At 43.4% G+C, this 120,622-nt stretch overlaps 5 protein-coding genes across 8 annotated transcripts; 2 read left to right on the forward strand and 3 right to left on the reverse strand.

Annotated features, from left to right (window-relative positions):
- Nucleotides 1-16,964: 16,964 nt before the first annotated feature.
- LOC118085942 (protein phosphatase 1 regulatory subunit 3E-like) lies at nucleotides 16,965-29,507 on the reverse strand. Its single transcript, XM_060275962.1, has one exon. The coding sequence runs from the start codon at nucleotides 28,987-28,989 to the stop codon at nucleotides 27,910-27,912; it is 1,080 nt and encodes a 359-aa protein (XP_060131945.1). The 5' UTR covers nucleotides 28,990-29,507; the 3' UTR covers nucleotides 16,965-27,909.
- Nucleotides 29,508-36,666: 7,159 nt separating this feature from the next.
- On the forward strand, nucleotides 36,667-52,110 carry C6H16orf46 (chromosome 6 C16orf46 homolog). Of its 2 annotated transcripts, none has more exons than XM_060275964.1 (3): nucleotides 36,667-36,904; nucleotides 40,664-40,909; nucleotides 51,325-52,110. In XM_060275964.1, exons 2-3 carry the CDS (start codon nucleotides 40,700-40,702, stop codon nucleotides 52,018-52,020), a joined length of 906 nt encoding a protein of 301 aa, XP_060131947.1. In that variant the 5' UTR covers nucleotides 36,667-36,904; nucleotides 40,664-40,699; the 3' UTR covers nucleotides 52,021-52,110. The 2 variants fall into 2 exon arrangements, with proteins under 2 accessions (XP_060131947.1, XP_060131946.1); XM_060275963.1 differs by lacking the exon at nucleotides 51,325-52,110 and adding an exon at nucleotides 46,397-49,819.
- A 4,520-nt stretch (nucleotides 52,111-56,630) lies between these two features.
- On the reverse strand, nucleotides 56,631-71,933 carry ATMIN (ATM interactor). The gene is made up of 4 exons (XM_035119926.2): nucleotides 71,185-71,933; nucleotides 64,527-64,652; nucleotides 63,238-63,437; nucleotides 56,631-62,744 (listed from the first exon to the last, which is right to left on the reverse strand). Exons 1-4 carry the CDS (start codon nucleotides 71,482-71,484, stop codon nucleotides 60,920-60,922), a joined length of 2,451 nt encoding a protein of 816 aa, XP_034975817.2. The 5' UTR covers nucleotides 71,485-71,933; the 3' UTR covers nucleotides 56,631-60,919.
- Nucleotides 71,934-73,150: 1,217 nt separating this feature from the next.
- Nucleotides 73,151-86,603, reverse strand: CENPN (centromere protein N). Of its 2 annotated transcripts, XM_035119909.2 has the most exons (11): nucleotides 86,453-86,603; nucleotides 83,874-84,054; nucleotides 82,390-82,435; nucleotides 80,880-80,939; nucleotides 79,993-80,069; nucleotides 79,403-79,579; nucleotides 79,066-79,167; nucleotides 78,092-78,149; nucleotides 77,507-77,619; nucleotides 75,759-75,882; nucleotides 73,153-74,074 (listed from the first exon to the last, which is right to left on the reverse strand). In XM_035119909.2, exons 1-11 carry the CDS (start codon nucleotides 86,479-86,481, stop codon nucleotides 73,962-73,964), a joined length of 1,080 nt encoding a protein of 359 aa, XP_034975800.1. In that variant the 5' UTR covers nucleotides 86,482-86,603; the 3' UTR covers nucleotides 73,153-73,961. The 2 variants fall into 2 exon arrangements, with proteins under 2 accessions (XP_034975801.1, XP_034975800.1); XM_035119910.2 differs by lacking the exon at nucleotides 79,066-79,167 and having other exon boundaries at nucleotides 73,151-74,074.
- CMC2 (C-X9-C motif containing 2) lies at nucleotides 86,596-103,077 on the forward strand. Of its 2 annotated transcripts, XM_035119911.2 has the most exons (5): nucleotides 86,621-86,736; nucleotides 92,581-92,626; nucleotides 96,673-96,797; nucleotides 101,138-101,209; nucleotides 102,895-103,076. In XM_035119911.2, exons 3-5 carry the CDS (start codon nucleotides 96,717-96,719, stop codon nucleotides 102,967-102,969), a joined length of 228 nt encoding a protein of 75 aa, XP_034975802.2. In that variant the 5' UTR covers nucleotides 86,621-86,736; nucleotides 92,581-92,626; nucleotides 96,673-96,716; the 3' UTR covers nucleotides 102,970-103,076. The 2 variants fall into 2 exon arrangements, with proteins under 2 accessions (XP_060131948.1, XP_034975802.2); XM_060275965.1 differs by lacking the exon at nucleotides 92,581-92,626 and having other exon boundaries at nucleotides 86,596-86,736; nucleotides 102,895-103,077.
- The last annotated feature ends 17,545 nt before the right edge of the window (nucleotides 103,078-120,622 follow it).

A 120,622-nucleotide genomic window follows, 5' to 3' on the forward strand; every position in this document is an offset into this window, starting at 1 on the left:
CCGAGGATCCTTTAGAATGTGCCTACCCACCTCTGACAGTGCGAGGGATTTTTGGATAGGTCTCTTGAATTTCTTGGGCAGCAGACTTACATGGCTTAGCACCTGCCCAAGATAAAGAACACAGCAGGAAAAACGGCTTTCTGAAGTCTGGGAACAGATGAAACAGTTTTTCATTTCCCTCAGTGTATTCTTATTTATGATTTTATTTACTTACTGTATTTATATCTCACCTTTTTCTCAAGGTGGTATGTATGGTTCTTCCCCTCCACATTTAATCCCCACAACAACCTTTGGAAGTAGGTTAGGCTGAGAGGCAGTGACTGGCCCAAGGTTGTCCAGTGAGCTTCATGGCCGAGTAGAGATTTGAACCCAGGTCTCCCAGTTCCCAATCTGACACTCTAAATACTATACCACACTTGCTCATCTTTCCTTGGCACATCAACATTACTCTCCTTGACACATCAGCTCTGCAAAGTGGGGTTGATGCATGGATTTTTGTTCTTCCTCAGTAACATTAAGAAAGAGGCAAGAATGGGCGGGCTCCTGTGTTATCAACCCCCTCCCCTTAAAGGCAACCACTTGGTGGCCATCACTACTTCTTGTAGCCAGTTCCAGAGTTTTAACTACGTGCTGTGTGAAGAAGCACTTTTTGGTCTGTCCTGCATCTACATTAGGTGACCCTAGTATTACGAGAAAGAATCACATTCTCCATGCCTAAATCTCTACCCCTCTATCATGTCCGTCCTTCCTTGCCATTTTTTCTAAACTAAAAAGCCTCCAGTCTTGTAACATTTCCTCAAAAGGGGAGTTGCTCCAACCTCTGGAATCATTTTCACTGTCGTTTTCTGAACCTTTTCCAGGTCTACAGCAGCCTTTTTCAGGTATGGGGAGCGGGGCTCTGCCCAGTGTGACTGCACCACAGACAGATTAGTATAATTGCATTTATGACACAGCAGAGGTTTCCATGTTGGTGACACTTTTAGACACGATCATTTCACAACACAGCAATTCAGTTTTACTAGCAAACAGGAGGTTAATTTGTGAACCGCTCTGAGACCCCTGGGTATGGGGTGGTATATAAATTCTAAACCCTCCCCCAAAACCTAACCCCTTTCCAGCCCCGGGAGGAGCGTGGGGAGCAGTCACGTGACACACCTACACACTGTAGCTGACACACTTAACGTGTTGCCACACACAGTTTGGAAAGCTCTGTGATAGGGGGTATGGGATTTTATTCTCAGTCCCTTTCAGTAATGATCCCTAATGTTGCCTTTTTCACTGCTGCCACACACTAGGTTGATGTCTTCATTAAGTTTATGCTCAAAGAACAATAAGAGCAAAAACACCCACAGAGTCTTCGAAGTAATTAAACCCATTGCAGACAAATTCAAAAATGCCCAAGAAGCATCAGTGAGTGGGACAGGAATGGGATAGGCACTCCTAGAGCATTTTTTGGTAAATCCCAACTCCCCCCCATACATTAATAAATGGGATGTCCCAACAATTTGTCCAGGTCTCCCTCAAACCTGGCTCCAGCTCTCACAGACTGTTTGAAGTGATGTCTAAATGTACCTCTTGCGAGAGGCTGAGATGATTGCCCCTGTCAGTGACTTTGAGCAGGTCATTCACTTGCTGCAAATGTCGTAAGGAATAGGAATGTTGGCAGAAAGGCAGGTAGGTTGCCTCATCATTTTCAGGCTGCCCTGAGGCCCACAGGAGAGAGGATTTAGGGAATGTTTCATCTCCACTAGGGCACTAGGAGAGGGCACTAGGAGAAAGGCACTAGGAGAAGGGGACGACAGAGGACAAGATGGTTGGACAGTGTTCTCGAAGCTACGAACATGAGTTTGACCAAGCTGCGGGAGGCAGTGCAAGACAGGAGTGCCTGGCGTGCTCTGGTCCATGGGGTCACGAAGAGTCGGACACGACTGAACGACTAAACAACAAACAACAATCATCTCCACCCAGCAGGATGAAACGTGGAGGGCCACAGGTTAGCTACCTCTGGCCTATTTCTTGTTCAGATGTGTGAGCCCTTTTCTGATGTTCTGTGAAATGGACACAGGAGGGGTGCCCTGGATGTGCATTCATTAGAACGTCTGAATGGGGACCCCCTGCATATAGCTATACACACACTGGGCTCTATCCATGCAGTTGAACATGTGGCAGCACTGGTTTTAGATACTGTATTAATCTGATAATTTGTCAAAATTTGCCCATCTATGATAGAGGACCTTGTGTAAGCACATCGGTTCAGTGCAGGGATAGGGGAACCTGTGGCCTTCCAGATGTTTTTAGCCTCCCAATTCCCATCAGCATAAATAAAAATAGTGCACTGAAAAGGAAATGTGATCAAGTAGCTGAACACCATGGTCTGTAGCCTAAAACCTTGAAAGACACACTCAGGTTTGCTTAACGCATTCCAGTGCTTTGACCCTTTGCTTCCATTGCCCTTTGAAATATTTGTGATGGCAAACACAGGAAGTCAGAGTGTCCCACTAGCATCCGTCAGCACATGGCACCAAGCACCAGAAACTGGGCACAAGATGCCCTGCAACTAGTCACCCATGAGACAATTCTACTCCGTACATTAAAAGTCAAGGTTCCGAGACAGTTGGAATGCATTTTTGGAACTCTTCATTGAGTAAACAGCCACAAGTTAGAAGCAGTGGGAGACACAAGGCAGGGATGGAAACTTCCCCAACTTAATGGATGCTAATCTAGACTACAGCAGAACATTAATACTTACCCTAATCCTTATTTGAATGTGCATAACTGAACACTGTAATAGTATGCTAAACAACTGAATAACAGAGATGAAAATACTGCAGCTTAAAAAAAGAAAAAGTGTGAGGTTGGAGGATGATAATGTGAAAAAAGCATGGGTTTTTAAAAAGTGCATGTTGCACTCCTTCCAGTAGAGGGTGATGGTGCTTTGCCAAGCAACAGGTTTGTGCGCAGAGGGACATGAGCAGACAAATGCTCTTTCCTAAGGAACATAAACCAGAACACAACACGGTTAACATGCATACATAGGCCTGTTGATCTTACTGTGTTTTTAATAGTGGATTGTAGCATAAGGCTATATTTTGATGATACTGTTTGACAGATTTGAGGGCAATATTGTAAAGCTATTTGGGGTTTCTTCCACTCTGCCATGATTTCTGGACAAATTCATTTTGGAGGATTACATAGCACTGAAAAGTCCCCTGGAAAAACCCAAAGCTAGCTCCCCTACGGGTGCCTACTGAGCCTACATACAACAGTGTCCAACCATTCCAAAGTATGTTTAAAGGTTTGAGTAAGTGAAAGGATAGATGCCATTCTATGTACCTAACGAAAAGAGTGCATATGCCCTATCACTTGAGAGCATTTCCTTCTGTTTGAAAGCTTCCCCCAGGGATGGTTTTGACTGCACTAGATATCCATTTGGTATGTGACTTTTTGGGGATGTGGTATAGGACTTGTGGGGGTGGAGAGAAGTTCAAAAATGAACAACCAGGTTTTCCTTTTCCTCCACATTCAACAAGGCTCCTGTTCCTCTACCAGGTACAGCCAGGGTAGCCAATGTCGTGCCCTCCAGATGTGGTTGCACGCCAAATCCCATCAATGCCAGCCAACATGGCAAAGGAATAATGGGAGTTGTAGCCCAGCAACATCTGGAGAGCCACAGCTTTCCCATCCCTGCACTGAAGAGAGGAGGGTGGTTTCAGAGTTGCCTGATAACCAGAGATGTTCCATGGAAAAAGGAAATTGTAACCTGAGAGTAGTGCACACTGTCCCTTTAGAACAGGGGTGGCCACCTCCCAAGAGACTGATCTACTCACAGAGTTAAAACTGGGAGTGATCTACCCCCTTTTGGGGGGTTCAGGTCAAAGCTGTTGAGTTTTTTTAAGGAAGGGAAGCCCTGTTTTTTGGGGGTTAGGTCAAACTTGTTGAGCTTCTTTTAGGAGGGAGGGAGGCCCATTTTTGTTTAGGGCTTCAGGTCATAGTTCAGCTTTTTGTAGTGAGGAGGAAAATTTTGGGTGAGCTTTTTTTTAGGGGTGCCAGGGATCTAGCAGTGATCTACCACAGACATCCAGTGATCTACTGGTAGATCACAATCTACCTGTTGCACGTGCCTGCTTTAGAAGAAGGGTGGAAACCTGTGGCCCTCCAGATATTCCTGGACTATAAGTCCCATTAGCCCCAGCCAGCAAAGTCAATGGCTAGGGATGATGGGAGTTGTAGTCCAGCATCTGGAGAGCCACAGGCTCCCCCCCTTCTGCTTTAGAATAATGTAAGTATCCTTTGCTTTGGCCTTCCATCCAGGATGCAGCATGGGAAGAAGGGCTGTGGCTCAAGGGTAGAGCATTTACTTTGCGTGCAGAAGGTCCTAGGTTCAGTCCCTGGCATCTCCAGGTGGGGCTTGTAGATACTCCTGCCTAAAACTCTGGAAGATCAGCTGCAGCTCAGTGTAGACCAGGCATCCCCAAACTTCGGCCCTCCAGATGTTTTGGACTACAATCCCCATCATCCCTGACCACTGGTCCTGTTAGCTGGGGATCATGGGAGTTGTAGGCCAAAACATCTGGAGGGCCGCAGTTTGGGGATGCCTGGTGTAGACAATACTGAGCTAGCTTGACCAATGCTCTGGCTCTGTATAAGAGAGTTTCCTATGTATCCCCACGCAGCAGTATGCTGTAGCCTAGTACAATACATTGTCTGAATAAACATGAGGCACTTCCTTTGCGGAAGGACGTATCTTTCCTTTGATAACCTTAATTTTCAATCAGTCAGCTGCTAAACACTTGGGGCAGCCTGCTGGGAAAATAACAGGCACAACCGACAAGGCATTATTTCCAAGCTGCTTCCTGGGGAGAGCATTCAGGAACAGCCATTGTGTGTGCTTGGGCCTTTCTTTTTAACACAGGCAACAGCTTAAAGAAAGATATATCCAATCCAGGTATCCAGCACTCCACTGCAGTCAAGAAAGGTGGGTGAAGGAGCAAATGGGTAGGGTGACTGTGGATCAAAGGACAGTCTTCTACAAAAAGGCATTCTCTGTTTAAAGGATTGTCCAGTCCAAGTCTGGGAGCTGGCATGTAGGGCAGTGTGTTCCCCCAAAAGAGGCCTATCTAGTTCAGCTTTCACAGTGGCCAACCACAGCTGCCCAAGGGAAGCCTGCAAACAGGACCAGACTGCAACTCCCAACCACTGGTAGATAGAGGCATACCATGGAGGTTCAACATAGCCATCATGACTAGTAGCCATTGAAAGCCTTACCTTCTGAATTTGTCCTAATCCTCTTTAGGAGCAAATAGTTTAACTATGCAGCATGCAGAAAAAACCATTTTACAGTACTGTCCCGAATCTTCCCCAATGAGCTTCGTTGAATGGCCCCAAGTTCTAGAATTATGAAAAAAAATGCCAATCTACCAGCAGACTCTGTCTTCTGCCCACACTAAGCTTGGATGGTGTATTTAGCAACAGATTCATATGATGGAGTCATATTGAGTTTGTAGGGGGTAGAACATAATCAATTACATATCGTTTGCAAACAACAAGGACAGCAAATGCCGATTGCTTTCACAGGATAGATTTTTGTTATGGACATGGGATGAATAAGCAAACAATGGCAATTTTCACTCCTGTTTCTGTTGGAACTCTCTATTGCCCCTATGCCCTCCTCTGTTGCACCTATGGAAAAATAAAAGTAGATCTGGCAAGCCAGAAGCCTGTCCATGCCCAAGTTGCATCATAGATTAGGGATGGGCATCCTGTCAACACAAAGGACCATATATTTGTCCATTCCATGTGGGTGGAGGATTTGAAAAGCAGCAGGATTCAACCAGCTGGGATCTGCTTCTCCAGGGCATGCTAGGGATGCCTGGCTGCCACTTGCCCAACTCCTCAGCCCAACAGCCCCAGATCACTCTGGGCAGTCTGATCCTTCTTCTTCTTCTTTGGCGATCACTCGTAGCCGAGTAAGATTGTCTTCCATGAACACGGTCTTAGCAGTGAGTCCATAAGTGACTGTAGAGGCCAATTCTGGATCCACACGTCCTTCCACAGTGGGGACATAGGTTTCCGTGTGGGAGTTGATCATGGTGAGGGTTTGCCAAGCGTGCCTTCCTCTTAGCACCTTTCTCCCTTTTTGTCCTGAGTTTGAGCGTCTTCAAAGCCCATGACATCTTTGGTAAAAGCTGTTCTCTAACTGGAGTGCTTGCAGGCTCACAGAGTTGTCTCCACCTAATTCAGTCAAAGCCTGGCTCCCCTCAGGTTGGCCTGATTCGGTTTGAGCTTCGGTCAAATCCAGTGCATGTCCTTAGAAAACAGGTGAAACAAAAATGCTATTTTCTGCACGTGGCACCCAGGCTGTCTTACCTCTGCAAATCTTGCTATGTGTGGAGATGGCCGAAAGCACTAGAGTCCCACTCGAGATGAACAGGGGTGCTGAGCGACTGGTGCTGAGTGGATTGCCCCGGCCCCCCCCACCAGCACTTAACTTGTTAGCAGGGTCATTGAGAGTATCAACGCAGCAGCCTCCCTGTGTCAAATTAAATTAGCAGCAAGCCAATTACAGCGACAGCTTTGTCGGCTAAGCTGACGGTGGCTGGCGCATCTCAATGTCTTCATCGCAGAATGAGTGACAAATCTGGCTGTCTCTTTGCCTGGTGCCTCTGCTGTCAACTGACAGAGGATAAAAGATTCTCTTTCACTTTCCATCCCTTGGGAGACATGGGATTTACAATGGTCTCAGATGGCTATCTCTACCACGAGGTGACAGCAGAGTAATCAAACCTGACATTTAAAGGACACAAAGACTCTATGTATCGCTGGGGCAGGTGGATAAAGGCAGGTCATTGCTTTGGCAGCCCTTGGAAGGTGGAAACATGAGATCTCCCCTTTGCTGAACGGGTGGCAGGAGCCTGGGAGCCAAAGGCAGGCAGGCAAAGTTTTTTTTTTCTTTTTCTTTTTTAATCTTTATTGAATGTTACGATTAAAAGTACATATGAACAGTTTGCCCATACATCACATATAAAAAAAGCTAACAGATCATATATACAGAAATATATATCACAGAACATAAACTAAAACGCAGAAGATAATGAAAGAAAAGACAAAAATTAAGAAAAAAGAAAAGAAAAAAGAAGTAAAGAAGAAAAGAGAGAACAAAAAAAAAGAAAAGTGAAGAAAACAGAGAATTCTACAAGAAAAAAAAAACATGACTCCCACCGCTTCATCGTACAGTAAATAATTTACCATTTTTCCAGCTTGTCTGTCTTTTTCTATTATACTCTTGTTTTGAAACAATTTTTCCCTATATCTTTCTTTATTTTCTTTCGTTTTTCTTTTTCGGCAAGGTTAATCCAAACATAGCCAGGTTTTTGATCCCAACCCTTGTTTCCCCAAATAATCGTTTAGGTATTTCCACTGATTTCTCACTAAATTTTTTGATTTGTGGTGTATTACATCTGTCAATTTAGCTAGCTCCAAATACTCACACAATTTGTTAATCCATTCTCCCTTTGATGGGATGTTTGTACTTTTCCATTTACCCGCAATTAATATTCTGGCTGCTGATGAGGCATACATAAATATATTCACCTTTTCATTGGCAATCTCGTTGTTCTGAATACCTAGTAGGTACATTTCTGCCTTTTTGGGGAAAGATGTTTTTAATAATTTTTTAACCTCTTCATGAATTAATTCCCAAAAATTCTTGATTATAGGGCAGGACCACCATACATGAAAAAAGCTGCCCACTGCATTGCTGCATCTCCAGCATTTATTGCTGCAGGAGTTATTGATTATCGCCAATTTGCTGGGTACCATGTACCAGGCAGGCAAAGTTGAGTCAGGTCTCCTACCCACTTTTCACACTGCACTCCAAGGGTTTGTCTGAGCACGCTGACCCTTCCCAGCTGCCCAGCTTTAGTTCCGGTTCTGTCGAGACTCATCGCCTGAGTTTGCAATAAGAAGGAACGATATAAATAGCATTCCAGTCAATATAATAATCAGCACATCCATATCAACAAAATATTGAAGGCATAACGTAACATGTTAATAGAAAATGCAGAAACAGTTCAAAAACATTTTGGTTTTTGAAATATAATAGCAATAATTTTAAAATGATAGACATAACATTTTTTTTAACCTACCATGTCTAGTAACAACTGCCATTATAGTAAAGCTTTAGTTTTGGGATGTCCTCCAGGGCTTCACACAAGACACATTTCGTGTGATTGGTTGAACACTAACTCTGGTCATGTAAAAAGTGCTGTTAAAATGAGATAAATTACAGGCTGAAATGAGGGATAAACCTGGCTCTTACTAACTATGGGTATAAAACTGAGGGAGAAGGGGAGTAATCTTAATTATAGTTTGACATACAGTACTCTCAATTTTTATATTTTCCAATCTTGACCGTATTTGAGTACCTGCTTATCCATTCCTCTGCCTGCCCCAAAAGGCTGTGTTTCCACTGCGGAGGATGCTTACCTGGGAGAAATTGCTGCAGTAAATGCCCTAGAGTTGGCAGCACAGGTGTAGTAGAGAAAACCTTCTGGGACTGTCAACAGACTGCAAGAAATTAGCCTGGGTCTTCTGTTCCAACAAAAACAGCAAACCTCTGCTTGTAGTCTGTATCTTGCCGAGTACAAAGCTTCCCTTTCTGCTCTCGAGATCCCAGTGGGTTTCCCGTGGCTTCCATGTGGTCCCTGGACTGTAGGAGTTTCAAAATAGCAGTAGAGGCATTGGTTTTGTAATGTTTCTGAGCTCCCGCTTGCCTCTGTGACTCCAAACAGGAAGGCACATGCTCTGTGAACGTGGATGCAGGCAGCACAGCTGCCAGAGAAACGTGGGCTAACAGGAGACAAGGCATCGTCCTTTGCCTCTGGGAGAAGTGCAAAAAGCGAGTGCTGTGTTAAGATTTTAAAAAGGAGGGAGAGGTAGCACAGCCCTGAACTCCTTGTAGCATCTACTAGTAAGATCACATAACATTGGCATAGCTGCCAAGTTATCCCTTTTTTTCAGGGATTTTCCATTATGCTGAATAGGCTTCCTCGCGAGAAAAGGGAAAACTTGGCAGCTATGAACATTGGTCCAGCTGGGTGAGGCCAAAGGTCCATCTATATCATGTGATCCTTGACACAAATTTCACACACATCATGGTCAAAACTTTAAAGGGCTGCAAGCTTGTGTGCAAAAATAAAATAAAAAAACTGTCCTCCCCTCCCTGCACACAGCAAACTTAGCATGCCCAGACAGTTGGGTTTGGCCACTTGCCCTGATGTGCTAGGTATCCATGTAGGTGTTCTCCCCACTACCACCAATGGCAGATAATAGAGGCATCAAATACTACAGTAAAGTCATACCTAAACAAAGGTGTCACAGATGATTCATGATTGTATCTCTGTCACTTAATATTGTATTCTTTAAAAGGAGCCATGGAAGGGAGGAGTGAGTTTGTTTGGAGCAGTAGCCATAGCAGAAGGAGTGTTTAACCTTCCCCAGGACCACATCACGTTGGCCAAACTACTTTACGTTAAACTGAGCCTTATTGAACCTGGTGCTCTTCTCTCATCAGCTCCAGACAGTATGACGGGAATTGTAGTAAAAAAATGTGTCGTCCAAAACCTGACAGCTGTAGTCCATGCATCGGTAACCTTGAGGCTGGATTACTGCAATGCACTCTGCGTGGGGCTGCCCTTGGACCTGTTTTGGAAACTCCAGCTGGTATTGAATGTGGCTGTAAGATTGCTGAGGGTTGCATCTGGCTGACAACAGGTGACACTGTTGTTAAAGCATCTGCACTGGCAGCCCATCTACTACTGACAGGTCCAAGGTCCTTGTATTTAGAAAGCTTAGGTCCAGGGTACCACAGGAACCCTTGATCACTGAGATCATCCGCAGGAGCGTCATTGGTGTGTGTTCATTTGACAACAAGAAGCCAAGCCTTTAGTCATCGGCCCAGTCCTGTGGAATACTCTGCAAACAGAGGTTCAGCAGATACCTTCTGTTTCAACTTTTCAGCTCCTGCTGAAAACTTTTCTATTTTGCCAGGCTTATGCAGGCAATTAAGAGCACATTTTTCCACAATAGCTAGCTTGATTTCTGATTCTATGTTTTGAAATATGTTTTTATTGCATTGTTTTATGTACAATTGTTGTAAACTGTTCTATTGTGGGTTTTTTTTAAAATGAATATGGACATACAGTAAAGGTAAAGGGACCCCTGACAGTTAGGTCCAGTCGCGGACGACTCTGGGGTTGTGGCGCTCATCTCGCTTTACTGGCCGAGGCAGCCGGCGTTTGTCCGCAGACAGCTTCTGGGTCATGTGGCCAGCATGGTGAACCAGAGCAGGGCACGGAAACGCCGTTTACCTTCCCGCCAGAGAGGTACCTATTTATCTACTTGCACTTTGATGTGCTTTTGAACTGCTAGGTTGGCAGGAGCTGGGACCGAGCAATGGGAGCTCACCCCGTCGCAGGGATTCGAACTACCGACCTTCTGATCGGCAAGCCCTAGACTCAGTGGTTTAGACCACAGCGCCACCTGCGTACCTGAACATTGGCATATAAATAAAATAAATAATAAAACAACTTGAGGACACCAAGTTAGGGGAAGGCTGTAAATGTGACCACACTTTCTCTCTCCCCTTTCCCCACTCAAGGGCAACCTGGGGTGAGGTGGGGAGGCTCATTACGATCAGCATCAGCTTTGTGCCATGCAATCCTGCGGGGGGGGGGGGGTGTTCACCAGCAAAGTTTGCTGCAGGAAGGAAGCCAGTGTAGTGTAGTGGTTAGAATATGGTTACCGGATTTTTTTCAAGGAATCCAGAGACACTTAAACATTTTTTTCAAGAAGAGGGTTTTTTGGGGGGGGGGAGATCGAGTAAAGGCGCTCGCTGGTCTTGGGAAAACATACATTAAAACACACACACAAGGCTTTGTCTCCATCTCGCAACACAGCACAGCTCTTTTCTAGGCCTCTCCTCCTCTTCTTCACCGCTTCAGCGCCTCACTCGCTCTCCCCAACTCGGGTGCACAGAGCCCGCAGCAGAAGAGCGCTGAGGGAGGTTCTGCGTGATTTCAAGGCGAGCGTTGATTGAGGAAGTGAGCCAGAAGGAAGTTCTCTGGCTTGCACCTCAGTTTAAATAGCCCCCCCCCAGCCAGCGGATTGGCTGGCTGGAACTCTGATGTAGCCGGCACCTCTGGTGCTGTTCGCTGCCATGGCACCCGCCATGTTGCCTCGCCGGAAGTCCCCAGGCATAAATCAGGGGACATTAATTAAAATCCGGGGACATTCCGGGAACAGATTTTGTCCAGGGACAAATTGGTGAATCCGGGGACGTCTGATAACCCTAGGTTAGAATGCAGGACTAAAACCTTGGAGACCAGGGCTCAAATCCCTACTCAGCTAGGAAGCTTGTTGGGTGACCTTGGTCCAGTCGCTGCCTCTCAGCCTAACCCGCCTCACAGGACAGGGTTCTTGTGGGAATTAAACAAGGGAGAGAACCAGATATTCCACCTTGAGCTCCTTGGAGAAAAAGGTGGAGTATAAATGCAATAAATGTGTCGCAATACTGTTGAAAGCTACTTTAAAAAGACAACGGGTATGTTAAATCGCTCATTTAATTCTTTCTCACACAAACTGAACTGCTGTTAGCCCTGCTGGGGCATGATATATATGTCTTTCTTCCAGCAAGTTTAGTAGTTCTAGGGCACAGATTTTAGCAGGTTGAGGCATCAACCTCTCCTTGCCCCCAGCACTGCTGCTCCAACTGAGAGCATCCACAGAAGAAAGGAGTCAGGAGATCCAGAATGGACCTTCCATCTTTTGGAGGGTTCCCACGGCGTTCCTTTGTGCTTCCCTTTATTACAGGAAAACAGAAGTTAAAAAGAGCAGCTCAGGATTGGCGTATGTGAAGCCCCCCCAAAACCACTCAGATGTGACAAATTCTATGGATGGTTGTTGTCTTTATGGTGACATTTATGGCTTGCATTTATATATATATACCGTATATATAAAACCCAATAACAACCCTGTAACGAAACGTCTTTTCTTTCTACCCCTATGTTTTCCTCCTTTATGGTTTTTGACTTGGGCCTTTTTAAAAACGAGGCTGCATTTAAAATTTTAAATGTAAATTGTATTTTAACCTGTACTTTAACTAATTGTTTTTTCTTTCTTTATGTCTTATTGTAATTTTACTGGTGTCAGCTGCCCTGAGCCCCGTTTCGACTGGGGAGGGCGGGTTATAAATAAAATATTGTTATTATTATTAATTGTTATTATTATCATCCATTTCACATCTGTTTTGGTGCACTGGGGACCATTTTTGAGGCTAGACCAATGTTCAGTCAAAGTGGGAAATTGCCAGTTTCATTTCACAGTGCATACCAACTACAGGACTTGTGCTTCATTAGGCCATATTTTATTTAAGAGCTTCACTGGGCTGCAAGCTAGACGATGCCTTTTAAAGTTCCTGCTCCAGGAGTCCTTGCTGCTGCTTAAAGCACAGGCTTTGAAAGAAGGGGTCTTCCTTGGCCCAAACATTTCATTCACAAATGACATTTGACTGAAGACAACTATTTAAGAGACCTGCCTTCAAGGGAATAGCAGTAACCTCCACTCCTCTTGCTTTACTTAAAAAATATGAGAGATGATTAACTAAAAGAAGGAGGGCACTGAAGTTCTCTGAATAAGATCTGATATTATTAGTAGCTCACGTCTTTCATCCTCCGCCCCCCAAAAGGCTTTGAGAGGGAAGAATTGTGTTAAAGCAATTAAGTAAAAGGACACCATAATTAAAGTCATTGGAGCTCAATCACAGAGCTTTTCCTATTACAAACCAGGACTAAAAAGGCATGGATACTTCTTTTAAAGATGACCGGGGGGGGGGGAGGAGACCATGTGGGGAGGGAAGGTGTGTCACCCTTATCCCCAAAAATGTACCTAGTGCTATTCTGCTTCAGACCATGGGAAGGGGGGAAGGGGGGGCAGGCGGAAGAAGGCTGGCATTGCACTCTCTGGGTGATGAAGTTGAATGCTCAGGGGAAGAAAAACAAGAAAGATTCCCAAGTATTTGACTTCAACATTCAAGGCTGGCAATCTATTTGGAAGTGGGGGGGGGCAGCACTTTGGCGCTTCCACAACAACAGCTGTGCTTACGTTTCTGTTCATTTTACTGCTTTAATACATTCGATTCCCCCCCCCCCGCATTGTTTTTGCTGATTTAGCTGTTTTTATTGTTAGCTGCCCTGAGAGAGAGAGAGGAAAACACTGAAAGGCAAGATGTAAGCTAGCATAAGAAGAGCCCTGCTGGATCCGGCCAAAGGCCTTTCTAGCCCAGCATTCTGTTCTCACAGTGGCCAAGCAGATGTCAGTGGGAAGCCCCCCCCCCAGGACCCTCCTCTCACTTGTGATTCCCAGCACGGGAGGGAAGGCAGAACACAAGCATCATGGCTAGCAGCCACTGGTTGCCTTTCCCTCAGGGAATTTGTTTGATCCTCTTTTGAAGCTATCCAAGATGATGCCCATCACGAGGCCTTGCTTTTTTATATAAATGGACAGTCTCTGTGACAGGGCAACCTGAGAGGTAGTGTGTGACTAACCCAGAATCAGCCAATGAGCTTCACAGCTGTATGCAGGTCTCTTCTCAGTGTGGTAGGATCCAGATGTTTGGGGCTACAATTCCCATCTTCTGCCCCAGTCAGTGCATTGGGGAAGACTGCTCTGGTTCCAGTCTCAAAGTACATATATCAAAAAGGACAGTCCCTCCCTGGTAGGAAAATAATAATAATAATAATAATAATAATAATAATAATAATAATTTATTATTTATACCCCGCCCATCTGGCTGGGTTTCCCCTGCCACTCTGGGCGGCTTCCAACAAACATTAAAATACATCAAATATCACAGATTAAAAACTTCCCTAAACAGGGCTGCCTTTAGGTATTTTCTAAATGTCAGGTAGTTGTTTATCTCTCTGACCTCTGACGGGAGGGTGTTCCACAGGGCGGGCGCCACTACCGAGACGGCCCTCTGCCTGGTTTCCTGTAGCTTTGCTTCTCGCAGTGAGGGAACCGCCAGAAGGCCCTCGGCGCTGGATCTCAGTGTCGAGGCAGAACGATGGGGGCTCCTTCAGGTATACTGGACCGAGGCCATTTAAGGCTTTAAAGGTCAGCACCAACACTTTGAATTGTGCTCGGAAACGTACTGGGAGCCAATGTAGGTCTTTCAAGACCGGTGTTATGTGGTCTCGGCAGCCGCTCCCAGTCACCAGTCTAGCTGCCACATTCTGGATTAGTTGTAGTTTCCGGGTCACCTTCAAAGGTACCCCCACATAGGCCCAGGAGGTAGGGGGTGGAAGAAGGAGGAGGCCTGTCATCATCGTTCCCCTGCCTCCTTCAAGCGAATAATATTGCCATCATTTTTATGAGGCATTAAAAAAACAGGCGAGGATAACAGATGCTGTTATGGGTTTGTGCAATTTGATTACCGCTTTGCCTGAAGTGCCGCCTGACAGGAGTCAATGATTTGACAGAAATACCCTTAATGTTCCTTTAGTGGCAGTCAGTGCTCTCATGAATAAGCAAAGTGTGGCATCCGAGACCAGCATTTTGCAAGGCTGCAAGAGAAAAACAGGCAGGGCTTGTTTTGGTTTTGCACATTGAATTTTGGGGACAGAAAGACCCGAAAGAGGTTTAGTTTGGCTGAAGCCAAAGCTCTGTGAGGTGAAATGGATCTCCCACTCTCTGGGGATCTGCTGCTTCACTGTAGGCATCCCTTGCTCCCAATATAATCTACTTGTCTATTTAGTAAACAAAGTTATGAAAGATGGTGTTGAAGCTCTACAGAAGTCTTCGCCAACCTGGTGCCCTCCCACCAGACGGAATGTGCTGGCTAGGGCTGATGGGAGTGGTAGTCCAAAGGATCTTGAGGGCACCAGGTTGGCGAAGGCTGCTGTAAGACTACAGTGGGGAAACTCCAGGCCTGCAGATGTTGTTGGACCACAGGTCTCAACAGCCCCAGTCGGCATTTACAGTCATACCTCGGGTTGCGTCTGCTGTGGGTTGCGTTTTTCTGGGTTGCGAACGCGGCGGACCCAGAAGTGTTTGCAAACGGCACCCCAGAACAGATTGGGTCCGCAACCCAAGGTACCACTGTATTCAAGACATTTATATACCACTAAATTAATCTAAATGGTGTATCTTAAAACAACCCACAAAAATTGGGACAATTTTTTTTCTCATAAAGGCAATTGTCAGGGAATGATAGGATTACAGTCAAACAACATCTGGAAGGCCATAGGTTCCTCATCCCTGTTCTAAAGATGTCTCAAGCCCTCTCTGCTACCCAGAGAAAAATGCTGCACAGAAAATAAAACCCTCTCTACACAAAAATTGTGAAATGGCACTCCTGAAAGGACAGGAGGGTGCATTTGAACTCCTTCACGTGACACGGAGCTGGCATGAAGAGACATTTTTCAGTTAAAACTGACATACTATCTCCCTTGGAAGACAATAACAGAGTGAAACAGTCCAATCCTATGCATGCTTCCTCTGAAGTAAATCCTGCTGGAATCAATGGGCATTAGCCACAGATAATTGTACATAAGATTGCAGTTGAAGTCATATTATTTACAACAGCCTTCAACTAGCCTGGTGCTGTCCATATGTTTTGGACTACAGTTCCCCTAAATCCTTGGCTAGTGGTGATGCTGGGTGAGGCTGATTATAGCTATTGTCCAAAATGTCTGGAGGGCATGAGGTTGTATCATGCCATCAAGGACTACCAAAATAGAAAGCATGCAACAAGAGACATAATCTCAAGCATTTTCAAGATTCAGATTTTACTTAGGTGTGAAAACACACACAGAGAGAGAGTTAATCTCGACAATTTTTAAACATCAAATGAAAACTGGTTTTAAAAATGTCAAAGGAATAGGATCGTTCAACTTCATCTTAAAGTTTTTGCTTCCGGCAAAATTCAGTGGCAACTACTTCCTAATCTACTGAATGCATCTGGGTCAGGATTGTAAGAGCAGGAGGGTTGAATAAGTACTGGTAACCTCAACATGCATTTGCAGAACAAGCACATTAGGAAAAAGTGGCACCTTAAATGCCATTTATTATTATGGCATATGCCAATGTGGGTTCAAGTCTTCTTCGTCAGACTCAAGTAGACTCCAGCCCATGAAAACTTATGCCATAATAACATTTCAATTTTTTTTTGGTCTGCTGCAAAAAAACTTAACGCGAGTACCCCTTTGGGATGAAAAAAAGAAGTCTTTAAACAGCATTGTATCATGTCAGCATAGCCTATGTTAAGTCAACGAATACGGAAACATATACAATGTTCTGTTTTAAAAGGAATGGGGTGAGGAAGGGTCTTGATAGGAGCATAAAATATGTCTGGTATACACTGCAAAAGCCAGCTCTGAACACGGAATTTGCATAAAGGGTATCAGGATGAAAGCAGGTGGCAATGTGGTTATATAGCACTGAACTAGTGAAGCAGATCTCTCTCTCTCTCTCTCTCTCTCTCTCTCTCTCTCTCTCTCTCTCTCTCTCTCTCTCTCTCTTGTGTGTGTGTGTGAGAGAGAGAGAGAGAGAGAGAGAGATCCTCAAAGCAAAGCACCTTGGGAAGCCTCCATTTTATTACTGCAGAGAATGAGTCAGGAATTTTATAGGCTACTGCAGTTGCTTGTTAAATCTCTGCATCTGCCATTGTTGCCTTAACCGCAGCACACAATGGCAAAAATTGTACTTGGGGAAAGGAGGAGCAATGGAAAGTGCTCTGATCTCACCTTTGGAGAAAGGGAAGCCTAAACAACAGTGATGGTGCTGCCCCCCCCTCACTGCACCCCACACATAGCCTACACCTATGGGAACTCTTACCATTACAGCTCAATTCATACATCACATCAAATCATGCTTAAGGAATCTTAACTATGTTAAGAGTGATGCAATGAACTGACAAAGCGTATTTGCACACAGATGTATTTGCAAATTAGGGAGGGTTTGCAAAGTGGTGGGTATTCATTGTGGTTTGGTGGGGAATACGCATGAGTGGTCACAGCTGTTGGTTCTGCTTCCAGAGCCCACCATACCTACAGACCACAAATGGAATATTTAAAGGAGAAGAAAAAACCTGCCCTCATAGTTGCCCTGGGAGAGCAATTTTCCGGATGATGCTGTGGTTGGGAAAGGATAGCCCTCCTCTCTCCCTGTGTTGAGGATATAATTAAGACCAAATGGAGATAATTAAGCGTAACATATAGTTTCACCCTTAGACAGACATCAGACTAGAACCAATTGCCAGACACAGCACACTACTGGTCTTCAGTGAGTGGGATATACATTCAGCCTCCGGGGCTGAGGTTCCCCACCCCTGCTTTAGAAATTCTGACCAAGAGAATCTCTGCCTTCCACCTAGAAAGTTTTTGCATGGATACTTTAGCGAGAAAGGCTAAATATAGATGTTACCCATGAACGCAGAACGCCTACAGAACAGATATTTTCTCAGGATCACACTCCCATTTTGCACCATTCAAGTTTAATGACAATTAGTAACGACACATTTATAAACTCTACTTTTCACCATAATAGTACAACCAGTGACTGGCTAATGCTTTAGGTAGACAAGATATGTAATGTTGTCATAAGGCAAGATATATTACATTTGTATTCACTGGCTTCAGAAAGAGAAGAAGGCATTAATATCAAATGACATGAAGTATTTCTTTTTTTTACCAAAATAATACCAGTAATCAGAAAAAAACTACAAACCAAACAACATCTCAAGTACAAACATTTCAGAATTCAAATACTAGTTCGCGTCCAGCAGTTAATACATAACTTTGAAGAAAGTCAAGATGTGTGGAAATAAATAACAAAAAAAGTTATACTATCACAACAGGAACATGTTGCTAAATAAGGACTCTTCTCCAAGAGCATAACCCACCCAGAGGTTTTTCTGTGCAAATCCTGCTGAAATAGTAGCTGCAGGACTGAACCTGCTCCTGTACACACTTACCTGGGAGTAAGCCCCAGAGGACCCACTCTTGAGTAGACCTGCACACGATTTCAGTGCTATGATGACTAGTGAGATAACTACTTTAAACTAGGCTAGTTTGGCTTCAAAAAGCAGAATGTTGTCCTCAACCCCAGAACTGAATTACTGTGTTTATGTAAATAAAACAAAGCTTTCCGGTCCAATCCTATGGATGAACATTCAGAATGACATCCCACTTACTTCACCAGAACTTATAGCTGCTGTGGGCATGGGACTGGATCAGAAAAATTCACAGGGCAACCTTATACCTGTGTACCCATAAGGAAGCCCCTTTGAGTCCAATGAGGCTTGCCTGCAGCCAGGTAATTGAGTACAGGATCACAACCTTAGCTTTGTCTGTCAAATACACTTTTGTAACCTTGGGATAGGCTTGCATGACTTAGCCTGTGAGGCTGGAGTAAAAAAGAACAAAACCTATTTGTCCGATATAAAAGTGTTCAATATTAAAATTATTAATTTTAGTCATTGCTACAACAGTGGATGATTGCCAGATTATTTTTGTCTAGCATTAGCACTATCCACGGTACACACAAACACACACACACACACAGGGTATAATAGGACTATAAATCCATATTATCAAAAAGGCAACAATGCATTTTGCATTGTAGAAAGGATCTCATTTAACTTTCCTGGAAAAATAACAATCAGTTTTCTACAGCACCCTACTGGTGCCTGCTTGAGTGTTAAGACTAATTGCGCTGCTATTAATCTTTCTGAACCCTTTGCTGTAGGGAATCACAACACAGAAACACTTAACCCCTTGTCAACTTCAATAAAATAAATTTAAAATGTAAGTTCAACAACAGAACTTGCTGTACAATTGTACGCATGTTTACTTAGGAGGGTGTCTCCCTGAATTCAATAGAACCAAGTATACATGGACAGAGCTGTAGTCTTAAAAGTGCTTAATTGCAATAGGGTCATGTCCTTTTCAAGTTCTCTCTCTCTCTCTCTCTCTCTCTCTCTCTTAATAAAAAAAAACTGAAACATAGAAGGTGAATAGATTATTGCATAGAAAAATATGTTTTCATTTTTAGAAATGGTATGTTTTGTGGGACTGTGTTTAACTAGAACAAAGGCCAAGCATTCTAAAGTTGCACAAATCACGTTTAAATGGAGAAAGGGGTACCTATGCTCTTTGGAACTGCTAGTGTACATACCATATTTCTAAGAACATTTACTCTTTTTGCATGCTAACTTTTAGTCAGTGACAAGACAATGCTAATGTTTTATGGTTTTGTGTAATGAACTCTTTACAGAAAGTTAAGCTAATCACTAAAGAAATATCCCCCCCAAAGGGCTACAAAGGACAAGATCACAGCTACCACACTTGCAATGGGCTTTGTGACAAATGGACTTGCGATTCAGCCTTTCCCACGACACACAGGGTGCACACAAGACACACTTACGACAAAAGTTTATTCAAGTTTTGCATAAGAGCCGTGCATATCAATGAAAAATGTAAAAGCAAATTCCTTCAGAGAAGAACTTCCTCTTTGTGTGAATGCTAAAAAATGTGCAAGAGAAATAATAGCCATCCAGGAGTGCCAATGCAGCGTAAGATTAACACACATTTGTAAAATAAACTCTGCACAGAATCAACCCCATAAAAACCGAGATTTGATTACACATGTGTGTGTGTGTAAAATTACATCTGCATAAGAGTTGTGCAAATATATATTATGCTATGATCTATGGTCATATTATTATTTTTTATGCTCAGTATATGAATGTGGTTTATAGAGATGCACAAAAAGACATTTCTCACTGCTACATCTTTCACTACAATAAAAGCAAAAGTTTAAAAGCCCATTGGGCTTTTGAAAACACTGGCTCAAATGTCCAAAGGACATTGTTCTGACAGCAGGATGGGGGGAAATGCTAGACCAATTTCTGTGTTTATGATATAAACTCCTCCTGAAGCCATAAAACATATTCTTTAAGAATTAAGAAAAGCATTTAAGGACCACATCCGATGTTGTAGTGATTATCCTTGGAAGGCACCTAAACAATCTGAATTCACTGCGGGTTGACTTCTTTTACGAGGATATAGATTTTGCAGATTTTTGCCTGCCAGCCTCATCAACCCATGCTTCAGCTGGCTGATAAAAGAACAATCTTATGCATGAACAAACATTTGTTCATGTGGTAGTTTATGAGCAAAAGCAACTGGGTAGCTCCCTTTTCGATAAACAGCATAGGGGTGCAAGAGCAGGAGCTCTCAAATCACTTTTACATAGCTAAGAGAAGCTCATGTTAAACAGCATAATTTATATAGGGAGGTAGAGAGGGGGCACTCTACATTTTAATCACTCTTTTAAAAGCAATGCTCATGGGTTGACAATACATTTAGTTTAAAAAGGAGCAGCTAAAATCTTTACCTGAGTGCTGTATTTGTTGAGAGCGTTACTAAAGGTTTTCTATACGGATGAAAGAAACCACGTGAAATATTGCACATTTCAATAAAACATGGCACATTTCATAAAGCTACATCATTATGTTGGCAGTAAGCTTATGAACACAAAAGCTAAACTACAAAGCATCTACAACGAGGAAACGCACACACTTCGGCTACCTGATAAACCCATGGATTTCAAACATCCCACCTTCAATATGGCACATCTCGCAACCGTCTATCACAGAGCCCCCACTTGGCTACAAAAGGATTCTGGAACATTCTCTAGGGCACTCACACATTCAGTCGTCGCCAGCAGTGGTGCAGTTAGGTAATTTCAGACTCTGGACTTAATGGAAGTCCACTATAGAAGGAAAGTGCATTACTTCACACTGTGGTGAGCCAATTGCACCTGCAGTTTGAGACCTCAAAATCCTGCCCTGACAGCTCTCTCCTAGCCAGATATTTTGGCCCTCAACTTCTGCCCCTCATGGGCTGAGCAACATACCCAGCATTCCTCAGAGGCTCTACGCTGTGTGAGTGAAGATTAGTCATGGTGAACAAGCTGTCTTTATCTGGGAAGCTTGCCTGCTATTGCTTCCTCTTCACTGAGGAACCCCATATAAGCTTCCAAGGAAGCTAAAGGGTTTCACAGATTCAAACCACTGCTCAACCTTCTGCTTTTGGAGGAAGACATTCTAATGCTATGAGGAAAGGATGATTGGAGTGCGCTGGTTTGTGTAAAGATTAAGACAGATACAGCAGACAGTTTCTCTAAAAATATATTGCATTTAAAAACACTCATGTTTCCTCCCAGGGGAAAAATATATAGATCTATTTAATATATATATATATATATATATATATATTAGACTCTACCTTGGCAATATACAGCTTTATAGCTTTGCTTTATGAGATTACTGTACACATTTGGTTCACATGAATCACTGGCTCGTACCTGGGTCCACAGAAGTTACAGTCAATGAAACCAGGTTTAAGTGTAGCTCCTTGAAAAGCTGTCAATATACAGAAAAGTGCTGCTTGTGTAGGTAACACCACTGAGTTCTAGCTCATTTATCTATCACAGTGCTAGGCAGCAACCTCTTGTAAGCATTTGACTACATACAGACTGTAGCGATATACATACACACAAACACACACAGAATTTGTTTTTAAAAGTGCTCCTTGTCAGTGTTACAGGGTTCTTAGCAGTGCTTAAAAGAAACTATTTTACTAATGCTCTGTATACAAATAATAGATCGTTTCACTGATACAATATATGTTAAGTACAGTATTAATGTTGCCGGCCACCTTTGGTCTCCTTGTCTGGAAAGTAAAGGACAGATCTGCAGCAGTTCCCTGCCTGCTGCCCTGAACTTGAAGGTATACAGACGGTAGCTAGCAGTTACTTTTAGTCGTTTTCCATATATTCTCTTGGAAAACTGCTGGTTGCAATTTACATGCTGGGAACCCGATCCTGAAAATGTTTGCATGTAGGCTTAAAAATATAAGCATGGGCTCAGAGCATGTTCGAGTATGAAACCAGTCCTACCAGCTCACTTACTAAAAAAAAAAATTGCTGGGAGATCAGGAGACCCAATCCAGATTAAGTAACCTAAGTGGTCTGAGGACTCTTTCTGGAAGAAAAAGGGGAGGGGAGGAAAAGCACTGCCACCTCCTCTGAATACAGTTAGCACACAAGTTTAAAGCATGTGCTGGACCAAAAGTCAAGTATCTCAAAAGAATATTTGTTTCTAGGCTTGCTCCACGTATTAGCATGCACACATAAGCCCACTGACATTTGGAAAGCCACTGTAAGCATCGGGGAGATACTGATACTTCAAGTACACAAGCAGCGGGACTCTCAAATAGTGCAACCCTTCCGCCCCCTTCCTAGTGTTGCTCCTGAGCCTTCAGAGTTCAGAGAAATTAAGCAGTCAAGCTGTACCTCTCATTGCATCAGGATAGGATATCACTGGGCATTTACAGTACTAGTGCCCGTGTCCCAGTGGAAGGCCCAGCCTCTGAATCCTCCTTGCTGTTAGTGAGGGAGCTGGCACTGACTAGAGCAAAGGGAATGAACAGGAACTCCTGCATGCCCCTTCCAATATGGTATACACTGGGTCCAGAGGGAGCTGCAACTGAATGGGCAGAGCGATTGCGGTGAAGAAGTGGAGAAGGGGGCTCACTAAGAATATCTAGTTCAACTGCCCCCCCCCCCAACCTCCAAACCCCTCAGAAACAGACTGCTGCCATGCCAGGAACTGTACCACTTGCTTAATTTCTTATTGGTGTTAAAGGCACAGGCACAAAACAAAAATAGGCGACAATGCTGCTGCAAGGATACCCTTTAGAAACACAGAATTTAATACAGCGGCATGAAGCATAATTGTTATTTGCTGGGCATTAACTGACTGGTGCAGTGCTGCGATTTTGCATTCAGTCTTCCTGCCCAAAGCAACAGCTGTGAGAACGGCTGTTTTTCAAAACAGCTCCAAAGATGCAGCCGAGCTCAGACTACTATATTTTGCCTTTACAAGTTGCTTTATATCCCTCTCATAACTGCAAATTATTCGTACCATGTGTAGTATTTACTGCTTAAAAGCTTACATTAAGCCAAAAGCCCTCCCTTCCTAAGAACATTGGTCCTGATATGAAGAGGCATATCAGCAGTCAAAGGTGAGTTTCAAAAATAGCAGCATTAGGAATATTTACAAACTTATTTATTATTATAGCCTAGGAGCATAGGAAGCTGCCTTAGGCTGAGTCAGGTCACTAGTTCATCCAGCCCACGACTGTCCACAATGACCAGCAGTTGCTCTCCAGGGTTTCACACAAGGGTCCCAGCCCTTCCTGAAAATGCTGTGGATTGAACTAGAGACCTTCTGCATGCTAAGCAGATGCTCTGCCACTGAGCTAACACAGCAGCCTGCTGAGTGCTTGACTTTTTCTGCAGTTCAGGGCAAGCAGCAAGATTGGTTAGCATCTCTTGGGCTGCTGCACCAACAGAAGTGGTGCCGACTTGGTCAAAGGCCAAACAACTCTCCCTTCCATGAGGAATAGCTAGTGAGTTGCACTGAATAAGGGCTGAAGAAGTTCCAAGGAGAAAAGAAAGGAGATGGCTTGCAAAAATAAATAAATCCATTAAAATATACCATTAAGTTTGCTCTCTTGTCTTTAGGTGCAAAGAAGTGACCTAAACATAAATAAATAAACACAAAAAGACCCAGGCTACAATCTGCGGGAGAGTTCAGCCCCGCTGAAATGTCTCCTGCATCTCTGAGGAGTGCAACAGGAAAATTCCTCAGTGGATTATTCTCCCTCTTGACAGCTTCAATGGCCCAGGCTCTATGTGTGGATATATTTTGTGCCCATCCATTGTGGGAGGGATTTTGATAAGGGAATAAAGTCAACACAACCAATGTCCATTGCAGCTAAGCCAATGGATTTAAAGTGAGCTTTAGTTCTCACTTAAATTTATCCACCATCTTGCAACACACCTGAATAACAATCAAGATAAGGCCTCTTTTCTCCAGAAAAGCACACATGATTCACCCCAAGCAAGAAATCTCACTTGAGTCAACAGGATTACAATGCATCACATCCCTGATAAGATATAGGGCAGGGGTGGCCAGATGTTACTGACCTCTCTCTTCCATCAACCACAGCCAACATGGCCAATAGTCAAGGCTGAAGGGTGTTGAAGTTCAACACCATCTGGAGGGCCAAAGGTTCCCCATAAAAGAAACATCTGTTCCCCATAAAAGAAACATCTGCACCACCTCTGTACTATACTGGGGGGACACACACTGAAAATTTAGCATTTCTTCTATGTGTCCTTCCACACATAACTAAAAACAAAGAAAGAGTCTGATTCTAATTTCTAGAGGGGAACAGGGTACAGCTAGAGTATCTGGTATCTGATGGGAAAGCCCTTGTCTAAAGAAAATTCTGATTCAATTCCTTTTCACTCTGTTTTCCAAGACTTTTTCATGTATCCACATAACTCGGACCTGTGGTTTGAGTGTTATACTCCCCTATCCAGTTCACAAGTAACACAAAAACATGGCTTTAGCACTATGTGGAAGAAATTCCATGAGCCCAAGTGAAATATTGGGTCTGTGCACTCTCCCCTAGGGATGAGCAAGTATGTCGATAGTGCTTTCTTTCAATCTCCTGCTATACTGCATTCTATGTTATTTTCATTAACAGATGCACTATACCCTAGTATGTGCATGTTTGTTCACCTTACTTGTCTGGGGAACTGTTCTGCAAAATTCATTGAAGTGTGAATTTCAAAGGATGGCTGCATTTCGGTTCGCAGATTGTTGTGGAAAGTACAGATGAGGTATGTTCATCTTGAAATGGATTTTGTCCTCATCCTACTCTTCCACCATGTCTCTTCTTCTCCCACACAGGTGGGGGAATTTTGCTGAGTCTTGTTTTGCCTCCATAGAATCTCAGTTCAGTGTTATGTACAAACCAGGGACCATGCTTTACAACAAATGATAGAAAGTTAAACAAGCAAGTTTCATAACCAATATCCTTGGTTGGTACATAAAGATAAGCCAATGTTTTGTTTGTTTGTTTTTTAAAAGCAAATCTAAACTTGATAGAACTGCTCCTTCCAACTGCAGGGGTGGAAGATAGGGGAAGGGAAAGTGCATGAGCATGCTGCTTCACTCTGGCTCATAGAGACTCATATCCATGTAGCACTAAATCATGGTTTAGTGTTATGTGTGGACACAGCCATTGTTTCCCATTCAACTTAAACATGGCTATACTGCATGCATTTCATGATAATAGTGGTTCACAGCACACAGAAGCTTCAGCAGTGACAGAATAACTCAAATACATATTTACAGGAATACCAGTGGCTCACCAAGAGTGCACATTTTGATGAAGCCAAAGACCGATGCACACGCAAAGAGAACACCTAGGTTTCAGTGGACTTTTAATATGTTGATCCGGAAAGCAAGGCTGGAAAAAAATATTTCAAAATCGTAAGCAGTTACCCAAACTGTTAGGTGCCAGTCCTGAGAGAGCTCAGGAAAACATTCAGTTCCCAGGGTGCCAGCATCAGATTCCTGTGGACAAGTGTTCAAGCTAAGAGGAAGCCATAACACCATCGGCTGGGTACAGGATTTGTACATGAATCTCTAGTCATTTGGAATCAGCAGAACAATTGTTGGAGCACACATGCTTTCATTTTCAAATTCTTGGCCTAAGTCTGCATGCACACTGACTCGAGAGTAAGCCAAAATGCCTTCAGAACACATATACTTAGGTCCAGGTTGCAAGTACAGCCAAAAAGCAGGTTAGGCTCTATGCTTTTTTCACCATTTCCCTTGGGTGTCGTATCCTTTCTGATGCAGAACACTTGTTTGCTTTTTCAGGCACAATTGGGACAATCTCAGGTAGCCCTAAGCACTTAGAAATTTGAAATAATTATTCAGCCATCTGCAGCACCAGTGCCTCAAAATTTGATTCCAGCACCTAAAAATGGTAACACACTTAGGAATTGGAAATAGTTTTCCAGTTCTGCGCCGAACACCTAGTCAAAAATAGTATCAAGCCACTGGTTTACACATCTTGTCACTCTGTTACAGTCTGGTGTAATATCCTAGTTTGTTATACTACAAGCAGCTGTTTCATAACAACTGAGGGAAAAAAGGAGGAAGCTTACAATGATAAGAAATCGTTGCCCTAGCAAGTTATTACAACACTACTTTCCCGTACTTTGCCTGCAAGTTGTTCCTCTGACAGAAGCTTGAAACAGCTCCTCCCCTCCCCTTCCCCCAATACATTTCTCAAAATATAAAATATAAACCATCTGTATTTAACCTGGAAACACACAATTTCAAAAATATCATCTGGTGGAGTATATAAATAAGGGAACATCTTACAATTCAAGACACAGCAAGTGAAGAACAGCAGAGGAGAAGGTACCCGCATGAGAACAGGAGACAAGGTTTCGTGGTCCAGACCAGCTTGAGGAAGAGAAGACTGTGGGGCTTGAGTAAGTCTTCCCTGATCTAGAAAGAAACTTCACTGCATAACCTCTCAAAAGCAGACACTTACAAAACCCTCAGTGGAACTGAGAGAGCAGCGCTGTGCTCTGCTGAATTCTAGACATGAACAGACCACATCCCAAGAGACTGGGCTTTCTGTGCAGATTCTTCTCACATCATGGTGAACTGAAACCACCCAGACCTAAACACATTTAACTAGGCAATAAAAGTGGACGGGCAGATCATGTGTCGTCCCCCCCAACCTCCCAGCAGCTTGAGCCTGGCTCACCCCTTCTCCCCCATTCAAGATGCAGACAAATCAATTGTACTGATTCAGTAATCTGCATTGCCCTTTCCCACTGCTTCAGGCAGGCTACCTGCCATCTTTTGAAAGATACTGCTTGCACATTGATTAGCTTAAATGTATATTCACTCCCTCTTTCCTCTTTTTAAAAAGAGATTTGTTTCTTTTTCTTGCTGAAAACCTATTCCAGGGAAAAGGGGAAATGTGGGCTAGTGATGTCACTTAGCCTTCAGCCAATCAGCACTGTGCACAGCCAGCTCTTGCTGCAAATTGCAGGCTGGTTCTCCCTGATCCGGATATGGGAGAAGATTCTACACTTAAGCAAAATGCAGTGAGGGAGAGTTTCTACAGCGAGTTCTCTGTTTATGGTATAATGTATGTCACCTACTCCTCACTGAGGAAGTTAACCTGTGTCTGGGCTGGACAGCCTCAAACTGCGGGAATGTCTCATATGATGGAGTGTCTTTTTAAAATCCCCACACACAGAAAACTAGCATGTGGGAGTGCGTTGTATTATAACCTTCCCTCTGACATGCCAATTTTCATGCTGGAGGGGTTTCTTATTTCTAAAAGAGGAGCATTCCATCAGGCCTGCCTTCATTGCAGTACTAGGTGTTACTATACCCAGAGATTGCTCTGCCTGAGTACTAAGCTGGAGTTGTCATGGTGCTTACCTACCGTTAAATCTCTAATTAGAACCGCAAGCCTCCTTGTCAAGAGAGATTTGATCAAGGCTGGTTGGAGGGCAACTTAAAGGTGGTTGGAGATGGATAAAGTAAGCCACAAACAAACAAAGCTATTACCTATTGCAATCCAATGGAGGTTAATTTGGGAAGGGGACTTTTGGACTCTGTTTTCCACATCCACTGGCCATAAGGAAAGATGAGCATAACAGAGAAGAGCCACCCCACGGCTCAGCCTTTAACGACGGATCATTTTCCTCCTCGGTCCTCACAGTCCTCACGTCCGACCATGCGCCCTATCCTAAAAGAAACTCTCCTGTATGTCGCCATATCTGTCGAGGGAAAGGAGCCTGCGGCTCTCCGCCGCCGGATCCCGGTAGAGGGCTCTGGCCAAGGTGGAGAGGAGGCCCCTCGAGCCGTCGCGGAACCTAGGCGCGCCTCATTCCTCAGATGAAGTGGATCCAGGCGCCGCCGCCCGGTTCGTGGCCCGAGGCGGCCGGCGGCCTCTGCCTGGCGCGCAGCCGGTAGTTGTGGCCGTCGTTGTTGTCCCAGTACTCAGCGTCGGCCACGCGGTAGCGAACGGCGAACTCCAGCAGCGTGGTGCCCGCGCCCACGGGCAGGTGGAAGGCGAAGCGGTCGCTGAGGCCGTTGGGCGGCGGCGGCAGGTAGGCGGCGGGCATCTCGTTGCAGCTGGCCCAGCGGTTGAGCGTGTAGCGCACAGACACGCTCTTCTCGAAGGCCACGTTGAGGACGCGCACGGCGCCGCGCAGCCCCGACGCCTCGGGGCGCACCCACTCCAGCTTCACCTTGTGCTGCCGGACGCGTTCGCCGAAACCCGCGCTGGCGCCCGGCTGCGGTGGGAAGAGGGGCTCCAGCACGGGCGCCGGAGGCCCGAAGAGCACCGGCTCCAGCTCGCCCAGCGACGGCGGCTTGCGCGTCTTGAGCAGGTCGGCGGCGCGCGGCAGTGGGAAAGGCGAGGCGGCCAGCGGCGCCGCCGGCGGCACACGGGGCACGTCGGCCTGGCAGAAGTGGCGCACGGCAATGAGTTCCAGGCCCAGCGAGTCGGCGAAGCGCACCGTTTTGCGGCGAGACGGGCTCTGCTGCAGGGCCGGCCGTAAGCCCCGCTCGCCCGGCGTGGGCAGAGACTTGGCTCGGCGCCGGAGGGTCGGGCTGGGAGGCACCGACGGCAGCGTGGGCTCCCGGCCGCGGGAAGACGGCGACGCGGGCGGAGGGGAGGTCGGCGGCGACGGGGAGCGAGGAGGGGGCAGCGGGTGCGGCTTCTGGGCAACAGCCGCTGCCACCGCCTCTCGGGTCACCGGCGGGGAGGGCGGCGGCGGCGAGGAGCACGGCGGTGGAGACGACGACGACAGCGGCCCCTCGACGGTCTCGGGCTCCGGGCTGCAGCCCCCCTTGCATTGGTCGGCTAGGCTGCCGTAGAGGCAGGCGCTGCAGCTGAAGTTGCGCGGGAGGTAGAGGCGCGGCGGCGGCGTGGGCACCGACGTGTGCACGGAGCCGGCCTTCTCCATGGCGGCGGCAGTGGCGGGACGCTCTCCTCGGAGGGGGCTGTCGGGCAGGAGCCTCCGTTGACGAAGCCGGCGGCGGCTACAGCCGGATCTCCGGCGGCGCCATGGCGCGCCTGGGCACCTTTCCCGCTACCTCGGGGCTGGGCGGCCGCCGCTGGTCTGCTTGGCTCAGCTCACCTTGGCCGGCTTGCAGACGCGACGGGTCACGATGCAGCTAGGAGCCCAGCGCAGCGCCTTTCCTCTCGCTTGGTGCTGGGAAGACGTTCCTCTCGTTTCCGGCTGCGGGAACAACCGAGCGCGCACGTCGCTGCTGTGACCGTGAGTTGCCCGCTGAGCTCCGTGTCTGGCGGCGGCGGCGGCCCTACTCCCGCAGACCCCGGCACTATGGAGGGGGAGACCACCGTGACGCGCCGCGGCTCCCTGGCTGCTGCTGACGTCGTGGAGTCATGCAGCAGCAACAGCAGCAAAATATACGCATCCCGGGCCTCGTGTCATCTTTCCAATTCATCACCGCTCTGCTCTCCGCCCCTTCATCTCTGCCTCACCCGCCCGCTCCTCTTCCCCCGTCGCCTCCCTCCTTGTCATCTCGGCTCACGATCAACCCCCCCCCCCCGCAAACTGTGACGATTGTGCCACCCGCGACCGCCTTCCTTCCTCTTCTTCTTCCCCCTCACCCCCCCCCCCGTGTCCTTAAGTACTTGATCCCAAAGCAAAGGGAGGGGGCGGCGGGAGGGATTCCCCCGGAGAAGCCTCCCTCCCCGCTCCAGTCTGTTACCGGAATAGCAGAATCAAAGGCTCCCTCCCTGGGAAGCATAAGACCGCGGCGGAGAGGAGATGCAGCAGGCTTGCGCGCCGGATCTGGCAGTGTAGATTTAAAAAGGAGGAAATCCAGTTTAATCCCATGTAATGCATTTTCAATAAATCGGCCACGCTCTGGAGTGCAGAGCTGCTCAGTCACGGTCAAGAACAAAAAGGTACTCATTAGGCGCCGAATGAGCTTGATTGGTTCCATTTTCTTGAAAGAAAGTTAATTATGGTTTTAATAAGGAAGATCAGGGGAGGGAAATAATGTGAGCAGAAGGAATTTTGTCACCTGTTAAATATTTCTCGGTTAAATATAATGCAGCCTCCATGTTTTGATTTGTGAAGGAGATTTATAAATAACAGGGAGAAACTAATCCTGTATTACAGGAGCATGGGAGCAACTAAGGGACTTGTGCTTGACTAAGCATAGGAAAGACCAAGCATCACTGCCATTTTGATGTATCTCTGAGTTAAGATTGTTGTAGTTTCTACCTGGACCCTTAATCTAGCAAAAAAAAATTAAACAGGATTCAGGCAAAGGACTCTGGAGGTGACTAGAGCAGCAATAATTATGGAAGAGAGAGAGGTGACAACAAAGGAATTCCATATTAAAATCTTCTATACTAGTGCAAATAACAGCAAACCAAAATATCACTAAGTAGTTTTCTTATCCGTCATTCCTGATCTCTTTAATGCAGGTACCAGAGGCAGATTTAGGGGTGCATGATCAGTTTGGTCACACTGGGTGTGGAGCCTTGGGAACGCCACAAATATGCTTTAGGATGGAGTACGGGATGTCAAATTTTGGCATCGCACAAAAACCTATAAAGGTTTAGCTGAGTCCTGTGTTCAGAGCCTTCAATTACCTGAAGTTTACGCTGGTCATCTTCCAGGAGGGAAGAAGGAAAGATGGATGATTTTAGGCTGATCCATGTCTGCTATATTCATCAGCAGGGAAAATTTAGAAATGAGAAGTAACTTTTTTGTTTATTTTAATACAATTTCATGTTCTATATATTCTATATATTTTGTTAATAAAACAAACCTTTGTTTAAAGTACAGCTTGTGTGGTTTGATCAACGGGGATTCTGCACAACCTATATTATCTCACCCCACACCTTGGGCCTTTTAACCGTGGTAGAGTTGGACTGCTTGCTCTTTATTCAGCAGGCGATTTAGCTAACTCTCCAATATGGTGGTTTTTAAGCTGCTTGTGGAGAAGCTATCTGTGGAAATGCTATCTGGAAAATCTCTGCACTTTTTGTAAAAAGGGTCATCCTTTCAGTGCTCAGGAGAGCAATTTGTACACCACGTACAAATAAATCATATGCTCTTAGGATTATTAGATGCCTGTGATAGCTCATGTAAAATTATGCATCCTCAGATAAAAAAACAGCCAGCAGATTTTATCTGAAAACTCCTTTATGCCCACATACTTTGACAGAAATAGCAGTGTTCCTTGGGGACTTCTCATTCTAAGCAAGCCATGCTTGCTGAAAGTGTGGAATCCATTACATCGTATCTGGCAAAGGATTTTGCATCCTAAGGTGCCAAACATCAATACAATAGCTAATTAAACTAATTGGGTTTTTGTAAACAATTGGTTATCCTTATTCAAACACTGAGAAACATGGTCAATTTTTAATGAATTTCAGATCACTTACAAAGCTGCTATCTTGTGTAAACCACTAAACTCTAATGTTAGTGTTTGTGTCAGAAGAGGAATTGCAAGATATGTAGAAAAGAAGCAGTTTTTCAGCAAATTTAGAGCATGTTAAAAATATTTCAGAATTAGTTAATAAAGTCTCTCTTACTTTCCCTGTAACTTGGATAAATATAGGAGAGAGGACTAAGGTAAAGGTAAAGGGACCCCTGACCATTAGGGTCAAGTCACGGACGACTCTGGGGTTGCGGCGCTCATCTCGCTTTACTGGCCATAGGAGCCGTTGTACAGCTTCCGGGTCACGTGGCCAGCATGACTAAGCCGCTTCTGGCGACCCTGAGCAGCGCATGGAAATGCCATTTATCTTCCTGCCAGAGCGGTACCTATTTATCTACTTGCACTTTGTGCTTTTGAACTGCTAGGTTGGCAGGAGCTGGGACCGAGCAACGGGAGCTCACCCCGTCGTGGGGATTAGAACCGCTGACCTTCTGATCGGCAAGCCCTAGGCTCTGTGGTTTAATTATGTTTTTCCTTCTGTATTTTTTTTTGGGGGGGAGGGATGTTGCCAAATTTCTGTGACAAAGATTCTCTTTTCAGCTTTTGTATCTATCTGTTTCGGAAAGTAGTTTTTCCATTCATCTGTTCTCTATGCATTTGGACACCTTTTAAACCATCATTACCAAATTTGGCATGATGATGTCTGAGATCAAGGAGCAGATTTTGTTCTTTGTTTGGGTATGATTGGATGCCATTTTGATTCAAGATGATGGACTGAATGTTCCTAACCATTGCTTTAAACTACTGATTTCAAAACTCCACTGATTTTTTTAGTTTCTCAGAATTCTTGAGCAATGTCAGATACACGGTTGCCAAACCTCTATAGCTGGAGAAATAATTTAGCAAAGGTAATCTCTGTGTATAACTATTTGACACACACACAAACACACACATTTAGAACACTTCTATATTTCTTTTACAAAGTTTGAGATGACTTCCAATAAAATAACACAATATTAACAAAACATAATTTAAAATTACATAAACGTCAACAGCTAAAAGCAGTGTGTTCTGTAGCAGTGCTCTTGCAGAATCAGAAATGCCCACTTTGTCAGAGACTTTTGGAAAAGAGCTGGGTTTCATGGCCTTTCTGAAAGACAATCACAAGAACTGTGTGACTTCAGACTTCAGGGTAGTGATTCTATAACTTCAATGGCCGTGAAGTCCCCGCTCTCTGTCCCCGCTTACTTCATGTGGGCACGAGGAGCTAGGGCCCTCATGTAGAAAATGGACTTTTTTTTTTTGCAGGATGGGTGGGTAGAAAGCATAGTTTCTTTGTGAGACAAACGTTAGTGTAGCAGAGAAAGCAGTCTGCAGTAGATTACATTTGTTGTGTTTTGGTCTGACACCCGCTCCCATGGAGCAAGGCAGGTTGCAGGACCACTGATAGACCTGAGTCGGTGACTTGTTCTGAATTTCTGACAGAAGCTGAGAACAGACTGGGGCCTTCTAAGCCTCTGCCTCCAGACTACCTTTTCTAGTCTTTGCCCAATTTTAGTGGCTTCAGATTCTTAAAGGACCAACCCTCTATTCTGAAGAGGCACTGCTCCACCCTTCCATCGCCTTCTGCCTGGTGAGCACCCTGTCCTGCTGGAGCATTGAGGTACTGTGTGAGCCACTTGGTTCCCCAGGCTGAAGGGAAGGTGCCTGCTAGAATCCTGCCTCAACACCTAATGTCTCTGATGGTTTTGGATGTTCTTCTGAAGGTTCCTATCTGGCTTCCTTGGGTGCAGTGGTCTCCTGACCTCCAGTCAGAGCCTTCAACTTGGTTGGTCTCCTCAGCTGATGCCTCAGCAGCCTCTGACACTTGTGTCTGGATTGCTGCTGGATTCAAGGGTTGTGACAAACTTAAATTCCAAGTTTCTGAAAGAACGTATCACCCTGCCTGTGCACAAATATCTCTAGTGGAAGTCCTGGTAGTAATCCCTACACCCAGTGAGATCCATGGGGTGGGGACAAAGTGTGCTTTCTTAGTGCTGGCTCCCTACCTCTGGAATGACCTCTCTTCTGAACTGCATCTCACCATGACATTGCTCTTGCTTTTTCGTTGGGTGAAGATGCATCTCTTTGCTCAGGCTTTTGGAGAAGGGTGAGGTACACTGGAATGGATTTTTAAAAAATGCTGCTGTTTTGTTTACACATAATTTATGTTGGCTTCTTTAAATATTATTGTTTTACTTCTGGTTTCAATTGTATGCACTTCCACCCTGCAACCTTTGGATGAAGGGCATACTATAAAAATGATAAATAAATAATAAACAACTACAATACATTCTTTGTTTTGAGAATATCTTTAGCTCAGGGGAATATGAAGGCACTTCTTTCAGAATTTCCTGAGTCACTGTGTTTTTCACTGCAGTCATGTGCTCATGCCCTTAGTGTGATGATTATCATTTTCTGCAAGGGCTTGTACCTGCTTAAACAGACATGCAGAATTTATAAAAGAAAAATCTACAGATGAGCCAAGGAGGTTTAAATGGTCTCACTTCACTTTTGATTATGTCACACTGCTTTGATTAAAACAAGGAACACCCTTTCTGCTGTGTAAATAACAGTCATGTTATGATTCACTTAAATGAGCTTATTGCAGAACACACCTGTTCATAACCCTTCATAAAAGTTCATAGCAGAAAAGAAAATATATGAAAAACTGAAGGACTGAGCACTGGGAATATATGATTGTCACCCTCTGTCACAGAAACATGTTTAGCAGCTTTATTCAAAGGATGTTCAAAGGGCAATTTACTTTCTGAATTTTCAAACCTGATATAAAAATTAAACATGCTTGTGGAGTCTTATTACAGCAACAAGTTACAGGTATGTTAATTCTTACCTTAAACTTTGTAACAATATGAACCTAACTTTGTATATACCAGAAATATCTAGTTATAAACCACCTATAAGCAGGAACCAGATTTCACACAGACAATATCTCTTCTAAGATTAAATTTATGATCCAGGAACTGTAAATATAAAGGTTGTGTCCTCTTCATTTCAAACTTGTATCTCAGGAAGGTAGTAGTAAACCAGAAGTTACAAACAACAGTTCAAAGGTTTTGGTGTTGTGTTACTCACTCACTAGGTAAGCCCCTTCCCTTCCCATAGAAATTAGGTTTAATCGAAGTATACGTAAACCCTAAGCAAACAACTCCAACCACTCTTCCTTTGCTTACTTACCTTTACTTGACTGCACAGAGCAAAGGAACAGGTGAAAGATTTGTTTCCTTGCTGGTGTAGGATTCTGAGGGAGAGCCCAAGGTGACTTCACAACCATACATTTAAAGCACGACTTAAAACAGCTGTGGCTTTTTCTAAACGGCCTCAGCCGAGTATACCTGAAGGAGCATCTCCAACCCCATCGCTCAGCCGAGAAGCTGAGGTCCTCCTCCAAGGGTTTTCTGCTGGTTCCCTTACTGCAAGAAGCAAAGTTACAGGGAACCAGCCTTCTTGGTAGTGGCGCCCTCCGTGTGGAATGTAAAGGAGATAAAGACTTACACAACTTTTAGAAGACATCTGAAGGCAGCCCTGTATCGGGAGGTTTTTAATGCTTGATGTTTTTATTATTTTTTAGATATAAGCCGCCCAGAGTGGCTGGGGAAACCCAGCCAGACGGGTGGGGTATAAATAATAAAATTATTATTCATTACTTATTTTCCCATATGAAACACTGGGGATTGTAGCTGTGCGTGGGAAATAGGGGTCTCCTAACAATTCTTAGGACCCTTAACAAACTGCAGCTCCCAGAATTATTTGTGGGAAGCCATCACTGTTTAAAGTTGTATCATTGTGCTTTAAATATATGGTGTGAATGTGGCCTGTCAGAAGGCACAGAGCTCAGATTCCTGACTTTCCACTCCACTTGCTCATAAGATCAGTTACACTTCCCTTATTTTAATTTCTTTAATTTCTCTTTAGTGTGAAACTGCATCTCATGCTCCAGGTTTTTGGATAGCTGGGAACTCCTTTTAAGACTTTTAATTGTAAAACTTGCTGTCCAAAGCAACACCCATATACCCACTGTCTTTTGTTTCTGTGTAATAAACTAATATGTTTATACTTCCTGGTGTGACAGGTTCTTAGCTGAGTATATGGGTGAAAGGTATATATGCATTTTAAATAGACAGGTGTCCTGTCTCCACGCAAAAGGCTTCATTTCTCTCAGTAGGGTATTGCTGGCTTCATAGACATGATGTGGGTTCAAACGTACAGCTCATAACACATTTTTCTGATTTCTTCTGAGTGCACGGTGCTCGCTGTATGAGTCAGCCACATAGGAAGCTGAACTGACATGTTTACTCCCAGGTGACAGATTATCTCGACATAGCGGAAAATTGCTAAAGGAGTGACTCTCTTGACCCTCGCTGCTAGTAGCAATACATTTTTGAAGCTGAATTTTGTTGCACGTGTGGCCTGTCCTATCTGTATTTGCGATGGAAACACATGTTCAGATTTCTGATGGGGAGCAGAGAGGGGCAGTTTTATGGGGTGAACAGTTGCCAGGGGAAGGGCTAAGCTCTCCTTTCCCTCTGGCTGCTGCAAAGCTCCCTCTCCCAACAACTCTCGATCCAAGAAGGGCCATTGGCCTAGTAGTGTTACACACTGAGTCTGGCCAAAATCATCATGGTGGAGGGACTCTTTATCTTAATGTTCTGTCTTGGCTCACTTCTTGATGTGCTAGCTTTCAACTTGCAGAGCTTATGGGATGATGCTGATGCTGAGAGCCAGGGCGGTAACTGTCAGACTCGGTTATCATGTGGGACTAGCACCAAGGGAGACTGGTGTCCAAAATCCAACTCGGCCACATGGAAGTCACACGCTGGGTGACTTTGTTCGGGCCAGTAACCAGCCCAATCCACCTCGCAGGGCTGTTGTGAGGATTAAATGAGGGCGAACCGTGTGGCCCACCCTGAATCCCTTGGAGGAAAAGGGGGGATATAAATGCAAGGAATAATGCTGGTAATGAGCCCCTCTCGCCCCCCCCCTTTGTTCGCTACTTCTCCCCCTCAGGCCTGGCTTCCTAAACCGCCGCCGCCTCCCCTTGGCCCCGCCCCTTTTCCTCCCCTCCCTCACAACGACCGCTCCCGTCTCCCGGGGCAACGGCTTTGAGGAGGGAGGGGGCGGGCGGTGACGGCGACAGAGGCGCGGGGCGGCGAGGGGACTGTGAGCGCACCGGAGGCCCCACCTCCCGGAGCAGCGCCAGTGCTGCCGCCGCCGCCGCCGCTCAACAACCGGGTCCGTCCGTCGGTGTGCCCTCGTCGCCGTGTTCCCCTCCTTCCCTCTCTGGGTCCCGCGTGAGGGACTGGCAGGCGAAGGAGGAGGCTGAGGCGGGTGACAAGACTTGCGGGGGGCGGAGGAAGGGGCACGAGGAACGCCAAAAGGAGGCCTTATTATGGGGTGAGTCCGAGGGGGCCAGAGAGAGGAGGGGGACGGGCGGAGGACCCGGGCCGACACTGGAGCCACGCCACGGGGGCAGTTCGGGAAAGCAAGGCGAGGCGGGGGACCTCTGAGCGCGTGCAGAGCGCCCCCACAAAGTAACTGGAACTCTTACTCTGCCCATAGTGTCTAGCCAAGTGTTTCCCAAACTTGGCTCACCAGCTGTATTTGGACAACTCCCATCATCCCTAGCTAGCAGGACCAGTGGTCAGGGATGATGGGGATTGTAGTTCAAAAACAGCTGGAGACCCAAGTTTGGGAAACGTGGTCTAGCCCAACCTTTCTCAACCTTGGGTCCACAGATGTTGTTGGACTGCAACACCAGTGGGCAGGGATGAGGGGAGTTGTAGTACAACATCTGTGGACCTAAGGTTGAGAAAGGTTGGGCTAGCCCAGTGTTTCCCAAACTTTAGTCTCCAGCTGTTTTTGAACTACAATCCCCACCATCCCTGACCACTGGTCCTGCTAGCTAGGGATGATGGGAGTTGTAGTCAAAAACAGCTGGAGACCCAAGTTTGGGAAACACTGGGCTAGCCATACACAACTGAGATTTTTAAAAATAAGGGTGCTCCTGACCAGCCTCAATGTCTTCCCATAGGTAACTGGTGCTTTAAGACAGGCATCCCCAAACTGCGGCTCTTCAGATGTTTTGGCCTACAACTCCCATGATCCCTAGCTAACAGGACCAGTGGTCGGGGAAGATGGGAATTGTAGTCCAAAACATCTGGAGAGGCGAAGTTTGGGGGGCCTGCTTTAAGAGAAGGGTGCCTCTGACTGTGCACTGACTACATTCCACCTTCCTGCAATTAACTGGGACATGTCAGCATGTTCTGAAATGAGGGGCTGAGCTATGGGCATGGTTGCCGTGAGAACACTTGACAGCTTGTTTTCTGAACAACAGTGTAACTGAGGGAGGAATAGTTTTCTAAAAGAAAAAGAAATGGTATTAAAATATGGGAAGGAAGAACATTAGGGGGAAGTAGAGAAAGACAGAGGTGAAACTAAGGGTGAAGACAACAATTCATTATACTGCAGGGTTCTCAACATTTTTGGGCCTGACAGTATATTTGGAAATGGAAGAAACTCTCATGGGCACCACAAGCTACCCATTTTACATAAGAACAACTGCCTGTTCCCTGCTCCCTGTCCAATCCAGGCAAAACATCCCCAAAACTAATAAAATACTTTGCAGACCCCAGCATTATGTAAGGCGGTGAAAATTTTAATGATCTTCTCTTCATTGAAAACAAATGCCTAGCAATGCAGTCTTTTCACTGGACTTTAGGAAACAGGTTTCCATCACACTTAAGAACTGATGTCTGCTTTCACTCTAAGGCAGGGGTGGACAACCTTACTGTTCCTCGGGGCACATGTAGCTGATGGGCGATACTCGGGGAACTTGTGCCAGTTGGTGTGGCTGGTCCTGTCTTGGCAGTGGGCTGGAGCATTAACATCCACACACCCAACTTACACACACCAAACTGCAGGATTTTTTTGGAAGATGGGAGCAAAGTAATACAGTTGTAGCTTGGATCCTGAACGCTTAGTGAGTCGAATGTTTTGGCTTCCAAACTCCGCAAAAACGGAAGTGAGTGTTCCGGTTTCTGAACATTCTTTGGAACCCGAATGTCCAAAGGGGCTTCCGCGGCTTCCGATTGGCTGCAGAAGCTTCCTTGGTTTCTGAATGTTTTGGAAGTTGAACGGACTTTTGGAATGGATTCCGTTTGACTTCCAAGGTACCACTGTATAGGGATGATACCTGTAAATAAATTCCCATTTCTTTGATCTATTTGAAGCATCTTGGGCTTCTGGGTGTAGTCTTTCTGAGGGAAAGGTCCCAGTTAATTAGTATAATGTGCCACCAGTGTGGAGAGCCTGCTGCAGGATTGCTCAAGGTCAGGGGTTGGCAACCTAAGGCCCATAGGCCGGAAGCAGCCCATGGAGGCTGTTTAACAGGCACACGAGCCGCCCGCTTGGCGAGTCCCTGCCTGCTGTGCTAAACCGGCGCGGTGCAGGGACTCTCTTCTGCGGCTCTGGAAAGCGCTTCTGCACATTTGCAGATGCTGGAAATAGCATCTGCGCATGTCTGCAGTGCTGGAAATCGCTTCTGCGCATGCCCAGACGCAGAAAATTGCTTTTGCACAGGCACAATTTTTGGCGTCTGGGCATGCGCAGAAGCGATTTCCAACGCCAAGGACATGCACAGATGCAATTTTCGGCATTCCACTGCGCCGGCCCAGGTCGGAGGATCTCCACAGGAGTGATCCGGTGCAGTGATCTGGCACATGCCTGGTAAGCCTTGCCAACCCCTGCTCATGGTCATAGAAATGGTGCAAAAATGAACTTTGTAGCAGCAGCTGGATAGTTTTCCAGTATGTACATTATCTAATGTTGGGAAAATTAGGCCCTAGAGCAGGGGTCCCCAGACTTACCGAGCGGCGGGCCGGTGCCCGCCGCGCCGCCCGCGCGGTGGGCCGGACGGCAGGGGAGTGCGCGCGCAGCGGGCCGGAGGGCGGGGGAGTGCGCGCCCGTGCGCATGCGCACACGCACACGGGCGGGGAAAAAATCGCCGAAAATCGCTTGTGCGCATGCGTATGGGCCTCCCCCGACCCGGAAGTGCACCAGAAATGACCTCTTCCGGGTCGGGAGAGGCCTGTACGCATGCGCACAAAGGATTTTCGGCGATTTTTTTGCCGATTTTTTAGATTGTCGCTGCGCCGCGCGCCGTGAGAGCGGGCGGCGGCAGCGGGCGGCGGGGGTCGTCGCGGGCCGGATTGGAAGGCCGATTGGGCCGCATCCGGCCCGGGGGCCGTAGTTTGGGGACCCCTGCCCTAGAGGCTGTGATTGGCAAAAATCTGCCTTGTAACCAGGCTTTTTGGTATTAAAAAGTGGTCTTTGACTTAGTTTGGGGCCCCCATTCAGATGAAGTTGCAACGACCTGGATGTAGCTTGCTGGTGGGATCTGTGACTATGAGGCTGGTGGTAGGGTGCGGCAAGCTAATGCTGTTCTTTTTGGTCTGTACCTGAAGTCCCAAAAGTTTTTTTGTTTCTTACATTGTAGTTTTTAGTATAAAAAGGATTCTATTTAGTCTTGTGGTCTCTTAATAAAGTATTTGTCTTTATCTATTGCTGTGGCTTCTTATGGTAGGCTTTGCTCTAAATCTGGTACCTGGCTGCTTGGTTTCACTACCGAGTAATTTGTGGGTTTGGGACTTGGAGAACAAGGAGTGGATCCTGACTTAGATTTGGAAAACTTTTCAGGAGTGGAGGCAGTACTACTGGGCAGGTTTGATTTTCCCTGGGCATCATTCAGCTTGGCTGCAGGGTTGAGAAATTCGCCCTGGGTAGAGAGGAGTAAAACCTGCTCCTTTGTTCCAGGCTAGAAGGGGTGAGATAGGAAATAAGGAATGCTTACCATCATAGCTCTCATCTTAAACCAAAATTTTATTCAATCCCTTCTTTATCATACAAGTCTAGAAATAATGTAGGTGCTGTGATTTGAGATCCACAGCTGCTATGCAGTTCCTGAGTCAGCAGGACTCCTGTCAGATGGGGTATTCTTGTATTCTGTTAAAGGATTTTAGAGGTAAAATTACTTGGTATCACCCAGCAACACCTGGTCAGTAAAAAAATAAACATACCAATTTTCTTTCATTCATGCTATTATAAATTGTCTAACTGCAGTATTATTATTATTTTTAAAAAATCCTTAAAACACAGGCAGAACGTGTGTAACCTACAGAGTCAGCAAGTGTAATGACTTCCTCTGAACAGAAGCAAAATGAAATAGAGTCTGAAAGAGTCGCTGGAAATACAAGAATTGTGGAAACAGAATTGCGCTGCACCTACCCAAATGAGAGGCGGGAGAGGAATCAGATTTACACCCTTCTAAGCATCAGTAACAGCATAAATGAACAAGAGGAAAGGTCTTTGGATTGTATTAATGGAACAGGATGGGAGGAAGCTGTGAGTAAGAATTTTATGTTGTGAACATTTATACTTTCAGTCACCAATTATCCATTAAAAAGAATCTGCTATAATATAATGTGGTTTATAAATGGGCACCACTTGTCTCCTAGGGGCTGATTCAAATGTAGTATCAGTTGAAGCATTTTGTGACCAAATGTACATTCTGATAAATATAAAAATTATATCCTTGGTTTCACGTCCATCAGGTGATACCGTTGCAGAAGTCCATTTAGCTATACAGGTCTCCATTGCTGATTCTTTTCAATATAAATGTTGCAGCTGCGGATGCATGCACCTTCCCTCACCTTAAGTTGCAATACTACCTATGGCCCTGCCTAGACAGAGTTAGCTTTGCCTTGTCCATACATGCTGTGGAAAATCGAAGTCTGACTACTATAGTGGACTTGGAGAGGCCTTTGGAAACTATTTGTTATCTTAAACTACTTCAGAATATGGCAACTAAACTATTGACTGGAACAAGCCACTTGGAATGTAGCTTGCCAGTTTTCTGTGGCTTCTAATTTGATTTCAAGGATTTTCCAAGATACTGGTTGTGACAGGTTTTAACATATAAAGTCTCATATGGCTTTGGACCAGAGTATCTGAAGGCTTGACTACTCCTATATGAACCTGCTTGACTTTTAAGACATTCATCAGAGGCCTTGCTTTGGTTACCGGTACTTCCACTTTCAGATGGAAAGTGGGTGGCAATCAGATAGTGGTATCCTGGTTTTGGAATATTTTCTCCAGGGATAAATTGACTGGCACCTACTCTTAACCTTTAGAATGAGGTTCATACAACTGTATTCTCCTGAATTTTTAATTAATTGTTTTAACACTTCCTTTGCTGCTGGCTACTTTTGTTGACATTCTTATGGTTTGTATTGTTTCTGTATTGTAGTTCTTAAACTTTCTTAGCTGCTTAGAAAGTTTATATACTCAAATGTGGGATAAAATTATTTTAAAGAAAATAAATATTTAAAAACAAAACTTGAGACATGTTAAGTCTATTTAGCATGATAAAAGCATTTGGGAGATAGACAGAGCTTTAATTCATAAAAAACCTATGCCATGATAAACGTGTTAATCTTTTAAGGAACTGCAAGAATCTTGTTGATCTATTTACAAAGGAATTAATAAAAATAAAAATAATAGGTATTAATAATTTCACCCTGTCCAGACTAAAGTCAGTAGTGTTGGGTTCCTAAATTTACATAAAAGATAATCCTTAAATTAGACAATGCTTTTGATGAAATTATTATAATAATAGTATTTATGATTTGGTTCAGGTTATATGTAGCAGTACTTTAATTCTTTGCTCAGGGTACTCTACACTTTCCCATTATATGTCATTTGTGCAGCTGGCGCTATGCATGGAAATAAGTCAGTCTGCATTTATGGGTGGCGCTGTGGTCTAAACCTAGGGCTTGCCAACCAGAAGGTTGGCGGTTCAAATCCCCGCAATGGAGTGAGCTCCCGTTGCTCAGTCCCTGCTCCTGCCAACCTAGCAGTTCAAAACACGTCAAAGTGCAAGTAGATATATAGGTACCGCTCTAGCAGGAAGGTAAACAGCATTTCCATGCGCTGCTCTGGTTCGCCAGAAGCGGCTTAGTTATGCTGGCCACATGACCCGGAAGCTGTACGCCAGCTCCCTCAGCCAATAATGTGAGATGAGCGCCGCAACCCCAGAGTCGTCCACGACTGGACCTAACAGTCAGGGGTCCCTTTACCTTTATGCCCAAGTAAGTCTTCATATGACTGCAGTTAGTTATACTCTTGTGTAATTACTTTTACAGTTTTCTTGTATTTTGGATTGTGAAGCAAATGTCAAAGCTTTTCTTCCTACTGCCATGCCATTTTTACTCTATTTTTAGGCTCATGTTTACTACATTTTTTGAGCTCTGCTTTGTGTCCTGATTTCTGTGTATAATTGAGAAGCCCTGTGGCTATGTCCACATGGACCTTATTTTTAGGGCTGCAATCCTGCCAGTGGCTTCATCCAGAGTCAATCCTTTCCTTGTATACACACTTTGCATTTCCTAGCTTATAACAGCTTGCAAGTGTTTGGGGAAGAGAATGATAAGCAAGGTCTAGTAATGCTTTCTCGTGAGAGGGAGCAATCCATACCACCTTGAAGGAAGTAGATATGTACCTTCTCTTAACCTGCAGACTGTTCCATCTATTGATTGCTAATTTCTCATTTTTGAATTAAAGTTATCTAGTAGGTAATTATCACAACCCTGATTGCAACCGTGGTATCTTTCCTAAATCTCTCAGCAGGTTTTGTTACCATCAGTTATGATATTATTCTGGTGTATATTTCCAGGGACATTGTGCTTCAGTTCCTATGTGGAGAGCCATTTTCAGAATGTGGTGCTGAGAGATCATCACTAATGTATTATGCAGGGATTTATTTTGTCTCTTATGCTGTTTAGAATCTCTTCTGTATGGAAATCCTGAGGTCCTTTGGGATCCTGGAGTAAGGTTCTGGCATTTTCTTGTAAAATTAAAAGTGGTGGTGGGTAAGATGAAGTGATGTCTGAAATGAGTAGTAGTAGTAGTAGTTGTTGTTGTTGTTGTTATTATTATTATTATTATTATTATTATTATTATTATTATTATTATTATTTATACCCTGTCCATCTGGCTGGGTTGCATGAACTGGATGCATGCTAGCTAACTAACTGAAGCTCAATCCAGACAAGATGGGGGTACTGATTATAATTGGTTTATAAGTGGTTTTGCCTGATATGCTGAGTCTATTTTGGGTGGTTTTGCATTTCCATGAAGAATTAGGTGCAAAGCTTGGAGATTTGTTTAGATCTGTTCTTATATCTGGGTGCCCAAGTGAGATGTTGCATGAAGCACTTTATGCCACTTTCAGCTGCTATGCCAGTTTTCACCCCTCCTCTAGATGACTTTCTTATGTTAAGCTAATGCAATGTCATCATAGAATTGTAGTGTTGGCAGTGACCCTGAGGATCATCTAGTCGAACCCCCTACAATGCAGTAATATGCAGCTGTCCCATAAGGGGATCGAACCTGCAACCTTGGCATTATCATGCTCTAATCAACTAACCTATCCAGACTCAGATGGAAGAGGATGCCTTAGAAAACTACTGAGAAGCCACAACTAGCCCATGATATGTTTGGTCGAATGGAACACATTGCACCAGTGTATAAACATATTCAATGGTTAGATGTCTATTTCCAAATACAATTCATAGTCCTGTTGTTAACCTTTAAAGCTGAGTAGCTCAGGTTGCAGATGTCTGCAGGACCGCTGCCTGAATGCTGAGATTCTCTTCGGAGGCCCTTCTCTGGGTGTCCTTTGCCTGTTTTATATCCTACTTAAAGCAGCTTACAATGTAGCAGAGCAAGCGTAACAATTTCAAAACAATAAAAATTCAGTTCTATTAACTAAGATTCTAGTTAGGAGATAATGCATCCTGTTTCAGAGCAAAAAATTGGACTGGATCATATTTGAAGGAGTTTGCCAGTGTGGTCTGGTTTTGTCATAATTAGGAATGTGGCAGTAGGCTACTCTGCAATGGTTGTCTTTCATGGGCATGGAGATGTAGTTTATGTTACTCCAGTGGACCAGGAATTATTGACCAAACAGCAAAGCTGTCCTTTCACATAGCCAGGAGTGCATGATCCAGCTTTCCCTCTTGTATTCAAACTCAGGCTCATAACAGGCATTTATGCTGACAGACTAGTAGGTGGCAGCTTTCAGAACCATAACTGTTCCCAGAAGCAAAGCTAACACAACCTAAGGGTTTGCTTACAAGAGCTCAGCCTGGCTGCTGTGATGGTACCTATTTTGGCTTTTGTATGGTTCATAGGACTCCATGCTAGCAATACCACCATGCTTCAGAGTTTTGCCTGGCACAGATTATTCATACTTTTTTTTGCTTTGGGTGAAGTTATTTCCATTTATGACTATCTTTACAGGTAGACCAATCAGATTTCTGGAAACCAAGTATAGGGCCTTTTCAGTGATAGTCCTGCATCTTTGGAACTCCCTCCCTTAAGAACTTAATTGGCCTCCTGCTTCAGAGTTTTAAATGGGCCTTAAAGAGATTTTTTTGGTTGTTGTGTGCAACTATTTAGAGATGGTGTTGCTGGCTTTTATTTGTTTCACATGTTCTATTCTGTTGCTGTTTATATTAATTGTGGTGTGGTTTTATTGTATTAGTTTAAATGTGATGGTACGCTGCCTTAGGAGGGCTTGTCCTCAAAACTGAATTGAAAATAACTTGTGAGTTTACTGTAAGGTGCCCTGAGAACTTCATGGTAGATATAATATTCACTATTTTTTAAAAAAATAATAATGAAAGGATTGATCAGAACACTTGTTGCGCCTGGCAATGGGGCTGTTCTGGAGAAAAGCAACTTGTGTTTTCTAGAGGTACAGCACCTCCAGTTGTGCACTGAAGTATAGTATAGTATAGTATAGTATAGTATAGTATAGTATAGTATAGTATAGTATAGTATAGTATAGTATAGTATAGTATAGTATGTGTGTATGGAGCATTGAAGTACTGTACAGATACTGTAATTGCTTCAGTCCATTGTCTGCTTTTTTCTTCTATAAAATGGTATTTTATACTTTCTACTACTTAAAAAAATTATTCAGTATTGAGGTTAGATCCTATGGTCCCTGGGAGGGTGTGCCAGGGGGCCATTGGATGTTTCAAATCTCCAAGTTGAGGGTGGAGAACCTTATAAGGCCTCTTCCAGTCACTATGGTCTATGTGGCCGTTACTAATGTCAGAGTTCAAATGTTGGTTGGAGCAAAGAAAAGGGTTGGTTTGGATCTAAATCCTTTCCATATCCCTGCCCAATAAATAAATTGAGCTGAATATATGTCAACCTTGGAACGGACATATGTATTTTTCTTTCTACTGGAAACATTAGGAAGGAAATAATAAAAACTTAGAAGACAAGCACTTAGAAAGGACAAATAAAAAAGAGCACCACACTTTCCACTTTTTTGTTTTGCTACCATGTGCCCAGTAAACTGTCTTTGAGATATTCAAATACTCTGTCTTCTGCTGTCCCATTGGCAGGAATGCTGTGTTACTGAAGAGCTGTAAAGAAAGCATTAAGAACGTGAATCATAACTTTTGGTCCTCCCATTTGAGACTAAAAATTAGCCATAATATGATATGCACAGTTTGTTATTTAAACAGACTGGTATGAAACAAAAGTCAGGAGTTGCCTTGTGCTAGACCTTCTTGTTCTATGACTCATTGTTCTATGGCTCATTTAAGGTCTGCTCAACAGTCTTGTCTGACTTTCTTGCTAATGGGGCATTATTTTAGAATGGTCTAGGAACCTTATTTCAATTACACTTTTTTTTGAACAGAGAATATCTTTTCCTGCATATTGACCCACAGTTAAAATTAGCAAGAGATTACCAGTAAATCTAGTTGCTCTGCTGCTTTAAATACTAACATATTCACATCATTTTGCTCTCAGGTCCAAGGCTGGGGCAAAACAGCCCCATTTGCTTATCTTCAGCTACAAAAGAAAGCTAGAAAAGCAAAGACAAGTGAGTCTGTCAGTGGATGCCAGTCTGTCAGTGGATGCCTTTACTGCTTAGATCTGAATCAAGTTATTGACAAAAGTTTGGAACAAGACCCCAAGGGTACAGAACCATTGAAAACTGATTTCAAATTAAGTACATGCGCAGCCACGGAGCGTATTCCAGAAAAACAACAGACTCTGCTTTTACAGAGTGCAACCATAGACTCTTCTGCAACAGAAGACTCTAAAAAGGAAAACTGTTATGGCAAAATATATTCTAGTCAGACATCTCAAGGAGAAAAGAGAAAAGTGTCCTTAAAGGATGCTCAAGCTAGTTTAAGTGAAAGGAGATTTTTTCTAATGAAAGAGAGTCCTCTCTTCCAAGGAGAAAAGAGAACAGTGCCAATAAAGGAGTATAGTATACTGAGTCCAGGAAAACCCAAAACTCTAGAAACTGTGAAATACAAAGACACAAAAGGCTACGAGCCTCCCATATGTAATCATGTTGGCACTGAAACTGCTTCTGTTAAGCCATCATTAGTACTGCCACCTCTGAAAGATGCAACTCTCAAAACCACCCTGGATCCTTCAGCAAAGAAAAGCAAGACTGTTACTTCCCAGGCAAGTGAAAAACCATTCCATGCTGTTTCTGAGACAAGTTGCTGTGGTCAGGTTTTTAAAACCAAAGAGCAAAAGAGTGAAAAAAGAATAGAAACAATGTGTAATGCAGTGAAGGAGCAAATAAAAATGCATGAAATAGCCTCTTTTGACTCAAGGCTTTCCAAGACTTCATTCATCTCAAGAAACCCAGATCGTTGCTACTGGCATTGTGCATTTGCACCAGATACAAAAATGACAACCATGTCTAATTCAATTGCACTGCGAAGACACAATCATCTCAACAGCATGCATTTTCTGCATACAAAAGGCGCACGAATCAGCAAAGCCAATGAGATGCAAGACCCTTGCACCAGAAGCAGGAGTCACACTGGAACCAAACAAGGAAATGAATCAAAAACACAGGAGATCCCTCTGCTTTCTGGACTATTCCCTTCCTTAACGGTCAGCCGTGTTGCAATAGCTGCATTGCCCTTTAGGCTGACCTGACTTTTTAAATTGTAATTTCTTGTTGGGCTATTCATGGATTTATTTGGAGCACTCTGTATAATGAGAAAAAATACTGAAAAGTCATTGTAAAGCAGACTGGGCAGATTTGTTAGTTTGCATAGGTGCCATTTTGAATAGAGTTGACTGCCACTCATTTCTGTACAAAATTAAAATACCAATTGATTACCTCTTACAATATGATAATGGTTTCAGTAGATCCTTAAATATGTTTAGTTGAACCAATAGAGTCTACAGTATAGACTCAGGCTCTCAGAGATGAGCCTTAATGTGCATTGCCCAGATGACGCCCCCAGTTTGCCTAAAACTTTATGTCTTTAAAAGTACACACAGCTAGTTCTTATTTAGAAAATTGGGCATGGTGTTTCACTACTTCCAATCCCCACTGTATGTAAATGCAAGCTACTTCAGTCTGTTTTGTTCTCATTGGTCCTTTTGATTGAGAAGGACCACTGCAGAAGCAGCATGACCAGTGTAGTTTGTCTTCTCAAGGAATACTTGAACTATTGCACCAAACTCAGAATATGGAAAGTACAGGTATGCCCCTTAGATGGGCAAGGGATCAGATTTTGCCTAAATTAAGCCCGTACAATTTGGAAGTCATCGAGCCATACATAGCCACAATGCCTGTTTTTGCTCTCTATCAAGCGTGGCAATAGAAGGCTGTCAAATATCTGCCAGGCCAGACTAAGCTGCTCATGGGCTATATTTATCTCAATGAGTTACAGGCCTAGACCAAGTGCTTCACCAAATGGAACCTAGAAAAGTACCATAAATTGTCTGCACAGTCTCTACCACAATGATGTACTATTTTCAAGTGCCCTCCAATTTGTGCAAAGCCTTAGCTGTTTTTAGATGTTGTAAAAAGTTTATTTTTAAAGTTTTCTTTTATGTTTAATGTTCAAACAATGTGTAGATAAGACTAAGGAAGCAAAGTTAATATTTAGTTATATTTGTGTGTGTAGAATTGACTGTATATACTTCTTGATTTGTTTATGTTAGCTAGGACTTGTCCCCCTCTGCAAAATTAGGTAACTCACATTGCTTTATAATCTAGATAGCTTCAATAAAATACTTTTCTGTATGCACAGTGACAGCATGTTCCTCAGTATTTCAATCCAAGAGATTTTCCTGTCAACATCTGCCATAATTATCCTACACCTTATCTGATGCATTTGGAGTAGCAGGAAGGTAATGACATTTCTGGATATCCAATTGCAAGAGTCCCAATGTCACTCACCTATGATTCATGGAATCCACTTATATTTGATCAACTGTACAGAAACTTGTTCAAGTAGTTTTATTATAAAATCTTGCCAAATTCTTTTTAGTTTCAAACAAACAAGTTTTCACATAAGCTGATCATAGTCCTTGAACCAAATATTTTCAGTTCTTATGCAAAAAAAATCTGAGAGCTGAGTGGCTTTTCCCTTTTTGTTTTGGTGATGGTAGCAAGGGCTCTCACCAGGAATTCATGTGCATAAACCTCATGCAAGAACACAGTAGGCTAGTTGACAAAAATGAACTTTTTTTGACAAGCAGCTTGCTTTCTTGTTCTTAAAGCAGGCATGAAATTATTTAAAGCAAAAGTGTTCAATAGCATGACCATTTTTTCAGGATTCATCAGTGCCTACAAAGAAGGGATTAAAACAGTGACTGACAGAAATGTTGTAACAAACATGCAAGATATTTAAGAAACCACACCTATTTCTACAAGTGTGGGGCAAAAGATTTTTGGGGTCAACCACCAATTAAATGACATGAATACCTCACCCCCCCCCCCCCGGTTATAGGAGACAAAATTGCTTGAACCATTGTAAACTTTTTATTTGAATTGCCTTTTCTTGGATTTGTTGCTAGACTTAACCCTTCCTCTTCTGTAGAACCCTACTACCACTTCTGTAGAAATGCTGGTTTTAGTGAACGCTGTTGAAGGGCTTCCTGCTACCCTCATTGCACATCACATTTACTGCTAAGAATTGTGAAACTCTGTGCTCCAGTTTAAAACAAAACAAAACAGGGCTTAAGCAAAGTTTTGGATAATGGGTGGATACAAATAGTCATTTACAAAGTGGTTGCTTAACCATGCTATAGCCATAACCACTTGCTGAGTCAGTTACCTGTGTGACCCTGTTAGGCCAAGTGGATGAAAGATTTACCTCTCATGCAAAATGCAGATATGTGGTTAAATGGTTGTCAATCTTCACCTATGTAGACTTGTACCTTGTAAAATAATGGCTTTACAGAAAATAACATGTCATACTTAAGGACCAATTAATATGTGTTTTCATTTTTCAAAATTACAAGCAGAATAAAAATGTAAATAAATTTTAATTCTTTGTGAGCGTAAATAAACTTGAAGTTGCTTTTCTATTGATTCCATTGATAAGTGAACCAAAATAAATAGCAGCTACTTTTCAGCAAATTTAAAATGATTGGTCTTGTTACTTACCAGCTGAAAAGTGAGCTGAAAAGCCATGCTTGATAGTACTTACAAGTCATGCTTTCTGATGCTGCAGTTAGGAAAACTTCAAAAAGCAATTTGGCATTACAATGAACAAAGTATGAGTTTTGTATTACTTAGTCAAGGGTGTGGTGTGGGGGGAAGGCTGTGGCCCTCCAGAGATGGCTGGACCCCAATTCCCCTCCTTGAACACAGTGCGACCCACTTCTGCGTAGGTATGTCCAGGGCCAGGCTGCATATTCCACTGATTTCAGTGGGAAAGATTTAAGCATGTTCATAACGCTAACTGAAAATAAGTAGGGGCTTTTAAAGTATCTTAGCATTCGTTGGGTCATGCCCTTTGTTTTAACTACCCTTTTCTGCCCTGCACAAAGAGAACAAATGCCACAATCCAATACTCAATGGTGCATGCTCCAAAGTAAGTGTATATAGGATTACATACACAAGTAAGTGTGTGTAGCATTACATACTAACACAAGTGTGTGTTGCTAACTAGCTTTTAACATAGCATATATATGTAACAGTTTTTTCTTAGTTGGACTTTTGTTTTAGCTGTGATTTCATTCTTTTTTAAAAAAATATCTTTTTAAAAATCATACTACTTTATTGGTTTTCTTTTAAACAATTGAGTTTGTTTTTTTAATCACCATCATATCAAATGTGGAAAAATAGGGGGATAACAGCATGCATAATGTATATCACAAAGAATGTGAGAATACAGCAGAATTTAATATGGTAATCATTTAGCTTTAAAGATATAGAGCCTTCTTTAGATCCAAATAATCATTGATTCCTCCCCACCTGAATTTATCCATTTAAAAAAACCTGACCAGTTCTGTGGACACCCTACTGTGATTATGTTATACCAGAATATTTTTTGGTGACACTCCTGGGACTCCCACCCCAATGTATCCGTTAAAAAAGGACTACACCTGCTTTTACACTTTGGCAAGTGGCCCCCAGAGGGCTGACATTGGGTCTTTTTATAAGATTTCATTACTAACTTGGTTCAATAAATCATCACCAGCAGCACATATCCAATATAACATTTAGTGGAAAATTCTGATTTTTCAAATGAAAGTCCTAGATTACATGGAAAAGTTCCCTAACATGACATTGAAAAGTTTAAGAAGAATTTGGCCAAAATTCACTACAAGTTTTGTATAGAGGTTTGGTGAAATTTATTATATTAAGTGTTTTTTTGTCAAAGTGAAAGATTCATGTTTTTGGTACGGCCTCAAGACTCTGAATTTAAAGGCACCATCTTTTCCCCTCCCTTCTTTCCTTCCAGGAACAAGGCTGGGGGAGAGCTACTCCTTTCACATGCTGTAAGATCCAACAAGAGACCAAGAGACCAAGAGTAACCAAAACAGTCTCAAGCATCTCTCACCAGAATATGGTGCCTGCTAATAAGAAAAACACGGCCTGGGTAACACAGTTGGCAAGAGAGAGACAAAAAATGGATTGCAAATTTACTGAAGGAGAACCAGATTCAAGCAACAAAAAGATTGAAGTTTCGTGCATCAAACCATACAACTATGTCCCAATGATGACAGCCCATGCCGAGGGAGACAGAATGAGAGGGAAATTAGACTCTATCCAAACATTCCTAGGTGAAAAAAGGAGCTTGCCAATAAAGGAATATGAAATCAAGTACTCACAACAGCAGACAGAACCTGACATCCTGAAATATAATGAGATCGGCCTGCCCAGAGTAATCCACGGCAATCCTCCTAACAACTTGAGCTGTATAACCTTAAATGCATTTTTGGTCTTCAGACCAGAAGAAGGCAATGTAATCAATTTGCATCTGGAGCCTCCTTCAAAGCATGAAGCAACGGCAGTCAAGAGAACTGAGGAAGGGGACAGCACGGACGCAGTCTCCTACAGCCATGCAATTAAAAAAGTAAAGCAGAAGAGTGAAAAAAAAGTTGGTATGAATAATACGGTGAAAAAGCAAATACAAAAATCATGTATCGCCCTTTGACTTGTCCATGGTGCTCAGCTATTTTGTCTCGTCTTCAGAGCTGTTTGACTTTTTCCTTTGCACTGAATTTAGATTACATTCAAGCTATCTTCCATTCCAAATCATTGCTTTTCTAAATGCAATACGAACACCTGCATGGTTTGAACTGTCCTTGTAAAATTGTGATAGTAGCAAGGGCAATTGCATTAATAATAGGGCAGTGGACTTTAAACTCAACAGGACTGATCATCTCAATTAATTGGCAGCGACCAATTTTAAACCAGTGAGGCCAGAGAGCTGGGACTTAAGGGGTACTCTTGGTTTCTTAGGCTGTTTTGGTTCTAGTAGGTTGCTATAATTCAGAATGACTATATATTAAGGTGGTCCTTCTTTCTCCCAATATCTGGAGCCCCAAAGCACCATGGGTGGTTTTTGGTTGGCACACCTGGCCTTCCCAGCTGCCCCTTTCAGTGGTAGCACAAACAGCCAGAGAAGCTCTTCCCATTAGGAAGCCCTCCAGAGCACACTCCTTTGGCCCCAGGATAAGAACGGCTGCCACCAGAAGGAAATCCCTCCAATCCCCATTAATGAAAGCTTTTTGCAAGACTCAAATACTACAGGGGATACTGAAATTACTGTCTCTGCAGCAGGTCAAGGAACCATGAAGCCAATCTTGCAACAATGGATGCCAGTTTTGTAAAGCAAGGATGCATTGATCATAGCTGCCAAGTTTTCCCTTTTCTCGCGAGGAAGCCTATTCAGCATAAGGGAATTTCCCTTTAAAAAAGGGAGAACTTGGCAGCTATGGCCTTGATTAGCTTTGATTGATGCAGCACATGAGTTACAATTGTGCCAATCCTCCCAATTTCCTAAAAATATTAGGAAAACCAGGACCAAATCATGGGACATAGGAATTGCTACAGCACAAGAATAAGGGACAGTATTTTGAGTCCAACACAATTCAGCATTTGGGGTTTGGGGGAGAAAAAAAGCTATTCACAGGTAGTTTTCACAGGTTTATTGGGGGGGAACAGTGAATTTGCTGTGTTTTAAATATTGCAATATATTATTATTATTATTAAATTAAAATGCAATATATTAAGACTGCAGACAGGGCACTGCATACAGGTGAAACTTGGAAAATTAGAATATTGTCAAAAAGTGCATTTATTTCAGTAATGCAACTTATTATTTATTATTTTTCTTTTAATTTTTACAAATGCTTTCTTTTGGAAATTCCACAGTAATAAAACAAATAGTTACAATAATACAAAAATAAACATTGCTATTACATTTCATTAATTACATTCCATTTATAATTGACCCGCCTAACGACAAATAATTACAATTACTGTACAACAAATAAAGGCTTGACATATCTTGCTTTGCATGTCATGCATCTATCTCATATATTGGTTTCACCTTTTAAGTTGCAATACTGAAATAAATGCACTTTTCGATGATATTCTAATTTTCTGAGTTTCACCTGTATTAGTGCTGTAAGGTTGCAGAATTGCAATCAAGCACAATCCAAAATTCCTTTTTTGCAACACTGGGACAATGGTATATTTGTGCTTTTGAATGTTGGCTTATGTCCTAAAACTAATTTGCTGAAAATAGGGAGCCTTAGCATTAGAACTCTGGCTGGTTATGAAAATATAATTCTATTATTCCATCGTGATTCTTCAATCAGAAGAGTTATTCCCCAACTCCTGTGTTGTTGTTGTTGTTATTATTATTATTGTTTTAAAAAAACATAGTGGAATAAATAATTATTTCCCTCCTCACCCCAAAACATAGGTCAATTGTGTGGCAGTATAGTTCTGCCAGGTGTGCCTACCTGAGATACAGATGAGCTTCCTACTGATGAGTAAAAAGCCCTCCCTGCTGAATGCCAACTGCATTTTATAGACTTTAAAAATAATATTCTTATAATGTAGAATTTTCCTTTACAGTAAACATGGGCTAAATATAGTCCACAAACTTAAAAAAGAAGTTAAGATACATCAAGTACAGCCTTCAAACTATAATTATTCTCTTAGCAGGGCAGCAAAATCTTATAATTATTTGGAGGCTTAGATCTAAGAGGTATGATAGCCATACATTAAAATGAGTAGCCTTTTCTTTTTATATGACCTCTAAGAACCTTCATGGGTTTGGTGTTTGTCCATTAACAAATGACGCTCTGAAACACAGGGCTTATCCACACTTCCTCTTGTCCTGCTGCTTTCCCAGTGAAAACTGCAGTTGGAGCAAACAGCAATTTGGGTTTCCCCCAGATTGCCATTTGTTCCAATCTAAAGAGGGGGTTTCCCCTTGAAAGTGAGCATGGCAAAGGGAAAGCTGCTTGGACCTGAGCTTTCTAGGTGTGGCACAAACAAAAGTGTGGACTTGAAGGAGTGTGGGCTGAAGTTAGCCCAGGTCCAGGGTTCCCTCGACGGAGGCAGCTTCGCTGCCTGCCGCTGCTGCCGTTTCGCTGTGCTCTCCCTTTTTTGCTTCTGGGGGGGCAGCTGCCCCCCTGCCCTGTGCTGGGTACGCTCATGCACCCCATATTAAACCATAGCCATGCTTACATAGCCCTGGGGAAAGAATGCCAGCATGGCTACGTCTCCTGCAGTCACCCCCCATCATTTGCAAACCCCTCGCATCAGGACAAAACCATACCTTTTCTCACTACTTTGGTTTTAAGGCAAGGAATAAAAAAGAAATGCTATCTCCATCCACACAGCCAAAGGCTATTGCACTACAGCAATTTGACAGAGGCTAGTGAAAAGTGTGACATTGCTTTTCCATTTCACAGTATAATCCACTTTCTAGACCCAACTATTTCTTTTCAATAGAGAAATGAAATGGCAAAGGGTTTAAGTAACCATTATTGTAAAACAAGAGGCAGGAAAAAAACACTGGTGAGTTAAGGCAGAAAGACATTTATTTGTTCATCTTTGTGACATAAATGTGCTTCATTATATATACAGGTAGGCCCTTACCCTGAACAGTTTTATTCAAGACAAAGAGTTTATTTACTTAAAGCTCACAGTATTTGCAATTCTATGCATGCAGTTGTGTGTGCAAACACCTAATGGACAGAGAAAAGTCAGTTCTACCATTTTACTGTCTGAAAGCAGAGGAAACTCTGCACTTCCATGTTGGTCTAAACTGCCATTGCATGCACGTGTAACATTAATTTGCTCTTTGGCATTTCATCTTCATTAGCTGCCTGAAGAGAATACGTATGCATCAGAGGAGAAAAAGGAGGCTTGTGGCTCCATAAAGAATAACAGATTTAACTGTTTTAGATAAATTTGATCTTTAACAAAGTGAGCACAGATGAGAGGGGGGAAGCCCCTAGAAAAAGAGGACTACTCTGCTCCCAAACATGGCAGAAAGGAGGGTGTAGTGAAAATTGCAGCTGCAAACGAGAATGAGATTTTCTTTCACTTACCCATATCCAGCCAGATATTAAAACTGTAATCATATGACAGCCTCCTCTTAAATGTAACAGGCCACAGTTTCATTTTTATTCAGGATTCCTCCAGCCCATCTGCTCAGTGATGAAATGGAAGTCATTCTCTTGAGGCTAGGAAACAGCAGCCCTCTATTGTTTCCTTCCAAAAACTTCATAAAGTGCAAGAATTGGATACAGAAAATGTTCAATGATATACATGATCGATGCTGGAATTTAATATGGTGTCATTCAGATGTTTCTGATACAACCTTTGACCCTTTAATAGATAAACTGTGTGTATTGACTCATTTTCACATTTCAGGCAACTTGCAGTGGACAAAACCCCTTAGTTCACTGGTATTGTTCAATGACACGGTATTGCTTCTGACATGGTATACCCATGCTTAGGCTGCAGGTGGGGGCTCACATTATTGAATGCTCCTCCATACAAAAGGATTCCCTCTTATTTTCTCTATGGAAAACTAGATATTAAGGGGGGATTGCAGGGGGGTTGAGGTGTAAATCAAGCATACATGTTCCCACCTGCAGCCCATACACAGCCTAGACACAAGTTTATTCACAGTGCAATCCAACATTTATTCAGAAACAAGTCCAAAAACCTCCAAAAACCCAAATCCCCATAAAGCATGCAGCTCACAGAGTTTCATTTCCAGTGTCTGTGAACGCCATCTCAATCTGCAGTCAGAGGTGAAGCATGTGCATATGCATGTATGCACACCTAGAATTTTTCTTGAAAATTAGCAAGCATAATGAAATACCATACTTTGATCCAGCAAGAGTAAGACATCATACTAAGCTCTGCAACTCATGTTTTATGTTTTCAAGTTTAGAAACATCCACTAAGCAGACTAGTGCTATTTCGTGGTGCAAAATTTTATCCAAGAATGTACCTTTAAAAGTTAATATAGCATTGCAAACAATTAAGAGGTGGTTGTCTATTTCCTGCCTGCTCATCCTCTTTCACCCTTTCACCCATCTTGAACCAGCTACAATGACAGGCAAATATCATGGGTGCACCTACTGCCAAAGGTAACCTCTAACGCTGCTTTTGCCAACCTGGCTGTGTTGGCTAGGGCTCATGGGAACATCTGGAAGGCACCAGGTTGGCAAAGGCTACTGTACAGTGACTTTGAATGAGTTACTTTCTAAAATGATACTAAGCAACTCACCCAGTACAGTGAGTGTTAGGCCCTGCTATCAGACGCTTGAAAAAGACATCTAAGATAGCCCTCTGGAAGCAGGTGAGAAAGGAAGCAACCAAACCCTGTTGCTTGCCTGAGATGAGTAGTAACTTGTAGTACTAGCATTATTATCATTGCCGAAAAACAAATATGGTTGGTTTTTAGTTCAAGTTAATTTTAACCCTTAACTGAATAAAAAGTGAAGAATTTCAAGGATGAGAAAGTTTCCCCATAGAAGACAGGACTCAAGTTAGAGCTGATGTAAATGTCAGCTGACTATATGCACCATGCATGCTGTATTATGGATTGTAAAGAAGATCATGCCTGTATATATCAGTGTCAATCAGATTGAGAGAAAGGCATTTCTTGTTTCTTAGTACTATAGCAATCAGGGCTAGTCACACAAACACTAAGATATCTGTATGTATATTAGCATCTTTCACTTTCTATGAAGTAGAATATTAATATGTAGAAGCTGAGCAGGACATTCTTAGTTTGCTTTTGACAACAACATGCTGAGTTTGATAAGTCTTTTGTGGTGGGCTGGGTGGTTTAGCTCTAACAAGGGATAATCTCCAGCTCAGAAGGAGGATATGTGGTATCAACCTCTATCCAGGTCAGGTGGTTCATGCTGACAGAAATTTACCTTCCTGCAGCTATTGTGTCATGCAAGTAGGCCCTCTGTGTCTAGGTCGTGACAATCCTGCTAAACACTTGTATATAAACCAATTCTTTAAAATTCAAATCTGTTTACTGCTTCCTCATTAGCAGGTAGGTTACCCTGATTGCTAGAAAATACTATGGAATTGGAAAACCAAAGGCAGAAGATGTAGCTTATGCACCAGACTCCCTTTAATTACCTCATATTAATCAAATACAAGGATTGTGTGCAGACAGTTGCAAACTGAACATTCTGGTTCAATTACTCTGATGAAATGGTGGTGGTGGGGAACACTTAATAGAACCAAAGAACGAAATGTTACAAGATTCATTTTGAAGACAGTCTCAAAATCTCCTTTAAAAGGATACCAGGAACGTGAAAGTTGCTCAGAAATTAGGTCTTTTCTGCAAATATGACCAGGCTGAGTCAATATTTTCTCTCTATAGCAAATATATTCTTGGAATCTCCTACTAAAGAAAGAAGATAGCCAAAAGTGGGGCATGCAGGAGATCTGCCATTCCTGGAGGAGAAAATAAGCTACTGTAGTTTTGTACACTGAGCTGTGGATGGCTTTTAAGTCTTCTTCTACCGGTATGAGTCCAAGGAGTGTGGAACATTTCTTCCCCCACAAGCAGAAATGCATGGATTTAGTCACAGCAGCACTTCAAGGCGAGCTATTGCATAAGCACCCTATGTAGGATAAGACAGCAGTAACAGAACAGAGCCCAAAGGTCAATCTGCATTATTGGCACTGGCAGTACCTATCTATAAGTAGTTGCTTAAAGACAATCACATCAACTTAAAAAGGCGATTATATACCAACATGATCTCCACTGCATTAATGGTACTTTAATGGGGACCCAGGACAGCTGCCTGTTTTGTTTGTGGAAAAGCTTAATATACATACTCATATTAGCGCCTGAATACCCTGACCACAGATACGCATCAACAATTCAAACACACTTCAAGGTGCCCATGGACACTTTAATCAAAAGTGCACCTAGGCTACTACATTCTGAACTGCAACTACCAAGCTGTATACCACAGCAAGCCGGGTGACACTAGCTTCGCACTGGAAGCACTAAGCTTCAGTGGGATGAGGGACTTTTTAGTTGCATCCCAACAAGGGTATAGTTAAATCTCTGGAGTGCCATCTTTTTAATGTATTTTAAATTGTTGTGAACCAACCTGGGATCTTATGGTGGAAGGGCAAGTAATAAATCAAATAATTCATGTGGCCATGGAGGAATAACAGTACCACTCCTGGCAATTGACCTTAGATCAAAACAACTTGCATGATACATAAAGAGTGCACCCGAGTGATGTCATTACTTCACTGCTGCCTGGGACTCTGACCAAACTGCATCTTTTCAGCTTCATTGCTCATTAAACAGCATCAATCAAGGATGTGCCATGCACTTTTGAAGAACAGTGTGTAACTTGCATCAACCTGGAAGCTGTTTGCCACTCTTTGGCTGAAGCAATCAGCTGGTGCATACCAAAGTGTTATGTACGTACAGGACCCAGTTGAGAGTTCTTCTTCCAAATGCTTATCCAAGGCTCAGTGGGAAATTGATGCTCAATTCTGTGGAATAAATGCTTGGAGAGAGAAAAAATAAACCCTGCATACAATTATTGAAGATTGCAAATATCCAGTGTAGGATATTCAGTGTAGAATATTCTCTTCAATAAACAAAAAACAGAAATGGAAGTTTCTGAAGAACATCAACAGATACGCTGAGTAGTTGCTAACACTTTAGACTTTGCCCAGAGTATGTTGGGTGAGAATTAGAACGTAAGACACAAAATCAGTGTGGAAGTGATGTGTCTTTGCTGACAGACCATTAGCAGCACTATACAATGACAACAACAGACCCTACCACTGAACATGGTGCTCTCTAGATACTGCTGAACTCCCAACTCCCATCAGCCTCAGCCAATAGGGACAATTGTCAGTTGTAGCCCAGGAACATCTGGAGGACCACAGATCCTCTATCCTAGCCCTAAGTTTTTTTGCCCTTTGAAAGATAAGTTGTTCTTGGAGGAGCTGAGGGCTCAACATGAATTTAAAGAATTCAATCACAAACAGAACTGTATGTCCAACAGCAGGTAAAAGCTGTAGCTGAACACACGCCATCTGCTACTTTGATGAACACTTTCCTTTATTGCTTGGTAGAAGAGCTTCCTAGTGATCTTGTCCTGAGCAGATAGTAACTCACTGCTTTCTCGTAGCTTGCCTAGCAGCTATGTTTCCAAAGTGATTGTCTGACATAAGATCTTAGGACAGATTAAAAAGAAAAAAGGTGCATTGGGAATTGAAAGGTGCATTGGGCAATGAAAACCAGTAGAGCTGCTGACACAAAATGCACTGAATTAAATAACATATATCCAAGTGTACATTTGAAGTATCGTCTCTCATTTCTGCATTGGTGCCTTCCTTTCTTTTCCTTACTTTTTCCTTAGATTTTTGCAAGCCATTGAGCTTAACTCCAAACTGTCTGCTAGAACCTGGCAAGACTGTTCAGAAACTAAACACCTTACAGGCGACTAACATTGTTTCAAGAAAATTGAATCCATGATCAACAAGGATTTACCCATGTTAAACATGTTGGGTTGTATTCAACATTAGTCATACACTGTGCAGACCAAATGAAATTAATGGACATGACTAAATTAGATTAATTTCAGTAATCCTAGTCTGAGTATAGTTTAGTTGTACACAATCCAAAGTGTACTACTGCACACTTAGCATGGTGATGTCAATATTCAGTTGTCCACCTACCCTAAGTCACAAATATGAAGTCTTACTAAATCTATATGAATTAGAAGCCAGATGAGACAGACAGAGAGAGAGAGAGAGAGAGAGAGAGAGAGAGAGAGAGAGAGAGAGAGAGAGAGAGAGAGAGAGAGCAAAAACTTGTTCTGTACTTGGTTGGTTTTCTAGCAAGCAACAAGCTGCTGCAAGTATGTAGGGCACATTCCTGCCAAATTGTTAGCCTATGTCACAGCAACATGCGGAAGCGTGAATCTGTAGAAATTCTTGGGCACAACCATGATGTAACCCTAGTAGAGCTGAATTGCAACAAAGAACTCCAAAAACAAGAACAAAAAAGAGAAGGGCTGCATTTTCAGGATTTGGGGAATGAGCCTGAATTTGAAGAAAACTAGGTTTTGGTCCATTAAAAAACAAAAACAAAAAACCCACAGCACAATTCCATGTTTGATTACTCAAGAACTCCACTCTGTTTAGTGGACTTCTTCCCAAATACAGGACTGCTGCATTAATAGTCAAGGTCAAAGGAAAGCTATTACTAACAGCTATGAGTTTGGAACTTAAGAGTTTTTTTAAATGTAACTCAGCATAGCAGAGGCCAGACACAAGATCACTACCAGTTATGAAGTGTTCAAACATACACAAACACACAGCAGTGAACATATGCACACGGGATTCATATTAGTAAACACAAAACAGTTAAAGTACCTTATAGTAGGACATAGTTTGTAAACCAACCATATGTGGTCAATTACATTCAGTGGAGGTGACTTGAATGTCAGTTTCTCCTACCCACACATAACTTAATCCTCAAAGAAAAGAGAGTTTGAGAACAGCACTCAATGGTTTGATTTATCAGGACCCTGAAACAGAGAACACAATTCTGCACAAGTCTGTGTTTCGACTGAACTGAACTGTGACTCCATTGTATTCCAGGCCAAGTCAGCCAACAAAAAGTCATCCATAGCAGTCTGAGTCTCATTGCTAGTAAGAAATAAACTGCCAAGGGTTTCAAAGCAGCTATCCATGGTCTGTGTTTCAGCACTATTCAGCTGGACTTTGCTTTCTGCCATTTGGTTAGAGGAATTTTTTGCAGGAAAATGCACTTCTGTCTGTGTTTCTGTATCAGATGAGTCTGTGCTCATAGAGAAGGTAGACTGTTTCAAGATGCTCCCCAAAGGCAAATAGGGGCTGTCTAAAAAGAAATTTAAGTCAGTCTGGGTCTGTGTGTCAAACATCTCCAAACCTAAGAAATTGGGATTACCCCTGCAGCTATAGGACTGGGTGGCATTATCTGAAAATAAATCTGTCTGGGTTTCAATATCTAGCAACTCCAAGACTGGCTCAGAGTTCAGGTTGCCAAGTTGGGTCTCTTCTGTTTGAGTCTGGATATTGGAGGCTGTGAAGAAATCCTCAATGTCAAAATCAATTCCTGCGTTCTGCGTAGGGCCAGAAGGCAAGGGTGTGCCAGCATGCGAGCTAGTGTCAGTCAAAAGACTACGGTTATCCAATGACTGACCCGCTGTGTTATTAGAAAAAATAGTTTCAAGATCGTTCAGTAACTCCATTGTCTGGGTCTGATTGTCTGTCATAACCTGCTGTGGGAGAATATTACTTTGTGCACTGAAGCTGATAACTGGCTCACACTTGGTGTCTGGACTCAAAGATTTGCAACTTCCTCTTTGCAGCAGACTTTGACCCAGGCCTGCAGCCATCAAGTTGCTGCCTGGAAGTCCCACTGTGGTTGAATCACTGAATGAACTAACACTGTCAAAAATGTCATTGCACATTACAGCCTGGTCCATTTGTACTCTCCCATCAATATCTTTCTGTGACCTATTGGTCTGAGTCTCCCGAGAAATTCCACATGACTGAAAGCAAGCCTGTGCAAGTGCATCTGTCTGAGCAGCTATGGAAGAAGTCAACTTTGAACTGGGTAACAGTGTCTGCGTCTGCACATTAATTGGCAACAAAACCTGAGAGCTGAATGTCAGGTCTGTTTGAGAACAAGAGGACACCGATGAATCAGGAGTCCAGGCTGCAGATGTCACAAAGTTCTGCGAAATATAAGATAAGTCCGTCTGCACATTTGTTGAACAAATCCCGTTCTTGTAGCATATGGCTTCCAGATCTTGGATTGTATTATCTGATGCCCCTTTACCCAAATTGACCTGGATACCTGTGCTGACTGGCTCAACACTGCCAGTATTTTTGGTTTTTGAAAGGGGCAAGGTGCTTTTAAATGCAAGTGTTTCAGCCTCCAGTCCCGGTATCATAAATCCTACCGGCAGAGGCATTAAGTGAACAGTACTCATAACAGAGCCTTTGTCATCAACGGCAACTACAACGGGTTTGACAGAAGAGTCTGGTGCTGATACAAAGATAGGCAATTGAGTAAGCTGCATTACAGGGAGTTTAACCAAAGCCACTTTTGGCTTTGGCAGAAGCAACTTTGGTGAATTTTTTGGCTGTGTTTGTGTTTGCTTAGTAGTATAGGAACAGCTAGAATCTTCAAAGGAAGCTGCTGGCTTCATCTCAGAGGTCTCCAAGTCTTTAGTGCTAGTACATCTGGTCTGGACACTGGCAGAAGCTCCTTTAACTTTTTCTCTCACCAACTGATTGGATACAGAGGTTTCAATTTTCCTTTTCTTACTTGGTGGATCCCTGTAAATATTACAAAACCTTTGACTAGGTACAGCTGTAGCATATACGGTACTCCTTCATTCCCTCCAAATCTTTCCCACCCCACCACTTTTACCATTTCTATAATAGAATTTAGAATAATTCAACCTTGCACTGTAATTCCACACAGTCTTTAATACTGTGCATTAAGCATTTTGATAAAGGACTTCAAAAGTAGTAGTCACCCCGCCTCCCCACATTGAATGGAAATGCATTCTGAATTGTTAGATAGTTCAAACAGAATCAGTTTTACTGGTGGGAGCGTGTTGGATAATAATTGATTGTATAAAAGCCTGGAAAAATCCATGCCTCTTTAAGAGTTATCCTTAAAAAAAATGTTGGTAAGATAAGGGAAGCTGTCAGTGGCAGTGATCTTCACAGAATGGTGTTAGAACTCCTCCCCCTTCCAATGTTTTAAGGCAAATATATGTGCACACATATGAAACAGTTAACAAAGGGAAAATGTTGCCCTTACCTATGTTCAACAGGGATCTCATGCTGTGTCCTATAAATATGAGACAATAATGCTGTCCTGCTAGCATAGGGGCATCCACAAGTACACTGGAAAGACTTGCCACAGTCCTCACTATGTCGCTTCAGATCCCATATGGTGCCATAGGAATTGCTGCATTTATCACATTTATGCTTCTTTTCAGCATGCATTTTCATAAAATGCTGAAATATAAAAAAAAGTTAGGTAAGTTATAGGAAACTGCCTTGGATCACTGGTTCATCTAGTTCAGTGTTGTCTACACTGACTGGCAGCAGCTTCAGGGTTTCAGACTGGGCTTTTTCTGAGCCCTACCTGGAGATGCCAGTGCTCTGTCACTGAGCGATGGTGCTTCCCAAACAGAAGAAAGTACCAGTAGTACTATGTTTGAGACACAAAGCTGTTCAAGTTCCAGCCTTGTCTATCTAAGATAGGCATCCCCAAACTTTGGCCCTCCAGATGTTTTGGGCTACAATTCCCATCATCCCTGACCACTAGTCCTCTTAGCTGGGGATCATGGGAGTTGTAGGCCAAAACATCTGGAGGGCTGCAGTTTGGGGATGCGCCTGATCTAAGACAAGGCACTTTTAAGCATGCTGTCAACAACTGAATTTTCCACAATTTTTGATGCATTTTTAAATGATTGACTGGAGTTGATAGAGGGGATTCAAGATTTTCATGGAATTCCTGAAAATGGTTAAAACATGGGAATGAAAGTCCACATGCACTATCTGGATGCACCTCAACTCAATAAATACTGCGACTGACTTTTAACAATTCCACTCTTTCAAAAGATATTAAGAATCAGATAATGCATTTCTTAGAATATTCAGACCTCTGACATTCAGCCTCCATGAAGTTTGCAGTTAAGGTTCTCAATAATCTACATAGGCCCATTATAAGTTTTACACAGAAAAGAGGGCATATTACAGAGACTTAAGTCAAAGGAGTAATTGAATTAACTACTCAGAAATCTACCGCAAAATTACCCTCCGATTTGCTCCTTTCATTTTCAGCTACTGAAGGCATATCTCAGCACATTTAATAAGTTTAATTTTTTAACAAAAAAGTAGCTCTTTCCCAACACATTGATCCTATAAGCAATAGACAACTGACAATATGAAATGACATTCATATGCAGCTTCTCTTATGATTATGATGGTATACATTTACACAGAAATCTTGCAATTCAGAAAGATGCATGGCTCTTGAATAAGATGTTCCATATGAATTATATTGTTCTATTTATTGAATAGTGTAGTTAGAATACATACCTGTCTTACAAGAGAAAATTGTGAAAAAGGCCTTTCTGGTCCTCTAGGGCAACCTTCAATAGGACAACAGTAGTATTTCTGTGGCGTTTTCAAGTCTTTCCTTATTGCAGGATTTATTTTTCCATCCTGTAGCAGAAGAATATTATTAAATTGTATCTAATGTTTGGGGTTCAGAAGTATCTGGAATACAAATAAAGCTTGTCTTTATTCAGCATTTTGCCTGCCTGCATACTGAAGAGACTCTCCACTTGAAACTTCTGTAATGTTTCAGTTATTCCCTATGGAAGAAAGTGATCCCAGGTTACTCTAATTGCCTAGATTATGTGACAGGTAGTTGATTATTCACTAGCCCAGTAAGGGTCAATCCTGGCTAAATAAGCAGAGGTATGTACAAGCACTGGCGGAGGAAGAGGAGTGGTGGGGGAGCACATCGCCCCTGGCAGCGCAATTCCGGTGGGGTGCCATCGTGGCTGCCTCCCCCCGCCCTAGGCGCCATGCACCCGCAGGCGGCGCCCCACACCACCAGGATGTGCGTCACGCCCCTGTGGGTGGCGCACCCCACCCCTGGACACGCACCAGCACTACCCCCGCCTGCTCTCTGCCCACCCCCCCGGTGCTGGAACATGAAGCTCTGCCACTGTGTACAAGGCTTTTGCTCATGTGCTTTGATTTAGAGAAGCCGTCCTGGTTTCTGATTATATCCCAGAATGCCCCGCTTTTCCTTAGGATGTCCCTGTTTTCAATGGAGAAATGTTGGAGGGTATGGAGTTCTCTAACCCCCAAGCCGTCTGAAGGCAATACTATATAGGGAAGGGTTTTTTTATGTTTTATGTTTTCATATATGTTGGAAGCTGCCCAGAGTGGCTGGGGCAACCCAGTAAGATGTGTGGGGTATAAATAGTAAAATTATCATTATGGAATGGGATGTTCCTATTTTCATAGGAGAAATGTTGGAGGGTATGCTATCCTCATGCTACCACTTTTATCCTTGGCACTCTTTGAGAAGCAAGGCAATTTTCAATTAATGTTAGGTCCCAGTAACACAGTTAAAGGTAAAGGTAACGGTACCCCTGACTGTTAGGTCCAGTCGCAGATGACTCTGGGGTTGCAGCGCTCATCTAGCTCTATAGCCCAAGGGAGCCAGCCTTTGTCCGCAGACAGCTTCCGGGTCATGTGGCCAGCATGACTAAGCCATGACTAAGCCACTTCTGGCGAACCAGAGCAGTGCACGGAAACACCGTTTACCTTCCCGCCGGAGCGGTACCTATTTATCTTACACTTTGACGTGCTTTCGAACTGCTAGGTGGGCAGGAGCTGGGACCGAACAACGGGAGCTCACCCCGTCACAGGGATTCGAACAGCTGACCTTCTGATCGGCAAGCTGTGGTTTAGACCACAGCGCCACCCGTGTCCCTTAGTTACCATGTTCCAAACCACCCAGGATTTTAAACCATGGTTTGAAAATGTTCCAAACCTGAGATAACCAGTTTCCTAGTGTTAGTGTAATAAGAGTAGATGAAGAATTCTGGGGTTAATTTTGGTGCACCAAGAAGGAGTGAAGTGTGTGTGTGGACACAAGGCTTATTCACATCTGGGCTTGTTAAACCAAGAAGATGTGACTGAGTGAACACTGACTGTCACTTAGGAAACAGAAACATTTTGCAGAAAACATTATGCTGAACTTTTAGACCAAACGATTTAGAACCAAACATCTCACAGCAAGAGAGTGTAATATTAAATTCAAAACAAACTGAAGCTAGGGAGACTAGTGCTATACCAATGACTTGTGATGTCAGAGCCATGAACCAGGTCAAGGAACCACTGATTGCTCCAGTCTCTCCATAGCTGAACTTGAGCAGGGCTTTGAGCGTACTGTGATTCAGAGCAAGCATGGGCAAAAACACAGAATAATGGGCATATTATTTCCTATAATATTATATTAAGAAACCCAAAGTTTTTGGCACTTCTGGTTGGAAAGATTTGCTTGTAATATGTGTGGATATGGCTCCTAAAATCTCACAAGCCAGAAGGAAATCAGTAGGATTTCCAGTAGTTTTGAGATAGGGATTCAGTCCCCAACATTACAAAATACCCGTAGTTTGATTGCAGAAGTATATGGATGTGGTTCAATTAATGCAAAGAGACAGCTTGCCTTGGTGTAAAATTTGGACTGCAGAACTTTAAAAGGCTTTTTAAAAGTGTGGCATTCTCTTTATACATTAAGGTACCCAAGTACTGGTATTCATAATCCAAGGATTTCCAAACCAGCTGCATTAGATACATGCTCTGACTGGCTGGAATATAAGTTTCATCATCAGTGTCCAACCTCTTCTCTAACTTCTTTTTATCTTCCCTTTCAAAAAGGAGTGGGGAAAGCGTGAGAGAACAGCCTAGAAATGCTGAAACCTGAAATGCAACGATTCAGTCCTGAAGAATGCAGGAAGACTCTCTCTACTCTTCAGGCCCTCCCTACCCTTCTGTTAATAAACAGCAGTGGTAGCATATATAAATCCCTTGGAATGAAAAATATTTCCAATCCTTAAGCAAAAGAATCTTTAAAAACAACAAAAAGCTGCCAACATTTATTTATTACATTTTTCATCTCAGGCTTCCACCCATACATTTTATCTTCACAACTACTGCAAGAAGTACTGGTAAGTTAGGCTGAAGAATAATGACTGCCTCAAGGTCACCTAGTGAGATCCATGGATGAGTGGTGACTTAAAACTGTCTCACAGACCCAGTGACTGGAGTCTTCCTGTTTATTTTACAGAGCTCACTTTCCCCATATACAATGCAAGTTTCACTTCAAATTCACGCACAAGGGTATACAGATTTCCATATACTCATAGTTCTAAAGCACTATCAGGTATCTTACTTTCTACTGTAATATTGGCACTAAAATATGGAATACCATTTTGAGAAAACTCTTTGCTGGTTGGAGCAAAAATAAGTCTGAAAAGATATTTCTGAGGTAAAAGCCCAACAAGCCATTATGCCACCTTGGGATATGTAAAGGGATGAGGAGGGATTACAAGGAGTCAAAGTAGGAGCTGTTGCAATATTATTGTCACATTACTCCAAAATCTTAATTAAGCCAGTAATTTCCAAACAAAGTATCTGGCTGCAAGATGGAGGACATTGTTTTATAAACACTCGTTTTGCTCTAAATAGCTACAGCTTCTCACCAGAGGTTTTATCAAGCACTTCTGGAAGGGATTTTGAGGAAGCCGCCAGCCACTTCCCATTAAAGGTCACATTTCAAATTTGGAAAGAGATCCAATGGGGGAAATTATTAAAACTTAAATAATATTATCAACAAAGTACAATCAGAAGCAGGAACCCAACCATAAAGGCAGTAGCAAAGATGTGAGTACTTCACTTAAATACCAGGATTTTGAAAACAGCACCATGGGCTCAGGCACAAAGCTCATTTTCAAGATAAACACAGGAGAAGAGAAAGTTACATTAGCGTAGGGATTCTGGCTTTGGTGTGAGGAGGTTTCCTTGCTTAGTCTGAAATACACAGAGAAGCTGAAGGAATCTGTAATTAAATACAGTGAGCCTTTCATAGCTACAGTGATTAGGTTTCAGGCTAGGTCAGGGAAGGTTATGAAGTTGTACTTACCTGGGGCATACTCAGAGATTTTAAGAAAAGTACAGTGGTACCTTGGTTCTTAAACATCTTGCTACTCAAACAACTTGGAATCTAAACACTGCAAACCCAGCAGTAAGTGTTCCACTTTGCGAACTTTTTTCGGAAGCTGAACGTGCTTTGTTTTGAGTGTTACGCTTCCGATTTGAGTGCCACACTTCCGTTTTGAGTATTACGCTGAAGTTTGTCTGTTTTTGCTATTTGTTTTGCAGTTCAGCTACTGATTGATTGGTTCTGTGACTGCAGTACATTGATTATTGCTTTCATTTTATGGATCAATGATCTCGTTAGATAGTAAAATTCATGTTAAATTTTAGGGGTTGTTTTTAAAAGTCTGGAATCAATTAATCCATTTTGCATTACTTTCTATGGGAAAGCACGCTTGGGTTTTGGAACGCTTGGGTTTTGGAACTGACTTCCGGAACAGATTAAGTTTGAGAACCAAGGTACCACTGTACAGAGTGAATTTGTGGAATGAAAGAGCACATAGGTTGCGATAAAGCAATGTAGATAGTGAGGGGATACTGTTCATTGAACCTTGAAAGCTTAGATGAAGTACAGTTTCAGAGCTTAGGAAGGGATTTCTAAGTATTTTAAATGGGGCTGCACTTGCCTGATTTTTACAACAGCACAGCTTGGCAGGCAGGCTACAGTGAGGAATCAGGAAGGGCTGCAACAAGGCCACATGAAGCTGTCACATGTATCAGTGGGCCATAGTAGTTGAAGGATTCTGAGAGTCTGAAGAAACCCTGACCTGCGCCTAGTACATTTATATAAGAGCCTACTGAGGACTCTGCTAAGAAAGAGATTTTATTTAGGCTGGGTTCATTATTTGGCCCTTCAAGAGGCACCTCCTCATATTTGCTTACAGAAAAACTCTTGTGTGTGTAAATATATTTGACCAAACTGCAGGAGGCAGTGGAAGACAAGAGTGCCTGGCATGCTCTGGTCCATGGGGTCACGAAGAGTTGGACACGACTAAACGACAACAATGTTTGAGAGAGTTTATAGGAGGACCATAGTGAGGGGATTTGTCAGGTGCTTATGGTGAGGGTCACAGATTAGTGGTGCCACTACTTGTCTTCTTTTTGCAGAAATACATATCATCATATGGGGCTAAAAAGGTGGTAGCTGCAGCAAGTGTCCGGAAGGTCCAGTTCAAATTATGTAGTCACTTGAGACTTCTAGTTCAGGCTTTGGTTCTAAACTTGCTTACTATGAGGGAGCAAGATCAGTGGTTCTCCAATATTTCAGGCAAGTCTTCCCCAGCCCTGTTACTTAAGCAACGCTTTACTTATGTTATACATTGTTCTAGGTCAAGCAGAATGTGTGGTGGATGGTTACCAATTATGTATTGCAACTCTGTGAATGAATGGATACTCTCTTGCCAAAAAATTACTAAAGGAAAGGAAGTAGGATGGCAGCTGAGCTGAACTGCTGAGTATCACAAATAAACAGAGCATTAGAATTCTGCCACTACAGAATCATCATGAAGCTACAGAGTTAACCCACAATAAGAGCCACAGTCCTTGGAAGTCACAGACTAACCTATGATTAACAGAAATTCCAGAAGCATGAGAGGAAAGTAACATTCCAGGGATAGCTGGTACCCAGCCTTCCCCAGGAAGAACAGAAAACATCCTGATAATGCCAAAGTTACTGCTACTTGCAATTATGATGCCAATCAACCAAGTTATGAACTAGAGAATATTGGAAGTAGTAAGTGAATAGACAAAGAGGCTCAGATGATCAAGTTATTGAGGGATAAAAGGTATTAGAACAGGGGGCGGCAACCTAAGGTCCATGGGCCAGAAGCCCACAGTATGGCACTTTCATATACCACATTCATATGACTTAGATCAGGAATGGCCAATGTGGTGGCCACCAGATGTTATGGACTACGATCTCCCCATAATATCTGATCACTGGCCATGCTGGCTTGGGCTGATGGTGGCAGCTGGAGTCCAAAATGTCTAGAGGGCACCATGTTGGCTACTCCCAGACTTACACCAATGGTTTTTAATTCAGTATTTTCTATCCTGACTGGCCGCAGCTCTCTCGGGTCTCTAGGAGAATTATTTCCCAATAAGATCCTTTTAATTGGAGGTGCTGCATACTGAATAAGGAATCTTCTGCATGAGCAACTATGAAGCTACCTCACACCAAATCTGATCAAATGGTTCATCCAGCCCAGTATCATCTGCCGCGACTAGCAGAAATCGAATCTTGACCCAAGACTGAACCTGGAGCTTTGTGCAAGCAAAGGATGTGCATCACTTTAGCTATGAGCCCTCCCTAACATTTGCTTTTTTTTTAAAAAAAAGTATTTTATTACCATGGTTGTATGGCATCCTGGCAGCTTTGCTAGATATGCCGGAAACCTTTAAATAAAGCTAAGAAGCAATTGTGACTGGGAAAGGGAGTCTCTGAGGTTTGATTTAACATTGTACTGGCACACCACTTTTCAAGCAAACAAAATGAGCTCAAAGTGGCTCACAACAACCACAACAGAGCATTAAAAATATATTAAGAATGCCACTGGCAGAGGGAGGGAGGGTATCTGAGGTTAAATCAGCCAAAAGGGGGTGGGGTGCAGAGAATAGAGAAAGGGCTTTTGTTGCTGTGATTATTATTAATAACTGAATGTCTATAGCTACCAATTAATAATTATTGTCTGGGATACGAAGAGGGACTGAATATGATAATTAATAATTGAATTTTGTCAGCTACCCATCAATATCTACTATGTACCTGGGAACGTTGTGAACAAACTGATGCTGGAAGGGAGTGATTATTAACACTAACATTTGAATTCAGATAGCCGCCATCAATGAAAATAATTGAATTCTGATAGCTACCCATCAGTAGTTCATTGTTACCTGGGAAGCTTATAAAGAAACCGAATGCTAAAAAGTGGGGCTGAAATGAAACCCTCCCTCTGGAGGGAGAGGGAAGGCGCTCGGTCCCCGGAGGAGCGGGAGAAGGGAGGGCGCCGCCGCTTACCTGCTGCTGCACGCCGTGGGCCTTGCTGAGGTGCATGCTCAGCGCCGGCGGGTTGGGCAGCACTTTGCCGCAGCCGGGCACCGTGCACAGGATGTTGCTCCTGACGGCCCGCGAGAGCTCCGTCACCGAGGGCCTCACCAGCTCCCACGGGCTCGACGGCCGCTCGCGGGGGCCGCGCGACGCCGAGCGCGGAGGGCGGCCGAGCCCCAGGCCCAGGCCCGGCCGCCGAGCAGGCGGCGTCCGTGACACGGCTGCTGCTGCGGCTCCTCCTGTCGCCGCCGCTGCTGCCGTAGCCGCCATGTTGCTCTCGGCCGTTCCCGATCCGCCGGTCGGCGGGGCACTTCCGGTGGCGGGAGGACAGGGAGAAAGAGCGTGGAAGGGAACCCGGCGGAGAGACTGACAGGCAGCTCATACATATTTATACCTGGCACTTTCAATATTCATGAGGGGTGAGCGTTCTATGAAACAAGTAGTCCCACATGTTTGCCCCTAGTGCCTTATCCGCGGCTGGAAATAAAAGTAGACCAGCATTTTCTATTTTTCCATTTGTAAATATGGGATATGGCTTATTGATAAGAATGTGGACAAAACAGGGTGGTGCCCCACCATTCAGCAGTCGCATATGAAAGATATTGGGTTCTGAGGGTTGACCGCAACCGATAGGTAGAAATTCTTTTGTCATTTGCAAAAGTTTGTTTGCAACTTGTGTACATCCATGGGCGTAGCCAGGATTTATGTTGGGGAGGGGCATGCTTCATGTTAGCGGGCAGATCCTCAGTTTGTTAAGTATTTTTTTATTGTTTTACTTGCCCCCCCCCCGACTACACCCTCAAATGAACTCAATCCCATTTTACACAGGGACAAAGGAAAAAGAAAAAAAGGATGAATTTTACCAAATGTATGAAGCTATGGATCCCATTAACACTGGAATACAGATCACTACATTCCAAATCTACCTGTTCACTGCTCACTCTCCACCTTAGAACAAATCTACACCACCAGGTGCCATAGAAAAGCACTAGACTTATCAAGAGATCCAACGCACCCTGGTCACCATTTCTTTGAGCTCCTGCCATCGGGACGGAGATATAGAACAATGCAGGCAAGAACAAGCTGTCTCAGGAACAGTTTCTTCTCTAGAACGATTTTGGCCTTAAATGGAAAGCCTGGACTTTGAAGTCATCTTATTTTACTTGTTATTTTGTATTATATTTACAGTTTTTAATTAGGTTTTGTAATTTTGGATTATGCGGAATGCTTTATCTGAGTGGATGTAGCAACCGAGTAATTTCCTTGTTCCCGCAAGGGGACAATGACAATAAAGATATCTTATCTTCTCTTAAATGAACTCAAATGTATTATGTACACAGTGCTGTTTTCGGGGGGGGGGGGAACACAGGTGTACGCATAGCCCTAAACATTTTGTGAATCTCTGTACTTTTCTAAACATGTGAATTATCTTCAAAACAGTTTGGACATTAAATAAGAATAGGAAGAAAATCTAAAACAGGTTTATATTAAAGAAGGAGGAATACTGTTAGCAGTTGGATTTAATATTCATTAATGTCACTGTTTAAGCTTATAAAAATTTAAAATAATGATTTCACATCTATAGTAAATAAATCTTTGATTCTCTAAAACAGGGGTCCCCAGACTTACCGGCGTTTGGGCCGGTTCCCACCGCGCCGATTGCGCGGCGGGCCGGAGGATGGGGGAGTGCGCGCCCGTGCGCACGGGTGCTTACTGGCGCAGCGGCGCGCTTCCAGGGTGGAAAAAGCGCCGAAAATCCGTTGTGCGCATGCGTGTGGGCCTCCCCCGACCCGGAAGTGCACCAGAAATGACCTTTTCTGGGTCGGGAGAGGCCCATACGCATGCGCACAATGGATTTTCGGCGCTTTTTTCCTGACCCGGAAGAGCGCTGCCGCGCTGCGCACCGTAAGAGCGGGTGGCGGTCGTCGCGGGCCGGATTGGCAGGCCAATTGGGCCGCATCCGGCCCCCGGGCCGTAGTCTGGGGACCCCTGCTCTAAAATATGCTCTCAGCCTTCTTTGGAAATCTGATTCTAATTCAACAGAGGCACACATACTTGATATAAAAGAGATACTACCAGTAGAATGGGGCCAGTTACAGGCTCAGATTTTGCAGTGCTTTGAATCAGGGAATCATTATACTGTACACAAGTTTTGTATGCATCATATCACTATCACTACTGATGACTACATTTGGGGGTAAAACAGCAAGAATGTGTGAGCTACTGGACAATAGAACAAGGAAATGCATCACTAATTCCAGTTTTTCGATAAGCACACTACTGTATTAAATGGGAAGTGGCAGTAAAATGCAATAGCTTTATTTACTCCTGTGAAAAAACGGACACAAGCAGTTATAAGCTTTCATGTATTTAATCACACAGCTATTTTAAAAACTAATATTATAAGCACCATGTTTAATATAATTTTAATACCATATCAATAAGAATTTTAAAAGGTTGCCTGAAAAGTTAAAAAATAAGTAAAAGTTTCATTTGCTTAAACAATCAAGCACTTCAATATTACATCTAACTTCATTTATTTGCTAAAGAAGTCCACCTACTCATTGTCCTGCAAGTACACACAGACTCTGGTCAACAGGTCACACCAGCTAGCAGGCTAAAGCCTGCTAAGATGTCATATTGTAATCTGACCAACTGAATTGTAAGAAGTTTATGGGAATAGATTCCATGTTGTTTTCTTTTGCTGAAGAGAAATAAGTAATCCACTCCTTTGTCTAAAAATGCCATTAGCTTGCAAGGGTTTGTGATAGTGCACTTTTTCTATCATTAATTCTAAAATAGTTCCTGGCTTTTTGGGTGATGCAAGTAAGTAATGGTGAAGGGGGAACATCTGCCAGCCCTAGAATGAGAAGAAAACACAATTAGAATAAGTTCTGTGTAAGTTTTGCATATGGTTCCATATTGCCTTGAAAGTACAGCTGTCTGAAGAACAAAACAGTTTGGTGGGACCTGCCTTTAAAGGGTCACATAAGCCTTTTAAACCAGTGTTCCTCAACCTTGGGCCTCCAGCTGTTTTGGAACTACAACTCCCATCATCCCCGACCACTGGTCCTGCTAGCTAAGGATGATGGGAGTTGTAGTCCCAAAACAGCTGGAGGCCCAAGGTTGAGGAACACTGTTTTAAACACAGCTCTTCACCTGGTTTATGCACTTGCATTTTATTCTAGATCACTATAATAGTCTATAATCCTCTGCATGTTACACTAGACCAGGACTGGAGAACACATGACCCATAATTACTAATGCTTACTTTCATAAGCATGTGGTGCTGTGGGTTAAACCACAGAGCCTAGGGCTTGCTGATCAGAAGGTCAGCAGTTCGAATCCCCGCGACGGGGTGAGTTCCCGTTGCTCGGTCCCTGCTCCTGCCAACCTAGCAGTTCGAAAGCAAGAAGTGCAAGTAGATAAAGAGGTACCGCTCCGGCAGGAAGGTAAACGGCGTTTCCGTGCACTGCACCGGTTCGCCAGAAGCGGCTTAGTCATGCTGGCCACATGACCCGGAAGCTGTATGCTGGCTCCCTTGGCCAGTAAAGCGAGATGAGCGCCGCATCCCCAGAGTTGTCCGCGACTGGACCTAATGGTTAGGGGTCCCTTTACCTTTACTCTCATAATTTGCCTTACTTATTAGATGTCATGGGGGTTGGTCCAACAGTTCCCTACCCCACACTAGGGGACCATTAGTCAAGTTCAGCCCCTAATGTCTCCTGCTAGCATAGTTAGATACACTTCCGTTTCTTACTCCCCTGTGCAAGTCAAGCAATAGGAACTGAAGTACTAACATTCAGCTGCAGTGCTCTGATGGTATTATGGAGTCATTTGCCTGCATCTTAGCTTATGCTGGAATGTTGGAACAGCCAATATTCCTCAAATCAATTTTTGGCACTTAAATACAGTGGAACCTATACTTACAATTGCCTCTACTTGGACCTGATCCAAGTTGCAACCACGGCAAACCCAGAAGTAAATATCGGGTTTGCTGTGATTTGTGCATGTGCAGAAGCGGCTGCCGCTGTCTGCACATGCGCAGAAGCGCACTGCCGCCAAATGCGTCTGTGCACAACGGCGCTTCTACCAGCGACCTGGATCGACTTACGGATGGACCTCTAGAACTGATTACGTCCGTAAGTAGATGTTCCACTGTACTGACAAGTGAAACAGAGTATATTTTGCCATTTGTCTGAGCTGTCATTTAAAACGTAAACCAGTTTTTCAAATCAAATCAAATCAAAATACTTTATTCGACTGATAGTCAGAAAGAAAAACATTTCTCAATGCAAATATAAAAATATAAAACTGAAGGCATCAGGGGGATACATAAATGAAGTATAACCGTGCTACTGAACCTCCTACAGGTAACCCACATCAAGGCAAACAAGTTTTTAAACACTGAAAAATTAAAAATAAGTTTGGCAGTGGTGGTATTGAAAACCAGGAAATACTGCTTCTATGGAATCCTTATGCACCAGATAAGCATACAAAACATAATACTATGAGTGTGCATTCTCAGATACTGCAACACTTACCGGCAGGTGCTAGGGATTTCAGTGACTCTAAAAGATGAGGACTAGAAAACTTCACCAAACATCTAAATCCCTCTTTATTTTTCAAGATACCATTTTCTTGTTCATTTCTGAACATAGTCTCAAGCTGTAAGTCAAATCAATAAATGGGTTTATAAAAAAGAGTTCTTTGTACCTTATAATAAGCAGATAATTATTTTTACAGTTCAAAGTGCTAAAACTACACTTCATTTTCAGCCAACAGATTATTACACTCAGGATCCTGGTTTAAGATACCAGGATCTTGGTTTAAGATACCATAGTGGTCCATTAATTCCCTGCTCTCAGAATTCAACAGTTATCCTTTCCCGCACCTCATTTTAAAAGAGCTTTATGCATTTTCTTTAAGAAATCTACAAACAGATTTTACAAAACTGTTCCCCTTCTGTTTTCTTAAGTATTTGTGTACACACACACACACAGCCAATCAATTAAGCTTCAGTACTTCTGTTTTCTTAAGTATTTGTGTACACACACACACAGCCAATCAATTAAGCTTGAGCCCAACATATGGAGAACTATATCACTCTGATGGAATTCTGCCTGTATTGCACCACAAAACTGCTTTACTTGGGCCTTCTGTGACAAAGACATGAAAGAAAACAGGTTCAATAGATGTGCATTTAAAATAATCAAAGAGTGCCCCCCTGTGGCAAATAGACAACAATGCCTAAAACAGCCTCATTCATAGTTTTAAAGAACCCGAAACACCTGCAGCAATTTTGATTGCATTTTTACCACTGCACTAAGCTACATATTCTAATTTACTGTCTCAGTATTGCTACAGTATTGGCTCAATTAAAAAGCGTAAGAATTACTTGAGTCTCAGTACACTACCCTCTGGGGTTGTCGTGAATTGAGAAAAGTACTTTAATATTTCAAGACCATGATGTATCAGTTACAACAGGCATCCCCAAACTTCGGCCCTCCAGATGTTTTGGACTACAATTCCCATCATCCCTGACCACTGGTCCTGTTAGCTAGGGATCATGGGAGTTGTAGGCCAAAACATCTGGAGGGCCGCAGTTTGGGGATGCCTGAGTTACAACATCTAAGGAATATCACCATTCTGTATACAGCGTAATGATCTGCATGCATGGCTGGAAATCCCGTGTGTGTGTGTGTTTGTAAAATAGTTCATTTAAGAAAAGTAAGCCAATTAAGCTCAGGGTTTTAGACTGTATTTCAAGCAGTCTATACAGTATTAGAATGGACTCATGCAAGCAACACTGAGGAACAAATAAACACTCTTTCAGTTAGTACAATGAAATATGCACTCGTAACAGTTGGCCTATCTTAAAATTGCAGGGCTGCTACAGAAATAGAAAACTTAGTCAATTATATGAATTTTAGGCCACAAATAATTCTAACTGAACATAGGAACTTACTTCTGAGTAAACAAATGGGATTGAAGTAGTAATAGAATAAACAGAATAAAAACTGAACTTGTTTGTGCATCTTACACAGGGGAGTACCTCCCCTGAGATGCTGCCTACCATATAGTTTCATATATTCCCGTATTTCTTTTTAATCTGATTAATGACACCTTTTTCAGTTGATCAAATAGTCTTATTCAATTAATCTAAGTAGTTAACTGACATTTCAGCCCTAAGTACTGTTTTGTGCAAAAATAAATTCTATAGAATACATATACATAATAAATGTATATTTGTGCATTAAATTTATATAATATGCATTAAATATGATTTTACCTTGTATTGTGCAAACTCTAGTTTTGGCTGAGGACCATCACCAAAGACTTCCTCATTAATTCTTTCAATTCTTTCATTTTTAAGTTTATCTTCCTTAACTATATTTGGATCCACTGAAAGCACAGAACCATATAAAATCTCATGTAAAATATTATCCTTTTCAAAGTGGCATTCAGAACTGAACAGAATTCCAAAGATGTAAAGGTCATTGTGCTGCAGTGCCCCCCCCCCCCAATTCATTTACTCCATAACAAACATACTAAAAGTGGACACATCAACACCAGAGAAAGCTATGAACTTCCAGCTGTGAGTTTAATGCATGCAAGACAAACATTAGCCACTATTTGAAGTTTCTGAATATTTATTGAAATATTTTAGAAGATTGATAAACCTCTCCAACTAGTGCACAACTTGCTGAGCCACCTCCTGTGTGCGTGCACACACACACACACACACACACGATATGGGCACCCCAAAATAGATAGTCATGTGGTAAACATGGGCCTCCTTACAATGGCCAGACTTTTTAATATTTAAATAAACTGTTTTGCTATATAGAGTTTTAAACCAAGATATTATGGATACCTCTTTGCAGAATGCAATTTCGTTCCTGTAGAGGTTGTGGGTGATGAGTTTGAAATTTCTGGAGGAGGGGGTCCATGGAGACAGAGAATAGTGATAGAACATTGTTAGTGTATTTTTGCCTCTAATGAGTATGAAACTGCATTGCATTCAATGCTTGTCCTACTTAGAGAAGACCCACTGAAGTGAATGGGCATGACTAAATTAGGTGCATCAATTTCAATGGGTCTACTCCAAGTAGGTCTTTGTATACAACCAATATTCCAAGTTCATTAACTTAAGACCCAGTTTGCATGCCATGAGAAACTGTTAACTATATATTATGCTTAATGAATCCATCAGGGCTGTTTTGCTCCTCCTCCTAGTTTATGAAGAAACAAACCAAATCACTGGCTTAGCATCACAAAACTGCAAACTGATTTATATTAAAAATGCTGACTTCTTGTTGTGGTTTGTTTTTCTCTAAACAAACCACCACCTCTGCTTTGAACATTAGACTAAACCAAGTATTTTTCCTTCTTGCCAGTGCTCAGTGAAGGACCCTTGGCTAAACTCACTCTTCAATAACCACGAAATGTAGCCAAGAACAAACCATCTTAACCACAAGCCGCAGTTCAGACAACACATCAAGCCAAACCTTGGCTTAGCACAATAGCAAAAAGGACAGGGGAGGAGCAAAGTGACTTAGCAAGGTTTGGCTTAGCATGTAATGCAAAGCAGTCCAATGGCATATTTTGAGATTAAGTGATAACAGACAGAAATGATAAAAACTCCATAATGGCTCTAAAAGCAGGAGGGAAACTAATTCTGGCCCTTATTCTCTCTTCCTGATTGTAAAACTATACAGCTCTGTAGTACTATAAGCAATCTCTTTGAAGGAGAAAATTTCCTTACCTCCTGAGAATTTTAGAACCAGGCCTAAGATTTTTTTTAAAAACCCAAGATTTGACTTAGAATAGTACACTTAAATAACTCACCTGGCTATATCGCTTAAGTAAAATATCTTTAAGGGAGTCTAAACAATGGCTTCGGAGGTCCATTTCATGGATGTCATTGTAACTGGCAGCAATCAGCAGGGCCTTTAATTAAAAGTGGAGGTCCTAGTTTAGTTGAAGTTGAAGGAGTTGTTCCATTATTTCTGTTTTAGAATTGGAATTTGATATTTAATTTCAGAGTATACACCTCTGTAGGATATCATGCAACTGAGGAGTACTGTAATTTCCAATTGCTTGTTCATTCACTCTTACTAAATCTAAGTTTAGAAATTACCTTGAAAATGACAGAAAAACAAATCTTTACCAGACATGAATTTACCTGCAAAAGTAACGGTATGCAGTTCCTATATCTAGAGTTGGATATGAAGACATAAGGAGCCTGTGAAATGTAAGCTACATAGGATGGCTTGTATTGATTGGGCTTTGTATACTGTGTTCCCCATGCAATGCGAATCCAAATTACATTGTCTTCAAACTCTTTAAAGCTGATAGTTACCTGAAGTAAAGATAAAGGAAAAAAATATATTGCAGTCTAGCTGGCAGAAGTGGGCACTCAAAGTAGTGAGAACCCTATATCTAAAGGCCAAGAAGTATAGACATAGTTGTTTCTTACATGTGTGTTACAAGAGACAGCAAACACATCATGAACTACTTTAACACAATGGTTTATACAATGTATACAAAGAAGTTATGAGATATGAAGCACACCTAATTACCTTCCCAATATGATACTAACTACTGCATTTTTTTTTAAAAAAAAACAAACCCCTGAAGGATCACTGCTAAATAGGATAGATGGTAGACATTTCTCCTTTTAGTTTCAAATTACTATAAATTTACATTATTTTTATACAACAGGATAACAAAACATTTAAGAGAACCCAAAATATTAGCATTGTTTATTCTCACATTTTTCAAAGCTGACTGAAGACTTCTTTTAAATTTCTTTTTAAACTCTACCAAGTCAAAAATGTCATATTCATCACCTGCCAATAAAATAAAACATTTTAAAATAAGCTTCATTCCAAACATAACTTGCATTATTTTAGTTCAATCATGCAAAATACTAAATTATTATTTATTTATTATTAATAATTTTAATACCCTGCCCTTTAGTCAAAAAACATTTCTGAGACTGTCTCACATCCCTACCCTCAGGAATGCAATAAAAAAATATGAAATACAAACGAAAAAGGGTTGGGAAAGAAATAAAATTTAGTCACTGTTTCTCAGTTCTTCTATCAATTAGCTGGAATCATGGGAATTCAAGGAGAGAAGGGGCCAAAAGTTTCTGGTCTTCCAGCAGAGTTCATGGAAAGACCCCACAGTACCTTCTCCTTTAGGATGGAATAGCTGCTGTAGACAATATTTCTGGAAAGGGCATAGTAAAGTTGCTCTTTCCTCAAAGCAAGTCTAGAGCTGGTGTAATGAAAACTAATCCGCCACCCTGGCTGGCATGAGTTGGTGAGGCTTAGGATGTGGTGGTGGATCCATACATATACACATCCCAGTTAGAGTGCTCTGTTCATTTCCTGGGGGAAATGTTTTATTATGGAAGGAAGAAGTATATCTTGGTCTTTAAGTAGCATTAAGAAAAACCCAACCCTTTGAGCTCTGCTAAACAGTCAAAAGTCTGCAAGAAAAACAGCGAAATTTTAGAGGTTTCCAGCAAGTTTTATAAGATAGCTGACATAATCTACTTTAAAGTGAGGATAAGCAAAATTAGACTATTACAGATAACTGGGCACTTCACTTATTTATACCATGCTTTTGATAATTATACAGTAAACACTTACCTTCTTCTCTTGTCATTTGATAAACAGTCCAAAGCTTTTTGTCCCGATATGTGTGGTTGTCTGAGGAAAAATATTTGACAATAAACAGCATTGCTTATTAACACAAGAATCCAAAATTGTTATCATAAACTAGCAACTCCTCCCTACACAATCCAGGAATTTCATGTTTCATATTGCTGATTAGTTAACAGATTTGCTCTTTGTTACACAAAGGATGGCTAAGTTCTGTATGCTTGGAAACCGATATCTATTACACATTCTAGAGATTAGAACAATCCAACCCAACCCTTTTCATGGATGATCAGTTTCCATATAATAATACTGGTTCCATCCAACAATTAAGAGCTTCACAGGAATAGGACATGTGTTTTCAAATGGTAAGAGATAAACAGATTTCCAAATAGTGCAGATACATACTATTCTCACTGGCCACATTTGCAGATAAGTCATACATTTTGGCTTACTAAACAATACTGTACACAGGTACTCCCACTTTCCTCATCCCTTCATGCAGCCAAAGTTTACTTTCCTAACAAGTATAATTGTCAGCAAATCTTAATATCATTCTGATTATATTTGCGTAGGGCCATTTGTGCCCAAAATTTCTTCAGGAGCCAAATCCAACCTGCAAGTGACTAGTTGAGTTATTTCTTCTTATTGCTATTTCTACCTCAAAAGCAGCTTACAAGAAATATGAATACAATAAAGTTAAGATCAAATATTTACCCAAACATTTATTCCAAATTAAGAGAGGAGGCGAAATTATGGTTCCTTAACTTGACATTGGATATAGATTCTTTCAATCTCCATTTACTTTTCAAAAATTGAAGCAAACTAGAAATCAATGCATGATCTGGGGTAGTTACATTTTAACTTTTCACAATGTAAACTATAAATAGCTACAATGCAATGTTTACCAAATACTACTGATTTCAGATCACAAAGGAATTCAAATCTTCAGATTCTGACAAATATCCAAGCTTGTATTTAGTGAGTTATGCAAATGCCATTTAATAGTACTGTAATCCTATAAACACTTGTGGCAGTAAGCCAAATTAAATAGTGACACTTGTAAATAGAGGATTAAGTTGAAAAGAGCATCCCATTCCCTTATCTAGCTCTAAATGTAATTCAAGCTACTATACTGCAAAGCAATGAAATCTTAGTCTAGTAGAAACTTCTTTGCTTTGGGAATGTTCATTTGGGGAATAAGATTAATGGCTAAACACAATTACTGGGTTGGTGAGGACTCTTGCCTTCTGAAGATGGTACATGGATAGCTGGGCCTAGTATCACTGTGTAATGAAAATAATACCATCAAATTAAGAGGAAAGGGGAGTGATCACTACCTTGTATTATCTAAAAGTTAAATGATTTATTTTTCCCCGACAAGACAAATATTAATCTAATCAAAAGGAAGTGCTGAGTGTTTATCCAAAATCTAACTGGTTTATACTAATACAGAAACTAATCACAACAACAACAACAAAATATAAAACACTTCACTTACAAATTATGTCTAGATCTGCTGCATGCTGAATAGTTGCATGGTTTTCCTTCAAGACAATAAGAACAACTAATCAAAAAAGTTAGACGATATTATATAGGCCCAAATTGCATACAATGGTAAGCCATAGCTTTTTCCAAATGTACTGGTGCATGCTGCTCCTTCACACCAGCCCCCTCCCCTCCATGTCATGTTAGGAGAAAATAAAGTAGAAGAGTGACCTTGTATTACTTGCGAACCAGCATTAGTGCTTTGTTTTCGCTAAACAGGTAAGTAAATGTGTGAGCATTCGTTCCCACATAAGACCAAGTCTATGCCCTGATTTGTTTTCTCCAAGCATGGAGGAGGGGGTGGGTGTGAAAGAGCTGTGTGCACCAGCATGCTACTCATTCACAGTAAACCATGGTTCATTGCTTACTCTTATGTCCAAATCTGGTTAAAAACTGCATTTGTATTAAAACAATATTGTTTTATTATTAAGATATGAACCTGTAAAATGTATTAGTTATTAATTAGTTAATTAGTTGCTTCATTGACAAAAAACTGGGGGCACTCCATCACAGATCAACAATGGATACAACAGTCATGGATTTTGTTGACATTCTGCAGAATCATTATACAAATCAAAATGTATCTACAGCCAAAGTATCCGTGAACCACATCACAATTGCTCCAAGGTCACATCTCCCATACAACATGTACAATTTGTAACAAGACTGTCAGTGGGAGGGGTTTGTGGCCCTGTCCCCAGTGTTCCAGTTACACAGCGCTCAGATTTCTGGATTAGGTGCTAAAAGGAGCTCCATCACATTGCCCTGCTATACTCCAGCACTGGAGCAAGAAGATATGCTCCAGTTCTCAGAACTGGAACAAGAAGATATGCACCCCAAAGGCCAAAGCCAGTGCTATTTTCTACATCAGGCTTCCTCAAACTCGGTACTTCAGATGTTTTGAGACTACAATTCCCACCATCCCTGACCACTGGTCCTGCTAGCTAGGGATCATGGGAGTTGTAAGCCATAAGCAACTGGAGGGACAAGTTTTAGGAAGCCTGTTCTACATCATTGCCCATGCAAGGAATTATAGTGACAGAAAAGGATGGGGCATAAATGAAAGAAAAAAGTGCCCCACAAAATGTGCATTCAAAATTCTCTCACTGCAAAGACCACTACTTTTCCATCACGCACACTCCCATGTGCTCACATCACTGCCTCATCCTCTTATTTGGGTGAAGACATCATCCCAAAGCTCTGGTGGGTCCTCTATTAAAGGCACTTGAGAAAGATTTCAGTATTAAGAAACCAACTCCTATTAAAAGTAATTGTAAAACACAGACCACCAATAGTACAGTCATAGTACTTAAATAGTACAGTACTATGTTTCCCTTTAAACACCAGGAGAGACTTTTGTAACATCATATATTTTATGCAGAAAAAACACTGACATTTGTACGAATTTCACAATGATCCTTCCAATACTGTTCTCACCTCACATAGTTTAACTACTTCTTGGGATACGTTTTCCTTTAGCTGATGGATGTTTAAAGACTGCAGCTGAGTTTCAGACAGAAACCCCCAGGTGGTCAGCATTTTCCCCATTTCAGAACGTGGGATTCGCAGCACAGTTCTTCTAATGTATTCAGCTACTATCTCATCCATAATGAAGCCCCTTCAAAATAAAATAGGGATTAAATATTCAGATACATTACACCAGGCATCCCCAACCTTCGGCCCTCTAGATGTTTTGGACTACAATTCCCATCATCCTTGACCACTGGTCCATTAGCCAGGGGTCATGGGAGTTGTAGGCCAAAACATCTGGAGGGCTGCATGTTGGGGGTGCCTGCATTACACACTTAAGATAGACAGCATACAGCAGCTGTGAAAAAGCTAAATTCAATATTAAGAATTAGTAGGAAAGGGATTGAAAATAAATGGCAAGAATTGAAATGCTACTATAAGTATTTGTTGCAGCCACATTTGGAATCCTGTTACAAGTCTGGCTTCATCTTAAAATGGCATCACAAAACTTCAAAAACCCCAGCCACAACCCAAAAATAATTACAGGGTTGAAACACCTTCCAAACGAGATGAGCTAAAGTTTTAGAGGCTTAGGAGTTTTGAAAATATAATTAAGAGGGTAGGATAGTAATATTTACAAAATTATGTTGGAAAAAGTATAGGTTGAAAAACCTCTCAGTGGTATAGCTACATATCCCCAAAATTCAGGATAATCACAACAAATTTAGATCTTCATCACTTGAGATTTTAAGGTCTAGTCATACTATACAGTAGATCCTACTTGTGAATCAATCATCCTATCCACAACAGGTAGATATTAAATGTACTTATTTTCTCCTGTGTTTTGGCTGCATCAGCCTGCTTCAGAAGCCAGTACTGTACAGGCCACACTATTACAACAGGAGTAATCAGTGTGGTACCTTCCAGATCCTTTTGGACTCCATCTCCCATCAACCCGTCAGCACCGCCAATAGTCAGGGATGATGCAAGCTGTAGTTCAATTACATCTACATTCTACAGTGGTACCTCAGGTTAAGTACTTAATTGGTTCTGGAAGTCCGTACTTAACCTGATGCGTACTTAACCCGAAGTGAACTTTCCCATTGAAAGTAATGGAAAGTGGATTAATCCATTCCAGAAGGGTCCGCAGAGTACTTAACTTGAAAGTAATCAACCTGAAGCGTACTTAACCAGAGATATGACTGTATTTTTATCTTGCCATTCCTCCAAACACATGTCTCTCCCCCCCCCAATTTTATCCTCACAGAACCTCTGTGAAGTAGGCCAGGCTGAGAAAGGAAGTGACTGGTGCATGGTTACTCTCCGTGAGCTCTGTAGATGAGTGAGGATGTGAATCTGGGACTATCAAGATACCTACTTTTAGTCTGGCACTATTAAGTGCCACTTTATACTGGCTTTATACTGTAAGAGCAGTGCAACATAAGTGTACACCGGACCCTACTTTCTTCTGAGAGTTGTTGGAAGATATATTTTTGTAAGCCACTTAAGAGGGTATTTTGTTTTTACAATCAAGTGGTCTATAAATGTTAGTGAATATAAAAATGCTTGAAGTATGCAAAATAACAGAGCGTCTCCGAGCATCTTGGTGGCAAGAGCCCATCGGGTCCCTTTGGAGAATAGAAGACATGGCGGAGAATGTCATGCTTTAAGAAAGATGGTTTATTTACCTACAGTATTTACATCTTCAGTCTGCACGAAGGAAGTCCAGATTTTACAGCATAGTCATTCCAAAAGGCAGCAACATAAGTAGCCTGCAGTCAGCACCCTCCAAATGATGGACCTCAGCTCTTTTATATTTCTTCTTCACCTAGCCCTCCCCCAGAGCTGTTACCCTGGCAACCTCCCAAATCCCCAGTCTCTGTTCACAGGGGGGGGGGGGCAAGAGAGAAGTTCCGTTGTCTTGTTAACAGCCTCTATTGTACCCTTGACAGCCGTAGCTCCACCAGGTTGCTTTGCACAGGCCAGCCCAGGAATTCCCTGTCTGGCACAGCTGTGCACTTGGTGTCTTAATCCACATCCCATTTAATCAAAATCCTAATAGAGTTTAGGGGGACCCCCACCCCCAGATCTATAACAATATGGAAAATATCCTCATCAATGAGCAGCAGCATTTTCCCACACTCCAACCCACTCACTGACATTACTTTGTGGACTACGGGGCGGGATTCCTATGCCCTTTATCCCTGCTGGCTAGGGCCGATGGGAGTTGTAGTCTGAAACACCAGGAGGGCACGACATCCGGCACTCCAGGCGCAAACTCGGGTTCAAACCCTCTCGGCCACGAAGCTCTCACTGGCTGCGACTTCCTCTCACGGCCCTAACCTACCTCACAGGGTTGTCGCCAGTACGAAATGGGGATCCAACTATATTAACGGCCGTTCTGAGCTCCTCGGAGGAAGAGCCGGATAAAAATAGACGGACTTATTTACAACGTACCGTTTCCCCGGCTCGCTTTCTTCTGAGGGAAAAGGGCAGCCCCTGTTACCTCAGCGGCACTCCCCCCCCCACCCTCAAGTCGAACTTACTCGGCGTTCAGCCGCCGCCTCTTTGACATCTTCTTTTTCGGCTTACGAGCACCTCACGACTACCGCCGCGGCCTCCAAACCGTCCCCTCAGCTTTGAACCAGCCAACCAGCTGCCACATTCTCGTGCGCTATCAGCTGCAGTAGGAGAAGAGGCGGGGTTTCCGTGTGACGAGAGCGGTCAAGAAATAACAACTTCCGGGTCTGAACGAAGCTTACATCCGGGATTTGCCCTTTCTTTGAATTTCCGTCTGTTCCAGGCGTGCTGGTAGTTTTGCAGAACCTAGGTAGGTGTGAAGCGGGGTCTTAAGTAAGAGGGTGTTTGTGTGACTTGGAGGGAAAATGTGAGAGAGGAGGAAGAATAAGAATGGCAAGGGTGTTGAATTCTGTTGACTGTCCGTTTATATTGTATTATATCATGGGAGGGGGATGAATTATGTAATGTATACCGTGTTTCCCCTTTTTTAAGACACCGTCTTATAACTTTTTTCCCTCAAAAAAACACACAGTGGCTTATTTTCAGGGGGTGTCTTTTTTTAAAAAAAAAAGTGCTGGTACAACTGGGACCCACTGGCTCAGGATGCTCGGTGCTCTCTTCTGCACATTGCTGGGCGCGTTGTTGGCGCTGCCAGTTCCGAGCGCCTGCAGGGTGGGGTGGGGGTGGCAGTGCTTTAAACCCCCAACCCTGTAGAAAGCAATGGAAGTTATGGACTGTAACAATCCTTAAGAGGCGCAGGTCTTAAAAAACCCCTGGTATCACCCTTGAAGCACAGCCTTCCAAAGTCAGGGGGGAATAGGTCTGTTTAGACAAAGGAAAGGATCGGGGGTGATTCTGTGCCCTGGGACCCACAGAACTACTTTAAAAATCCCAACCTGGGGGGGGGGTCAAATAGTGAAGCCCCATAGCCCTGTAGCAACAGAAGGCACATTCTGAAGCACCCGAGCTGTTCGGTTCCATAAAAAATCCAGGAATTGTAAAATTAACAACAATAATGGGGGGGCACTCTATCCAAAGAGTTAAGAAGGAATGGGAAAGTGTTGAGTTATATATGGAAAAATATGGAAAGGAAAGTTAGTTAAAGATAAAAAATAAATAATTATCGCAAGGGGAAAAATAACATCATAAAGGGTAATAATATTAAATATAAAATAGACAACACAACAGAAAAAGCAAGTATATGACTAAATGAGATCGCACAGGAGTGAGGGAAGTGGGGAGAGAGGGAGGGGGGTAAGGAATGGAAGGAGGCAATGGTTGGAGGAGGGTATAGGGGGATGAATTAAAGGAAAATTAAGACTGAGAAGCGCATGGTTTTTGTTTTTTAAAGATGCAAAGGCTTGCAATCAGCCAAAGTATAGAGCCCAACTTCTAGGAGACTGCGATCTACTTGCGGATTTATAAACTGGAGGTGATCTACCCCCGTTATATTGGTGTTCAGGTCAGAGTTGTTTTTAGAGAGAGGAAATATCCCATTTTTGAGGTTAAAGTAAAAGTTCCTGACCTTTTTTTTATAATGAGGAAATGCTGCTAAAACTCCGTTCTTCATTCCACGAAGGGGAGAGGGGGCGGGGCCGGGTGCTCAAAGACAAAAGAAATGGAAAAGGAGATAGCGATCAAATCCAGCCTCGCATTCATGCAGCCGTCGGGAGAGGCAGGGGCTGCAGCCGAGTGCTGCTTCACAAACAAACGGGGGAAAGTGCTTAGAACCCAGAGAATCCAGCTGAAAAACACGAAGCAGCAACAGCAATTGCACACACACCATCCCAAGCCAGCACAGTAACCAAGTCCCAAAAGCAAGAAAGGACTCAGCAAACACTGCTGCGGCCGGCGTTGCTGCTGCTGACTCGGGGAGCTCAGTGATCTCTTCCGCACAGCGCCTATCACTATGGCTTATTTTCGGGGTACGGTTTATATTTCTCAAATGCTTAGAAATGCTGCTATGGCTTATTTTATGACTACGCCTTAAAAAGGGGGAAACACGGTATATGCAATATATGTTGAGTTATATCTGACCAAATCATATTCAGCGTAGATCCATTGAAATTAATGGAGTGGATGGACACATTTATGCCATTTATATCTCCTCCAGCACAGCGGAATGGGGAGTTTGGATTGCACTGCCTGTAAGGTAGTAATATTTCTGGAATTTCAGTACTTTAGTTGTACTACCCATGTTGATGGTCGTCACTACTTGTGGGAGTGAATTCCATAGTTTTAACTGTGTGCTGTGCTTTTATAAAACCCAGTCTTAAAAAACAATACCGTATGTTGTGCGAAGATGTACTTTCAGTCCTTTAGTTCTTACATTTATGTTTTTTTTCTGTATACTTTGAAAATGGATTAGATTTATGATGTGTCCGTATGCTAGTATGTTCTCACAAAAACAATATTAAAAACAATATTAGGAACAGCAAAAAATCACAAACTAAGCTTGCTCACTGCATTGTAGTAGTGTCCTAATAAAGCTCTCCCCTCCCTTGTCATATTGCATTGGTAAATGGGTAGCTATGCCGGATTTCTACTTCTACAGTCTATTGTTCTTTTATTAACTATTTTATGATTTTATATTCTATACGCAGGCTTTGGTGGGAGAGGGCATTCTCTGTGCCAGCCCCTAAATTGTGGAATTAGCTCACCACAGAAGTGTGTATGGCACTTATAATATATAGTTTTGATAGTATGTTGAAGATACTATCTTTACCTTCGCCTTTAGCACCTGAGCTATGTATTTTTAGGACCCACCCAGTTCTCTTGACTGTAATTTGTTTGTAATATTGCTATAATCCACCCTGGGACCTTATTGTGAAGGACGGCTAAGAAATCAAATCAACAACAACAATACTTTGTGCACCACATTCTACAGTATGACTGGCTTCTGAAACTGTAATTTTTGTGGAAAATGTTGAGATCTTAAAGTGGCTTATGGTTTGGCTAAACCTTGTATATTGAACAAAAACTAGCCTATGTATAAATTCGGGTCACTCTGAACTTTCCAGCAGCAGAATTTTACAAATGGAATAGAAACACTGTTTGAATGAATGAATTTTATAGTGGTGGTTACTAGAAAAGCATCTTAATAGTTATGCTTGCTTTTCTTGGCCACGGCACCACCTTGTGGTCATTCTTATATAGACTTTGTTGTTGTCATGTGGGTTGTAAATAACTTCTACCGGTATGTGCATTTAAATAGAAACCAACTCACAGCCTGCTTTTAGAGGGCGAAATATAATGGTGCTTATTAATCACACCAGGACTGGAAGTTAAACCAGGTTTGGCAGAAGCTTTCCTACATTTATGCCATTTTCAGTGAGAAATGATCCCATCTTTCTTTAAAAAGATGATGCAAACTCTTGCTAGCAAACAGTTGCCATGTAAACCTGTTTACCCACAGCCATGTCAGGCTTTCTGTAATCCCTCAGAGGTTTTTTTTCACACTTCCCATCTTTAAAGTGTAGATTTTTCACATCTAACTATCCATTTTTAATCTGCCTTTCTTGTTTCTGTGGTGAACGGAGCAAAGCCTGGCTGCAGCTGTAACACTGCTGGCTAAGTAACAATTGTGCTGCACAGTGAAATATCACAATACTATGTAAGTCTGACACCAGTGACATGGTGCAAATTCTTCCAGTGCTTCCTTTTCCTGTGGAAGATTTTCCATTTCATAATTTCGTTAGTAATGGTTAATGCATGGCAATTGTGAATATATACAAGGCAATCTTGGCAGTTTCCAAGTGTTTAGCTTCGTTTACTAAATACAAATAAAAGAAGCATGCTAAAGTAGATCACCCTGTAGGACAACAGAAAATGTTCTGATGCAGACTGAAAAATTATCAGTACAAAATTTTCTGTAATACCCATGTCACCGTCTGAGGCATGCAGTTTTTTAAAATAAATTTTGAGTTGTGTAAGTCTGAGGAGTTTCTGTACTTCTGCAAACCTTGAGGTTTCTCCAAGGTGCCTGATGCCTTGTATGTATGTATGTATGTATGTATGTATGTATGTGTTTGTGGTGTCACTTTTGCCACTTAAAGAACCTGCCTTGGAGAAGGAGTTCACTATTGGTCCATTTTGTCAAACCTATATACTGAGAGTAGACGGTTAGGTCTCCTTAGGGGACATAAAGCTGTTCCATTCATTCTGTAAGAGAGTAAAAAACAACAACCCTGGCAGTCTACTACTCCTGAGGAAGAAGAGAAATGCCATTTCTGTGGGGGCTCCTTAATATCCTGAGGTTAAATGTATTGAGCCGAGATAATGCTGCTTTGTGATCAATATAAATAAATCATCTCTTGAAGTTTGACAGAACAGTCTTGCTCATTTTTCTTCTTTTGCGAACTCAGTGGTGCAAAACGATTTGACTGTGGCAAGAGAGAATGGTTAGAGCAAGGCACTGGCATAATAGCTCTGTAGCAGACTGCAAACAGACATCTGGGGATGAAGCTGTGTGCGTGTGTATACAGTATGTGTATATGCAGTTGTTGCCTCCCCCCTTTTGCTTTGTATGATCAAGGGAGGGCGATGCAGCCTTTGTACATGTGTAGATGCAATGCAAATAATATTTGCTCTGATACACCACTAATTATCCGAATATAGGAAGCTGCCTTATACTGAGTCAGGCCCAATGGTCCATGTGGCTCAGAGGACTGGGCAGAGGCTCTCCAGGGTTTCAGACACGACACATTCCCAGTTTTACATGGAGTTGAACCTGAGACCTTTTTCATTCAAAGCAGGCATGCTACCACTGAGCCATGGCCCTTTCCTGAATTTATTTCATTACTGCTTTATTTTGCCTTTCGAGCAGCTCAGGACAATACGCAAAGCCTCCAGCTTAATTTTATCCTCACAACAATCCTGAGAAGTATGTTTGGCTGGGAGAGAGAGTGACTGGCTCAGGGTCACCCAATTAGTTCTATGGCCAAGAGAGGATTTGAAACTGTGTCTCCCTAGTTTTTAAAAGGTAAAGGTAAAGGACCCCTGACAGTTAAGTCCAGTCGCGGACGACTCTGGGGTTGCGGCGCTCATCTCGCTTTACTGGCTGAGGGAGCCGACGTTTGTCCGCAGACAGTTTTTCTGGGTCATGTGGCCAGCATGACTGAGCCGCTTCTGGTGAAACCAGAGCAGTGCACGGAAACGCCGTTTACCTTCCCGCCAGAGTGGTACCTATTTATCTACTTGCACTTTGACGCCCTTTCGAACTGCTAGGTTGGCAGGAGCAAGGACCAAGCAATGGGAGCTCACCCTGTAATGGGGATTCGAACCACTGACCTTCCGATCAGCAAGCCCTAGGCTCAGTGGTTTAGACCACAGCGCCACCTGACACTGTCTACTAGGACCTTGGCCAGGGACAGCTATCGAAGTTGTGTGGGATCTTTTGCATGCAATGCATGTGCTCTACCAGTGAGCTATGGCCCGTCTTTATATTATAACAAATTAACAATGGTATGGTCAATAATCGCATCTCTGTGTGCCTTTTGCACCTTTATCCTGTCAGTGAGTGCAGTATAACACAGTACAGTAAACATTTCTTGCTTTTCACTGCCTTGTGATCTTCAGTTGAAGGGCAATATACAAATTTAATAAATAATAGCAATAAAAAAAACCACCAATCGCCATTGCATCTGTCCAAGAAATAATAGTTTCAGAAAGATGACACCAAGGGAATGTAGAAACCTATGCTGGAATGTTAACTTGATGTTCTATGTATCCAATATTGTGTTGCAAAAACTATTATATATAAAAAAATTATTCAGTTGTTGGAGTACCAAATAGTTTTCTCACGCATACATACACCCATGCATGCATACACACAAACAAACAAATCTTCCTTCCTTCCTTTACAGGCTTCAAGCCTTGTGTGTTTCTTGAAAATATCCATCTGATTTGAAACTCACATAGTTTTACCAAAGTCAAAGTTCTATAAAGTGGGACCTGTTTTTATCAAGGTCCAAGTTTTCTTTAAACGCTCTGATTTTGTAGGTTTTTAATTGAATTCTGACTTCCTGTCCTTGCAATAGTAAGCATATATACACCATCACATTGTGAACACAAACTGCAGTAACTTTTAAAAACAAAGTTCAGCAGACAGAATTTTGATTTTTTTAAAAATGCCATTCATGTTTCCCCCCCACAGTTGTGAATTGACGGATAAAAGCAGGCGCACAAGTCAGATTTCCCAGGTAAGTACTAATTTTTATATTGTTCCAGGCTTTCAAAGGTTAGAAATAGCTGCCTTATACTGAGGCAGACAGTTGATCCATTTAGTTCAGTATTCCCTTACACCAGACCTTTATGAACTTTTCGTGTTGGTGACATACTTTTTAGACATGCATCATTTTGCAACACAGTAATTCAATTTTACTAGCAAACTGGAGGCTAAACCAACCCCTTTCTAGCCCTGAGAGAAGCATGGGGAGCGTTCGCGCAACACACCTACACACTGCAGCCAACACACTAGCGTGTCGCGACACACAGTTTGGAAAGCTCTACCCTACGCTGACTGGCAGCAGCTCTCCAACGTTTAAATTACTTACATATCCTCACAACAATGCTATGAGGTAGGTTGTCCTGGGAGACAGTGATTTGCCCAAGGTTATGCTAAAAGCTTCACAGGTGAGCAGGGATTTGTATTTATGTATCATGTGCAAACCTTATATTTTGTTTTCTCAACGTAGAAAGTGCTTGAGCCATTCTACCCTGCCAAAGAAGAAAATGAATTGAAGTTTATCTTTCTTAAACAAACTACTTTTTTTTAAAAAAAGTTTGCTAGCTATTTGAACAGAGCCAAAATCCAGTTGTTGTAGCTTTATATGTTTTGACCTGGAAGTCCTTTATGTTATGTTGCACTGTCCACTACAAATGTTTATCTTCTTTATTCCATGCATCCAAACCCAGTGCATTTTATTTTCTGCGTGTAAATTTTACCATTTTGATGGTTGTATTTGATAAATTGCAGGCATTGGAACTACGTTACGAATACCAGTTCTTAAAATGTATTCAGCTTGAAGGTGTTGTTTTAAATCTCCCTTTAAATAATAATATATATAAAAATGGCTATAGTCATAGTCACACTGGTTTTATGCACTTCCAGTATCAGGAGGAAGCATTTGTCTGAATAGCAGTTCTTAGGGTTCACAAGAGAAGAGTGCTATTGCTTCTGATTGGTCACCGTGGGACACAGAAAACTGGGCTAAAATCAGGCCTTTGAGTCTGACCCAGGAGGTTTCTTTTTACGTTCTGACCTAGCCAGGCTCTTATTTTCTTACTTGTTCTTTTAGGTGGTTCTCCCTCCCTCCCTGGAGAGAAATGAGTACAAAGCAGTGCTTTGTGATAGATACTCTGAGTGCATTTCCAGTTTATCTATATTTTTTCCTTTCCCATCCTCAAACATAAGACACTCTTTGGCTATTAACCGCTCCAAAGGCTACTAACCCTGATGGCTGTGCTCTGCCCCTGCTCAGAAATAGCATGCTTCTGAAGACCAGGTGCTGGAAACTGCAGGTGGGGAGAGGACTCTTGTGCTCACGTCCTGCTTGTAGGCTTCCCATAGGCCTCTGGTTAGCCACTGTTAGAAGAAGATGCTGGACTAGATGGGCCACTGGCCTGATCCCGCAGGTTTCTTCTGTTCTTGTATCTTCTGAATTTGGTCTGAAGTTTCGGGAGCTACCGAATTATCTTTGGGCCACTTTATAGAAGCCCTTCTTCACTTCTGTCAAAGCCTAAAAAGGTAAAGGACCCCTGACAGTTAAGTCCAGTCGCGAATGACTCTGAGGTTGTGACGCAGACAGTTTCTCTGGGTCATGTGGCCAGCATGACTGAGCCGCTTCTGGAGAAACCAGAGCAGCGCACGGAAACGCCGTTTACCTTCCCGCCGGAGCGGTACCTATTTATCTACTTGCACGTTGATGTGCTTTCGAACTGCTAGGTGGGCAGGAGTTGGGACCGAGCAACGGGAGCTCACCCCGTCTCGGGGATTCGAACCACCGACTTTCCGATCGGCAAGCCCTAGGCTCTGTGGTTTAGACCACAGTGCCACCTGCGCTAAAGCTCTCCAAAAGGGGCTTTGTCCAAAACGGAGGCACGCATGTATCATTGTGCTTGTGTCTTTCTTTTGGCCTTCCCATCAGCATCTTGCTGGCATGGGTGAGAAGTAGGATGCTAAACCTAAACAGGGCTTTGTTCTTACCTTCTCAGGTTTTTACATTCTTACCACTTTGGTATATGTCTTCTTGGCCAGCTAGCTTCTGATTTCTCGCTCTCCCTAAAAGCTCAAAGGGGTGTGACAACCCTTCCTTATCTCATTTTTTAGGTTGCCTCTAACTTGCCAAAGCTGAATAGATTTCAAGATGGGCTACAGGAAAATTATCCTGAGGTCGTGCTCCCGTCTCTATATACTATACAATCACAAAAACACCCGATAGATCAGGTTTATTAAAGTTGGTTGTTCAGGCTTGGTATTTCTGATACTGTGGGCTTATGGCTAGACCCTTGGGGTCAACTTTGAAAGCCTTGCAGGAAGATTTACTTCTTGATTACTTTTTGAAGCAGTTGCGCACCTTGATGCCTAGGGATACGTGTTGAAAGCATTGTTAGTGGTGCACATACCCAGGCAGCCAGAAGCTGAGACATTTACTGCTGCTCTATTCTTGTATAGTTAGCAGAGATAAGGTGGAAATAGAGCTTCAGCTTTGAAAAATTAATTCATGGAAGCTGAGGTGTGGCAGAGCAGAAACTAGTAGCAACAAGTCACGCCAAAGAAGCTGCATTGGGGGTGGGCAAGGGACACACAGGGATAAATGTATTGATACCCAGCGTATGAATCTCAACATATTTTGGACAAATAGTGCTTTATCAGGCAACTGTGTTTTCTGCCATTTTTTTAAAAAGTCTTTCTTCAAAAGAAGTCTACTGATTCTCTTCACCATTATGTATGTGGGGCTCAGAGAATCCTGTTATAGTTAAGACTAAATTTGCAGTGATTTATGGCAAGAATCCAAAGAGCCAGTCCTGCAGCGCAGACTTTTGCACAACTATTCAGGAATGAGTTACCCTCACTTCAGCGGGACTTAAGCTCAAATGTGCCTATTAGGATTGCAGCTGTGGGTTCATACAAGGGGCTTAAACTAGCCCAATGGGACTGATTTACCTGGGCAGCTGATGCTCTCCCCTCTTCCTAGGTGTCTGGGATGCATCATAAACTATATGAAACTCCCCATGGTTTCAAAACCAATTTGCTGCTCTTTGAGCTCACAGAACCAGTTTCCTAATTTGTTGGCTCCTGGCCCATTTTATCTGTTGATAAGCGAGTATGTAAGGTTTTTCCACTATGATAGAACCTTTAATTGGGCAAAAAGGAAAAAGAGGAATTGCTCTCAGTTGATGAGCTGAACTAAAATCACCAACCCATTGTAGAACATGAACTAAATTATGTTGTTCTGGTGGTTGTTGTTGTCATCGTCATTGTACTGTGGTATGATTCAAGGCCTATCCGTATTGTACATCTACAAGTAGGGTCAGGTCTTTACTTTTGTTGTTGGATGAACTCCTCAATACATCTCTGTTCTATTGTGTTTTATTCTAGGTATTTGGGTTTAAATTATGCATAGGCAGTTGTGTATTTTATATAATGTAAGTTGCTTAAAGAAACTGTCTTGTAAAGGTAAAGGACCCCTGACAGTTACCATAAGTCCAGTTGCGAACTCTGGGGTTGCGGCTCTCATCTTGCTTTACTGGCCGAGGGAGCCGACGTTTGTCTGCAGACAGTTTTTATGGGTCATGTGGCCAGCATAACTAAGCCGCTTCTGGTGAAACCAGAGCAGCACACAGAAACGGTGTTTACCTTCCTGCCGGAGCGGTACCTATTTATCTAGGCAGGAGCTGGGACTGAGCAACAGGAGCTCACCCCGTCACGGGGATTCGAACCACCGACCTTCCGATCGGCAAGCCCTAGGCTCTGTGGTTTAGACCACAGCGCCACCTGCATCCCTAACTGTCTTGCAGGAAGCAGTTAATAAAGGAAAAGTATTATCATTATTAAACTGATTAATTAATCGCTCACTACAATTCTCTAACTGATTTTGCAAAAGATTAAGAGCCAAATGCAAATAGTACTTTATAATCATGCTTTGGTTCTGATCGTTATATCTTTTCACTAAGAAATATTCATAGGGCAAGATGCCCCATCTGGCATTGTCTTGGATATAAAAATGTATCACAATATTGACAGGTGGAAGACTTCAGATGTTGCTCATGAGCTCTCCTTAATTTGTGATGCACCCAGATCTGTCTCCTCATCTGCACAGCGAAGAATGCAACCTTATTATCCGTCTGCTCAAGGAGTGCCACAAAGAGGTAGGACTTCTGCCAAAACCCAAAGTACACTGAAATGTATCATGATAGAAAGCGTTTATCCCAGAATTCTACAGATAGAGGAGACAGCCTTCGGGCAGTATGACCATGAAATAGCTAAATACATCCTAAAGAGCAGCTCTCACTCACTCTTCTTTCTTTCTCTGTCTCTCTCTCCTTGGCTCAGCGGCACACACAGTGTTGCTGATGGTGCTTTTAGAAAGTTCAGCAAGTTAAACTGATTCAGCAGCTGTGCAGGTTTGTCCATTTTCACAGGAGAAAATTTTGTTTACCCTTTTCTTTCTCAATATAATGTACACCCAGAAGCATCCATATTACTGCAGGTATGTACAGACGGGTTTATCAGCTGGCGCATCAAGAGCAATCCAGAGGGTGCAGTGCTGGGCTTGCCACACAATCCTTTTCAAAATTAATGCTGAGAGATTTTGCCTATAAGGCAGTTGCTGGGTTAGGTTTTGGGTGGGAGGGAGTTGCTAGGTGCTTACGATTCTCAAATATGATGGAGAAGTCAGATTGCAAGGGTGTCCTGTAGCCATGGGCCTTGTATCGCCCATCCGACTCCTTGGCTGCAGTTGTTCTCTTCAAGCAATGAGAACTTTGCTGCTGCTGCTACCACCTAATTACACCATGGTGGGTAATTAAGAGCTGCCTTTTGTTGCTCAGTAGAATTCATCTGTGGTAACATTCCTGCCTGGCCATGGCTGCAAGGGAGCCTTTTTTCGGAATTAATATTCATGAACAGCTTTAATCCTTTCATGTTTTAGAAAGGCTAGGTGAAATGTTACATATAATTATAGGTTAACAAGATGCGGTTTATGATCAGACCTACTTGAAACTTATATTTGATTGCTGGAAGAAGAGAAATGGAAGCACAGCCAAGGAAGGAAGGAAGGATCTTTTACGCTCAGTATAAAGTATAAAGATGATGCATCTGACATGTTAAAAATTATTAACTGTTTACTAGCTGTGCATGTAGAAGCAACAATAAAGAGTTAATTAGCTGAAAATAGTTTCCTGCAGAAGGAAGTAAAATATCAGCATTTGTGGTGCAGGTCCCGAAAATAAATTCCTTTGTTTTCTAAACACTACTTACAAAAGAACTTCCCCCTGTTCCTTAGTTAACTTATATAGTCCATTGATTGTTTCATGTTAGAACTTTGGAAACATACTTCTATTGAGATTAATACAAGGCAAGTATAGGAAGTGGGGTGGAAACCAGCATACAAATTCAATGTACCGTGTTTCTCCCAAAATAAGACACGTCTTATATTTATTTTTTCTCTAAAAAAACACATTGCGGCTTATTTTCGGGGGATGTCTTATTTTTTTATTGAGCATGGTACGGGGCTTTCTTGCGCCGCCCGCTGAGCCCGCTGCTCGGTCCCTGGGCTTCGTGCGGCGCGGTGCGGCGCGGCGCGGCTGGGGCTGCTGCCGGCTGCTGCCGGCTCCTGCGACTTCGCGCGCCACCCGCTGAGCCCGCTGCCAGGTCCCTGGGTTTTGTGCGGTGCGGCGCGGCGCGGCTGGGGCTGCTGCCGGCTCCTGCCGGCTCCTGCAACTTCGCGCGCCGCCCGCTGAGTCCGCTGCCGGGTCCCTGGGCTTCGTGCGGTGCGGCGCGTTGCGGCTGGGGCTGCTGCCGGCTCCTGCGACTTCGCGCGCCACCCGCTGAGCCCGCTGCCAGGTCCCTGGGTTTTGTGCGGTGCGGCGCGGCGCGGCTGGGGCTGCTGCCGGCTCCTGCCGGCTACTGCGACTTCGCGCGCTGCCCGCTGCCGGGTCCCTGGGCTTTGGGCGGCGCGGCGCGGCTGGGGCGGCTGCCAGCTCCTGCCAGCTCCTGCGACTTCACGCGCCGCCCGCTGAGCCCGCTGCTGGGTCCCTGGGCTTCGGGCGGCGCGGCGCGGCGCGGCTGGGGCTGCTGCCGGCTCCTGCCGGGTCCTGCGGCTTCGTGTGCCGCCCGCTGCCGGGTCCTGGGGCCCGTTCAGTCGGAGCTCGGCGCGTCTCTGTGCTGGGGCTCCCGCTGGGCTGGGGCTTGGCGCGCGCTGCTGTGTTTGCCGGCTCCCGCTGGGTCGGGTAGGTACCGGTACCCCCAACATGTCTTATTTTGGGGGGATGTCTTATATATTTTTGCCTTTAAAAGATCGTGCCATGGCTTATTTTAGAGGCACGTCTTATTTTAGGAGAAACACGGTAGCTGCTAATAATTTTGAAACAGTTATACAGTCCTGTACTGAACTGGTGCCTAGGCGCCTAAAGGTTTTTGTGACTTGCTGCTGTAGTAAACATTGAACTGGTTGTGGTTAGGATTGAGCCAAATTGGAGGGGGAAGTGGTTCAAGCAAGCAAGCAAGCAAACAAACAAACAATCCAGTGAATGCGTGTATGTGTGCGCATAAAATTGACATTAGCCTGTTTAGAGGGGGGTAGGAAGCATTGCTCTGGCTCTGTGACATGAGGTAACTAAATTTAATAGTTTATGCAGCATAACCAAGGTTTGTCCTATGTTTACAATACATGGTTTGTCTAAGAGAGCTAAACCGTGAGCCCATTAAGCTTAGTGCTTCAGCCGAATGACCAGGGAAGAGCAAAGTGACTGCAATATGCTCTCTTTGAGCCTGCATGTTGTGTGTCCACACTATACTGTGGTTTAGGGTTGCCAGACTCAATAGAGGACAGGACTTCTGTGCCTTTAATTGCCCTGCTCTCTTTTGAGTCTGGAAACCTTAAAGAGAAACCAGCAGACCCTTTGCTCGGAAATTAAACAAAGGGTCCGCTGGTTTCTCTTTAAGGTTTCCAGACTCAAAAGAGAGCAGGGCAATTAAAGGCACAAAAGTCCTGTCCACTATTGAGTCTGGCAACCCTACTTTGGTTTGACATGTGAACCAGACAGCTTCCTATGTACTCTATGGGTGCAGCAACTATGGATGAGAGTCTTTAGATTTGGGTTGGGGGAAATCTATCAACTGCTTGCTCAGCTACTCAAGGCCTCTTTTGGGATGCATATCCAGGAACAATGCCTACACCCCACCCCCACCCCCTTCCTGCCCTTTCCCTTTCTGATGGTTGGCAGGGGGAGTGTCAATCACGAGCTGAAAGGAAAATAAGTAGCTGTTACTGTTAGTATTCTTTTATATCCCACATAGTACCAAAATAGGCTTCTAAGCGGTTTACAAGTATAAAAACACAAGCATGGTGCCATACATCTGTTAGGGATGACAACTGGAAGTTAGGAAGCCAGGCCCAGGGTTAACCACCAGCTCCTGAAGGAACCAGCAATGACCTGATAGGTGTGGGGTGGCAGCCCCACCCTCTTACACCCCACCTTTCTTTTGGCTAATTAAGACCTGGGTGCTCTGAGGGAAGGAAGGAGTAAGCCTGGGCTAGGGAGTTAAGGTCCTGAAGTAGGCGGGAGAATATTTTGTACTGTGGGTTTGTTTTCATATTTTAAATGGTAAACTACCTTGGCAGAAAGGTATGTATGCAATGGATAAAAAATAAAACACTGACATCATAAGCCTTGGTCATTAACATACAGTCATGAAACAAATGTCTTTGTCTTGGTTTGACCCATGTTGTCAGAAGTGCCATAACCTCCACTTTACAGATTTCGGGGGGGGGGGGGCGGAGTTGGAAAGGAAATCCCATGTGGCTGATTATGGATTACCATAAATTTCAACATAAATTATCATCTTCACTTTGAACCCTCTTCCAACGTCTGTCAATACTTTACAGTGGTACCTCTACTTACGAATTTAATGCATTCCAAACACACATTTGTAAGTCGAAAACATTTGTAAGTCGAATCCCATAGGAATGCATTGGGAGAAAAAATTCGTAAGTAGAAGCAACCCTATCTAAAAATTCATAAGTAGAAAAAATCCTATCTAAACCGCATCCAAGATGGCGGACGGAGCTACATTCGTAAGTAGAAACATTCGTAAGTAGAGTTATTCGTAAGTAGAAACATTTGTAAGTAGAGTTATTCGTAAGTAGAGGTACCACTGTATATTGTTTCATTGGCAACATAAGGGGGAAAATGAGTTTTACTCATATGTAATCTAAGCACAACCACAAGGGCTCCTGATTAGGTGCTTAGGTGTGCAATATTGAATGTTACCTGTTAGTTCTGTTCTATCCTCTTTCCTCTTCACTTTTGCGTTTGTTTAAACCAATTCACGAACCAAGAACTTGTACATTGACCGCTAATAATGAATCCTATATTGTAAATATTACTTCAAAATTATTATGCTATTTTTGTGATATACAAATGAAATAAGAAGACTTGGTGTATTTATTTGTATCATTTATTTTTACTATGGTCCTGTTTCTCAGCACTCCATCATGAGATATTTTGGTCGTTGCAATGATTTTGACAGAGAAATGAGGCGATGCTTAAAGAAAGAGGTAAGCCACAGACAGTGAGGCCGGACCACTGAAATATTCCCAAACACCCCTTTCAGTTTTGTTTCTTCCTATTGAGAAGTGGGCTGTACCAAGGTGGGCTGTACCAATCCCAGGGAGGGCAGTGGGATTATCTATGGGGGCACTAAGAGGCAAGGGGATGGCAGGGGGTGCTGGAGGTGTAAATGACCAACAGACTTTGAAATGTTGGTATCACTGGATCAGGTTCCACAGTTTCGTTGAATTGATGGTACTAAATAGTTTAAATTTGGTTTTGAATAAATGTGCAATTAGTTATTACTGTTTTGAATTTTATATTGTTAGGTCATGCAAACAGCTCCTCTGAATGATGTTTTTTATAGGGTAGGGGGCATTGGGGATGAGTTTATGAAACCAAGGATGGCCTGAAAAAGTTTGGGAACCCCTGTTTTTGAGTCTAGAGGTCCTGCTGGAATTTTATGAAAGCGTTTGAACCCATTTTCCCCCAGGCTGTCTCCCATCACAAATCATCCACCTGGGGGACCAGACTCAGTGCCAAAATCCAGGCTGGAGAGGATCTAGACCAGGGGTGGCCACCTCCCAAGAGACTCTGATCTACTCACAGAGTTAAAAACTGGGAGTGAACTACCCCCTTTCGTTGGGTTCAGGTCAAAGCTGTTGAGTTTTTTTAAGGAAGGGAAGCCCTGTTTTTTGGAGTTTAGGTCAAACTTGTTGAGCTTCTTTTAGGAGGGAGGTAGGCCCATTTTTGTTTAGGGCTTCAGGTCATAGTTCAGCTTTTTTTAGGGAGGAGGAAAATTTTGGGTGAGCTTTTTTTAAGGGTGCCAGTGATCTAGCAGTGATCTACCACAGACATCCAGTGATCTACTGCAGATCACAATCTACCTGTTGGACGTGCCTGATCTAGACCATGGGTAGGCAAACTAAGGCCCAGGGGCTGGATCCGGCCTAAGCACCTTCTAAATCCAGCCTATGGATGGTCCGGGAATCAGCGTGTTTTTACATGAGTAGAATGTGTCCTTTTATTTGAAATGCATTTCTGGGTTATTTGTGGGGCCTGCCTGGTGTTTTTACACTAGTACAATGTGTCCTTTTATTTAAAATGCATCTCTGGGTTATTTGTGGGGCATAGGAATTTGTTTACCGTATTTTTTTTCTTCCCAAAATATAGTCCAGCCCCCCACAAGTTCTGAGGGTCAGTGGACCGGCCCCCTGCTGAAAAAGTTTGCTGACCCCTGATTTAGACAATCTGTTTAACCCACCCACACCCATCCCACAGAACCTGCATTGCCACAATCTGCTCACACACATTGCTCCAAAAATGGATACTGGGCAATAGTTGTTCAGATCCTTTGGCAAGGTTTGTTAGCCCTCATGGTTTAAAAATGTACACGGAGTGTTCCCTTGAAGTTTCAGAAAGCATATGGAACTGTGGAAAGAGCTGTGTTGTTGCTGTTCACTTTTGAAAACTCTGTTCAACCTAAAACAAATGGAGTAGCTAAAGATGCAAATTAAATAATAACTTTAGTGGGCTGCTTTGGCGGTGGTCTCCGCCCCAGCCAATGCAAATGTAATTTGTGTTCTACAAAAAAAACACGTATTTCCCTCTCGAGTGATAAACCCATGCTGCATTTTTAATGTAGTGACATGACTTATCTATTATTCATTTATCGCCTTGTTTTTCCTGCCAGTATCAAGAAAACAGAGCCAGGAACCAAGCACACGCAGAAGAGAGAAGACGAAAAATGAGAACTTCAGAACCATAGATAGAGCTGAGGACTGGACAACATACGGATGGACAAAGGAGTGTGTTGTATCATGTCTTCTGGGTACCTTAATAAAGAAAACTATTTAAATCCAAAACATTTGTGTGAGGGACAGGGGATATCGCGAAGTCCCTCCCCTCCTGAGTTCAAGCCCGTCCCCGAGCAAAGGGGAAAGCAGGGAGAGTTCCGATTCCAGTGGGGAAGCAGGAAGTCGTGTCCGAGGCTCTGGCAAGGTAGAGGAGCCAGGGTCCCAGGTGGGACAGGAAGGGGCAAGCAAGGGGGGAAGACCCATCCCCCCAACTCCAGAATTACGCAGGAAGAGGAGGGGCAAGAGGATGGGTCTGCCAAAGCTTTTGTGCTGGAGAAAGACGCGCCAAAAGCCATTAGGAGGTTCTGAAACCGACTGACCACATCACTCCGTGTAAATAGCAATGACTTGAGCACTGTAAATACGCAGCACCAATAAAAGAATAAAATGCAGAGCTGCGTGGCGTCGTTACTCTGAAGTAGTCCACTCCGGCCACCGTGACAGCAACCTCCTAATCATTTTTGGGCTACTTTGGAGTTGCCGGGATGAGCGTGTCAGAGGCGGAGAAGTGGCGGCAGATCGCGGAGCAAGCCCAGCTAGAACTGCAGCAGCTGTCGCTGCAGGCGCAGGGAGAATTGAAGGCAGCTAAAGAGGAGACTAAGAAGGTCCAGGACGACCGGCTACAACTTGCGGAACAGGTGAGAGAGCTTCAGGAAAAAGAGCAGCAATTAAGGGCGGTGGCGGTAGACCTCCAAAACAAGCTGGATGCAGAGAAAAACAAGGCGGGAGGGGCACCCCAAGTCCAAGTGCTGCCAGGAAGGAGAGCTGGGACCCTAGTTAGCAAGTTCAATGGAGACCCGAAGGAATTTCAAGGCTTTGAGACTGAGATTGTGTATGCTCTTGAGCTGCACCACGATGAGTTCCCTGATGATGAGCACAGAGTAGCGTTTATTGTGGAGCACCTTACCGGGGCAGCCAGGGAGTGGCTAAGACCGTTAATTGCAACAAGGAATCCTTGCATGAAGAATGTCAAACTATTTCTAGAAGGTTTGAAAACGATGTATTCGTCCGATAGTCATATGGACCAGACTAAGGAGGAACTTCATAATTTACGCCAAGGAAATATGACAGTTCGCGCGTATTGGGCGAAATTCACCATGCTGGTGCACAGATTGGGGTGGGAACTGGGGTCCCCCCCAATGCAAGCGGCGTTCTACTTGGGGTTGCATGAGGAGGTGAAGGATGAGCTCTCGAGAGGTCCAAAGCCCAGTGATATGGATCAGCTGAGCAAAGCGGCTCTGGCAGTGGGGGTGAGACAGGAATCCCGGTGGAGCGACAAACAAGCAACGCGCGCAAAGCGGGCTTGGTTCCCACGGTCGCAGGAGAAACCACTCCCCCAACAACCCTTTCAAGCCACGCCTGGGGCCAGCCAGGACCAGGAACCCATGCAGATTGATAGCGCGCGCGCGCGGGCTTTTCAAACCCCAGCGGCGCCAAGACGCAAGGAGGGAAAGGGCGGGAATTGCTTTCTCTGCAACTCACCCCAGCATCTCGTCAGAGACTGCCCACATCGCAGGGAGTGGCAAGGAAGGGCGGGAACGGTGGTGCCCTCCCCCACTGACGCAGCACCACAGCAGGGAAACGGGAAAGCCTGGCTGCAGGAGACAAGGGGCAGCAGCCAGGCACAGTCAGCAGACAACAGCCCCAGCCCACCCACCCGCACAGAGAGGAGCAGAGCCAGCCCACCCCTCCCAGAGCAGGAGTGGTTCTAGAAGTCACGCTAACGCTCCCAAATGGCTATCCCCTGACAGTCCTTGCCTTAATTGACAGTGGTGCCTCAGCGAACTTCTTCTCGAGAAACTTTGCAGAAGAGCACCAGATCCAGCTTCTGCAGCTGGATTTTCCCCTTCACGTGGCAACCATTGACGGCAGAGAGCTGCTGGGGGGGGCCATCACTCATCAAACCCCCCCCATGAGAATGACGGTGGGAAGGCACTCAGAGACACTGGCATTCAACGTCACCACCATCTCAGACCCCCCCATCGTCTTGGGCATGAGCTGGCTGGCGCGCCACGACCCCTCCATCAGTTGGCACCAGAGATGCATCACTTTTGGATCGGACTTTTGCCTGGAACATTGCATGCAGCACCAACCAGGGGAGGGGCCTCCGATAGCCACGGTGGCCACCATGCACGTCAAAGGGGGTGAGGCGATACCCAAGCCGTACTGGGACCTGCAGGAGGTCTTCAGCGAAGCGGAGTCCGACCACCTACCCCCACACAGGCCTTTTGACTGCCAGATCAACCTGGTGCCAGGGGCAACTATACCCCCAGCCAAGCTGTACGCCATGTCAGACCAGGAACTGGAGGATCTGCGCGCTTTCATCGACAAGAACCTCAAGCGGGGGTTCATCAGAGAAAGCAAGGCAGCGGGGGGCAGCCCGGTCTTCTGGGTGGACAAGAAAGACACGCAACAGCGCCGCCTGGTGGTGGATTTTAGACGGCTGAATTCGGTGACAGAGCCAGTGGCTTTCCCCATGCCCAGAGTGGATGATCTCCTGACAGCAGCACGCAGGGGCAAGATTTTCACCAAGCTAGACCTGAGGGGGGCGTACAACTTGATCAGGATCCGGGAAGGCGATGAATGGAAGACCACGATGTTCACGCCTCTGGGCTCTTTTGAATATCTGGTGATGCCCTTCGGGTTGCAAGGGGGCTCAGCCTGCTTCCAGGCCTTCATGCACCACGTCCTGGGGTCCCTCCTCTTCAAGAACTGCCTGGTCTTTCTGGATGACATCCTTATCTATTCCAATGACCCAGTGCAGCATGTGAAAGATGTCAGGGAAGTGTTGCAGCGCCTGAAGGAGAACCACCTGTATGTGAAGCTGGAGAAGTGCAAGTTTCACACCAAGGAGGTGGACTTCCTGGGCTACAAGCTGTCAGACAAGGGGCTGGCGATGGACAAGGACAAGGTGCAGGCCATCCTGGACTGGCACAGCCCCAGGACGCGCAAAGATGCCCAACGCCTACTAGGCTTCGCCAACTTCTACAGGAAGTTCATCAAGAACTTCTCTCGCGTTACGGCTCCCATCACTGACTGCCTGAGAGGCAAGCAGAAGTTCAGGTGGACACCAGAGGCGCAAGCAGCGTTCGACAGCCTCAAGAGGGTGTTCGCCTCGGACCAGAACCTGTTCCACGTGGTCCAGGACGCGCCCCTACGCATTGAGACAGATGCTTCTGAGAAAGCTGTGGGCGCCATTTTGTTGCAACTGGACGCCAACAGGGAGTGGAGACCCTGTGCCTTCTTCTCCAGGAAGTTGACACAGCCCGAGCGCAACTACACCGTGTTTGACAAAGAACTTCTTGCGATCCACGCTGCGTTCAAACATTGGAGACACTTCCTGGTGGGCGCCAAGCACCCCATCCAGGTGTGCACAGACCACAAGAACCTGGAGTTCTGGAGAACTGCCAGGGTGCTCAACCAGCGGCAGATACGGTGGGCAGAGTTCTTCTCGAACTTCAACTTCTCCATACACTACATCCCGGGAGAGCAGAACGTCAGGGCGGATGCCCTCTCCCGCAAGCCAGAGTACATGGAGGAGGAGGAGCCACCAGCCCCAAGGCACATTTTCCCCCCGTCGGCATGGTCCTGCGGAGCAGCAGTGGTGAGCGAGGCAGAACTCACAGCACTGACGGCAGCGGATGACTTTGCCAACCGCATCTTCAGAGAACTGAGAGGGGGGAGGGAGCAGGCAAAAGACTTTGCAGAACGCAGAGGGCTGCTTTTCTACAAGGGGGCACTGTACCTGCCCACCACCCAGCTCAGACGTACGGTCCTCAAACAGATGCACGACAACCCAACGGCGGGGCATTTTGGAAGGGACAAGACCACTCACCTAGTCATGAGACACTTCTGGTGGCCAGGGGTGAGGGAAGATGTTCGAGACTATGTACGGGGCTGTGACACCTGCCAGCGGGCAAAGGTGGTCAGAGCAGCGCCACCAGGGTTGCTGGAGCCCTTAGCCACGCCACACAGGCCGTGGGAAGTGCTGTCCATGGACTTCATCACAGATCTGCCTTCTTCCCGGGGCAAGACCGCAGTGTTGGTGGTGGTGGACCTCATGTCCAAAATGTGCCACTTTATACCGTGTGCCAGGGCAGTCTCTGCAGAAGAGACAGCCAAACTGTTTGTTGATCACGTTTTCAGACTGCATGGATTACCTTTAAGGGTTATTTCGGATCGTGGCCGCCAATTTGTTTCCAGGTTCTGGCGGCGGCTCATGAACCTCCTGCAGGTGGAGGTCAGCTTGTCGACGGCTAGACACCCGCAGACCAACGGACAAGCGGAGAGGGTCAACGCCATTCTGCAGCAGTACCTGAGATGCTACGTCAGCCAGAGGCAAACGGACTGGGTGGATCGCCTGCCACTAGCAGAATTTGCCTACAACAATGCAGTGCACGTCTCCACAGGGGTGTCGCCCTTTAAGGCCAATTACGGGCGCGACCTCAGATCTTTCCCAGAGAGGGAGGGGGAGGAGGAGGAGGAGGGCCCACAGGCTGAGGATTGGGCAGAGGAACTGGAGACGGTGCACCAGCAGCTCAGAGAACACTTGGAGAGGGCCAAGGAAGCGTACAAAAAGGGGGCAGATCGCCACAGGCGACTAGGGGAGGTCATCAGGGTGGGGGACAAGGTGTGGTTGTCCTCGGAGGGCCTTCCCACCAGAGGGAGGTGCAAAAAGCTGGCACCCAAAAGGCTGGGCCCCTTCACGGTCACGCAACAGGTCAACCCGGTGGCATACAGGCTGGCACTGCCAGAGGACATGAGGGTGCATCCAGTGTTTCATAGATCGCTGCTGTCGCCGTACAGGGAAAGCAGCAGGCTCCGAGACAGCGAACAAACCCCCGAGGGAGGGGGGGAGAGGGAAGGCAGGGAGCAACTCAATGAGGCCACGGCCATCCTGGATTCAAGGTGGGGGGTGGGGGGACTGGAGTACCTCATGGCATGGGAGGATGCTCCACCGTCCCAGAATGAATGGGTCCCAGCCACTCAGATACAGGAGGAATTCTTGGTGGAAGAATTTCACGCCCTCTTTCCCCACAGACCCAAGCCCTGGCACATGGAAAGGGAGGGGGAGGAGGAGGAGGCACGAGAGAACAGCTCACCATGGCGCTGGGAAGCGGAGTTTGAGGAACCAGAGGATGAGGTATGGGTGTCACCGAGATCCACCCAGTCAGAGGAAGGAGCAGATTGGCAGAACGTTTTTACCCCCACCAGCTCTGACGCCACGGACTTTTTGGGATTCCCGTCCGCCCAGGCGGAAGGGGGGGGCTCGCAGGACTGGGGGGAGGTATTCACACCAACGGGCTCGGAGAGCACTGAGTTCTTAGGCTTCCAGTCGTCACCGACACATGGGGGGGGCCTGGGGAGGGGTGAAGGAGAGCTTGGGAGGGGGGTGGATGTGAGGGACAGGGGATATCGCGAAGTCCCTCCCCTCCTGAGTTCAAGCCCGTCCCCGAGCAAAGGGGAAAGCAGGGAGAGTTCCGATTCCAGTGGGGAAGCAGGAAGTCGTGTCCGAGGCTCTGGCAAGGTAGAGGAGCCAGGGTCCCAGGTGGGACAGGAAGGGGCAAGCAAGGGGGGAAGACCCATCCCCCCAACTCCAGAATTACGCAGGAAGAGGAGGGGCAAGAGGATGGGTCTGCCAAAGCTTTTGTGCTGGAGAAAGACGCGCCAAAAGCCATTAGGAGGTTCTGAAACCGACTGACCACATCACTCCGTGTAAATAGCAATGACTTGAGCACTGTAAATACGCAGCACCAATAAAAGAATAAAATGCAGAGCTGCGTGGCGTCGTTACTCTGAAGTAGTCCACTCCGGCCACCGTGACAATTTGCAATAAAAATGGCTGCGATGTTGGCAACTGTTCGGTGCACTTTAATTATTTGGTTGATACTTAACATTTTTTAAAAAGAGCCTTGCTAGATCAAGCTAGAGGTCTATTTATTCCATCATCCTCTATCCTGCAGTGGCCAACCAGATGTCTGTAGGAAACCCACAAATAGGATGCCAAGACAATAACTCTGTCCTACTCATTCTCTCCAACAGTAGGTATTTAGAGACATGCTACTTTGAACCTTGAGGGTAGCATACGGCCATCCTGACTAGAAGCCATTGATAGCCTTGGTGGAGTATAATTGCTTTTTGAGTTTTTCTGCAGAGAAGAATGATAGCTCAGTGGGTGAGTGCATGATTGGCATGTGGAAGGTCCCAAGTTTACTCCCTGGTATCTCATATTAAAGGGATCTCCTGGGAGCAAGGCTGGGAAGAGCTTTCCCCTGAGACTTTTGGAGGCTGCTTTGAAAAAGAAAGCAAGAAAACTAGAGACTAGGGAAGTTGAATCTTGCAGCCAGTACCACATAGTGCATTTCTTTGCTGGCGTATACACATGGCCTTGGTTTTAACTGATATGTTAGGAGCTTCAGATCTCACTCCATTTCCTTTTGGAAATAAAAGCTCTAAGAGAAATGCCTGATTATCTGCAAATCGCTTTCAAAAAATATCAAGTCAGATGGTCAGAGGCATAAAGAACCATCCTATTTGCTCAGCACACCTGTCAAAACATGACCCTAAAACATCATGTGTGCAACCCCAGCACGAGGTGCAAACAAACAGCCGAGTGCATTAATGCTCCTGTGTTTGGTGGGAAAAGAACTCAACTCTGATGGTACAGTGTTGGGGGCGGTGGATGACCAGCAAAAAAAGTATTTGATGGGCTCTGAAGTCACACAGTTTTTAATAATGCTGCTTAGTTTATCCACAAGATAAAAAAGTTAAATAGAAAAGAAAAGGATGAATGGACATATATTAACACAGTGCGGCCCATTTCACCCAGAGTAGACCCACTGGAATTAATGGACCTAACTTTGTAATTAATTTCAAAAGGGCTGCTCTGACTAAAACTTAGTTGAATGCCACCCGTGGTTAGGGTACCACTGTAATTTCATCTGCCTGCAAGAAACAGTTTTGACTTATAAACAGCCTTTGAGTGCTAGACTGATAGCAGCTTAACCTTGCTTACTTATTGTCCTAGGTTGGTTGGTTGGTTGCTACCTGCTTGGTCTATATATTTATAAACTGGATAATACGAAAAAGCCTATAATCTTTTGCAAAGAAAACTCTTGTGCTTTGTTGATTTCTTATAACCTAGCTCTGAGTTCTTCACACTTAGAACACTTACTTTGCAACATGGAAAACCTTAACTATATTGGACTGTTGGTCCAGCCAGCTCAGTATTGTCCACACTGGCTTTCAGCAACTTTCCAGGGTTTTTAGGCAGGAGGCTTTCTCAGCCTGACCTGGAGGTGCCGGGGATTCAACCTGGGTCCTTCTGCCAGAAAAGCAGATGCTGTACCACTGAGCTGCAGCTCTTCTCCTTAAACTTCATGGTTTGGGGCCATTGCCTTTCTCTCAACCCATTTGCAATCTTAAGTTTTCACAGGCTCTTTTACCGTCTCCAGTTCCTCGCTTCTAATTCTAACGTCAACGCTAATAAAATCCCATCATAAAGGTGTTTTATACATGAGCTGTGCTACGTTATGGTGCTTGCAATATCATGCTCCCCGCATCACCACATTAAATCAAGATATTGGCATTTATGGCTCGCTATACTGCCATCATGTGAGGTTATAATTTGGAGATGCTGCAGCTCATGATTGAATCTGAAATGGGAACCCACAGCAATAAAATGAAATGTCTCATAATAGGCCACTGTGAGAACTGTATGTGCGTATGTGTAATGCGGATTTATAGACAACTCCGTTGGAATATATCTGGGTAGCTAATGGGATGCCCTCCCGATGTTGATGGACTACAACTCCCATCATCTCCAGTCAGCATGGCCAAGGGCAGGGATGTTAGGATTTGTAGTCCAACATCATCTGGAGGGCGCCATCAATTGTCTGCTGTTTCCCTGTCAGTGAAGCCTTACACATCTTGGAACCTTTTTTTAAATGAATATTTTGTACTGTCTTAAGTGTGTTTTATTGTTTATATAATGTTGTTGTGAACTGCCCCCAATTTTTGATATTGTGGTATATAAATACTTTTATAAATAGATGAATGTAAGGAGAAAAGTTCGGCCAACACTTTCAAGGTTTTTACATTTTTATATATATAGATGATTCTAACCCCCCCCTCTCTGTGTGTGTGTATGTATGTATGTATGTATGTATGTATGTATGTATGTATGTATGTATGTGTGTATACATAGATGCATGCAAGGCTGGTTTGCATATTGTACTGTATTTATTTACAAAGAAGCAGTGGGCCCAGGCTAGCACACTTCACATTGTTGCGAGGGAGCCTGGTATTGAGTTCGCCATTCCTGGGCCAGCAGCCAGTAGCTGGCAGAGTTATGAATTAAAAATAAAACGGATATTTATAGATATGCTACATAATACTCCTTTTATGTGAGCTACTTATGTAGGATTCAGCTTGTGCGTAGCCTTGTCCAGTCCAGTAAAGTAATGAGGTGAAGTGCACCTATTAATATAAACAGCTGGTCGCCTTCCCTTGATTCACTGCATTCCTCGTGAAGAAAAACGTAAAATATTGGACCCAGGATCATTGGCTCAGTGGTAAAGCAAACACTTTGCCTGCAAAAGGTCCCAGGTACAATCTCTGAGTAGAGCTGTGGAAGATTCCCATCTGAAACTCTGGAGACTCGTTGCCAGTAAGTGTATGTAGAAAATACTGAGTGAAATAGACCCCTTCAGAATTTAAGATTCACCTGCTTAGGAGGCAGACAAAACAGAGACATTCTGTTAAATGGAAGTATAGAGTTCGGATCAAAGAAAGTAATAGTAATGTTGTTGTTTAGTCGTTCAGTTGTGTCCGACTCTTTGTGACCCCATGGACCATAGCACGCCAGGCACTCCTGTCTTCCACTGCCTCCCGCAGTTTGGTCAAACTCATGTTCGTAGCTTCGAGAACACTGTCCAACCATCTCGTCCTCTGTCGTCCCCTTCTCCTAGTGCCCTCAATCTTTCCCAACATCAGGGTCTGTCTGACATTAACCCAATAGTAATAATATGATTCTATTCTGCCTTGGTCAGACCACTCCTGGAGTACTGTGAACGGTTTGGGGCATCTCATTTTGAGAAGGATATTGACAAGATGATAAAGGGCCTGGAAACAAAACTTTATGTGGAACAGTTGAAGGAATTGGGAAAAGAGGAGGCTGAGAGGATATGTGATAGCCATCTTCAAATATCTAAAGGGCTGTCACATGAAAGATGGAGCAAGCTTGTTTTCTCCTTCAGGGGGTAGGACCTAAACCAGTGGATTCAAATTACAAGAAAGGAGATTCCAACTAAACCTTAGGAAAAACTTTGTGACAATTGTTACAATGCATTGTACACACTTTGCCAAACCTTTATTAGGCATTACAAATATAGGCCATCATAAAACATCCATATATAAAATTTTAAAATATATACAAATAAACAGCCATGTAAAAAAATGTAATAACAAGGATTTTCATTGGAGTTTTTTCTCGCTAAATACTGCCATTCACCACTCTAAGAAATACAATTGATAAAAGTTACTTCTGGGTTAATGTTAGACAGATAGAATCTGATATTTTCATTGTGCTGTGATGTTAGACTTTCCAGAAAATGGAATAGCATACGTTTGTGTAGCTGGTTATACAATGGACAGTAGAAAATTATATGTTCTACTGTGTCCGGCACATTCAAAAAACATCCGCAATGGGACAGCTGATTGGTTGCCAGCTTCCAGACCTCCATATACTATCAACCAAAATGATTTGTTATTTTTGTTTTGGATGGAGTCAAGTAATTGGTACCATTTTGGGGTAGCATATTTTTATTTCTTTTCGGCCAGAACAAGGCGATATTTTCTTTTTTCATTGCAGTAGAAAGGTTCTAGTTTGGTACGGTTATTTTTGAAAATTTGGCGCAATTTTCTTTTAAGTTGAAGGCATTCATCATCAAACCAGGGACTACAGTAGTTCTGTTTTTAAGTGACCTGACTGTTGGTGGAGTGTTAACCTCTTCAAACGTTTTGAAGATTTCACTATATACTTCTAGAATGTCATTACAAGAATTGACGTTCTTCAGATTAAAGATTACCTGGTTTGTAAAATCAGCTGTAAGTTTTCGCCCCACTGCTACATTCATTTCCTGGGACCCTTTTAATTGGGTCATTTGCTCATGTTGACAATAATTTGTGTTGTTATGATTAGTTATTTCTAAATCAAAGTTTAAATTTACAGACATCACCAATGGTTGGTGATCACTTTCGGTGCGTGTCTCAATTCTAAAGTCCACTATCAGATTTACAGTGTCGTGTCGCAGTGGACCAGCATATAGTCGATGACAATGCATCCTCACGGGGACAATGCATTGTAACACATTATTGACAATGTAACACAATGTGTTGTCCATATTTTCCAGCAAAGATTCTCCATCAGCTAACAACAATTGATGAAGTTATCATAAATATATATTTCTGTCTCCTGTTTCTGGTCTTGCTGTAATCCAAGGTTTAAAACAAAATCCTGGATTCCCTGTGCAGGTCCAAAAACACTTTAGAATGGAAATTGGAAAATCACCAATAAGAATAGCTGACTTGATCCATAGCCTTCCAAATTTGCTCTTGCATCTGCTGCTGGGTTAACAGTGTAGAAATCACCTCATTATTCCTGGGTCAAACAGATGGTGTAACGAGCTCTGAAAATGTTATTGTTGTGGTTGGGGTTCAAATAAGAGAAAGTTTCACCAGTAAAATGTATATCTGTCATGCAACTGTTAAAAGCACAGGAGCCCCGTTAGGAGAAGGTTCAAAAACACGTATGCACTCTATGTTTGTTCCTTGTTCAAAATCCAAAACCTATATTGTTGTGGAGAACCCAATTATCTGGTTTCAACAGATGAAGTTGGCAGGAGTGTAGAGTTTCTATTGCCAATTAGCTTTGTCATGTAACGGGGGTTAATTTCCCCCCTGAAAAGATCGCTTCCCCTGATGCTGTTGGTAGGTTAGTATATGCAAAGTGGGACGTGCTCTTCAGGAGGATGACTGAAATTCTACCTGCACCTACAAATGTCTCAATTTCTGTACAATCTGACAACAAAAGACAGAGGGCTCAGTTATAAAATGGGAAAACTCGTAAAAGCACAGAATCATGAAAACTGATGTGGTTGGTAGAGCCATCTAAACTAGTGTGCTGTCGTAAAGGAGGAACATCCACATACATGGTGTTGAGAGAGTGGATAGAGATAATTTGTTCCTTTTCTCTCATATTACTAGGTGTATTAATGAAATGAAAATTATTAACAGCATCTTCTGCACATATCAAAGGAATCATTTCTTCACACAATGTCCATTTAATTCATAGCCATAAAATGTGTTGGCCACAAGCTTAGATGACCTTTAAAGTGACATACCGGTAGACAAAATTCAGGCAAGTAAGGGATGGTTGATAGTGATTGACGTGGCAGAGGGCTGTTGATGCCCAGTCATGTTTGTGGCTTTCCAACAAGATAATAGAGCCTTAGTCTATCTTCATGTTCACCAGCTCTAGACTGTAAGATCCACTCTCTCACCATCGGTAGGGATGGGAAAATCTATCAATTGAAGTTTCTCTTGGTTTCTCATTTTTCCAATCTTAAATTCAGTTCTTCTCATTTCCTCATCAGTTTTTTTTTTAAAGTCCTCATGAAAATCTGTCAGCATTCTGGTGTTAGTTTCTCCTAATATACACATTTGCATGCAATTTTGCCTCATATACTCCCCCCCCCAACCAATGACCCCTAATATATGCATTTTGTTTGTCATTTCACTAATATTTGCACTTCTGTGTACATTTTACCCTAACGACATGCCTTGACTAGAGAACTGCATTGCAAAATTCAGAGACCTGAATTTAGAGGATGGCTGTGTTTCAGTTCCTGTGTTTCAGAAAGTGTGAATTAGGTAGATTGGCTTTTATATGTGAACTCCATTGAATTGCCCCTCATCCCTAACCACCAGTAATAGTTTGACTGTCTGGAGAAGCAGTGGTTGCTGCAGAGCTACTATTTTTTTTCTGGATCCTTGGAGGATTGAGTCCCAGTGTCTAATTTCAGAAAATAATAGTCTCAGCAAAATGCTCTAATTGGGGACAGGTTGGGTTTTCTCCAGAGTGTGGTCTCTTGTGAGCACCCTGCTGATTATCTACAGTCCGTCAAAGAGAAAGAGACACTACGCTCCTCCCCAGTTTGATTTCTGCCAGGCTTGGGAGCCCAGAAGACGTTGAGCATATTCCCCACATGACAAGGCTTCCCCTTCAAGACTCCTGATTAGAAAGGGGTGGGGAAAGAAGAAAGCACACGTCACAATTTAAATGCGAATGCAAGTTCCATCTATTTACTACATTCATGCCACATCTTTCTTCCAAGGAACTCAAGGTAGTGTACATGTGTTCTTCTTCAGGCCCATTTTATTCTCACAGTAACCCTGTGAGGTAGGTTAGGCTAGAAAAAGCCACTGGAGCAAGGTCACCAAGTGAGTTTCATGACTGGGTAGGGATTTGAACCCGGGTCTCACCAGTTCTAGTCCCACAACGGCACCACATTGGCTCTTCAGAACTATGGTTCCTAGTTAAGTGTCAGAAACATTTCCCATCTTGATGATGTAAAATGGGTAAAATTAAACAATACTGAATAGAATAATAGAATTGTGGAGCTGGAAGGGACCATGAGGGTCATCTAGTCTAACCCCCTGGACTTCAGGAATCTTTTGCCCAACGTGGGGCTCGAACCCACAACCCTGAGTCTCATGTTCTACCAACAGAGCTATCCCTAAGTTTTGTTCTACCCATTAACAGGAATTTCCAAAGCTTCTGTTTAATGAACCTTTCAGAGGCCACATGCCAGTGGGTGGTGGAGCCAAGGCAGAAGTAAGCACAGCAATGGATGTGGTTCTTGTCTTTTTGCACTGCCAACCCTTTTAATCCTGAATGGACATCTTGGCGATGCTGCTGTTTAAACTGCATTCCTGAGGGTACATGCCTGCTCCTCATCCCCCCAAAAGCATTCATTTCCATGGACACAACTCAGGCTAAATTAACTGCAAAGAACCATTCATTGTCAATGGGAGTTTAAAAAGAGCCACCTTTATATTTCTCTTACCGAATAGCCATGACACTAGGTGAGCCTATGCAACCCCTGAGAATCAGCTCAACCTTGCGGCTTGTAAAGTTCTGCACACTGTGCTGTGCAGAAGAACAATATAGCAATAGCATTTTTTTTTAAAAAAAGTGACAGATAAAAGCGGCATTAAAACCCAATCTTTTTAGGATTAAAAGTCCTTAACAGACATGGGGAGATTGGTGCCCAAAGGATGATGACGTAGGTTCCAGGCAAGCCTTCCTGAAGTTTTTGTTTGTTTAAAAAGTATTTTTATCCCTCTTTTCAGCTGAAAAGGCTCCCAGAGTGGCTTAGATAAGATCAAGAACAAACCAGGCAGCACAGTCGTCCTACTTTACAAAGGAACATAAGACGAGCCCTGCAGCTGGATCTGGCCAAAGGCCCAGTCCAGTATCCTGTTCTCAGAGCAGCCAACCAGAAGCCTATGGGATGCCCACACGCATGACCTGCATCCTGTAGTTGAAGGACTGTCTACCCCAAATCTGTCTTAAAGGTAAAGAACCAAAAGAAGGGACATCAGGAAGTTGCCCATCAACAGCTAGCTAACAGACACACCAGGTTACAGTCTTCCTCCTTTGGTGGGGCGGGGCGTATTTCTCTTTAAATTATAGTAACTATTCCCACATTTGCATCTATACAAATATACACCAGCATATGCAAATAGCTATCTATTCTGCTCTGGTCAGACCTCACCTGGAGTACTGTGTCCAGTTCTGGGCACCACAGTTCAAGAAGGATACTGACAAGCTGGAACGTGTCCAGAAGACGGCAACCAAAATGGTCAAAGGCCTGGAAACGATGCCTTATGAGGAACGGCTTAGGGAGCTGAGTATGTTTAGCCTGGAGAAGAGAAGGTTAAGGGGTGATATGATAGCCATGTTCAAATATATGAAAGGATGTCATATGGAGGAGGGAGAAAGATTGTTTTCTGCTGCTCCAGAGAAGCGGACACGGAGCAATGGATTCAAACATCGAGAAAGAAGATTCCACCTAAACATTAGGAAGAACTTCCTGATAGTAAGAGCTGTTCGACAGTGGAATTTGCTACCAAGGAGTGTGGTGGAGTCTCCTTCTTTGGAGGTCTTTACGCAGAGGCCTGACAGCCATCTGTCAGGAATGCTTTGATGGTGTTTCCTGCTTGGCAGGGGGTTGGACTGGATGGCTCTTGTGGTCTCTTCCAACTCTATGATTCTATGATCTTCTTTTTTGGTGGAGCATTTCCTCTTTTCCAGAGGTGCATATGTAAGCAGCCTCCCAACAAGATGGTCCCTGCCTGTAGACTTGCAATCTAAACGCTACAGCCAAAAAATAAAAAAAGGGGATGAAGAGACTGCAAGGAGATTCCTGCATTGCAAGGGTTGGACTAGATGGCCGTTGGGGTTCCTTCCAGTTCCACGACCATAACTCCTGTAGTAGAGCATTTGTTTTGCATGCAAAGTGTTCCAGGTTCAATCCCTGGTACCTCCAGGTAGGTATGGGAATGCCCCCTGACCCAGAGAGCCACCATCAGTCATTGTAGGCAATTCTGAACTAGATGGACCCAAGGGTTTGACTCCGTATCAAGCAGTTAGTTCCCTATGTAATCCTAAGACGAAAACGAGCAAACCCAGGCATCCACTTTTGAAGTTACTAAGTTCTTTTACTGTCCACTTGAATGAAAGCAGTTCAGGATGTGAAGCAGCTAAATGGAGCTTTGCAATCAAATGTGTTGACAGAAAGAATTCCGATTCCCTTCTCTCCGTTGACAGTAGCCTCATAGAATGTCTGCTCCTAGATTCATAGTTGAGGGAGAGAAAGAATCAAAGAGCTCCCTGATCCCAGCAGGATTCTAGCTTCCTTTAAAGGACGATGCATGTGCATTCTTGTTTGCTGGATCAGCCCAGGGTATTATGGGTGCGGTACCAGTTCGCTCACGCAATTCTCCATTAAAGGTGATGGAGAAATTCTGTTCAATGTGCATTTAAACATGAACTTACCTGATTGGCCCTTTCTGAAATAATATGTGAAGTAAAACACAGCCATCCTTCAAAACTTGCACTTCTCTGGTTTTTACAATGCAGAGGGTGACTAGTCTAGCCATTACATCTTATTTCAATACTGCATCCAAGGACAATTGCTGCTGCCTTCCAGCATTTGCCGCCTGAGACAGTGTCTCACTCTCCCTAATGGTAGGGCTGGCCCTGAAGGTGCCCATATACAATACTTCTTATAAAACCACCAATCCACTTTTGAGAAAAGAAAAAGTAGCATTTGAGTTAGGAAATGAGAATGGCATTTTCCCCCTCCACAACAAAGCCAAATTAATAGTCTCCCTAGGTAATGACTTTAGAAGAGCAGTGCAACGTTTGAGAGATTTAAACCCCTCTTTAATGACCACCCTTCTGCCCTTGGCCAAAAATAGTGATACCAACAGCAGAGGCGTAAACTAATCTGGAAAGGGGTCCAGAGGTGATAGAATGTCCCTTATTATTATGGTTAGGCTTGGGAAATCAGATTGCAAAGCAGAACAGGTAGAGAAAAGCCCAACTATGAGTTGATAGGATACCCCTGTTTCCCCTCACAGAGCTACAATTCCCAGAGTAATTTAACAATCCTTCATCGCTGGGCATTCTGAAAATTTTAGCTCTGTGAATGGTGATTTGGTCTCCTAAATTTCAGCACCCTTAACAAACTACAGTTCCCAGGATTCTTTGGGAGAAGCCATGGCTGTTTAAAGTGGCACCATACTGCTTTAAATGTGTAGTGCAGATGGAGCCTAAGTGAGAATGTCCATGTGTGGAACTTATCACGATGTTACAGGCATTGTGTGATGATCCTCCATATGTGGACCAGCCACACATATTTAAATCGGGACAGTCCTGCAGATGATTCTTTTAATCAGAGAATAATGACAAACTGAAACCAGCTAGGCATGACAAACTGAAACACTAGCAGGATGAGCTAAAAAATTCTTTTGTTTTGCTAGTCACACAGAATGTTTTAATTCAAGCAGCGTAGGACAGCAGTAATTGCCCTAGTTCTGATCATCGTGCGACTCAGTCACTAGGAAAGCCAAGGAAGAGCATTTTGTGACCTTTTTTTTTTTTTAAAAAAAAGCTAAAAAACCCCAGTAAGCAACACTGAGGTGTTATCAGTTTCCTGCTGTGTTCAGTTGCAATTGCAAATATGTGTTGACTCAAAATATTTTTATATTGTATATTATTATATTATATTAATTATATTACTGTATATTACATTACATTATATTATATTACACCTTGTAACAGAGTTTCAACTGCTGTTTTACACTGGATGTATGATGTGGCATCTGATCCATTAGACAGAATGGGCCACTGCCCCACCAACATTAGTCTGCCCTCCTTTGCATGCCTCCACCTTCTTGCCCGCCTACCAGGGGCATAGCTGCCAAGTCTCCCGTTTTTCACGGGAAACCCCCAGATTTTAATCCGTTTCCCGCTGTTATCCCGAATAGAAAAAAAATCCCGGAAATTCCCCGGATTTCCTACCTGCCAGGGAGGCTCCATTTCAGGTGCCGCTCTGCCCATGTCTGGGCACCGGAAATTGGGCGGCGCCGGCACCGTAAGTCGCTTCTACGCATGTCCAGACTTCCCGTGCTGTGCCACTGCTGATCCCACATTTTTCAGTGGGAGACTTGGCAGCTATGACCAGGGGGGTGGAACTGCCTGCCAGCTTCCTCCTTGTCTCAGTGTTGCCCTTGTAGAACTAAGCAGGGAGGAGGAGGAGGGGGACAAAACTAGAATCAGTTGACACCTCCACCTGAGCAAAGGCTCCATCTACTGTTGGCCTTCCGCCCTAAAAGTTTCAATAGGCACCAACCACCGCTGTTCCTATCAGTAATCATACCTGCAATGAGACCTGCACTACAAAAGTTGGAAAGATGGTTAAAAGCCAAGTGTGCTTTAAACCATCCCTTTTCTAGCTACGGACCTCACATGATTAGTTAAGAGCCAATTTTTTTTTTGGTCAAAGTTAAACTTTTAATTCAGCATACATCTGGGTATAAGACATTTGCGTTTTGCCCGTATTTGTAAGAGGGATGGGTGCGGAGAGTTGCAAAACTTCAATTAATACTATTCACAATGAACATTTCATTACTATGTTTCTCCTGCTAATCTGATGTTGCCGTCTTTCTCTCCCTCTCTCTTCAATTTCCTGGCGTTTGCCTTTTATCTCTTCCACAGGATATTATGCTACCTTGCAAGATGGAGAATGCAGTTTTTGATATTAAACTGAAGCAGGGCTGGGAATAGAACAAATGCTCACCCACAAGCCAAGAGACAACAATCTTCTTCTTTTTTGAGATGAATTAAAGAAAGTGAAATTCACCAGTAATCCACTGACACCATCTGACCTGAAGCCTTTCCTTATCTTTTCTTCCAGCTTCAATGAATTAAGCACA

This window comes from Zootoca vivipara, chromosome 6 (genome assembly GCF_963506605.1).
Source record: "Zootoca vivipara chromosome 6, rZooViv1.1, whole genome shotgun sequence".
Taxonomy (NCBI): Eukaryota; Metazoa; Chordata; class Lepidosauria; order Squamata; family Lacertidae; genus Zootoca; species Zootoca vivipara.

Coding starts and splice junctions, on each gene's coding strand:
- LOC118085942 (XM_060275962.1), bottom strand. CDS start 28,989: ATGGAGAAGGCCGGCTCCGTGCACACGTCGGTGCCCACGCCGCCGCCG.
- C6H16orf46 (XM_060275963.1), top strand. CDS start 40,700: ATGACTTCCTCTGAACAGAAGCAAAATGAAATAGAGTCTGAAAGAGTC. Junction 40,910..46,396: donor GAACAGGATGGGAGGAAGCT/GTGAGTAAGAAT, acceptor TTTTGCTCTCAG/GTCCAAGGCTGGGGCAAAAC.
- ATMIN (XM_035119926.2), bottom strand. CDS start 71,484: ATGGCGGCTACGGCAGCAGCGGCGGCGACAGGAGGAGCCGCAGCAGCA. Junction 64,653..71,184: donor CCCACGGCGTGCAGCAGCAG/GTAAGCGGCGGC, acceptor CTTCTGCTACAG/GATGGAAAAATAAATCCTGC. Junction 62,745..63,237: donor GAGATCCCTGTTGAACATAG/GTAAGGGCAACA, acceptor TAATATTTACAG/GGATCCACCAAGTAAGAAAA.
- CENPN (XM_035119909.2), bottom strand. CDS start 86,481: ATGTCAAAGAGGCGGCGGCTGAACGCCGA. Junction 80,940..82,389: donor AGCAGATCTAGACATAATTT/GTAAGTGAAGTG, acceptor ATTTTTCCTCAG/ACAACCACACATATCGGGAC. Junction 79,580..79,992: donor TTCAGTCAGCTTTGAAAAAT/GTGAGAATAAAC, acceptor TCTTTACTTCAG/GTAACTATCAGCTTTAAAGA.
- CMC2 (XM_060275965.1), top strand. CDS start 96,717: ATGCACCCAGATCTGTCTCCTCATCTGCACAGCGAAGAATGCAACCTT. Junction 96,798..101,137: donor TCAAGGAGTGCCACAAAGAG/GTAGGACTTCTG, acceptor CCTGTTTCTCAG/CACTCCATCATGAGATATTT. Junction 101,210..102,894: donor GGCGATGCTTAAAGAAAGAG/GTAAGCCACAGA, acceptor TTTTCCTGCCAG/TATCAAGAAAACAGAGCCAG.